The sequence below is a fragment of the Adiantum capillus-veneris genome, chromosome 19 (assembly GCF_014529385.1).
Source record: "Adiantum capillus-veneris isolate H3 chromosome 19, ASM1452938v2, whole genome shotgun sequence".
Lineage (NCBI taxonomy): Eukaryota > Viridiplantae > Streptophyta > Polypodiopsida > Polypodiales > Pteridaceae > Adiantum > Adiantum capillus-veneris.
This window is the reverse complement of record NC_140949.1, coordinates 37706758-37850936: the sequence shown is the minus strand read 5'-3', so window position 1 is coordinate 37850936 and position 144179 is coordinate 37706758. Positions and strand designations below refer to the sequence as shown.

The window sequence follows — 144179 nt, the reverse complement described above, 5'->3', positions numbered from 1 at the left end:
AACGCGTTATTGGATATAGGTGCTAAATATAATATGTTGTCATATGGAGTGTGGTGTCAGTTGGAAAGCCATCTCTATCTGAAAGTACTATCCAAGTCAAGGATATCAACAAGAAAAAAACTGTGGTTTTTGGAATTTGACACACTTCTGTCAGTTATGACAATGGGGTTGTGGCTCAAGACTTTTTGGCCATGCCTGCTGGAACTACAGAAGGCAATATAAACCTAGGATGCACGTGGATGATAGAGACCAAATGCACTATTGATTGGGGGACTAGGAGTGTCACAATGCATAAATACTCTCTTAGCCCTGCCACTCAAGCCATAGTCCCTAAGATATTGTCTCTTGAGGAAATAAAGCCCAAAACAGTGCATGTCTATGAGGTTGAACCATATGTCCCTATAGCCCAACTCTCTAGAGCTTCAACTTTTGTAGTTGAAACAAAGCTTGAGGCACACAAGACCCATCCTAATATAAAGAAGAAAACATACAAGTGGGTCCCTAAAGCTTCTTTAGCGACCATTGTTGATGATAAAAAAACAGGAGCCTTGTACGAGAAGCCCCACTCACTCCCAAAAATGTAAGAAAACGTTGCGCTGGATTCCTAAACGACTATTGGAATCTAAAGGCTACTATGAAAGAAATGATCAAATTTGGGACCTGACACGTGTGAGTCAAATCCTATAACAATAAAGCCGATTGAAGATCGTGGGAAAGGAAAGATCACAGAACACTATACACCTGATCCGAAGCTAGTTTGGGTACCCAAGCGAGAAAGGCTTGTTTTGCTCAGCTCAAACATAGAAAAAACAAATGAAGATTCTTGTTCTTCATGTAGTTCATATACGGAAATAGAAGCTTCGACACATTGTAACATTTAATGGACTAATAACTTATGTGTAGCGGAAATTAGCATGAACATAGTGGGCATTTCATTAGAATAGATTCCTAATGCGAATTACAAGAGTGCTTGGGTGGGGAGAGCAACAAAAAGCATAACACCTAGTTAGATAGCATCGACAATACTTTCAAAAGAGAGAGCAATTAAGCTATTGACAACAGTTGAGGACCGGATTTTCATGGAGCCGGTCCCCCCTCCAAAAGGCTTTGTATTATGGTTTCTCCCATCAAGAGAGACATTGTACAATACAATTCTTTGTGTTCCTTCAAGACTAGCTAGTGCAATGAAGATGGAAACTTCATGCACTAAGCAAAACACTTAACAAACACAACTTGAATTATCCCCGTTCTCAGACCCAAGACCTCACACACCTTCGAAGATGGTGAGAGCTAGCAGGGTATGAGAGTAGATTGAGAGGAAGAAGGAGTATCTTACGAGAAAGATGTACATCTTCTCACATAATCACTCATATTAGCATAGCTTAGCTTAGTAATTAGCTTGGTAGAGAAGATGAGCATGCATGGAAGCTTGGCTCTTGGTTGGATTTGCATCCACATGCCAAGAGAGTGTTGATGTAGGCTCCTATCTCACAAGATTGGAGTAGGTGATGAGCTCTCCATTAAAGCTTGGGAGGAGATAGAGTATTCTTTCTTCACACATGGTCAAGTGTGAGTGTGTGTGTGTCAATGCCAAGCAAAAATCACCCCCCTCTCTCTCTTGGGCAAGCCCTTCCTGCTAAATTGGTCTGGCTTTTGCCTCATTGGACCTCCCCAAGTCAAGCCATGGGTGTTAAGTAGCATAAGTGATAGCCTTCTGACATGTGTCCCCCTTTCCCCTTTTGTGAGAGCTTTAGGTAATTAAATCATTAAACTAAACTCTCATTGGACCCCTTTGCCTCCTGGCCAATAGGAATCAGGCAAGCCATTGGGCTCCTGAATGCTCATTGGACCCCTTGGGAGACTGCCCAATAGTCTTCTAGGAGACTTAATTCTCATTGGTTTCTTTTATTAAATGTTTTTAAATTAATTAAACTAGATTTAATCTAGCTTAATTCTCATTGGTCCACTTCAAGGGTCTTCCAATAGGAATTGGGCACACCTTGTGGGCATCTGGCCTAGGGAGCTGACATGTGTCCCTCATTCCCTTTGTGTAAAGGGAGCCTTTGTGTGTGTGTGTGGATTTCTCTCTCATCCCCTACCTTTAGGGCTCGCCCCCTCCCATGTAGGGATGTGCAAAGACTTTTAGGGCACACACAAAGCATCCAATTTTCCCTAGGGTTGACCTTTGGACACAACCTTTGAATTTTGGAACCTTAGCATTTTGGAAGTCTTAATGGGCTGAACCTTAGGGTCTTTTTAGCCCATTGTTGCACATGGCTCTTTTGCAGATGCCCCCCCCCTTTGGATCCCTATTTTCCCTCCTTTGGATCCCTACTGTGGCCGGTCTGCTAGCTTAACCAATATTCTAGCTTTTTCTCCCCTGGCCTTCCCCACATTAAATGATCAGTTTAATATGAGAAAATCATTTAGGAGAATTAGATATTGATTATTATGACATTATCTCTCTCTTGAAATCATAGTCGTCCTCGACTATGGTGTAGAGAAGATAAAGCATGTTCATGAGTCCTTTTCTTAGCGGGTAGAGGATCCCTATGTTACCCTACGACATCATTCCACAATGGATGACTAGTCCATTTGGCGCTTGAGAGCTTGAGGCTGCCGCAAGCATGTCTGCACATTAGTCCTATCAGTCTTCCATAGTAGAGTGACAAGCTCTACTTGGTGTTTGGGAGACGTCGTCTCCGCAAACTTGATCTAAGCATGCATACTACTTCATTTTTGTGCACAAATAAAGAAAAAGAGAGTCTTATAAGACAAAAATTTTGTTCATTTTTAACATTTTGTACATTTGCTTATTCTTGGGAAGCATTGTAAGCATTGACAAGGTTTAGGTTATCCTTTAATTGTATGCCTTGCATCCATCTAGCATCTTCAAAAGGATAATTCTTAAACTTAATAAGATATCGTCGGATAGTCTTACCGCCTCTTAGTACCTTGTCTTCATGTCGGAGAATGGACTCGGGCTGCAGCACCTCTTCTTGGTCCTCGATCTCCGGTGGGTCTTCAATAGTTGGTTCTTGAGGTGGCTCTCCTTTGTAAGGCTTTAATAGGCTCACATGAAAAGCATTGTGTATGAGCCAATGATTGGGCAACTTGAGTTGATAGGCCATCTCATTGATTGGCTTAAGAATCTGAAAGGGACCATAGTACCTTTTTGCTAGTTTAGCATAGTACTTGTGGTGACCCGTAGGATTCTTGCCCGTTGTGTGCCTTAATCAAGCCTTGGGAAACTTTAACAAGACCCAATCGTTTTCTTTAAAGGCTTGGGCTCTTGTGTGCTTGTCAGCAGCAGCCTTTTGCCTTTGCTGTGAGATAGAGATAGCATCCTTAATCTTTTGGAAAGATTCTTGTAGGTCTCGGCTATACTCATCTGTAGCGAAGATCTTCCCATGTACCTTAAGTAGCAAGGGACTTTTTGATCTTCCCTCAATTACCTCGAAAGGTGCTTTTCCCATGGAAGTATGTACAGTGTTATTGTAAGCATACTCCACTAAGGGTAAGTACTTCTCCCATTGGGATCTTTGATCTACTTCCGTTACATAGGATTTTAGTAGATCAAGAATGGTTAGGTTAGCTATTTCACTTTGGCCATCAGTTTGTGGATGATAGGCCGAAGAGAAGTTTAGCCTTGTTCCTAAATTCTCAAAGAGACCCTTCCAAAAATTACTGGTCATTCTAGGATCTCTATCCGACACTATGGACATGGGCAAGCCATGGTACTTGAAAATTTGTGAAATAAAGAGGGGTGCCATTTGATGGGCTTTGATAGTCTTTTTGACAGGTATAAAATGAGCTTGTTTACTAAACCTGTCTACTATTGTCCATATTCCCGTATTCCCATGGATATACTTAGGCAATCCAAAGATAAAATCCATGGATATGCTCTCCCATGGTGAATTAGGGATTGGCAAGGGTTGAAGCAATCCAAGTTGCTTCCCTCTATCAAATTTTGTCTTTTGGCATACCACACATTTGGAAACATACTCTTGTATGTTCACTTTCATGGTAGGCCAATAGAAATATGTTTCAATTCCCTTTAAGGTAGACTGAATCCCTCTATGCCCCGCATAAGGTGGAGCATGAGATTCATACATTACTTTCTCACGTAGTGAGTTAGTAACGCATAGTCTATTGCCATAGAGAAGATAACCATCTTGTAAAGTAAATGGTTCTTCTTTCTTCCCTAATGCAAGGGCTGAAATCACATCTCTAAAATCGGGATCAATAGCATACTCATCTATCATTGAAGATAGATCATTGTGAGTTGCTATGGAAACCGCATTCACTCTTGGCCGTCTTGAGAGTGCATCAGCTACTTGATTATGCTTGCCAGCAATGTGAGCAATATGAAAATGAAATTGCGAAAGGAAATTTGCCCACCTCATTTGTTTGTCGGAGAGCTTGGTCTGCTTCATGAAGTACTTAAGACTTTGATGATCCGTTCGCAGAATGAAAGGAGTCCCCAATAAATAGTGCTTCCATGAGTCTAAGGCATGTAGAACTGCAAGGAGTTCCTTTTCGTATATGCCTAGAGCTTGCTCAACAGGGTCGAGCCTTCGACTCTCATAGCCTATGGCGTGCCCTTCTTGGAGCAAAACAACTCCAAGGCAATCACCACAAGCATCGCATTGAAACTCAAATGGTTTTGAGAGATCCGGTAGTGTAAGCACAAGTTGGGAGATAAGCTTTTCTTTAAGCTTTTCGAAAGCATTGTTCTCCTTAGCAGACCATGTATACCTAACGCTTTTCTTTGTTAGGTCATGTAATGGTCCCGCAATTTGTGAGAACTTTTCTATGAAGTGTCTATAGTATGCACACATACCTATGAAGCTTCTTAGTTCATGAAGATTCCTTGGTTTAGGCCATCCTTTTATTACCTCTAACTTGGATGGATCCATTTGGATGCCATCTTGAGAGATAATGTGACCTAAATACTGAATCTCTTGCAAGAAAAATTCACTTTTCTTTCGATTAACATAAAGTTTATTCTCTCTTAAAACTTGAAATATTACCTGGAGGTGTTGCTTGTGTTCCTCCAATGAATTAGAGTAGATGATAATATCATCAAAGAACACTCCAGTGAAGGTTCGATGAGGCCTGAACAGCTTCTCCATCAAGCGGTTGAATGTGGCTGGTGCATTGGTCAAGCCAAAAGGCATGACAATGTATTCGTAAAGACCAAATGTAGTATGAAATGCGGTCTTTACAATGTCTTGATCAACTATCCTTATTTGATGATAGACACTTTTTAGGTCAATCCTATTGAAGTAGGTCAATCCTTGTAGCTTATCAAATAGGTCTTTTACCCGTGGAACGGGAAACCTATTCTTGATAGTGATCCTATTTAGTGCTCTATAGTCAACACACATACGATATGTGCCGTCTTTCTTTTGAACTAATAGCACAGGTGAGCAAAATGGAGATGAGCTTGGCCTAACCATACCCTTCTCAACTAACTCATGCACTTGCCGCATAATCTCCTCTTGTTGAGCTTGAGAAACTCTATAAGGAGGTTTATTAGGCGGTGAATATCCTGGAAGAAGTTCAATTGCATGGTCATCATTACCTCGTTTAGGAGGTAGCTCACAAGGGATGTCGTCAATAAAAACATCTTGAGACCCCTAGAGAAAATTGGATAACTCTAATTCCTTTTGGTTGCTTTTATTTTCTTTTGCTAAAGCATTAGGTTCATTTTGAGAGTCTTTAACAAAAATCATGTACACGGAAATAGAGCTCTTTATTGACTTGTTGAAAGCTGGTGTATGTACAATGGGGATGGTGTTACCCATTTCCTTAGCATCTATATACATGTCTTTTTCCCTGAACTTAAAGGAGATTCTCCTTTCAGGAAATTTAACATCGGCAGCCAGGCGGTCAAACCATGGTGCCCCTAGGATTACATCCTCATGCTTGAGAGGAGAGATAAAGAAGTCCTCTTTGTCCACATAGCCTTGGACATGAAGCCTCAATTTCCCGATTAAGGGAGTGACTGAAGCTTCTTGCCCCTTGAAGGCACTGTCTGCGGGTAGGACATCTCCCATCTCATAGGATTGTATTCCTAGCTTGGTGGCCAACTCTATAGATATAAAATTGTAAGTAGAACCAGGGTCAAAGAGAATAAAAGCATCATGTTCTCTTACCTTTCCCCAAGCATGGCATAGAGGAGATCCTTTGTGGTGAGTTTGGTGAGTCTCCTCCTCTTGGATTTCAACCAAGGAAGCTCTAGGAGGATCTTGGCGGTTGTTCTTTTGGGGACAAGCGCGGTACGCATGCCCTTGTTCGCCGCACTTGAAACACCGGTTATCCTTACGATAATGCTCAAGCTCTTCAGGAGAGAGTTTATTCTTACCTTTGTAAACTCCCTTCTCTTTAGCTTTGTTGGAGTTGCCCTTAGGAGACTTTTGGACATTGTCCTTCCCCTTAGGCTCATTGGAACCCTTATTTTCCGGGGGCTTATTATTTCTTTTTACCCCCATTTGGAAATTGATTCGAGAGGCGACCATAGTGTGCTGTATTACCACCGATATGGTACGTGGTCTTTGGGAGTTGACATACTCCGCCATTTCTTCGGTTAAGCCCGCACAAAATGGTTGCTTTTGCTCTCCAAAATCCAACCTTTTGAATACAGTGGCTTTGATTGTAGGTCCCAAAACTTGTCTACATATTTGTGGATGGATTCATTGGGAGAGAGCTTTAAGATTCGCCATTCGGTGAGTACTTTGTCTTTGGCATCGGTGGCCAAAAATTGCTTCATAATGGAAGCTCTTAAAGCCTTCCATGTTCGTGGAGCTTCACCATTGGCTCGTAGGCTAGACCACCATTGTCTGGCGGACTTTTGAAAGTGCATATCTACATGGCGTAGCTTAGAGGACTCCGTGAAGCCCTCATCTCCAAACGCCGCATCGAATTGTTGGATAAAGGCCAAGACTTTGTCCGTAGCACCAAAGGTACCATCATAGGTAAGGAAAGAGATGCTCTTCCCTCCCTCTTTGAATTTCTTCAACTTGGACGACCTCTTCCATGCAGCATAGGATTTCCTATGGCCTCTTCTTTTTGATGGTTCAAAGGTTGCACCATCACTTTCTTCAGAGGGTGAAGAATTTGAAGAAGGTGGAGAAGAGGGTGACCTCTTTCTCGCCTTTTTCTTGTCTTGATCTTTGTCATCTTCACCATAGTTTTCATAAGAGGAAGAGGATGAAGAAGATGGAGAAGAGGGTGTCCTCTTTCTCGCCTTTTTCTTCTCTTGCTTTTTATCATCCCTCTTTGAATTATGGCATGGAGAAGAGTGTGATGGTCTTCTCCGCTTTGGTGGTGATGGAGAGCGTTTAGCCCGCCGTCTTCGTGGAGCCATCTCCGCCGAGGTGGCGGGAGACTCGCTTCTTTCTCGTTCCTTCGGTGGAGGCTCTTGAGTTCTCCTTTGGGAAGGATATGCATCATCAAGAAGTAAATTATTGAGCCCTTCATATGGATTCTCTTCTTCTTCCCAAATCGGAGAGAGACCTCTTTTGGTAGTCTCACAAGGAGGCTTCCTAGGTGTTCTCTCGTCATGGTGATGAGCTTGGAGAATCCCGTGAGCACGAAGCTGCCGTTGCACTTCACTTTGGAGAGATGGATTGCCCATGGCTTGTTGAAGCCTAGAAACAAGATAGTTAACAAGCATTGTAGCATCATTAGTAGCTTGCTCATGAACAAAATCAAAGTTATCAACATTAATTTCACTCTCTTTACTATTGTCAGCCATTCTAACAACTTTTAGGTGTAAACTTTTTAGGTGTACTTTGGCACTTCAAGCCCTAGTTGCTACTCCTCTTTACCCCTTTAGAAAAAGAACTCAAGCTACTGTACCCGTGGCTCGAATACCATTAATTGCAAGGAATAGAAGAGAGGGTCTTTCGACACCAAAACAGCACCGGCTCCTGTCAAGCTTCTAATAGCTCAATAGTGGTTAAGCCATAGGCAATCCCCGTAGGACTCCACTATTAAGACCATAGCTCTCGACGGTGATGCCCCGTTAACTGCACGAAGGCAGCGCACTGCAAGGCTGAAAAATCCCTATTCTACTTACTCACAGGCAATTAATAATACCAACCATTTGTAGCTAGCTTGAGGACCTCCCTTCTTAAGCAAGAAAAGAGAAACCTTGAGCTCTGATACCAATGTAACATTTAATGGCCTAATAACTTATGTGTAGCGGAAATTAGCATGAACATAGTGGGCATTTCATTAGAATAGATTCCTAATGCGAATTACAAGAGTGCTTGGGTGGAGAGAGCAACAAAAAGCATAACACCTAGTTAGATAGCATCGACAATACTTTCAAAAGAGAGAGAAATTAAGCTATTGACAACAGTTGAGGACCGTATTTTCATGGAGCCAGTCCCCCCTCCACAAGGCTTTGTATTATGGTAATTTCTCCCATCAAGAGAGACATTGTACAATACAATTCTTTGTGTTCCTTCAAGACTAGCTAGTGCAATGAAGATGGAAACTTCATGCACTAAGCAAAACACTTAACAAACACAACTTGAATTATCCCCGTTCTCAGACCCAAGACCTCACACACCTTCGAAGATGGTGAGAGCTAGCAGGGTATGAGAGTAGATTGAGAGGAAGAAGGAGTATCTTACGAGAAAGATGTACATCTCCTCACATAATCACTCATATTAGCATAGCTTAGCTTAGTAATTAGCTTGGTAGAGAAGATGAGCATGCATGGAAGCTTGGCTCTTGGTTGGATTTGCATCCACATGCCAAGAGAGTGTTGATGTAGGCTTCTATCTCACAAGCTTGGAGTAGGTGATGAGCTCTCCATTAAAGCTTGGGAGGAGATAGAGTATTCTTTCTTCACACATGGTCAAGTGTGAGTGTGTGTGTGTGTCAATGCCAAGCAAAAATCAGCCCCCTCTCTCTCTCTCTTGGGCGATCCCTTCCTACTAAATTGGTCTGGCTTTTGCCTCATTGGACCTCCCCAAGTCAAGCCAATGGGTGTTAAGCAGCATAAGTGATAGCCTTCTGACATGTGTCCCCCTTTCCCCTTTTGTGAGAGCTTTAGGTAATTAAATAATTAAACTAAACTCTCATTGGACCCCTTTGTCTCCTGGCCAATAGGAATCAGGCAAGCCATTGGGCTCCTGAATGCTCATTGGACCCCTTGGGAGACTGCCCAATAGTCTTCTAGGAGACTTAATTCTCATTGGTTTCTTTTATTAAATGTTTTTAAATTAATTAAACTAGATTTACTCTAGCTTAATTCTCATTGGTCCACTTCAAGGGTCTTCCAATAGGAATTGGGCACACCTTGTGGGCATCTGGCCTAGGGAGCTGACATGTGTCCCTCATTCCCTTTGTGTAAAGGGAGCCTGTGTGTGTGTGTTTGTGTGTGTGTGTGTGTGTGTGGATTTCTCTCTCATCCCCTACCTTTAGGGCTCGCCCCCTCCCATGTAGGGATGTGCAAAGACTTTTAGGGCACACACAAAGCATCCAATTTTCCCTAAGGTTGACCTTTGGACACAACCTTTGAATTTTGGAACCTTAGCATTTTGGAAGTCTTAATGGGCTGAACCTTAGGGTCTTTTTAGCCCATTGTTGCACATGGATCTTTTGCAGATGCCCCCCCCCTTTGGATCCCTATTTTCCCTCCTTTGGATCCCTACTGTGGCCAGTCTGCTAGCTTAACCAATATTCTAGCTTTTTCTCCCCTGGCCTTCCCCACATTAAATGATCAGTTTAATATGAGAAAATCATTTAGGAGAATTAGATATTAATTATTATGACACACATCCTCCATCTACCATTGTACATATCCATAAAAACGAGAAAGAATTTGCACCTTCCGTTGTAAGTTCACCACCTACAACAATGTTGTAAATAAAATCATGGGAGAGTACCTTACCACCCTTGCAACTAGATGAAATGCCTAGGCCGGTCAAAAACTATTGTTCAAAGTCTTCACCCATAACAACTTGGAACAATTGGTTTCAAAAGGTGACCACATCATTCCAAAATGAAATGATCTACCCAAGCAAGGGGGGAGTGTTTGCTGACATCCATCATTCACTTGCTCCCCTCTTAACCTTCCTCCCTCACCTCTCAATCTTCCAATCTTAGGTAATGTATATATATAGCCCTATACTCAAGAAAATAAAAATTAAAATAGTAAAAGAGCAAGAGCCACCAAAAGAAAAGCTAGAAACCTACAAGTTCTAGTACATGATCCAAAATCATAAAACATATTATGCACAAGGACACGAATTTTTAACATGCCCCTTATAATATTTTCACACTAACCATCATCTATATGTGTGTATAGATATGGCTAGTACGCTAGAGTCTTCCACTCCTACCTTGGGTGAGAGGTACCCTCTTTACTTTTCACAAATTTTTCACATAGTCTACCCGGCGATTGCCTGTGAATGGGATTTGGTAGATACGCTAGCATGTGAGAGGAATTTCAAGGAATTAGAATGGTTGTTACATCTCTTGACCATGATTGATCCATACTTAGTAGAGGACGTCTCTCCGATTGCCCAAGCTTACCTAGTTGACAAAGATGTCTATAGACATCTAGTGATGTTCTTAGTGAATATATGTGCCTCTAATGATGAGGAAGAGTTACATGATTACATGGATGGCATGTACGGTCTCATGAATAATGACTTGTTTTTTCTTGACGATGATGAGGGTAGGGGTTTAGACCTAGGTCTACCCATCCATCTATTCAATATCCTGTTCCCTTGACTCTCTAGGGGGGTGCAAATAATTAGGTTAGGGTTCCTTATGTTGTTTGATTGTGTTCAATAAAGGTTGGTGCCTCTTCCCACTGATGTGCATCCTAGAGGTATTCCTTGTGTTTTCTAGTGTGTAATCTTTTTCTCATTCACTCTTCAAATCGAGCACGATCATCAACACGAACATGTGTTTCTTGTCCATTAGCATTGCCTCTTGTCTTCTTTTTTTGCATCCATATTTGTCTACTTTAAATGTGATTGGTAGCAATAATTAGGTTAGGGTTCCTTATGTTGTTTGATTGTGTTCAATAAAGGTTGGTGCCTCTTCCCACTGATGTGCCTCCTAGAGGTATTCCTTGTGTTTTCTAGTGTGTAATCTTTGTCTCGTTCACTCTTTGAATCGAGCACGATCATCAACACGAACATGTGTTTCTTGTCCATTAGCATTGCCTCTTGTCTTCTTTTTTTGCATCCATATTTGTCTACTTTAAATGTGATTGGTAGCACAATATTTAGCACATTTGCTTAGATTAAACATTAGATTCTATAATTTTTTGTCATAATCCCTTGTCTAGGTTTAAGAAACAAGCAGTTTGACTAAGCTAGTTTTACGAAGTTAGGCCTTAGAGATCTTCTCTTAATACCATGGGGAATGCCTTCCCAATAATCAATGGTTACTTTAAGTTCTTAATCCGATTTAGGCAGCATTGTGTGCAATGTACTAGGGATTTCTAGTGGGCTTAGTCCGTATTGACCTTTAGCTTAAGTATTATAAAGGGATTTTACTAGTGTGATGAGCCTCGGGAGGGTAACAATGTCATATGACCCCCCAAAGTTATTATATTGAAATGCTGAAAACGAACCAAAAAAAAAAAGTGTCATAATGTAAAATCTTAAGCTGGAAGAGAAATCCCAGCTTGATTTGGTACCTCAGTCACATGTGTTGCCTATGGAACAAGAGCCCTAGAGGTTCCCAGTGTGGGCACTTTTCCTTAAAAAGCAAAAAGTCCCAAGGCATACAAAATAAGCGCACACTTCAAAATTGAATCAATGTGAAAAAGCCTTGGCGGGTCAAGCAAAGGGAATAATTCAGGCAATGATTTCGTAAGCAATTCCTTTATCGTAGATTAACTACAAGGTCTTCTAGGTATAGCCTCTAGTCAATCCTCGGACGACATGAAATACTTTGCTCTCGCGATTAAACAACTGAATTGACCAGAGAGAATTGAGACGCTTGCCCATGGTATTAATAGTTGACCTCTAGTGCCTTTCGATCGTTAAATTAGCAATTCTAGACTTGTTTACAACTTTTACAACTGCTTATGCATTTTATTATATTATAGTTTAATGTTTTACTGCTAATAACTTGTTTAATATTCTGTTACCAATCAATTTGTGTGCCTATAACTGCATATGCTTTTTAATTGTATATGAGAATGCAATTATTGTGCCAATTTTAGTTGATTTTGCAGAAATTGAAGAAGGCTAAGGACATTCAATCTTGGATGCTCTTCCACTTCGATGAATGGGCTTCATCTCAATAGATTCCAAGGATAGAATCTACATCACGAAGGGGGGCGTGTTAACCCTCACGGACACCCTATCACCTTCAATGGATGCCTTATTATTTATTTGATTGGTTCATGGATCGAGCTTGTCAGTCCAGTAGGTGTGTAGGTGATCGCCAATGAGAGGTGCACCACTTATCTTATTTTTATTGTAGTTTTGCAACAACCAACCACTGTGGCCATCCATGTGTGAATGGGTCAAACTCTTATAAAAGGTCCATTTGACCTAAAAATCCTCATTCTTAGAGGTTCAAGCTAAGAAGTACTCTTGCTCCATCTCTATCTCCTTCTCCTTCGTGTGCTCACCGTTTTGTGTGTGTGTGTGTGTGTGTGTGTGTGTGCGCTTGAGAGAGAGAGAGAGAGAGAGAGAGAGAGAGAGAGAGAGAGAGAGAGAGAGAGAGAGAGAGAGGGGTGATCAAGAGTTACAACGGCATTGGCGATGGCAAGGTGGTTGAGCATGGCATCGGCGGCGGCTCCTTCTTCTTCGCAGCACATGATGCTTCACAATGGAAGCATTGAGCGGTGAGGGACACACCATTGTTTCTTTAAACTTGCTAGGATCTTCTAGTTGTATGCTTGCAGCCTTTTGAGGCTTGCACACAATGCACAAGCAAGTTCCCAGCCGTTGACATGTGCAGCAAAGCGCACACAAGTTGTGTTGATTGAGGATCACCTCTACAAGAGTCAAAAGGAAAATCAATTGCAAATGCATGCCACAAAAGATGAATACATTTTGATTCTTGAGCAAGCTCATGCTTGATAAGGAGGTAAATATTTTTCTGCAGATAAAACCGCGAAAGCAATTCTTGCTGCATGAATTTGGTGGCCAACCTTGTTCAAGGATATTGAAACATATGGAAAAACATGTGAGAATGTCAACGACTGAAAGTACCTATATTGAGAGATGAAATTCCTTTAAGACCAATGATGGGGACCAGGGATTTTGCCAAATGGGACATAGACTTTGTAGGACCGATAGCACCTCTCACATATTGTATGCATGCTAGTATATTATAGTAGCCACATACTATTTGACCAAATGGATTGAAGCCAAAGCTACACAGAAGAACGATGCACAAATGACAACACAATTCTTGCATGAAAAACTCTTTACAAGATATGGACTACGAATTGAGATAGTCAGCGATAGAGGGACTCATTTCCTAAATGAAGTGATTGAATTCTTGCTAGATGATTATTCATAAAAAAATAAGCACCTTACCCTCAAGGTACTGGCCAAGCGGAGAGCCCGAACAAAATTATATACACGGTGCTCACAAAGATAGTGAGTGAGTTCAGAGCACACTAGGACCAAAAGCTACATTCATCTCTTTGGACATATTGAGCTTCTTACAATACAACAATTGGAACAACACCTTTTGATGTGGTGTTTGGACTTAATGCAATATTGCCCATAGAATATTTGATTCTCGCACTTTGAGTAGCCAAGAACTTAGAATGGACAAGCCACGAGCTGTCAGACATATTAGATGATCTTGAGAAGTTAGATGAAATATGCTTACGAGTTGTTGTAGGCATCCATGCACAAAAATGACGCATGAAGGAGTTCCATGATCAACATATAATCAACACAAAGTTCAAAAAGGGTGACTCTATATTATTCTACACCTTAAAACAAAACTCCAAAAAGTTAAAAAAGCAAAGAAATGCCCCATTCATGATTAACAACATATCATCAAGTAGTGCCATAAAACTTGCAGCATTAGAGGAAGAAGAGATGTCCAATTGGATTAGTGGAAGGTTGAAGAAATGTCATCTACCACTAACCACCTTATTCATCTACCACTAACCACCACAGAATTGTTGACAAAGATATGCAATGCAACAGAAAGGAAGAAGCAAGCCCAAGCTTATCAAGCGAGGACTAAAGAGGACACAAACTTGAAAATTGTAAAGCATAAAGAACAACAAAACAATGATTGACTTACGCGACACCCTGCAACAACATCTCCTCAAATTGATGCAATACAGACATAGCTGACTTGCCTTGGTTCGGACTGGCAGAAGGACACATTAAAGTTCAAACTTAACGAAACCTCTTATGTCACTTTTCTGGCGTAAAGTGACCATATCCCTAAAGTACAGCCCATTCATACCAGTGATAAATAATGCACATATACAATAATTCAACAGACAAGCCATAAAGAATGCACATTGATACCAACCGGCAACCAGTGATAAAGAATGTGCATAAACGATAATTCAACAAACAAGCCACAAGACATGTATGGGTGAAGAAATCTATAATGGCAAACAAGCCTCAGCAAATATGGATACCCAAGCCAACCCATCAACACGTGCCAACTAACACAAGAGTGGAATTTTTTTTACTCAAATTCCCTTTTAGATAGCAAGTCTTCCCAAATCTTCAAATAGATCCTTAGTCTTTTGGCCTGAATGTTCCTACTACTCTGGGAGAGCTCACAACTCTTTGGATAGATCTTTAAGGTCTATTCAAATAGACCTTTAATACCTCTTGGAAGTGTTTCTCCCACATTAACTTCTCAATTTCTCGTGTGTGTGTGTGTGTGTGTGTGTGTGTGTGTGTGTGTGAGAGAGAGAGAGAGAGAGAGAGAGAGAGAGATAAGAGGAAACTATAGTAACACATGTATCATCCAAGTATGGTATCTCACTTCCCTCTTGAATAATATGTATTGAGTTCGAGACTTGCTAGATAGATCTTTGGAGTCTCTTGGGATTGTTCCTATGTCATTAAAACTTCTCTTCTCACATGTTTGTGTTTGAAGAAAACAAAAGGACACTTAAATAACTTTCCTATCACTCAAGTATGACACTTAAATAACTTTCCTATCACTCAAGTATGACAAATTTTCTATCAGACTCCTTGAATGGATCATTGAACCCACAAGTTTCTTTCTCTCTCTCTCTCTCTCCCCCATCACACAAGCCGTTGTCCAAGCAAAGAATGTAGAGAATGTGGACACTCAAGAATTGCAAGAACGGCGAAAATGCTCAAAGTACATCGTCATTCGTGGAATCAAGGAGGAAAGCATGGAAACACCCCAATCTCTTGCGGTTGCTATTGAAGAGTTTTTTCCTACACACTTTGACATGTATGGAATCAAAGCTTATGGTGCACATCGAGTTGGAAAACAAGGAGTCCCTCGCTTGGGAGAAAGACCTATTGTATGTACCATGGCTGATGAGGTAAAGAGAAAGATCATCCTGGACAATAGTTGGATCTACCTCAAAGGAGCAGCTTGTAATGTATATGAGGATCACACTCTTATGCAACAAAATGTACGTCGCAAAGCATATGAGTAAAGAAGCAAGAAGCTTACGGTGTCAACCCAAGAAGAAAAGTCACTTGAGGAGGATGCAAGTCCACCCAACAAATAGGGATACATGATATATGAACCAACTCACGCTTGCAAATAAGCTTTTGGAATTGTAACGGTATCCATGGAATGCGGGAATTGGCATTGATGAGCTTACCAATGACTCCGATGTGATATTTCTTATCAAAACATGGGAGCATGATGCACAACGAATTCTTGGATTTGACAAATACGATGTGCATTCTTTGATGTGGGCCAAAAATGCAAAGCAACGTAGAGGTCAAGGAGGCGTAACATGTATGACCAGAAAGGGTTTGAAAGATGTTTCCATTGTCAAAGAAGATAAGTATAAATGCTACTTATGGCTGCAAATCAACCCACCAAATGGTCAAGTCCTGTTTGTGGCTGGTTGCTACATTCCTCACTATGACTCTAACTTTTATGCTCGCTTAGATATGGATAGAGATCAGCCCTTTGTTGTACTAGAGGAAGACATTGCTCATTACAAGGAACATGGTGAAGTCATTGTCTTTGGAGACATGAATGCTCACACAAATACGTTTCAATACGACACACAACAAGTTGACATGCCACATGTCTCAAGAATAATGGATGACTCATACATGTATAGTCGAAGTTCTAATGATGCAAAAGAACTAGATCACTATGGAAAGTCACTTCTACATATGTGCAATAGTACCAGAATTCTCATTGTAAATGGTGTATCTCTATGGCAAGGCACTAATGAATGTCTTTGCATGTAGAAAGAACAATGGTGATAGTGTGATTGACTATATGTTGTTTTCAGAAGCCACTCTAGAATGCATACAAAGCTTTATACTTGGTGAATGGAATCCGGAATCGGATCATAGGATTTTATGTATTGACTTCAAGTGTGGTAAAAGACCCGAGCATGTAGCATCCAATCATGATGGGAATCATTCTTACCTACGTCTAGACTTCAAATGAGCACTTATATATGCTGATACGGTAGACCAAATGTTAAGCATGACAGAGCATCAAGAGAGCCCAACATTAGAATGCAAGTGGAAAGTTTTCAAAGAAGTAATTTACTCTTGTGCGAAGGAATGCTTTTCAATGAAACGCATGTCTTGCAAAAGGTCTAATATGGGTAGCACCAAGAAGAAATGGTTTGACATGGAATGTAGTCAAGCCCAAAAACACTTGCTAAGGTTGGATGCAAGCAAAGACAAGGAAGTTTACTTGGAACCTTCACACACATACAAAGCACTTGTTCAAAAAAAGAGGAGATAGTGGGAAGTCAAAAAACAACTTCTTTTGGTGCAAGAGAAAGCACATTCATATGGCAAGTTTTGGCAAAATCTAAAAGGCAAGCGTGTTGAGAGCTTTGGTGACTTGACTCTTGAGGATATGTATATGCATTGCAAGAACCTCTATGAACAACCCAATGTTGTTAAGATGGAGTGTTGTAGCTCCCTTTCATTTATGCATCCCTTCTTTACTATTGAAGATGTATGCCGCGCGCTTAAGAAACTTGCTACTTGCAAGGCAGGTGACCTTCAAGGTGTCAAGACTAAAATGATTAAATGGACAAGCAAGAAAACACGATATTGGATACACGATATTTTAACCTTGCACTTCAACATGGCATGCCTCATGATTGGAGTGCAAATTGGATCAAACCTTTGCACAAAGGAGGAGATGTAAACAATGTGAACAACTATCGCACTATAATGGTTGGCTCATTGATGGCAAAGTTATTTGGATGTATCATGGAGATGAAGATAAGTGAATGGGCTAAAAAGAACGGCAAACGTGCGCTTGGCCAAGCAGGTTTTTGAAAGCATCATAGCACTGTTGATCACCTTGTCACTCTTCAAGTTCTTATGGAAGCGTCTCGATTGAAAGGAAAAAAGTTTTATTGTTGCTTTGTGGATTTCAAGAAAGCTTTTGACATGGTACCATAAGGAAATCTTTGAAGACGTATACAAAGCCTTCAAGTGCCGAGAGAATTTATGCATGCAGTCTTTCGCATCTACCAAAAAGTAATATGTCGACTACGTATGGGAGATGGAATTTCAAAATTTTTTGCAAGCACCATTGGTGTCAAACAAGGATACCCACTTTTCCCCACCCTCTTTGGGCTACTCATTGATGAATCGGAATGCATGGTTCAGACCTACAATAGAGGGTATGCTTGAGAAGCAGGTAGGCTTGGTTCTCCAAGAAGAAGCGCCATTGAAAGACAGGTTGCCAAAGATGGGTGTTATGCTATTGATGGACATGCTTTTGAAAGTTGCTTTACACAAAGTTTTGCACTGTTTGCAAAGCTCTCTTAATGAGGGGTCTGCTATGGCGAGCTCCCTAGCAGGTGAGAGGATAATGATGTATGGTGCAGATGCTTTGCAGGGTGGTGTACGGGTTCATTTAGTGTATAAAGCCGGCGTATGGATACAGGTTGTTGAAGATCGATGCGATGCCAAGCTACACGGGAGGCTTGTTTTTGGGTTTACAAGTGCAAAAAAATGGTTGATTATGCATGTACTACAGATGGATGGCCACGTCCAATGTGTTATTTTTGATCCAGGTGGAGTTTACATCACAGTTGGGAAAGCTCGAGGCTTTCCATTTGATCCGGGGGGTTTATGCAGCTGATAAAATCTCCCTCTATCTATCTATACAGTTGTACATACTATATATAGCTTCTTATTATGTTATCATGTTCTCGCTTCTTATGCAGTTTTCTAATACCTAAATATTGCTATGGTTGAGCATGAATGCTCAACGAGGGGGTGGGCAATGATGGGGCACCTAGTTTCTGTTGACTGGTGAAAGTGCTAGCAGCAGGCGAAGGACAGTAGACAGTGTGATAGCAGAGGGCTTGGACAAGTACCATATGCAACCAGGAACAAGTCCCACAGAGATGTGTATGCTAGATGTGGCACATTAGAGGTCGGGACCATGGTTTTGGGCTTCTCATCATTGGGATGTTTACAGGTACTTGAAGTCTAGCCTCAATGTACTCTACAGCTCTTTGGCTTTTGCGGCTTGCCATTCCAGATGCTTGGGAAATAGCTATGCCAGGTAAAGTTGGAGCCCGACATGTTGCCGATTGGTGGTTGATGACACCAGTATAGTGCGTGTATCAGATGGGGCGTCGAGGGCAACCATCTCAAAGTTTTTCATGAGCGTGAAGCAAATATGTTGTCAATCATCACGTAAGTATTGCCTCGAGTTATGATTTAGTATATGCGGAGCTTCCAAGGCCGTGGCTTGCTTTGCTCGTGGGAACATTGTCCAAGTCAGAAGTTTAAAAAAAAAACAAATTTCTTTAAAAATAACCATGAAAAAAACGAGCTGCAGGACAGACAAGGTGGCGCTGCATGTGGGGAGAAGCCGCCATCTGGGAGATAGAAGTTGGTGGCACCATCTGGATGTAGAAGGGGACATGCCAGGAAAGCAAGGGGCGCCATCTGTGATGTTTCATGCAGCATGGGCAGTCAGTTGCATAAGGGGGCGCCCATCAGAGGAGAAGGGGGTCGGTTGGCGGACCCATCAATGAGGAAGGGTCGGGACTCTGTGTAAGGCCGCTGATTGGAGAGGGTAGCCAAGTGGAGCAAGGAGCAAGTTCAAGGGTTATTGGGGAGGACGAGGAGGGGACGGTAGGTTGGGGCCACGAGGTGGCGTTGTTTTACAGAGGGAGCGAGCTATAGCAGAAGGGACCGGCCATGTCAAGAGAGGATCGGAGGAGAAGGGGCAAGAGGGGGCCATGAGCAAGGAGGAGAAAAGCGCTATATGCAGAGAATGGAGGCCGCCAGGGCTTCCGGAAGGTGAGTTGAGGAACGGGAAGGTCTGCAAAAACTGAGGGCTTTATGGCGGGTAGGAGCAGCACGTAGGTGGGGCGCCATCTGTGTTGAAGTTTGAGAGCTACGTGAGGATAGGGAGGACCAGAGAAAGCAATGGGTTGGTGACGAGAAGGGAAGGAGACACCTATAAGAAGGCGGGGTGGATGATGCCGAGAGTATGGGGGAGAGTATGGAGAGGTTCTGCCAAGCGTGTGGAGGAAGGAAAAGTCACCAAAGGCCGGAGTTGTAGCTGTCAGATGTGAAGCATGGTTGTAGCTGTCAGATGTGAAGCATGGGAAGGCCGCCAATACGGGTTGCCACTAGTTGAGGTAGGGTACCAGATTGCACCAAGGCACGTAGTTGCCAGTCGTTGTCATTGTATTTGATTGTGTTCATGTGATACATAGTTGGGTTGTGTTTTTTGTCGCGTTTTCTCATCTTTTGCCGTATACCCGTGGTAGTGGTGGCTCCGGGACTATGTGTGTGTGCAGAGAGAGAGGGAGAGAGAGGTTGGACGAGCTTACTGTGTGCTTGAAAATTTGATGAGTGTGCTATGCATTAGCAGTTATGGTTGTGTGTTGTCGAACCAATTATGCTTGGAGTTTATAAGTGATTGTGTATAGCCGATGGCGCTCGTAGGCGAGTCGGTGCATTGGAGATTGGCAGATAGTGTGTGTTTGTATGTGATTCTGTGTGGCTTGGGGTGCGGTTTAATCCTTGGGCTATAGAGAGGCAAGCTTGTGTGCTGGGTTTGTTCCCCCTTCCCACTTTCCAACGCCTAGGGAACTGCCTGACCTAGATTCACCGCCCAACCTCCCTTATATAGCCCCTGGCTACTGAATCCCCTGTTCCACACTGGCAATCGGCCACTTACTAGCTGAGGTCCGTGACCTCCCCTGGATATGCCCTTGGCATGACATTACTCCCCCCTTGGAGAAGCGTTTTTGTCCTTCCAAACAAGAGTGATGATACACTAATGCTTTTCACCGTGGCATCCTTCATGGATCCAGTTGTTTGCTTGACCAGAACAGGTTCAGTAGGAGAGTTCAATGAAACCAAGAATAACATCTTGATTTTCCACATTGTTGTCCATTTGTAACCATCTTGTGTTACCAGTTCCTATCCAATCAGAGTGTGTAGACTCCATTTAGAATGCACATGAGCATGCTAAACGGGTTATCACAACAAAGATGTACCCGAAAGAGTACCGCTGCCACTTTTCATGAAAGTAACTTGTTGACATAACTCATCATCCAAGTTTAAGTCCTTGACTTGTTCGCCAATTTCATCAGTAACAATCCCACCATAACTAGTGTTCAAAGTTGAGAACCGACTTAAACATGAAGGGACTAAACTAAGTCACAAACATGCTTTAACTTATGATACGCAAACTCCAAGTAGAGTAATTAATGATTACTAATTGGATTGCATGGTGCTAACGTACACACTTTGCATATCCTTTAGCACCAAATTACACTTTGTAATCTGCTTATCCCCTTGGGTAACTAACAGTACTGAGGTGTGTTTTCCCCACGTTTTACAAACAGTCGTCCCAGATGACGAGTAAACAGGGATCACAATATCGTACAACATTGCCGAGGAATCAAAAATATTTTGAATAACCATCGTGGTTAACTTGTAAGATTCACAAGCACCCAAACCGAGTCATGACCTCTATTGGTGATTAAGAGACCCAAAAGTAATCTCAGAGAGATAGTGCACATAGAGTGCAAAATGCTTCATAAGCAAGCACTTTATGAATACGCATGCCGTTCCAAATCAGCCTGTGCTAAACACTACGACCCATAACACCTAGTGTGCATGCATTTAGCAAAAACATATCTAAACCTATATATCCATAATCGTCTTTGCCAATACTTATGGAGAATATGGTGCTCCTAGCACACATTAAAAAGGAATGTAAATAGTTCTAAAAAGAAACTAAATACTTTCAGCTGCAATCATGTGCCTGTCGTGCTGAAATGTTTGAACAATAATAGAAAGTGAAACAGTGATCACTTTCAGGTACAAAACAATGAAATCTTTTCATTAACAACTCATATGCATAAACAACCATCTGTAATGTTGTTTAGCTGCACTTGTTCCTTAGCAAGTCAGTCTAAGTATCTGACAATTTTTGGCCACCGAAATCGCTCCTGATATGTCGTGCTAAAAATGGTCTAGAAAACATATATGACCCGCACCTACTAGGGACTTTGTCGTGACACATACTTGAAATAGTGGGTGCCAGTGTCAGTCCAAAGACTCATATTCTTCACATGTGGAATATGTTTCATGTAAGGATGTCTAAAAAAGAAAATCCTTCAAGTACAAGATGTACTTGTGTGTGGAGGTAACTCTAAACACTCCGTGACAAGAGTGAGAGGGACCCTCATTCATTGCTCCACACTGGCCAAACCGAACTCCTTGGGTCCCTAGACCATGTTGTATCCCATGTGACAACATGTGCCACATCGAATCCGACAAGTGGGTTCATGACAGCATATTGTATATTGGACACTACGGCCCAAAATACTTGTTCCTACATGCCCTTGGCATGGCCCTGGGGATTGAACTGAAAGTTCGGTTACCTGTATTCAAATGCACAGGAGCACGTCTCCCACCTGTAAAAACAAAACCAAGAAACATTGCACGAGAAACCCTAAGTGTTGCCTTCGCATTCCAAACCCATTGGGTAGAATCTACGTAGTCAAACCCCTTGGTAAGACCCTTTGTAGAAACTCCTCATCTAGCAGGTGACGATAACCAACATAGTTAACTGTGTACAGAATGATGAGAATCAACTTGAAAAGTTGAATTTGTTCGCTACCGCGTAGTAGATTGCGGAATTCTTTCCTTGAAAGTATAACGGGAATATATCAAACTCTGATCCTCAATGCCTATGGGGTGATTTAGTAAGCACCCGCGGGGTCTTACCCCAAAACTATGCCTCCATAGACACTCGTAGTGCTATAGAGAGAGCAGGAGATCCACACAAGTGTAAGCCTAGCTCTTATGAACAACCATGCTGTTGCAACAGTTTGTTGCATCTAAAATCAGTGGTAGAGATCAACTGATGTGAGTTTATGGTTATCAAAAACTCAACTCGAGCGTCGCACTGGAAGCATGTCGTGCAAAAATGACACCCTAAACATACGTAATGACAAGACTCTTGCTTATCCATTAAAGTCGATGTGTACTCCACTGGGTAGATTTGTTTGATCTTAAGAACAATCACCCAAGGAATGCCAACAGTTGGGTCGTGCCCGAGATCTGACAATGACTCTTAGTTAGCGTGTGTGGCTCATAGCCCTTATGGCAATTAGTGTTCAATCAACAAAACGATGAAGACTGATGTTGAGGACGTCTTGCCCAATTTCTAGCTAAGAGTTAGAGCACCTTGGCTCAGGCTGACTCGTGGACAAAACATGTATCAAAAGCTTCTTAGAAAGTTTTCATTATTCTTGAGAGAAATAAGAAAGAGAGAGAAAGAGAGCATGCTAGGCGGAGGAACTTTCCTTAAGTTGCTAGAGTGTGTACCCAATCTGCGTGCTCTTACACATCTTATGCCTGGCTTGCAGCTTATTCTATAAGTATGCAACAATCGGCTTGTATGACGCTCTCATCGAGAGAGGTAACAGAGCACACGAGTCACATCTTGATCCATCGACCTTGTAGGGGTCGTGACGGTATGAGGATGACTGAATGGGGCACTTTGCCCGTGAAATAAGTCCTAGTGTGATAGCGGAAGCATAATTCATGAGGCGGTAAAATTGAACGTACCTAGTTGGCATGCCTTGCATGCAAAATTGTAAGCATTTGCTGAGATTGATGGCCTCAAATGTGAGAGCCAAAACAAAAGTGCCTTGCACAGTAGCCTGTCCTGCTAGGGAGACATCCTAACTTGATGTTGTCACCCATAAAATGGTAGCAGATATTTGTATTTTACCAGTTCCGTAGACGTGTATACCAATGCCCTGGATTTGAAGTCAATGGAATGTATCGGTGTACATGTTAGAAGCCTTGCTGCACGTGGAACTATCAAAGCACGTTGCTTTGCAAAACAGACACTATTTTCTAGAATAAGTATGAAAACATGGAAAAAAAATCAAAATGTAAAATTATCGGGCCTGGTCATCCTGCTGTAACCGGTTGTCTTGAAATTTTGAAGGACAAACTCGCTAGAAGATGGCTCATAGCCATAGCTGCTGTGCGAGAGAGAGTTGTCGCGTATATCATATACACCCTTGTTGCATGTAATGAAATACACGCAGACAAACTAACAAATTCCTCCAAGTTTTTATTCTCATAGCATAAGCCAGACGGGAAAGTCTCAATGCAAGATGCCGAACTGGAAGTCTTGCTTCCCTTAACAATTTATGGAGCTTCTGAGAGCTCATAGCTAAAGGATATTGATGCTAACAAACAGATGTCATAGCAAAAGAAAGTCGACCCTATCGATTATTCAAAAAAATAGACCTTGTCTACTTGTAGATCTGTTAGAAAAAAAAATTATATGTGCAAAGTATGTGCATCTCGTTCATACTCGAGTCTATGAATGATATCCAAATCGTAGACGTCCATTGCATACCATAGTGATCAAGCACATGCTCAATAAACGAATATCAACTGTGTACCTCATTAAGTACACCTGTCGACAAAGCTTGCTATTTTTCGGATACGGATGTTTGGTTCAATAGACATGGCCGACAATGGATTCAACTTCACCAGTTCGGATTGCCTACTGCTTAGAATTGAAAGAATGATCGTCCTTGCCAATCACCGTTGCCTTGTAAGGCACAGGCCATGCCTGAGATGCCTCTTCTACGAGACAAATGTGCCTCGTAGAAACCCGTGCAGAGGTTATCTCTATCGGAGTTGTGCTCCTTAGTCCAAATCATGGTAATGGCTACCAAAATTAGACGTAATATGTGGAATTTAGGTCATAAAAGCATTTGGTCCTCAAAAGCTAGCGCCAATGGGACTGTCCATACAATTTGCTATGTCATTAACACGCAATGTAATTCACGGAAGTCCGTACAACGTCACATTATCAACGCAAGTTGCAGGGGTCCATATAGTTGCCATGTCATCACGTTTTTACACAAGATTTGTGTGTGTTGGTCTTGCTTTATTTATGGTCCTATGCACTTGGGCCCCATCAAACGGGGTCCCATAAGCTGGTAGGAACTTCCTTTAAAAATTACTCCACTCGGCGAGGAACTGTAAGTTGGTGGGAATGTATGCTTCTTCTATTGCTTTTAGGGTTTAGGTCTTGCGGTCGGGATTTGCAAGTTGGCTCAGGTCTTCAATGACTTGACACATCAATAGTTTGTGACAATTACTTGTAAATGAAGTTGACGGATGTTATTGATTTGAGCACTTCGTAGTTACAATGTCTTTTTATAAATTGTGTTAAATTGATGATGTCTTGTGGAGGGAGGTTGTAGAAGTGAAAGTCGATATGCTTAAGGATACAAAGCTTTGTCAATATGCGTATAAATAGTGGAAGGTTTTTATTAGCGTTGCAAGAAGGTAGACAATTGACCTGTATGTCTTATCTTCCAAATGTCTTCATTCCATGTAGCAGGGTAAGGGATGTAGTGGTAGTATGTCATGAGCCAATCGCTGTCGTCGAGTAGCGAGGTTTATTTTTCTACCCATAAGTACATGTTTTTCTTCAGTGTACGGATTTGGATGTGTTAGCAAATGGTGTTGCGATAAATGAATTGCTTGGTGGAATGGATTGTCAGTTCCATCGGCGACCATGTTTGTTTCAAATGTTCTATAGATTTTTTTATACGCAATAAAAAATATGTATGTGGAAGTGAATGCAATGGTTTAATAAGTAAATGTAAATGTATGATGAGATTGTTGAAGCAAACTACATAATCGAACGAGAGGACATTCTTTGAAATTACATACACGAAAAGTATGGAAGTGTTCGACACAAAAGTTGAAAAAATTATCCCATAACAAATAGAACGAACAGTTGCATATTATATCTTTTTATGGTACTTCAAGTAACAGTATTTGGAGTTAAGGGGATGTCCCTTTAAATTATTGTACCCTTGTCAAAGGTTGCATCATGAGACATAATTTCTCGTCTTTCTAGTGCAATAGCAGTAGGCTTATTGTTAGTTTTGTGCAAAATTTGGAATTCAAAATTTTGTGAGAAGGGGGGAAGGGTTGACACATCTTCTCTCATCCACTTTGGAAGATTGTGTTATTTTCTTGGCTTCAAAATCACTTGTCATGCCTATGTAAATATAGTCATTGATCTTGCACTTGATCAAGTAAACTACGCAATCCTCTTTGCATGTCTCTGTTTCTTGGGAGGGGGCTTGATGTCAATGCAAGTGATTTCATTTCATTGACTTGTTGTTTGATTGAAGTTGTGAAGCTTTTCAAAATTAAACGTCTTAGACTAAGGAAGAGTAAAGAAGATTATTCCAACTTGGATTGTTTTACTCTTTGTTTGCATTTGTCTCGTTCTCTTGCACTAAAGCGTTGTGTGTTAAGTTATTGCTTAATATAATTTTTTTTTATTGAATTTAATTTTACACTCACTACCTAGTATTTTAAGTTTTTTGGAAGGGTTGCTGGATTCTCTAAATTGAGCTTTGAAAAGATATATATTAAAATGCCATGTGAACTTTTTTGTCGGTTAAGATGGTGTCACAATCTTGGTCACCCCAAGATTAGAATACGACATGACACACAAGAGAATCACTTAAAATGCTTCACAAATTTAAAATTTAAGTCGACATGGCCTGGTGTAGTTTTGTGCCTAGAGGTATTGGCCCCAAAACTTGGCGTTCATTTTGGTATTTTTTAATTATATTAATTCTTGAGCAATGTACAACACCCAAGGGGTCCTCTGCTCTCAGAGTCTGCGTCTAGAAGCCCTGAAGAGTGAAGCCCTTTTTTGGGCTTATTTATTCTTACAAGGGATGCCCCAAAAGTAGAGCCACAAAAGTTTTTAAACTCAAAAGCAAAAAGTCCCAAAAGCAAATGGTCCCAAAAACAGCCAAAATCAATCAGTGCAATTTGCAAAATCCGTACAGGCTGCCACATCATCAATCAATGCTAATCCAAGAAATCTATATTGCCTGTCCACGTCAGCACAGTCAACGCAAATCCAAGAAATTCGTACTCTTGCCACATAGCATCTGTCAGTTTGAAATTTGGATATGCCTGTCCGTACAATTTTTTGCCATGTCAGCATACTCTCTCTGCGGGTGGTTATGCCCCATCATCATTTTGTGACATACCCTCCTCTTGAAAGAATTGTAATCGCCCTTGATTACACCTATAAAATCAGACATAAGCCATAAACGAGTTCAGTAGGACATTGACTCTTAAGTATCGACGCACTAGACGACACAAGTCCAACACTTGTACAAAGACACAATCACATCACATCACATTCAAATCATATAACGTAGAGTCTAGGACCATGATTCCTGGCAACGTATTTAGCAATCACATCTAGATCCGCATTGGACCTCACTGATGTCCGATTGGCTAATCCCATATTACGATCATGTCCATAGATTTCGATCTGATCTAGGACCATAATTCTTAGCAACCTATTTAGTAATTGCATCTAGATCCATCCACGATCTCACTGATGTCGAATTTAGTAATCCCATATTGCGATCATGTCCATAGATTTCTCGAGACCAAAATGTTACAGTCATTTGGTCAATCATTCCATCTGCATTCAAACACTGTCATGTGCGAGTAATCATTTTCGGGGATCCCAATCCATCAATCACACACTGAGAGTTCATATTGAACAGAGTGGTTCAATCATTCAGCTCTAGTTGTGTGGCCATCTCATCTCGCAGGAACTCTTGATGCGCTCACAATAGTTCATATTGAACAGAGTGGTTCAATCATTCAGCTCTAGTTGTGTGGCCATCTCATCTCGCAGGAACTCTAGATGCGCTCACAATAGTTCCAACAGTTCCATTGAATAATTCATGATTCAAAATTCATGATTCTTTTCGTTATCAGGCTCATTCGGAAGATGTCATCGCTTCGAATTCAGCATCATCTCATTCTCAATCCTGTCATCTGTTCACAAATAGCATGTTCTTCCATAAAACATTAGTTTCATACATAAATCAAAGTCATCTTCAAAAAGTCCTATTGCATAAATTCATAAAGCAAAATCCATAATTTTCTATCTAATATCTGTTCTGGAATGAGTATCTGCTCGCCCCATTCTATTTTCAATCTGCCAATCATCCTCATTCTTGTGCCTTTTTGGGCACCTTGCAGAGATATGTCCTTGTTCTCCACATTCAAAACACTCTCCCGCTTTGAAAGATACATCTCTCTGTTCTTCTGTCAGTTGAGATTGTGCATCTCTTCATCTGCTTCTGTTATGACTTGTTTAAGGTTCATCTAGTGGGTAAGTCAAGTTACTCGAATGAATAGCAATTCACCGCTTAGCATGTCCCATTATCTGTTGTATGGACTCAGACTTCTGCTCAAGGCAGTAGTCCCGGATCTCTTTGGGAAGCCCACATCAAAACCGCTCAATTTGCTGTTTGAAACCGATCTTGTTGGAATTAGGGTTGCAGAGAAACACACACAGCTTGGAGAAGACGAAGGAAGCTCAAGGCACACAATAGAGAGTGTATTACTTAGTGTGCAATGGAAAGATAGATAGCCCTAGAGTGATGGGCGTATATACAATGCACGGGGGAAAAAAACCTCCTAAAGAGGGAAAAAATGCCCCGGCGGTCCTAGTGTGTTCACACACATCACTACCACATGTATATGGTAACAAATCCCCCCTGGAGTGATGCGGTGAACGAGAGCTGGCACATGAGTAAAGGGAAGTGCCATGCCCTGAGGACAGGATCAGTCCACAAAGGGGAGTAAGCCCAAAGCTTTGCGGAAAGCTTCAAGCTTCTCACGAGACAATGCCTTTGTGAAAAGATCTGCAAGGTTGTCCTGTGTTGGCACATAAGCCAAGCTGATCTCTCTTGCTGAGAGCCTCTCCCTGACATAGTGGTAATGCACCTCAATGTGCTTTGTGCGAGCATGAAAAACTGGGTTCCTCGCAACTGCCAATGCGCTCTGACTGTCAGTGTAGATAGTGTTGGCAGTGTCCTGTCCAACACCCAAGTCAGCCATAAGGCGTCTGAGCCATACACACTCAACCGTAGCTGTGAAGACTGCCCTGTACTCAGTCTCACAACTCGAAGTGGCCACAGTAGGTTGCTTCTTGCTCAACCATGATATACATGAACTGCCAAGCATGAAACAAAAACCACTTGTGGACACTCGCGTGTCAAAACAACCAGCCCAATCTGAGTCCGAAAAAGCATGTAAGTCTGGCGGCAATGATCCCCCCTTGGGATAAAACAAGCCAAGATGTAAAGTGCCACTAAGGTAGCGGAAAATCCTCTTGACAGCCTGCCAATGCTTAGACCCTGGGCTATGCATAAATCCGTTGACCTGCGAGACTGCAAACTGAATATCTGGCCTCGTGTTGCATACATAAATGAGGCAGCCAACAGCAGTTTGGTAAAGAGTGACATCAGCAGGATCGCCAGCATCATGTAGACTCAACTTCAAACCTGTTTCCATGGGAGTGGCAATAGGTTTGCAATCCTCAAGTCCAAACTTACATAGCAATGTCTCTATGTAACTTTTCTGACACAAGGCAATACCACCATCACATTGCTTAAACTGTATACCCAAGTAATGATGCAACAGCCCCAAATCTTTCATCTTGAAAGTAGCATTCAAATCAGCCTTAAATTCAGCAATATGTCTCTCATTTGGTCCAGTGATCAGCAAATCATCAACATAAAGAACCACAATGAGAAATACATCATCCTCACGCTTTACATACAATGTGCTTTCTGTTGGACTGTTACGAAAGCCTCGTTTAACCAAATGAGTGTCAGCTTTCTCATACCAAGCACGAGGAGATTGCTTCAACCCATACAAAGCCTTCTTACATTTGCACACTTTGTCCTCTTGTCCTTTTATGACAAAACCGCGAGGCTGCGTTACATAAACTTCCTCAAATATGTCACCATTCAAGAAAGCAGTAACAATGTCTGATTGATGTACATCCCAACCAAAATGAGCTGCCAATGCACATAGAAAACGCACAGTAGTCATACGACAAGTGGGAGCAAAAGTCTCTTCATAATCTATGCCTTTTTGTTGTGCATAACCCTTTGCAACAAGTCGAGCCTTATGGCGATCGATCTCACCATCCGGCTTGCGTTTCAACTTGTAAACCCACTTCGTACCAATGGCCTTTTTGCCAGGAGGCAAATCACATAAAGTCCATGTGTCATTCTCTATAAGTGCATCATATTCTGATTTCATGGCAACAATCCAATTTTCTGAATTCTGTGCTTCATCAAAAGACAGAGGCTCCTCAACATCATGTAAACTAGACACAGCCAAAGCATAACAATCTGATGCATAAGATGCATGGCGAGAGCCTGAACGAGTACGACTAGATAAAGGTGCATCCAATTTACTGTCACGCAAAGTGTGCACCAGCCATTTTGGCATACTTCTAGCCTGCTCATTTTCAGCCCTTTCCTCATCAAGTACATCATGTACATCTGCATCAGTAATAGGCTGTTCTAAAACATTTTCAGAAACCCCCATAGGCTGTACATTTGCCTCATTGGAACTTACATTCGTATTTCCACCACTGAAAAGAGGCAACAAAGTGTCATAAATGTCCTGTGAGCTTACATTACTGTCTCTAGTACATGACAGCAAGGGTTGAACAGAATCTTCCACAAACACTACATCCCGTGAAACCAAAATACGTTTTGTTTGCGGATGATACAACCTGTAACCTTTGCTTTCAGCACTATAACCAACAAAAATACATTTGACAGCCTTATCATCCAATTTTCTGCGCTGCACTTGTGGCACCAAAGCATATGCCAAACAGCCAAAAACACGCATGTGCTCAATAGAAGGTTTTCTATCATGCCATGCTTCATATGGAGTAATAGACTGCAAAGCTTTCGTAGGACACCTGTTAAGTACATAAGTGGCACACATGATGGCCTCAAGCCAAAAGGAATGTGGCAAAGCTTGACTTTTGACCATACATCGTGCCATTTCCGTTAGTGACCTGTTTTTCCTCTCAGCAACACCATTTTGCTGAGGTGTATAAGGCACTGTACATTGGTGTTTTATCCCACGACTAGCCAGAAATGCATTAAATTCATGAGACATATACTCCCCCCCTCGATCGGAACGGAGGGTGCCCATAGTACATTTTGAGACATTTTCAGCCATAGCCAAAAATTGTTTGAAGCACATAAAAACTTCGGACTTTGCTTTAAGCGGAAATACCCATGCATGCCTGGAGTAATCATCAATGAAAGTCACGAAGTACAGGTAATTGCCCAAGGACGGAGTTTGCATGGGCCCACAAACATCACTATGCACAAGTTGCAACCTGCATGTGGCCCTAACTGAACCATCCTTTGGAAACTTAGAACGCTGCATTTTACCCAGAATACAGCCTTCACAAACATGTTTGATAGGTGCTTCAAGAGGCGGCAAAGAAGCAACCATATCAGATTTCTGCAAACGCAGCAAACTGGCAAAATTCAGATGACCAAAACGTGCATGCCAAAGTTTTGCATCTGAAATAGCCCTTGAATCTGCAACAGCATTTGCAAAATTTTGTCCACACTTGTCATACAAAGTGAGCTTATACAGCCCACGGCACAAAAGCCTAGATGCAACAATTTCATCACCAAAACTGAGATCATGAACTGTACATCTGTCATCCACAAATTTGACTACAAGTCCAAGTCTAGCAAGTGCGGATACAGACAATAGATTCTTCTTGATCCCAGGTACATAAAGTGCATCAACAAGTGTGAAGGAACTGCCATTAGCAGCAGTGAGCACAATCTTTCCAACTCCCTGAACTGGATAAGAGGCGTTGTTGGCACAAGTGACTGAATTCCCATGAGGGACAGACTCGAGAGAGGTAAACAATTCACGATGTGAGGTAATGTGCTTTGTAGCACCACTGTCGAAATACCACACATGTGAATCTGCAGCAACTGACAAGCATGCATCATGGACAACACGATTGTAAGTGCACTCTGCGCTAAAAGCCCATTCTGCATCAACATCAGCATCACAATCTCCTTTCACAGAAGACTCAACAATGGCTGCATTTGTAGTGGAACCAGCATTTGCAGTGGAACCACCCTCTTTCTTCTTAGCCTCTTTGGCCTTCAACTTAGGACACGACTTGATCAAGTGATCATTGGCTTTACAATAATGGCAACGCATTTTCTTTTTGCCCTTATCACCAGAATTGCCAGACGAAGTGCTGCCAGCAGAAGCATTAGGAACAGAAATTTTGCCACTCGCAGCAGAACCATAAGAAGTGGCTGCATTACTGTTACCACCCTTTCTTTGAGAAGCAATAAAAGCCTGTTCAACTGCACGCTGCCTAGTCCTGTTTTTTCTAGAAAGTGACTCTTGCAACAGCAATGTGCATAATGCATCAAACTTGACAACTTCAGGATTTCCTTGGGTCATCAGTCTCCAAGTACTAGCAAAAGTCTGGTAGGAATCTGGTAAGGCATCAAGAACAGTCTGCACAAGGGAACTGTCATAAATGACTTCACCTGCAGAAATGAGTTGCTCATTGATATCCTTGACACTAGCAAGGAAAGTGTCCATATCATCTTCCTCATGCATAATCTTCGACTCTAGCTCTTTACTCAGCAAAGCAATTTTAGCCTCATTGCGGCTTGCATAAAGACCTGCTAGAATATCCCAAGCCTGTTTTGCAGATTTTGCTGAACGGATGTGAGGAATAATGGTGCGCTTCACAGACAACGCAATCAATGCATGAGCCTGCGCATCCTTAACATCCCAACGAGCTTGTTCTGCTGTAGGCAAAACAACTCTAACAGCTGCAATCCTTGCAGCAAGACCTGCAACATCCTCAATATCGCCTACATCTTCAGAACCAGGACGTACATCAATGCCCTGCACAATGTTCCAGACACCTTTTGACACAAGAACGTGTTGCATCATATAAGCCCACATAGGGTAGTTGTCCCCATCCAACCTGTCCTCAGCAGCAAACATCTTGAACACATCTGTGTTGTTGTTGTCAGCCATGGTAAATGCTGCACCTGATGTGAAAACTGCCCGAAAATAGGAGAAATGGAGCGGGAACAACTTGTGCTATATAGCACAAACCGTAGAAGACTATAAGGCACCTGTTATGCAGAAAACGGCACTGACAGAAAATCTGCACAAAATGACGAAATAGCCTGTGCAGTACTGCCCGTAGTGGAAACGGAGGCCGAAATGAGCCCAAATCAAAATTCTGAGCAGACCGAGCTCTTCGAGATTTCCCAAAATATTTGTCGACCTGCGAACGCTTGCCAAAGCTCACTGAAATCGGAAAAAGTGAGCAGGCGTGTGCTGGAGCAGCTGGCGACTAAGCCCGGGAGGACGTGACCTGCTCTGATACCAATTGTTGGAATTAGGGTTGCAGAGAAACACACACAGCTTGGAGAAGACGAAGGAAGCTCAAGGCACACAATAGAGAGTGTATTACTTAGTGTGCAATGGAAAGATAGATAGCCCTAGAGTGATGGGCGTATATACAATGCACGGGGGAAAAAAACCTCCTAAAGAGGGAAAAAATGCCCCGGCGGTCCTAGTGTGTTCACACACATCACTACCACATGTATATGGTAACAGATCTTCTTAAAGGATGAAGCACGTAAGAAAACATCCTAAAATCTCTCACAATAGGAATCCAAGGGTTCTACCTTGACCATTCGAAGATGATTCCACTCGGTAATCACGTCTCGTTCGTATTCTTGAGTGACCCCCGAAGAGATAAAGACTCTCTTAAACTTTAGCACTTTGTTGAGGCTTCTTTCCTTAACAAAAGAGTGGACCACCATGTCTGTGCATTGCCTTTCAAAAAGTATGTTGCTCGTCTAATCTTGGAGTGCTCTGTATAGCGGCCTCCAGAAAATGCTATATCAGATTGTTGGATAAAGGCTAATGCTTTGGGAGCATCTCGAAATCCTGAAAAGTATTCAACCTTTACTTCCTATCCACCCTCTTTGAATTCCTTGGTCTTTTTGTCCTTGTCGATGAGAAAATCATATTGATTGGCTGAGTAAAGGTGCTTCCTTTTTGAATAAAACGTATAGTCCTTTCGTCCTTTCTTGGCCTTTCTGTCCTCATCACTCGAGTCAGAAGAGGATGAGCTATCCGAGCTGTAAGATGAGGACAAACTGAACAATCCTTTGAAACGTACACACTTCCTTGCATTCTCAAAAGAGAATTTTCGACGCAAGTAACCAGGGAAGTCAGTTTCCTTGTTGCGTTTCTTTAGTTTCTTCTCCTTTGACCCCAACAATTGGTTGACTCCTTTTTCGACAACCCTCGAGTTCATCTTCAGTAAACATCCGTGGAACACAGGAGTTTATTGAGGGCCGATTTTATTGCTGTATATCAATGGCTTGCTGCCAATGCGTATGCATTTCATCAATCGATTGATGGGTCCAAAGTTTTGCATGTTGTGGATCCTTTGCAAACTTGAGCATCTACTTTGCGCACTCATCAACTTGCTATTGACGTTGCATCTCCATTAGCTGATATTGCGAAGGCCAAGGTGGCCCGTATTGATGATCTGCCAAGGCGGTAAGAGGATCAAATTTCCCGGTAGAAGAGAAATCGGCCATGCTCAGATACCATTGTCACAATCTTGGTCACCCCAAGATTAGAATATGGCACGACACACAAGAGAATCACTTAAAATACTTCACAACTATAAAATTTAAGTCAATACACCCCGCCATAGTTCCGTGCCCAAAGGTATTAGTCCCAAAACCTGGTGCCCCTTTTGGTATTTCTTTATTATATTAATGCTTGAGAAAAGTATTAGCCCCAAAACCTGGCACCCCTTTTGGTATTTCTTTATTATAGTAATGCTTGAGCAAAGTACAATACTCGAGGAGCCCTCTGCTCTCAGACTCTACGTCCAGATGCCCTAAAGAGTGAGGCCCCTTGGGATTATTTATTCTTACAAGGGATGCCCCAAAAGCAGAGCCCCAAAAGCTTCTAAACTCAAAAGCAAAAAGTCCCAAAAGCAACTCGTCCCAAAAACTGCCAAAAGCAGTCAAAGCGTAATTTGCAAAAATACGTACAGGTTGCCACATCAACAGTCAATGCAAATCCAGGAAATCCATATTATTGCCATGTGGAATCTGTCAGCGTGAAATCTGAGCCTGCTTGTCCGTACAATTTTCTGCCACGCCATCCTGCTCTGTCCCCAGGTGGTCATGCCACATCATCATTTTGTGAACAGATGGCTTCGTCATCTCCTTTGAATTCATTGCCACATTCTTTGACCTTGTTTGACAGTGCTTGATTAGCAATATTCTTGTCAAAGAGAGCCAACTTATCAAGCGCAGTCTTGTAACCATAGTGGAGCATTTCCATTGCGTACGTGGAGATTCCAACGGTCTTAGTATTCAAGAGCTCCTGTGATTTTCTTAGATGACTCAAAGTCAATGTCCACATTTATTAGTATCTCTTTTTCCAATCTTGCATAATAAGTAAGAGTTATTAGATGACTATAGAGCATCAGTAAGGCACATAAATGTTGTAAGCAACCATGCAAGTTTGAATACCTGCTGGCAACTTCAATCCATTGTTTATGTATTTATTCTTTTTGTCGGTGCATGTATTGATGTATGAATGGATATGTTGAGTAGTGCGGAAGCCCTCAATGAATGCACTCGGGGGCTCACTAACAATATTTGCCAGTTTCATATGATTTGAACTTGGGTATACACAAACGCTATTCCTTGAGGTAGTTGCTTTTGAGTTCATGGCATTTTTTATGAACATATCATATAGTTGTACGATGTTTTGAGTGTGGATGCTATTGAAAAGTATAAAACAGAATGATGAATATATAACATCTCAACTCTATTTAGCTTTATGTGTTCATGATAACCTGGTCAAAGTTAGTTGGTTGGGGGAGATCGGTTGGTGAAGATTTTACTTGCATGCAACAAGGTGAGATTATAGGGATGATTTTACTTGCATGCAACAAGGTGAGATTACAGGGATGACTTGATAGTAGCTGAGTACTTAAGTCTGTAGATGATACGAAGTAAATATATACAATATGAGGAGTATTTATTAAGTCATGGGAAAAATTTTGACCATGGGGAGAGAATGCTCTTAGTAGCTCAAAAAATTCTTGGAGTTGGCATATTGAGTATTTTGAGGTGATGTTTGTCTATCATGCGGGAGAACACGACGTATTCCAAGCCTGGGACAAATGCTTGTTTTTATGATGAGCACCGCTTTTCTCAATATCGTAGCCCCTTGTGATTTGAGAGCAATAATTGTGTATGCTAGCGCCAGAGGAAATGTACTTTCATGGTACCATTTGTTGTTGATTGCCCTAGTAGTATGCTTTGTTCTTCGAACCGTCATGGTGGCACCAATGGCAAACAATTGTACTTCTATTGTGGTTGAAAGCATGCTTCGGTGGTACAAAAACATAACTTATTTTGTTTCTACCTATTTAATAGCTCCACATATGCATAATCGATTTTTGGAGGGAACTTTACCTCTTTTCCTGTATGTTAAACCTAGAATAGAATAAAAAAGGTGACACTACTCCTTATGAAAGAAAATATGGGTGGAGCTATTATGGTAGAGGGTACATTTGAACTCGTGTGATGTGTCAGGCTATCTCGCGCATAAGTTCCAGTGGGTATTGTCAAGCATATTTGCACAAGATTTACACTTTGCAACTATATCTCTCATAGTCATTGGCTTCTCCTATTGTTGTGCTGTCAATTTCTCTTCTAGTTGTGGTTCAGTGTGACAAGGACTCTTGTGAGGAAGGTTGCTGCCAAGGCTTCACCAGAGAAGAAGATGAAGTCTAGGTCCATGGAGACCAAAGCAAAGGGCATGGACACAAAGTCCTCCGCAAGGACACAAAATTCCTCAAAGCACCAACACCCCAAACACAAGAGCAAGCTAGGCAGCTTTTCTATGGAGCATTCAACGAGGCCTAGAATACTTTTTGGTGAGGATGATAATTGATTGACTACGAAATCAAGAGGTTTATTCTTGCTCCTTTGCATGTAAGCTTTTGGTGCCATGTTCAAGGTACTTTTCATGCAACCTATCATCGTAGAAAGTTAATTACAAAAGATTTCAAGGGTTATTGGTTGATTGATAGCTCAAATTTTGTTATGCCCTATCTTTTTTCTTGGCATTCCATGCATACATGTATATGTGCCCTGAGCTCTACACAATTTTAAAGCTTATAGTTAACCAAAAAAAAGTGGTAGCTTACAATGTGCCAAATTTAGGAACTTTTTAGTACGCTATTTGATATTGAGCAACATCATCTCTGTGTTTTTTTTTTTTACATCGCTGAAGTGTTGCTAAACAAAAGGCATATAGCAAGCATGCTTAGGTATTTGGTTTGGACAATGAGGGCGTATCTAATGCTTAGTGTTTTCACATTGCAGGAAAAAACAAATGGAGGATATCCTATATTGAGCAAAACTTGCTATATAGTTAAAGTGCTTCATGAAGAGTATGGCTTGAGCATGGATGGTGTGCTTCCAAAAGATTGTACTAATCAAGACCTCCCCAATGACCTGCAGATGACTGTTTTTAAGCAAAGACACCAAAAAAATGCCAAGATTTACTTGAACCATGTGCAGCCAAGCCTGGTTGAGGATTGCAGATTGCTATACCATAAGGTGAACCAAGCCCTTCCATCTTGTGAAGAGATTACTACAAAGTTTGAGAAATGCCATGCAACAACAACAAACCCTACACGCCATAGGGTAGTATGGACGAGGCTTGGAGAGAGTGTACTGAATATGTGTGGCTCCGCCCAGGAAGGTTGGAATGGAAGGTTGAAACCTAGCAAAGGGAAAATGATGCCTCCCACAGTGACCTCCCATCGTCTATCAAGAAGTTGCGCCTTATGTAAAGTGGTAGTAACCTCTATACAGAGCTAGATACCTGAGTAGAGATACCTGAGTAGAGATACCTGAGTATGTTAAGACTAGGAAAGTATGGTTCAAAGAGTGCCTCGAACATGTGCAATTGCATCCAATAGGTTGAAAGATCTAAGAGCATCTTCGCATCTTAACAAGGAGACTCTGTTGGGAGCCAAGGATTCCAATGTTGTTGCAAAGCTGATAAAAGATAACATCTTAGTAGAATTGAAGCAGAAAAACTCTTTCATGATGAGATCACAAAGGTGGAGGCTGATTTGGGAGCAATCAACAAATAATTCTTTGATTTAGAATCTGTGAGAACATAGAGAAGCTCAAGAAGGAGATTGATCTGCAACAATGAATATATGAGATTTTGGTAGTTGGTGGTAGTTTTGAAAGCTTTTTGGTAATTTTCCTAGCTTCTATAAATACTGCTTTGGCACTTTTGACAGTTTTTGGTAGTTCTGGTTGTGTTTGGTAGTTTGGTATTTCTAGCAGTTTGGCAGCTTTAGGTAGTGTTGGGGCAAAGGCAGTGTGCTTCTTACCCCGGCTGGATGTGCCAAAGGCGTCTAATTGTCCATCGTTTGTACACAGCTTATTCTTTACTAAATAAAAGAATAAGGAGCTCTCTCACAGCCTGGTAGTGAGCAACTCCACCTACATGTTGTGATGTCCTGCTTCTTCTCCGCTGCACTACAAGTGGTATCATAGCTTTGATTGTCCACTTTTCGCTACAAGCACACTTGCAAAACCTCTAAGGCTCAAGGGAGAAGCTTTATTCTATCCAACTGCTTTCTTAGACTCGACCCCCTAGGTAGCCACCTAGCAGAGTACACACAGATTACACGACCTTAGGATCTTTACGCAGAAGGGAGATCGCGAGGGTTACAAAGCAACAGGCCTTCGTGCACGTATCACCGCCCACTAGCTTGGGTGCAGGCGCCCTTTGCGGGTTGTTTACCAGAGAAGCCTGCATGGCCGCATATCAGGGCCGCGAGCTGTCCAAGTGGAGTTGTGCTCTATTACAGTATGGACAGTTTTTCGAGGTCAGGTAGCAAGCCCGTATCCTCCTTGATTGAGCAGATTTTAGCGTTCACAGTGGGTTGTGATTTGCACCCCTTAGTGGGTAGACGGTTTAGTGTAGCAACATGTCTTTTGGCCAACATTCAATATGGAGGCGACTAGTCTCAACCGAGACAAGCCGTTGCATTTTGTGGGTTCAAAGGTATTTGGAAGGTTATGATTTTGGCAACAGTACACATGTATGGAATCTTTATGCATATGGTTCTTATCCGTATGACATTGAGGAGTGCGGTTTGAGCTTTGTTGAGAGCGTGTATCCATATATGTACTATTTGCATCACATGGTGCCGGCTTGAGCGCATGTCCTACTACGTTTAGTAGTGACTTTGTCGTGTATGTAGGATATATGCGATTATTGCCATTGTATGCTTCTGTGGAGCCATTGTTGGCATTTTTGACAATCTGTCTATGTTGAGCAGTTGGCAGTTAGACTTTTCAATCTGTTTATGATTAGTTTATGCACATGGATTTTGTTGTGATGTGGAGCCATTGTTGGCATTTACGACAATTTGTCTGTGTTGAGCAGTTGGCAATCAGATTTTTCAATCTGTTTATGAGTAGTTTATGCACAGGGATTTTGTTGCGATGTTGTCACATTGTTATGCCATTTTGAGTTGAGTTTATGGTCATCGTACAGGGGTTTCTTCCATTTTTTTTTTCCTCCTTAGCTATCTTTGTTAATCTTTCCTCTCAATCTCTGGCTTCTTCCATGGAGCATTGTGCTTGAGATTTTGGGATTTGATCTAGTTGTTGTGTTCTCTTTCTAATCAGAGGTACTTCTACGTCTTCTTCTTCTGAGAACCGATATTCCGAGGGTACATCTTCCTTTGTTATGATCTCTCCTTGGAGCTCGAAGTCAGACTCCGTAGCCTCACTATCCTTTGCTGGTGTGACAAATTTTAAGCTAGTTTCATTAACCGTAGCGGAATTAAATGAACAAGAGAGAGTGTTCCATTAAGGAGGTTCCTTAAGAGAAAAAATAAAGTGCTTGGTTGGAGTCTACAACAAGAAACATCATAACTTATTAGCTTGGCATGCAAAATAACTTTGAAAAAGAGAGAAGAGATTAAATCCGACAACAGTTGAGGACCCCATTTACTTGGAGCCGGCCCCCCCTCCAAAAGGACTTTGTATTATAACTTCTCCCATTGAGAAAGACTTGTTTACAATGCAATCTTTGTGTTCTTCAAAGCCCAATTGATACCATGAAGATGGAAAGCTTCATGCACCAAAATTACACTTGGTAGGGTCTCAATCCCAAGACCTCAACACTTTCAAAGGTGGAGAGAGCTAGCGGGGAATGAGGAAAGAGGAGGAGAAGAAGAAGTATTCTTACAAAAAAGAAGTATTCTTCTCACATTAGCTCACTCATAAAGCATAGCATAGCATAGTAATGGAGATGGTGAAGGAGATTAGCACGCTTGTAAGATTAGAACTTGCTTGGATTTGCATTCCATGGTCAAGTGTTGTTGGTGTAGGCTTCTTCACTTCTCTTAGGCTTGAGAAGGAGACCACATTGCTAGAATGAACTTTCTTGAGGTGCAAGAGAGAGAGAGAGAGAGACCCGTTGACCCCCCCCCCCCCCCCCCCCCCCCCCCCCCCCTCCTCTGGGTATGCTTGAAGACTATTGGACCTCACTGTGGGCTGAATGGCTCACTTCATTTCAAGCGAGAGAGTTAGCATTGTGACAAGTGTCCTTCATTCCCTCTTTGAGAAAAGAGCTTAATTCTTTAGTTAAATAACTCTAAATTCTCATTGGCTCTGGGCTATCCAATGAGATTCAAGCTAGCTCATGGAATGCTCGACCCTCATTGGTCCCCCTAGTAGGCTATCCAATAGGATCAAGGCTTGCTCATGGGGAACTCTATTCTATTGGTTCTCTTTGTGGGTTACCCGTGGGTTATCCAATGAGATTTAAGGTTGTTCAAGGAATGCTTAATTGTCATTGGTTTTCCAAGCTGGCTATCCACCAATAGGAATCATGCTTGCTTGGGGGAACATAGCTAGGTGCTTGATCTGTGTCCTTTATACCTTAAGTGAAATGGGTCAGTCCTAAAGCGTGTGAGTATCTTCTCTCTCATCTCCCTACAAGAGGGGCTCACCCCATGCAAGTGGGGTGCAACTTGGCCACTCCAAGGTCCACAACAACCTTAGAGATCATATTGCATGGTCTAAAATACCTAGAATTGGCAATAGAACTTCCTATTAATCCTAGGCCCAATGGACTCAAGCACTACACTTTGGAGGCTTAATGAAGCTTTACCTAAGGCCATTTAAAGCTTCATTGAGTTCACATTTCTCTTTGATAGACTATCTCTCCTCTTGGTCCCCTATTGAGACAAGTCCAATAGCACATATTAATTTTCCGACTCTTGTTCCCTTCATCTTCCCAATTTAAATGGCTATTTCAATATGAGAAATCATTTGGGAAAGTTAGATATTAGATTCTATGACGACTGGTGCTTTTAAGCTCTGGCCGTGGGTTCTTATTTTTGTGAAAGTTGTCAATGAGCTTCTCACAGCCGGCACTGCATGGTTGGCCTTATGTAGTAGACTAAGCCAAGATTCAGCTTCAAGCAGATCCTCAATCATCCCCAAGGCGTGGTAGGCAATTTTGGTGAGCATTGGCCTTGCGTTCATATACGCCTTGTTTTTGTCGCTTCCCTTCATGTTAGCTTCCAATAGGTTGTCGAGGATGTACCCACCGAGATCACATTTGATCACTCTTCTCTCAGTCAACCCAAAGGCCATCACCACTGCCACATGTAGTAGGGGTTCTGTGTAGTGCGGTGTCTTCTATACTTTTAATTGTTGTGGGATCAGTCGCAAGGGCAACTCTGTCTCCGAATAGATTAGATCCTTGTATGTGAGCTTGTGCCTTTCATGCTTGATGAATGCCTTTGTCGTTATCTATGGCCTTTGTCGTTATCTATGGCCTTAATCTTCAACAATGGTTGTGGCTTCCTGTTGGTACATGGAGAGCTTGGTATATTAGATCATTGGCGATCTTTACTCTACTACAACTCCATCTTTGTCAGTTAATGTAGTTTCTCCAATGTACTGAATAGTGCGCAGAGCTCATGGGCTCTTTGGAAGTCGGTTCCCCACGGAGGTATTCTGGTTTTTGATGAAGTGTCCAGAGCTCTTTTGGAAAGATTGTGGCTTTTACTTTGTGTCGTCAGTCGCTTGAAACTTGCCGCCGATGAAAATATTGGATGGTATCTGTTCAAGCTCTTTATCAAGCTTGTAGCTCTCTCATGTACAGACTTCCGCAAATTGCGTTGCCTACTGATGACATGGCAGATTGTACAGACAATCCCATTGGCGCTAGCTTTTGAGGACCAAATGCTTTTCAGCTTGTAGCTTCTCATGTAAAATGCTTTCCAACCAAGGGCCTTTTAATATGTGACAAGGGCTCACTATCTAGCCCTCTTCCGGGTAAAGTTATAGATAGGTGATGCTGCCATTGTACCGGGTTCAAGCAATATAAAGAAATATCAAAAGGGGCACCAGATTTGAGGCCAATGCTCTCTTGGGGTGGGACTTCGCTACTCCTTGTCTCATGTCTCATGCATCTCTTTCAATTCAATGTAATTTGGAGTGCTAAAAATTTGTATCGCCTCATCTTTTTCGTTGGCTTGTGGTGCTTTCCCGTAACAGTAGTGAAGACTTCTATTCTTTAAAAGACACTTGTATCCTCTTCAACTAAGCACTCCCCACAATTCCTCCTACGCCTGTCCATTCAATTCCCACAAAGTTGTTTTCTTCCTTAAGTTTGTGATAATCTTTTTCATATAACAAAACCAATAGGTCTCCCCAAACCAATAGGCCTTCAAGTTGTTCTAGTTGCCTCCTCCCCTCGACCCCTGCGAGGGAAACACAAAGGCACCAACACAAGTTGGAACTTCCTGGTGCGACAGAGAAGCTCCACACACACACACACACACACACACACACAGACTCTGCACTGTCGAATAGTGCGATTATGCTCTAGTTGGCATGGTGAAAGCCTCCCTCCTACCCTTGTTTATAAGTGACACACCCCAACTCGAGGGATCTACGGTCACGGTTTCATCCACCATTGACGGGATCTACAGTGCCAACTCCCCTACTGCGACTAGTTGAAAGCAACGCGACTTCAGCGCTATATAAATCCCCCCCCCACCCACCGACCCACCCACCCGGTTGCGGAGATCTGACGGCCCAAAACTCGTGCCCGGCCGTGAACTCGCCCTTGCCGTAGATCCTGCGAGTTGGACCCCGTGTCACTTATAAACGAGGCCATCCTACCCTTTACACACAGCCTTGGTTGCCGTGCAACTACCTTTGCACCGCACCAGCTTGTTTTCAGCACGCGCTGTCGTTTGCCTGTCTACATGTGTGCTACCTATTTCAGCCTAGGCCCTAGGGTTTCAGCACATAGCATTCAGCGCCACAGCCGTCCTTGGTCCCACTCAGAGCCAACTCAACTAGCAGAGTCATCGTCAATTCTCCCACCCATGATCATGGCTTCAAGCGCGAGCATTACCTTCACTTTGCATGAGCTTTTTTTTTTTTTTTTTGACAAGGAGCTATACATTGGCTTTTCTCCACAATTCTCTTGCGCAGAATATGGAAAGTTGAAGGTTCCTTTTCCGAAGGGTGGCAACCTGTGTTTCTTTTGGTGGCAGAAGCAGGTTGGAAGAGCCTGCAATTTCCGGACCCACAGCAAACATCCACCCCCGGAACAAAACCATGTCCATGAGCTTTATAGCAAGAAACGCGGGCAGTGACTCGAACCTCTGCACTCAGCGAAAGAGAGCCAGGAGTCAACCACTCCAAGCAGCGTGACCTTGTGAATGGCAGCGGCTTGGAAAAGAATTGTGTGGGCTGTCAGCCCAGGGCAGTCCGAATGCACCCTTATAAGGATGCACCCTTTAATCACATTCACTTTTCTATTGTTACTCTAGCACTCCACAAGTTCAACCAGGGAATTGCTCCTTAAAAGAGAGCGAGCTACCCTTGCACTCCACCATTAGTTTATCTCAATTAGAATCAGAGCAAGCTCATCATCACCAGACAATTTGAAGCAATCAAAATCTGTCATAAAAGACTTCTAGCTTCTGGGTCAGATCAAGACCACCACCTTCAAACCTCCATGCACAAATGTAAGCAGGTGCACTCAAAAGCAAGTAAAATAATCAAGGCCATTATTTAAGCTATACACAATCCATTCTTGTTTAAAGACATCTAGCCACTTTTTCTCTCGTTGCTAGACACATCTTATTTACAAATTGTACTGCAACTTTGGTCCATTAACCAAATTTAAAATGGGACTTTCAGGCTTTCTTTTGGTAACATTCAATGAAGGAACCTTGAAAAATTTAAGTGTACATACATTTAGTTGAAATACATAAATGTATGTTTTTTATAATAATGGAGGAGAATAACAACCGCATTAGGAAACAGACTACTTCATTGTGGGTAATCTGCCCAGACCAAGCTTCTGATGCTACAACTTCAGCAATTTCTGCTCAATCAAACTCTCTACACAATCCTTCAATGCATCTTTAATGGGAGTATAAACCAAACCAAGACTTTTCACCTTGTCAGTACAGATCTTGTATTCAGGGGCCGGACGCGAAGACTCGTCTGAGCACCTATACATATGAGTAAATCCAACGTTTATTGAAGAGGCAATCAAAATAAGCACACACTAATCAGAGTTTTCCTTCAGCGTTTTGGTCTGTGTGAGGAAGCATCCATGTGCATGATCAATCATACTTTTAGAACCAAACACTCATCGAGTTTCAAACAAAGGCACAAGCATTAAAATTCTTACTTGATTGGTAATGGAGCATTAGGGTAGAGTGAACGGAGCATCTCCACAATCCTCTTGTAATGTATAATGCTTTCAGCACAAAGATAGCGGCCAGATGCTTCTGCAACTTCATATGCCAAAATGTGTGCTGCTGCCACATCCTTAACATGCACCCATCCCAAAGCAAGATTCATATATGTTGGAGTAGATCCTAAAACAGCCAACCCACTTCTTAGCATGAAAAGTGTTGAAGTACCCACCCGACAGTAAAATTCATACATGCTTGAAGCAGATCCTAAAATAGTCAACCCGCTTCTAGTACGAAAGGGCTCGAAGTATGCTACTTTGAAAGTTAAGACTTCCATCCACACATTCCTATGCTGACTTGACGTAAGTTACAAACATCAACTGAAGCAGTCCACCAAAGAATCAACATGCCTCCCTACGTTGGAGATGTATTTTGCAAAAATTCATAAATGCTGTTACATACTTGATCCATTAGACTTCTAAAGCATAAGAAGTCTCCCAAACTCACACACTTAAATACATTCATAAATGCATATAATTACACACTTAAATGCATTCGTAAATACAGCTACAGACTTAATGCATAAGTCTTCTAGGCATTAGGACTCCCCGACTCGCACTTAAATACATACTTACCCAATGTGCATATATGTTTGTGGCAATCAGAACAAGATGAAAGCTATAATCATTATTGTGGGTACATGCATGCCTGTACAAACCTAAGCATACATAGACTTATGAATGCATCACTCACGCAGACAGTGCAGCTCTTGAAAACTGTCATGCTCATCTCTCCAATAACAAATTCAAAGGCAATTATGTTATCCGATATTGCGAAGGTACCATTCATAAGCTTCAGTACAGCTCCAGAGCTGGTGTTCAGAGTTGGTTGTAGAAGTGGTCCAATAACCATTGCTGGGTTTATTGTCACTAAATCTAGTCCATGTGCTTTTGCAAGCTTCCAAGCTTCCATTTCAGCTTCTGTCTTTGATGCCGGGTACCAGAACTGAAAAAAACAGATTCCAATTATGCCGATGAGCAAGTATGACACACAGACGGTATCTGGAGGGGCCAGTTACATAATACCACACATACTCAATAGGTTATATAAATCAATCCAGAAGGACAAATACAATACTTACCTCCTTTTCCCGACAAAACGCTGGATCACTGAAGAAGCGTTCATCTACAACATCTTCTGGCTTCCTAGATGGTGTATTTGTGACAGCAGCTATTGATGATGTTAAGACTACCCTTTTTATCGACTTGGCCTTTACACAAGAATTAAGAACATTTCGTGTCCCCTTTACCGCTGGTTCTATTAAGTCTTTCTGCAAGTCATACAAAAAAAGAATAAGAGAGTGCATTCATTCATTAAATGGCACTAAAATATATAGCCCAAACTAGCTGCACACACCAGCATTCATTCATTTTGATTACCTCCTTGATCTATTATACCATACATGGAGCAATATTTGACAATTCGGCATGCACTTTGTCTCTTGTAAAGGCAACATTGTGCGCGGGCTCACTCGCTCATACACTCTACCTCTTGCTTCGTGCACCGGTTTCACTTGCATGACAAGTTACCCCAGGTGACTTCAAAAGTTGCCTGCAGAGACCCTCTTTCATTTTCTAAGGCTTACAATAATTTTCATCTTTTTAAGTTGAGCAACAGATCAATAAAGTAATGAAGACTATGAACAGCTCTCGGAAGAAGAGTCGCGCAGCAGACTATCCTGGCTATTTGGATCGGAAATCTACTTTCGAGGCAGCTAGCAAATCCAAGAAGTGTATGTGCTTTGCGGATTACCCTAGTTCATCTTCACCTTCTGATAGCTCAGAGAATTCCTCTTCCTCCGACTCGAGCGAGGAGGACGAGAAGCACCAGAATCGGAGAAAGACTCAAAAGAGCAAGCACACCAAGAAGAGCACTTCGCATAAGAAATCTCGGAAGCATCGAAAACACTTTGACAGTTCTGACAAGGACACCTCGTCCTTTGATAGTTCTGATTCAGACGAGTCAATGTTTGGAAAGAAGCAAAGACATCGATACCTAATGAACCAGTATGACCATCTTGAGAAGACCAAGGATTTTAAAGAGGGATCGTTTCTCAAATCAGATGGTTCTTCATTTTACCAATAGTGGTTTTGAAGGTGTAAGATCTATCATCAAAATCATCAAAAGATAGAGGAGTATCCGTATCTAAACAACGTGATTTCTTTGTTAGAGTTTTGGAGGTCATCTCATGGGTTTTTCCCATCTGGATCTTATGAGTGAGGGCTTCTTTGTCGCTGTGCCTGGCCTTGTGAGGATTTTCTAGAGTCTAGGTGTTACCTGCGCATTGCACTTGAGCCACGTGGACAAGCTACTCCTACACGTCAGCATCAGACTTAGTTAGTATAGCTTAGGTTCTAGCCTGGCACTTTGTGAGCCTCTAGAAGGACATGCATGATCAGGCAAGTCAATAGTTGCATATGCTCAATTGCACAGTACAATCGCTTAAGCATATAGGCATATGAACAGTCTTCAAAGTCACTTAGTCAATTATCTCAATAAACCTCTTTAATAATCCTGATAAGTATTGCACTGCTGGACCTGCCTTCAGAATGCTATATGTGTGAGCCTGGGGCTCTCTCTATCGCATCAGAACCAATACTCACACAAGACAGGCAGCGCCCTAGCATCGGCACCATCTCCAGCATTTTCAGCTACATTAGCCACATCATCAGATTCAGCCCAGCATTTTGCATTAGATCAGCCGCATCTGATCAGCCCTAGCGTTCTTAGATCAGCATCATCATCTCAGTTCCTTAGCATACCATAACGCATTTAGGATTTAGCCATTCTATCATCATTGTGCAAGGAAAGCAAGTAATTGCTCTAGCAACAAAGCAAAGGGGGCCCTTTGAGGGTGGTTGGGACCTGACACCCCACATGCAGTGCCATCTCTCTCTCTCTCTCTCTCTGTGATTTCCCAAATGATTAGAGCCAAGGCTGTTGGCCGAGAGTTTGGGAAGGGCAGGTCTCCACGAGATGGTCGGGCCAGTCGGCACTAAAACCCGGACAGTAAAAGGGTGTCTAGACTCAATTCAAAGTCATTTAGGGCCCTCGCTACACTTTATAAGTTGGTGGGTACTAGGAAATTAAACCAAAGGGAGTCAAATGGAAACATGGCAGTAGGGGAGCTGCATGCAGGTCAACACACACTTTTCAGAAGCCGCATCCAAGAGGGGGTGCCCATTTATGAGTGGGGGCTGATTTTGGGACTTCAGAATGTGCTACACAGTGTGTGTGAGTAGTGGGTGCAAGTGATCACAGCTTTAATGGAAAGCTTGCCTTCTCCCTTGCTCTATGTAGCACGATGATTCCGCTCTACTGCATTTCTCTCTCACCTTTGCACATACGGTAATGCCCCTCTAGTTGGGCTTCTCAGATGACCATGTACAATTCTGAGGTTTTATGCTCGTTTGCCAAGGCAAGAGCCTCTTGTACAAGAATCGGATTAGCTAATTTCTAATCTCTTTCAGGTATGCACAATTCCATCGCGAAGGAATGCAAAAACGGAGAGTTTTCTCGCGTGAAAACTCGTCCGATTTACAAGGGAACTGTCCCATTGCATGAGGGAGCGTATGAGACACGTGTAGACCTGTTTGCTCCGCTCAAAATTATGCGAAACAGAGAATTACAGCCTGCTGTGTTTTTCTGCAGGTTTAGGGTTTCGCATCTAAACGGCAAGATATTGCTAGGAGAGTCTCGAGAAAGCCGTGGGTGCGGGTGCTTGTACAAGAAAATCTACAAAGATTTCCCGCGAGGAATCTCGTCTAATTCAAAAGGCAAGTGACCCTACAAGTGTGGGACCTCGAGGGCACGGCAAGATATTACTAGGAGAGTCTTGAGAAAGCCGTGGGTGCTTGTACACGACAATCTAGAGAGATTTCCCATGAGGAATCTCGTCTAATTCAAAGGGCAAGTGACCCTACAAGTGCGGGAGCTTGAGGGCTACCCACAGGAGTGATCGGCACACGAGTCGGAGCGCAAAACAGAGAATTAAATCTTGCTGTAATTTTTTGCAGGCTTAGGGTTTTCGCCAGTTTTGATGCCTACAGGTCCTAGGTGTCACAAATGGGTGACGTGGCAACAGATCCCGGACACTCACTGCAGATACACGTGGCAGACTGTACGGCAGACACGTGGCAACCCGGATTTTCCGGTGCAAAACGCGCTGACAGGCTGACGTTGCAAATTGTACGGAAATCCGCTTTTTGCATAGATTGTTGATGACGTGGCAGCGTACGGATTTCTTAAATTTATGCTGGCTGTTTTTTTTAATGGCAGCTTTTGGGATAAGTGCTTTAACTAGAGAAGCTTTTAAACTACTGCTTTTGGGGCTCTGCTTTTGGGCATCACTTGTATCAATAAATAAATGGACAGGGCTTCACTTCTCAGAGCATATGGATGCAGAGTCTGAGAGTGAGCGCCTACCCACTCTCTTGTACTTTGAACACAAATTAATACAAAAAGAAATACCGGAAGGGGCGCTTGTCTTTGGGGCCAATATCTCTAGGCACGGAACTACTCCGGGCCGTGTCGACCTAATTGTGAAGTGTGAACTGTTTTGAAGTGAATCTCTACTGTGTCGCAGTGGAATCTTGACTTGGGGTGTCCAAGTTTGTTAGAGTGGTATCAGAGCGCGGTCAATTTCTCTTCTACCGAGAAATCTGATCCTTTTCTCGCGACACTTATGGATTCCAACAGAAATCAGTCGACTTCTTCTACATCTGGGAATGCGAGAGGAGATCACGGAGAAGAGAAATCAGAAGAGTACGGCCCACCCCGGCCTACTCAGGCTGAGATTGAAGAGATGGAACGTCGACAACTGGTTGACGACGCAACAAAGATGATGATTAACATTGGGAAGGATCCAAAATTTGCGAAATTTTTGACTCGGCAATCCCTCGCAGAAGTGCACACTCAATGGCAGAAGGCCACAGAGCCACCCATCAAACCGGCACTCAAGAAACCTCCTTCTTCGAGGATGTTTACAAAGCAAGAATTAGAAAAGGTGGTTCAGACACAGATCAGCCGGCTTTTGGACACAAACAATAAAGCCAAAAAGCACGACAAAAAGCATAAGAAAGGAACCGACTTCCCGGGTTATTTGGGTCGTCAATCTACTTTTGCATCGGCAAGAAAGCAGGAGAAGCGTGTACGATTTGAAGGACTACCCACTTCATCTTCTTCTTCTTCTTCTCACAATTCTTCTAGCTCTTCTGACTCGAGCGAAGAAGACAGGAAAGGGGAAAAAGCAAAGCTTCGGAAAGGGCAAGAAAAAGGCAAAGAAGCCTAAATTTCGCCCAGTTTCTAACAGTTCTACAGAGGACTCATCCTCAGACAATTCGGACTCTGACGATCACATGTTTTATGCGAAGAAGAAGCATTTCTATAAAGCCGACCAATATGACTTCCTTGAAGATAAAAGCAAGAAAGTAAGAGAATTCAAAGAAGGTGGACAATCAATTAAGTTTGACTATTTTTCTGGATTTCGAGATGCTCCGCGGGCTTTGGCCTTCATACAGCAGTTTGACATAGCTTTCTCTGGAAGGCATTACTCAGAGCACTCCAAGATTCGGAGGGCTACATCTTTCTTCAACGGAAATGCTCGAACATGGTGGTCCACCCTTCTACTGAGAAAGGAAGCTCCGGTTAAATGGTTGAAATTCAAAAGACTTTTTATTTCTTCTTGGCTGACTTGGGAGTACGAACGAGATATACGAATTGCATGGAATCATCTTTGGATGACCAAGGGAGATTCTCTAGAAGCGTATTGCAAGAGATTTTGGAGCTCTTTTCGACCAGCCTCTTCATTTAAGAAGGTCTCGTTTAAAGAACAGATTGAGCGGTTTTGCGGCGGACTTCCTACAGAGATCCGAGACTACTGCTTGGAACAAAAGTTAAATTCTATTCAAGAATTGATGGGTCATGCGAAACGGGGTTTTGCCATACATTCAGGCAATCTGACTTACCCCACAGATGAGATCTTGACTCAGAGAACCCAACAGACTTCTAATAATGAAAGTGGAAAGAAAAAGAGTTTCCAAGAAAAGAAAGACAAGGATTCACGACCCAGCTCACTCTTCGAGACAACTACATCAAAGAGGGAAAGTGTTTGGAATGCGGGGAACATGGACACGTCTCCGCGAAGTGCCCTAAAAAGGCACAGCAAGAACAGAATGAAGACAGGCCAGAGAGTTCGAGAGCAGCTGAGGAACGTGGAAGAAAAGGCAAGATGAAAGCAGGTTTGGTTCTAGATTGCATGGGTACTGACCCAAGCATGATTGATGAAAGTACATAACTTTTCCGAGCTTGGGGCAAAGTGAAAGATCAAGAAGCCTTGATTTTCTTTGATGGAGGAGCCAAGGCCAACTTCATTTCACCTAAATTGGCCGCGCGGCTCAAGATTACACCCGATCGGATGGGACCACAAGCAGAGGCAATTCTAGCGGCACCCGGACGGGACGTAGCCATTACACCTATCATTAGCAAACTTCGGTTGCATTGTCAGGGGTATTTGGGGCACGAGGACTTCTACATAATGCCCTTGGAAGGTTGTGATGTCCTCTTGGGAGTCCCTTGGTACAATAAGAACAACGCCCTGTCGATTATCGGGCGAAGAAAGCGACATTGACAAATGAAAAGGGCCTAAAAATTGTACTAGATGTGAAATTTAAGGGCAAGTCTGTCCCTATTGTATCGGCTTCTACCGTTTCGAAATTAATGAAATCCAGTCTATTTGTTTCCTTGATCTTTTTGAAAGAGTTGAATGATGAACATAGGACAAATATGTTTGAAATTGATAAAGAACGCTAAGATTTTCTCCACACTCATGCCGATTGCTTTTCTAAGGGCCTGCTAGGCGAGTTGCCACCAGCTCGTCCTAAGGATCATACTATTGATCTGATGCCTGGAAGCACACCACCGAACCGGTCACCTTACCGTGTGAGCAGTGTCACAAACTGCTAACGTGTCAAAGCCCTCAAGAATGGAGCCAACTTACAGATGCCGGCCGAGGGGCCTAAACCCTAAGAAGAACAAGTAACAGAAGAAGTCCTACCAACTTATGGGGACCCCGTCCGATGGGGCCCCAAATGACATAAAGGATTAAAATAAAGCAGGACCCACACACACACAGAGAATTGAGATCACAAGTTGGTGATCAATGCCAAGAAGATGAATTTTTCTTATCGGAGATACACTTGTTGGGACACATCGTCTCAGCAGCAGGAGTACAAATGGACCCGGCCAAGATTGAGACTATACGTGCTTGGCCCGATTTGAAGAATGTCCATGAAGTTAGAAGCTTCTTGGGCTTATGTTCTTACTACCGGCGGTTCATTAGAAAATTTGCAGAGGTTGCTTCCCCTTTGCATATCTTGACATAGAAAGGAGCCCCTTTCTCGTGGAGACCCACGAGGTGACTCCCTTTCAAACTTTGAAAGGGGAATTGACTACAGGACCAGTTTTCAATTTGCCAGATTTGCAAAAGTCATTTGAAGTATATTGTGATGCTTGTGGTCGTAGTCTGGGTGCGGTCTTAATGCAAGAAGGCCATGTCATTGCCTATGAGAGCCGATTTTTTTCAAGGCCGGAATTGACTGTAACAAACTTGGACACTCCAAGTCAAGATTCTACCGCGACACAGCAGAGATCCACTTCAAAACAGTTCACAGTTCACAATTGATTCGACACGGCCCGGCGGAGTTCCGTGCCTAGAGATATCGGCCCCAAAGACTGGCGCCCCTTCCGGTATTTCTTTTTGTATTAATCTGTAACTCAAAGTACAAGGAGTGGAAGGGGTCTCACTCTCAGACTTTGCGTCCAGATGCCCTGTAGAGTGGAAGCCCAACTGACTTATTTATTTGTTTACAAGGGATGCCCAAAAGCAGAGCCCCAAAATCTTTCAGTAAAAAGCTCTTCAAAAAGAATAAAGCAAATAATCCAAAAAGCCTCTCCAAAGCATTGCGTAGAGTTCAGCTGTGCAAAAAGCACCTTCCGTACAGCCTGTCGTACGCATTGCCACGTCAGCCTGCTTTTCCGCTTTTCCCGCCGCAAATCGCAGAGATGCGATACAATTGCCACATGGCGTAGCCTGTCTGCCAACCTGGGTGTGTCTGGTCTGCTACCCACTTGATGGGGTGTGTCTGGGGCTGTGCCACGTCACTGGTTTGTGACATACCCCCCTCCTGAAAGCATTGTAATCGCCCTCCATTATGCCTGCAAAACAGACAGAGGCCATAAACTGTCTTAGCAGACACTGATTGTTAGTACCGACGCACCAGTAACAACACATCTAGCACATGTACCAATCAACAGTCGCATCACAGGACATCACATGACAAATCACATTCAAAAATTCATTCAGATCTCAGACCATGATTAATCGGAAACGTATTTAGCAATCGCATCTAGATCCACTCGGGACCTCATAGATGCCCGATTTACTAATCCTTATTGCAACCATGTCTATCAAGATCTTTCAGACCGAAATGTTGCATCATTTCGTCTATCAGTTCCTGCACTTAAACAAGTCAAAAACAAATCAGTATCATATTGTCGGGAATTCCAATTCATAAAGTCATACATCAGAATACTGTCAGCTCACAGTATCCCCTGAAACTCAAAAGAGACATCAGTGACTTTAGTATCAAAAATCGGGGCAATCTGTTGACAAATGAGTGGAGCGACTCCCATCTTGTGCATACCCGCTGCACCAAATTCCGCCCAAGCTAAGTTCGGGGTTCTATTTGGAATAGACTATGCTAAACCAAATGCTTCAAGGTAAAGGTTCACAATCTGAGGAGTACCTGCCAGGTCCTCCTCCTCCATCCACTTCGCATCCAATCCAGGCTGTGGGTCCCCACGAGAAAGGGACTCCTTTCTGTGTCAAGATATGCAAAGGGGAAGCAACCTCTGCAAACTTTCTAATGAACCGCCTGTAATACGAACACAAGCCCAAGAAGCTTCTAACTTCATGGACATTCTTCAAATCAGGCCAATCACGAATAGTCTCTATCTTGGCCAGGTCCATCTGCACTCCTACTGCTGAGACAATGTGTCCCAAAAAGTGTATCTCGGCTAGGAAAAATTCACTTTTCTTTGCATTAATCACCAACTTGTGATCTCGTAATGCCTAAAGGACCTGTAGCAAATGTTCTCTATGTTCTGCCTCATCCTTAGATAAAACAATGATGTCATCAAAGAAAGTGCCAACAAATAGTCTGTAATCTAGAAAAATCATGTCCATCATCCGGTTAAATGTCGCTTAAGCATTGGTTAGGCCAAAAGGCATCAATAAAAACTCAAGTATCCCAAAAGTCGTCCGAAAAGCTATCTTATAGACATCTCCCAGCGCGATTCGGATCTGATGATATCCCCTCTTCAAGTGGATCATGCTAAAACACGAGGATCCTTGTAGTCAGCCAAGACTATCATCGATCCTAAGAATCGGAAATCTGTTCTTGATGGTGTTTTTGTTGAAAGCTCTATAATCGATGCACATTCTCCAAGATCCGTCTTTCAAAACCAACAACACTGGAGAGCAGTACGATGAAGTACTAGGCTGGACAAGACCTTTTTGCAAGAGGTCTTTCACTTGGTTCATAATTTCTTCGTTCTCGGCTCGGCTCCCACAGTAAGGTGGCCGATTCAGTGGTGTGCTTCCAGGTATCAGATCAATGGTATGATCCTCAGGACGAGCGAGTGGTAACTCGCCTCGCGCACCCTCTGAAAAGCAATCGGCATGAGTGTGGAGAAAATCTTGGCGTTCTTTATTAAGTTCAGACATATTTATCCTATTCTCATCATTCAACTCTTTCAAAAAGATCGAGTAAACAAACAGACTGGATTTCATTAATTTTGAAACGGCCGAAGCCGATACAATAGGGACAGACTTCCCCTTAAGTTTTACATCAAGTACAATAGTTCGGCCCTTCTATGTAGTCAAAGTCGCTTTTCTCGCCCGATAGTCGACCACAGCGTTATTCTTATGGTACCAAGGAATTCCTAGGAGGACATCACAACCTTCCAAGGGCATTATGTAGAAGTCCTCATGCCCAAATACCCCTGACAATGCAACCAAAGTTTGCCAATGACACGTGTAATGGCTACGTCCCTGCCTGGTGCCGCTAGAACTGCCTCTGCTAGTAGTCCCATCCGATCTAATCTCGAGCCGCACCGCCAATTGAGGTGAAATGAAGTTGGCCTTGGCTCCTCCATCAAAGAAAATCAGGGCTTCTTGGTCTTTCACTTCGCCCCAAGCTCGGCAAAGTTCTGTACTTTGGTCAATCGTGCTTGGGTCAATACCCATGCAATCTGGAACCAGTCCTGCTTTCATCTTGCCTTTTCGTCCACGTTCCTCAGCTGCTTTCGAACCCTCAGGCCTGTCTTCATCTTTGTCGTTCTGTTCTTTCGGTGCCTTTTTAGGGCACTTCGCGGAGATACGCCCAGTTTCCCCGCATCCAAAGCACTTTCCCTTTTTGATGTAGAGAGCTCTCTCTCGAAGAGTGAGCTTGGGTCGTGCATCCTTTTCTTTCTTTTCTGGGTTGCTCTTCTTCTTTCTACTTTCATTGTTTGAAGTGTGTTCGGTCCTTTGCGTCATGATTTCATCTGTGGGGTAGGTCAAACTGCCTGAATGAATGGCAAAACCCTGTTTCGCATGACTCATCAGTTCCTGGATGGAATCTGACTTTTGCTCCAAGCAGTGATCTCGGATCTCTGTAGGAAGTCCCAAGGTAAACCGCTCAATCTGTTCTTCGAACGAGATCTTCTTAAATGAAGAGGCTGGTAGAAAAGAGCTCCAGAATCTCTCGCAATATGCGTCCAACGTATCCTTCTTGGTCATCCGAAGATGGTTCTAAGCAGTTCGTATGTCGCGTTCGTACTCCCGAGTTAACCAAGAAGAAATAAAAAGCCTTTGAAATTTCAGCCATTTAACTAGAGATTTCTTGTTCAATAGAAGCGTGGACCACCAAGTTCGAGCATTTCCCTTGAGGTAAGAGGTAGCCCTCTGAATCTTGGAGTGCTATGAGTAATGTCCTCCAAAGAAAGCTATATCAAATTGTTGTATGAAAGCCAAAGCCTTCGAAGCATCTCGAAATCCAGAAAACGTGTCAAATTTATTTGACTATCCACCTTCTTTAAACTCTCAATGTCACAAACTGATGACGTGGCTGCCCAGTGCACACACACACTCCTGTGGCAGGATGAAATGCTGACCTGGCAGCATCGTACGGACCCGCCCGCGTTTTGCGGCGCATTTCACGAAAAAAGCACTGATGACGTGGCAGGCAGTGTACGGAAACTAGCTGTTTTTCTCTACGCAAATCTGGCCACGTTGAAAGCTTTTGGGGATTGCTTTTATTTCCCCAAAAGGGCTTGTTAGAGAAAACTTTATTGACTTCCTTTATCCTATTAAAGCATACGTGAAAGAGAGAGAAAGAGCCTTTGCTTTATTTTTTTAGTAAGCTTTTGATTTTCAGCTTTTAAGCTCTGCTTTTGGCATCCCTTGTACTCTTTAAATAGTTGGGTAGGCCACTCACAACTCAGAGCATCTGGACGCAGAGTCTGAGTGTGAGCGCCTGCCCGCACTCTTGTACTTTGAACACAGATTAATACAAAAAGAAATACCGAAAGAGGCGCCAATCTTTGGGGCCAATATCTCTAGGCACGGAACTCCGTCGGGCCAGTGTCGAATCAATTGTGAACTGTGGACTGTTTTGAAGTGGTTATTTGTGCTGTCGAGGTAAATTCTTGACTTGGAGTGTCCAAGTCTGTTACAGTGGTATCAGAGCACGGCCAATTTTTCTTCAACGGAAAATCCGATCCCTAATTTTTTCTCCGCGGCACCTATGGCTTCAGGCAAGGATCAGTCAACTCCCTCTGCATCTGAAGATGCGGAAAGGGATCACATCGAGATTCAGGTAAGGAGTATGGCCCGCCTCGGCCTACTCAGGCAGAGCTCGAAGAGATGGAGCGTCAACGATTGATCGGTGATGCAACAAAGATGATACTCAATTTTGCGAAGGATCCAAAATTTGAGAAATATATGAGCAAGACCTCTTTCGAGGAGGTGCACGCGCACTGGCAGAAGACCACAGAACCACCCAAAAAACCTCCTACTCCCAGGATGTACACAGAGTAGGAATTAGAAGAGGTGGTTGATGCACGAATTGCTCAGCTTTTTGACGCACAAAACAAAGCTGAAAGGCACGGCAAAAAGCAGAAGAAAGGCACTGACTTCCTGGGTTATTTGGGTCATCAGTCTACATTTGAAAAGGCAAAGAAACAAAAGGAGAGTGTTCGATTTGAAGGAGTACCCAGTTCTTCTTCTTCTTCTTCTCACAGTTCTTCTAGCTCATCCGACTCGAGTGAAGAAGAGAGAAAAGGCAAAAAGCGAAGCAAGAAGCAACGCTTCAGAAAGGACAAGAAAAAGGCAAAGAAGTCTAAATCTCGCCCCGTGAGTGACAGTTCTACAGAGGACTCGTCTACAGACAGTTCAGACTCTGATGACAGCAACTTTTATGCAAAGAAGACCAATTTTTAAAAAGCCAACCAGTATGACTTTATGGAAGACAAAAGCAAGAAAGTCCGAGAGTTTAAGGAAAGTGGACAGTCAATTAAATTTGACACGTTTTCTGGTTATAGAGATGCTTCGAAGGCTTTGTCTTTTGTACATCAGTTTGACATCGCTTTCGCGGGAGGGCGTTACTTAGAGCACTCTAAGATTCGGAGAGCTGCCTCTTACTCTAAGGGAAATGCTCGAACTTGGTGGTTCACACTTCTATTGAACAAGACACCGCCAGTTAAATGGCTGAAATTTGAAAAGCTTTTTATTTCTTCTTGACTGACTCGAGAGTATGAACGTGATGTACGAACTGCTTGGAACCATCTTCGGATGACCAAGAAACAATGGACGCTTATTGCGAGAGATTCTGGAGCTCTTTTCTACCTGCCTCTTCCCTTTAAGAAGATCTCGTTCAAGGAACAAATTGAGCGGTTTACCTTGGATCTTCCTACAGAGATCTGAGATCACTGCTTGGAACAGAAGTCGGTTTCTATTCAGGAGTTGATGAGTCATGCGAAACGGGGTTTTGCCATTCACTCTGGCAGTCTGACCTACCCACCGATAAATCATGACACAAAGAGCCGAACAGACTTCAACAAATGAAAGTAGAAAAAGAAAGAGCAACCCAAAAAAGAAAGATGCATGACCCAAGCTTACTCCTTAGAAGAGAGCTCGCTTCATCAGGGAAGGGAAGAGCTTTGGATGCGGGGAAAATGGACATATCTCCGGGAAGTGCCCTAAAAAGGCACAGAAAGAACCGAATGAACAAGATGAAGAAAGGCCAGAAAGTTCTAAAGCAGCTGAGAGACGTGGCAGAAAAGGCAGATAAAAAGCAGAACTGGTACCACATTGCGTGGGGCCTAAACCGAATCAAATGAATGGAAGTACAAACTTTGCCGCTTTTGGGGCAAAGTGAAAGATCAGGAAGCTCTTTTGGAGGAGCCAAGGCCAACTTCTTGGAATTACGCCCGATAGGCTGAGGCCACAGGCGGATGTAGTTCGAGTGGCACCTGGACGGGATGTTGCCATTACACCGAGCATTGGCAAACTTTGTTTGCAATGACAAGGGTGTTTAGGGCACGAGGAGTTTTACGTATTTGCCTTGGAAGGTTGTGACGTTCTACTCGAAATCCCTTGGTACCACAACAACGCCGTGGTTGACTACCGGGCCGAGAAAGCGATTTTGACAAATGAAGAGCTCAGAGATTGTACCTGATGAACTTCAGTTTCTTTACTCACTTTTTTTTGGGAGAGAACTGAACGATGGATGAAGGTCGAATATGTTTTGACCTGAACAAAAGAACGCCAAGATTTTTCTCCACACTCATGCCGATTGCTTTTTCAGAGGGCCTGTCAGGTGAGTTACCACCCGCTCGTCCTGAGGATCATGCTATTGTTATAAAAATTCTTCTTTCTTGCATAAAATCTGCTGTCATCGGAGTCCGAACTATCCGAAGACGAGTCCTTTGTAGAACTGTCAACAATTGGGCGAGATCTAGACTTCTTTGCCTTTTCTTGCCCTTTCCGAAGCTTTGCTTTTTGCTTCACTTTTTCCCTTTCCTGTCTTCTTCACTCGAGTCAGAAGAGCTAGAAGAACTGTCAGAAGAAGAAGAAGAAGAACTGGATACTCCTTCAAATCGCACACGCTTCTTCTACTTTCTTGCCAAGACAAAAGTAGATTGACAACCCAAATAACCCGGGAAGTCAGTGCCTTTCTTCTGCTTTTTGTCGTGCTTTTCGGCTTTGTTCTACGCGTCAAAAAGCTGGCTAATCCGTGCATCAACCACCTCTTCTAATTCTTGCTCTGCAAACATCCTTGGAGTAGGAGGTTTCTTGAGTGCCGGTTTGAGGGGTGGCTCCATGGTTTGCCGCCACTATGAGTGCACCTCATCGAAGGAGGTCTGGGTGAAAAATTTTGCAAGTTTAGGGTCCTTCGCAAAATTCACCATCAGCTTTGTCGCATCATCGACCAATCTCCGATGTTCCATCTCTTCAAGCTCCGCGGAGGCGGGCCGTACTCCTCGCGTGAATCTTCTTCGTGACCTCTTCCCGCATCTCCGGATGCAGAGGAAGTCGATTGTCCATTGCTTGAATCCATAAGTGCCGCGTAAAAAGGATCGGATTTTCTAGTAGAAGAGAAATCGGCCGCGCTCTGATACCATTGTAACAGACTTGGACACTCCAAGTCAAGAATCTACCGCGACACGACAGGAATTCACTTCAAAACAGTTCACAATTTGATTCGACACCGGCCCAGCGGAGTTCCGTGCCAAGAGGTATTGGCCCCAAACACTGGCTCCCCTTTCGGTATTTCTTTTTGTATTAAATTTGTTGCACAAAGTACAAGGGAGTGTGTCACAAACAACGTAGCCGCGAAACGTTTCAAGGCCGAAACGTTTCACCCTAAAACGCGGTGTTTCACCACGAAACGTTTCAGTCCAAAATGAAAGCATAGTGAAACGTGAGACCGAAACGTGCATTTAGCGACTTTGAAACTAAAACTATGGTAACTTGTTGTTAGTGAAACGGCTTGTGTTTCACTTGGTGAGCGAAACGTTTCAAGGCCCGAAACATTTCACCTATCCTTACCTGCCGAAACGCGTTTCATGGTGACGCTGGTCATAAAGTGATGACGTGGCGGATAGCAAAAACCCTAAAATTCCTGCAAACCCTAATTTCTGCCAAAAACCCTAATTTCCGAAAATCGCGGAGGCTGAAAAAAATTAAAAATAAAAATAAAAATAAAATAAAACGATGAGCGACGCGAATTTCGCTTTTGAAGAGAATGCTTTTTTTTAAACAAAAAAAAGGAGAACTTGAGAGAGAAGAGCTTTTGAGCTCTTATGCTTTTTATTTTAAAAGCTTTTGGGGCTCTGCTTTTGGGCATCCCTTGTACCTTTAAATATGTGGAGAGGGCTTCACTTCTCAGAGGATCTGGACGCAGAGTCTGAGAGTGAAACCCTAGCCACACTCTTGTACTTTGATCTGATTAATATAAAAAGAAATACCGAAAGGGGCGCCAGTCTTTGGGGCCAATATCTCTACGCACGGAACTCCGCCGGGCCAGTGCAAATCTATTGTGATCTGTGAATTGTTTTGAAGTGGTTATTTGGTGCTGTCGCGGTTGATTCTTGACTTGGAGTGTCCAAGTCTGTTACAGTGGTATCAGAGCACGGCCGATTTCTCTTCTACGGGAAATCCGATCCCAAATTTTTTTTCCGCAGCAGCTATGGCTTCACGCAAGGATCAATCGACTCCCTCTGCATCTGGAGATGCGGGCAGGGATCACAACGAAGATTCCGGCACGGAGTATGGCCCCCCTAGGCCTACTCAGACGGAACAGCAAGAGATGGAGCGTCGTCAATTGATTGGCGATGCAACAAAGATGATGCTCAATTTTGCCAAGGACCCGAAGATGGAAAAATATATGAACCAGACCTCTTTGGAAGAGGTACAGATGGAGTGGCAGAGAACCACAACACCACTCCCGAAACCCGCTCTCAAGAAACCTTCTGCCTCCAAGAAATGTACGGAGAAGGAACTGGAGAACGTGGTTGATGCACGGATTGCTCAGCTTTTCGACGTGCAAAAGAAAGACAAAAAGCACGGCAAAAAGCAGAAGAAAGACACTAACTTCCCGGGATATTTGGGTCGTCAGTTGACATTCGACAAGGCAAAGAAACAGAAGAAGCGTGTCAAGTTTGAAGGCTTACCCAGTTCTTCTTCTTCTGACAGTTCTTCTAGCTCTTCAGACTCGAGCGAAGAAGACAGAAAAAGCAAAAAAGCGAAGCAAGAAACAAAGCTTCAGAAAGGGCAAGAAAAAGGCAAAGAAGGCTACATCTCGCCCAGAGCCTGACAGTTCTACTGAGGACTCGTCTACAGACAGCTCAGATTCCGATGACGGAAACTTTTATGCGAACAAGAAGAATTTTTTTACAAAGCTAACCAGTATGACTTTTTCGAAGATAAAAGCAAGAAAGTCCGAGAGTTTAAGGAAGATGGCCACTCGATCAAGTTTGATACTTTTTCAGGATACTCAGATGCTTCGAAGGCTTTGTCTTTTATACAGCAGTTTGACATCGCTTTCACGGGAGGACGCTATTCAGAGCACTCCAAGATTCGGAGAGCTGCCTCTTACTTTAAGAGGAATGCTCGTACTTGGTGGTCCACGCTTCTTTTAAACAAGACTGCGCCACTTAAATAGCTGAAATTTAAGGAAGCATTTTCATTTCTTCTTGGTTGACGCAAGAATATGAACGAGATATACGAGCTGCTTGGAACCATCTTCCGAAGACCAAGAAAGATACAATCAATGCTTATTGTGAAAGATTCTGGAGCTCTTTTCTACCCGCCTCTTCATTCAAGAAGATCTCATTCAGAGAACAGATTGAGCGGTTTACCTTGGGTCTACCTACAGAGATCCGAGATCACTGCTTGTAACAGAAGTCAGCTTCTATTCAGGAGTTGATGAGTCATGTGAAGCGGGGCTTTGCCATTCACTCTGGCAGTCTGACCTACCCCACAGATGAGGCCATGACACAACGAGCCGAACAGACTTCAGGGAATGAAAGTAGAAAGAAAAAGAGCAACCCAGAGAAAAAGGATGCACGACCCAAGCTTACTCCTGAGGAGAGAGCTCGTTTCATCAGAGAGGGGAAGTGCTTTGGATGCGGGGAACATGGACATATCTCCGCGAAGTGCCCTAAAAAGGCATAGAAAGAACAGAATGATAAAGACGACAACAGGCCTGAGAGTTCGAGAGCAGTTGAGAAACGTGGCAGAAAAGGCAGATAGAAAAACAAAACTGGTACCACATGGTGTGGAACCTACACCGAATCTAATGAATGAAAGTACAAACTTTGTCGCTTTTGGGGCAAAGTGAAGGATCAGGAAGCTCTTTTGAAGGAGCCAAGGCCAACTTCTTTTCACTTGGAATTGGCGGCTCGATTTGGAAATTACGCCCAACAGACTGACGCCACAGGCGGAGGTAGTTCGACTGGCACCCAGATGGAATGTTGCCATTACACCGAGCATTGGCAAACTTTGTTTGCAATGACAGGGGTGTTCAAGGCACACGAGTGACGTTCTACTCAGGATCCTTTGGTACCACAAGAACTACGCCGTGGTTGACTACCGGGCTGAGAAAGCGACTTTGATAAATGAAGGGCTTAGAGATTGTACTTGATGAACTTCAGTTTCTTACTCATTCTTTTGGGAGAGAACTGAACGATGGATAAAGGTTGAATATGTTTTGACCTGATCAAAAGAACGCCAAGATTTTTCTCCACACTCATGCCGACTGCTTCTCAGAGGGCCTGAAGATCAAACCATTGATCTGATACCTGGAAGCACGCCACCGAACCGGCCACCTTACCGTGTGAGCCGAGTACAGAATGAAAAGATTATGAACCCAGTGAAAGACCTCTTGGAAAAGGGTCTTGTCCAGCATAGTACTTCACCGTATTGCTCTCCACTGTTGTTGGATTTGAAGATAGATGGATCTTGGAGAATGTGCATCGATTATAGAACTCTCAACAAATCACCATCAAGAACTCGATGATATACTCGAAAGGTTACAGGGATCCTCGTGCTTTAGTAGGATTGACTTGAAGAGTGGATATCATCACATCCGAATCGTGTCGGGAGACGTCTATAAGACAGCCTTTCGAACGACTTTTGGGTTATTTGAGTTTTTGGTGATACCTTTTGGCTTAACCAATGCTCCTGCGACATTTAACTGGATGATGGACAGGATTTTTCGAGAATACAGGCTATTTGTTGGCACTTTCTTTGATGATATCATTGTTTTCTCCAAGAATGAAGCAGAACATAGAGATCATATGCTTCAGAGATACTTTTTTTTTTTTTTGGGAAACTGTCTCAGCAAAACAGGAGCGCAAATGGACTCGGCCAAGATAGAGACCATCCGTGATTGGCCCGATTTGAAGAATGTCCATGAAGTTAGAAGCTTCTTGGGACTATGTTCGTACTACAGGCGGTTCATACGAAAGATTGCAGAGGTTGCTTCCCCTTGTGCATATCTTGATACAGAAAGGAGTACCTTTCTCGTGGCAATCCACAGAGGTGGCTGCCTTTCAGACCTTGAAAGAGAAATTGACTACGGGACCTATTTTGACTTTGCCGGACTTGCAAAAGTCATTCGAAGTATATTGTGATGCTTGTGGTCGTAGTCTGGGTGCGGTCTTGATGCAAGAAGGCCATGTCATAGCTTACGAGAGCCGTTTGTTCTCTAGGCCGGAGATGACAGCACAAATTTATGAGAAAGAGCTTTTGGCGGTTATCCATGCTCTTACTCAATGGCGGCATTACCTACTCAGAGCGGATTTCACTGTCTTTACAGAGCATCAGAGTTTGCGCTACTTCTTGTCACAAAAGCAGCTTTCGGAAAAGGAGATGCGGTGGGCGAACATCTTGTCAGAGTTCCACTTCCAGATTGTCCATGTGCACGGACAAAAGAATGTGGTGGCAGATGATTCGTCTCGAAAACCGTTGGTTCTGGCTATTTCCGCGATACATCATAGGAGCTTCGAGGATATGGTCGATCAATATGTCACAGATACAGATTTTGCATATATTTTCACACGGCTACCGGATGGGGAGACAGTAGCTGGATACTCCCTTCGAGAAGGCTACTTGATGAAAAAGAATATGTTGTGCGTTACACAGCCGTTGAGGGAGAAGGTTATGACTGAATGCCACTGTCCACCTTTTACAGGTCACCGCGGCATTGCTACCACCATGAAAGAGGTAGAGAGATATTTCTTTTGGCCAAGACTCAAGAAAGACGTGGAAGAGTTTGTGCGCAGTTGCTTGGTATGCCAAAAGGTCAAGTTTGACAGGCATAAAGCACAGGGATTGTTACAGCCTTTACCCATACCCACCCGCCCTCGAGAAAGTATAGTGATGGATTTCATTTTTGATCTCCCAAGAACACAGAGTAGTCACGATGGTATCTGGACTGTTATTGACAGATTTAGCAAACATGCTCATTTCATTCCAGTGAAGAAAACAGTCAAGCCGGATCACTTAGCGAGACTATTTGTGGCCCAGATTTTCAGATTACATGGCATGCCTGAGACAATTGTCTCCGACAGAGACCCCAGATTTACGAGTTTGTTTTGGAAGGCAATTTAGGAGAACATTGGCACGCGGTTGCAGTTCTCGTTATTGTTCCACCCGCAGACTAACGGGCAATCCGAGATTGCCAATTCAGTGGTTCTAGATTTATTGAAGTCTTAAATCTCAGATCAGAAGACTCAATGGGAAAGATATTTACCTTTGGTGGAATTTGCCTACAATAACACGATACACTCGTCGACGGGGAAGGCGCCATTTGAGATTGTTGAAGGTGCTGCGAAGGTTCCACCCTTCCTGAGCACGAAAGATAAGATCTTTGAAGCGGATGAATATACGCAAGATCTGGATACGGCTTTTGCCAAGGTTCGCGAGACTTTGCAGAAGTCTCAAGAACAACAGAAAAAGGCAGCGGATCGCCATCGTCGCAACATGAAATTGAAGGAGGATGATTGGGTGCTCTTACGTTTTGAGAAGGCACGCCTACGAAAGAAAGAGGGAAAGGAGAGGCTTTTTCCAAAGCTTAGTATGCGATACTACGGCCCTTTCCAGATTACTGAAAAGATAAATGAAGTCTCCTTCCGACTAAAACTGCCAGATACTTGGAGGAGATACTTGGAGGATTCACAATGCATTTCATGTGAGTCTCTTGAAACCTTTTAAAGGTGATGTGCCTAATGATGGGGAGCCTGATGAACAACCCGAAGTGGAAGAAAACGAGGAGATCCTTGTTCCTGAACAGATTTTGGCACATAAGGATACGAAGAATAAGGGTAAAGTCCAAAGGCGGTTCTTGGTTAAGTTCAAGAATTATCCTGCACTTGATGCGAGGTGGATGGGGAGGAGGACCTAGCAGATACTCCTCAGATTGTGAAACTTTACCTCGATGCTTTTGGTTTAGCATAGTCTACTCCAAATGGAACCCAGAATTCATCTTGGCCGGAGATCTGGTGCAGTGGGATGCACAAGAGGGGAGTCACTCCACTCCTTTGTCAACAGATGCCTTGATTTTGATCCTAAAGTCACTGATGTCTCATTGAGCTTCAGGGATACTGAGAGCTGACAGTATTCTGCTGGATGATTTTATGAAATGGAATTCCTGATAATGATACCGATTTGTTTCTTCACTTCTTTTGAGTGCAGGAACTAATAGACGAAATGACTGCAGCATTTTGGTCTGATTGATCTCGAATAGACATGGTTGCAATAGGGGTTAGTCAATTGGACATCGTTGAGGTCTCGATTGGACCTAGATGTGATTGCTAGCTACATTGCCGATAAATCATGGTCTAAGGTCCGAATGAATGTTGAATGTCATGTGATGTCCTGTGATGTCTGGTGATGTCCTGTGATGTGACTGTCGATTTTGAACATGTGCTAGATGTGTGTTCCTAGTACGTAGGTACTAACAATCAGTGTCTGCTAAGACGGTTTATGGCTTTTGTCGGTTTTGCAGGCGTAATCGCGGTCGATTACAATGCTTTCAAGAGGGGGGTACGTCACAAAGTGATGACGTGGCGGATAGCAAAAACCCTAATTTCTGCCAGAAACCCTAAAAATCCTGCAAACCCTAATTTCTGCTAGAAACCCTATTTTCCGGAAATCGCGGAGGCTGAAGAAAAAAAAAATGATGAGCGACGCGAATTTCGCTTTTGAAGAGAATGCTTTTTTTTTAACAAAAAAAAGGAGAACATGAGAGAGAAGAGCTTTTGAGCTCTTATGCTTTTTATTTTAAAAGCTTTTGGGGCTCTGCTTTTGGGCATCCCTTGTACCTTTAAATATGTGGAGAGGGCTTCACTTCTCAGAGGATTTGGACGTAGAGTCTGAGAGTGAAACCCTAGCCACACTCTTGTACTTTGATCTGATTAATATAAAAAGAAATACCGAAAGGGGCCCCAGTCTTTGGGGCCAATATCTCTAGGCACGGAACTCCGCCGGGCCAGTGCAAATCTATTGTGATCTGTAAGTTGTTTTGAAGTGGTTATTTGGTGCTGTCGCGGTTGATTCTTGACTTGGAGTGTCCAAGTCTGTTACAGAGTGGGAGAGTCTCACTCTCAGACTCTGCATCCAGATGCTCTCCAGAGTGGGAGCCCTACCCACACTTATAAAGGTTTACAAGGGATGCCAAAAGCAGAGCCCCAAAAGCTGAAAATCAAAAGCTTCATAAAAAATAAAGCAATTTTATCAAAAGCTCTGTCTCTCTTTCTCTTATGCTTTGCGTAGCCAAAAGCTGCCAGCGTAGGAATTTCCGTACGCTTTCTGCCACGTCTGCATCCCGAGAATTCCGCCGGATTTTGCACCACAAATTGCGGGGGTCCGTACGACAGTGCCACGTCAGCATTTACAGCGTAAATTCCGGGACCAGCCAACCAGGGAGAAGGTGTGTGTGTGCGCTTTGCTCTGCTGCTCCCCATGTCCAGGGCCATGCCTGACACATCACCTGGGCTGTGTGTGTGTGTGTGGTTTCTCCTACCCCAAATGGCTGCCACGTCACTGATTTATGAACGTGCATCCTTATCTTTCTGATCTTGCCGGCTCTTCTTCTTTCTACTCTCATTTTTAGAAGTTTGTTCTTTTTTCTGCGTCATGATCTCATCTGTGGGGTAAGTCAAACAGCCTGCGTGTATGGCAAAGCCCCGTTTAGCATGACTCATCAGCTCTTGAATAGAATCTGACTTTTGCTCTAAGCAATGATCTCAGATCTCCGTAGGAAGTTCCAAGGTAAACCGCTCAATATGTTCTTTAAACGAGATCTTCTTAAATGAAGAAGCGGGTAGAAAAGAGCTCCAAAATCTCTCGCAATATGTGTCCAAAGGTATCTTTCTTGGTCATTCAAAGATGGTTCCAAGCAGTTCGTATGTCGCGTTCGTACTCCCGAGTCAACCAAGAAGAAATAAAAAGCCTTTTAAATTTCAGCCATTTAACTGGCACTTTCTTGTTCAATAGCAGAGTGGACCACCATGTTCGAGCATTTCCCTTGAAGTAAGAGCTAGCCCTCTAAATCTTGGAATGCACTGAGTAATGTCCTCCAGAGAAAGCTATATCAAACTGCTGTATGAAGGCCAAAGCCCTCGAAGCATCTCGGAATCCAAAAAAAGTGTCAAATTTAATTGACTATCCACCTTCTTTAAATTCTCGAACTTTCTTGCTTTTATCCTCCAGAAAATCATACTAGTTGGCTTTATAGAAATTCTTCTTCTTTGCATAAAATCTGTGGTCATCGGAGTCCGAACTATCTGAAGACGAGTCCTTTATAGAACTGTCAGAACTGGGCGCACCTTAGGCTTCTTTGACTTTTTCTTGCCCTTTCCAAAGCTTTGCTTTTTGCTTCGCTTTTTCCCTTTCCTGTCTTCTTCGCTCGAGTCAGAAGAGCTAGAAGAACTGTCAGAAGAAGAACTGGATACTCCTTCAAATCTGACATGCTTCTTCTGCTTTCTTGTCGAAGCAAAAGTAGATTGACGACCCAAATAACCCGGGAAGTCAGTTCCTTTCTTCTGCTTTTTGTCGTGCTTTTTGGCTTTGTTGGTTGCGTCAAAAAGCTGGGTAATCCGTGTATCAACCACCTCTTCTAATTCTTGCTCTATAAACATCCTCGGAGTAGGAGGTTTCTTGAGTGCCAGTTTGAGGGGTGGTTTTGTGGCCTTACGCCACTAAGAATGCACTTCGTCGAAGGATGTCTGAGTCAAAAAATTTGCAAATTTCGGATCCTTCGCAAGGTTGATCATCATCTTTGTCGCATCGTCAACCAATTGTCGAGGCTCCATCTCTTCAATCTCCGCCTGAGTAAGCCGAGGCGGCCGTACTCCTAGTAAGAATCTTCTTTGTGATCTCTTCCTGCATCCCCAGATGCAGAGAAAGTTGATTGATCTCTGTTTGAATCCATGAGTGTCGCAAGAAAAGGATCCGATTTCCCAGTAGAATAGAAATCGATCGTACTCTGATTCCACTGTAAGAAACTTGGACACTCCAAGTCAAGATTCTACCGCGACACAGCAGAGATCCACTTCAAAACAATCATAGCAGCTAAAATACGCGTATTTTATTTAGAATACACGACGTCCCATATTGAAACGTACAATACGTCTCATAGCGTTTTCTAAACGTTTTTTTGCTCAAAACTATGTCTTTTCGTAGTTGATCAATTGTGTTCTAAAGCTTCATGGTACTTGTTTATGTATGCTATGGTTAAATATTGAAGAGTCATTGACGAGGTCCATGAACCGCTTCATTTGTCCTTATTAAAGTATCATATCTAAAAAAGGTGGACGTATTTTATTTTTTATACTCAAAAATACGTCTAGTATGCGTATTGTACACCACGTATAAAACGTCTCGTCTCGTACCGTAGCTGCTATGAAAACAGTTCACAGTTCACAATTGATTCGAAACGGCCCGGTGGAGTTTTGTGCCTAGAGATATTGGCCCCAAAGACTGGCGCCCCTTTTCGTATTTCTTTTTGTATTAATCTTGTAACTCAAAGTACAAGGAGTGGGAGGGGTCTCCCTCTCAGACTCTGCGTCCAGATGCCCTGCACAGTGGGAGCCCAACCCACTTATTTATTTGTTTACAAGGGATGCCCAAAAGCAGAGCCCCAAAAGCTTTCAGTAAAAAGCTCTTCAAAAAAAATAAAGCAAATAATCCAAAAAGCCTCTCCAAAGCACTGCGTAGAGTTCAGCTACACAAAAAGCAGCTTCCATACAGCATGCCGTACGCACTGCCATGTTAACCTGCTTTTCCACTTTTCCCGCAGCAAATCGCGGAGATGCCATACAATTGCCTGGGTGTGTCCGGTCTGCTACCCACTTGATGGGGTGTGTCTAGGGTTGTAAGGTGCAGCGGAATGAATGTTTGCGCTTTGCTCAAAATGAGTGCTCCGAATTGTGCTCAAGGTTCCTTTTATTCTTATGGAAGGTAGAGCCTTCCGTTCTTAATGAGAGAGTGCAATGGACTCAAACAAAGTGAATGGACACTGTGCATGAAAGTGTATGAGACTGAGAGATAGAGAAGAGAATATGACACCAGAGACGTAAAACCCTCCTCCGAAGGCCCCACTCTCTATGGCGACAGTGCAATGGACACAAACAAAGTGAATGGACACTGTGCATGAAAGTGTATGAGACTGAGAGATAGAGAAGAGAATACGACACCAAAGACGTTGTAAAACCCTCCTCCGAAGGCCCCACTCTCTATGGCGAGAGTTGTCTACTTATGATTGCACAAATCTCTACAATGCTTGGACTTGCCGACGATGTCAATGACGATGAGGACGACGACGAGACGGGCTGAAATCTGAAAACTCTAAGGGCTGAAATCTGCAAATCTTTATCTACTGAATTCTGACTCTATGTCGATGACGACGATGCAACGACGACGTGCTGAAAACGCAGATGCTGAAATCTGCGTTTTCCAGGCTGAAATTGTAAACCTTGCGGAAACTGACCGTGCGGCGAGGAACTGCTGCGGGAAGGTGAGATCTGCGAGGTTCGGGGGTTCTTCTGCAATGTCTGAAGGCTGAAAACTGAAAACGCTGGTGTTGCTTGAGGTTCCATCGCAGTAATCTGCAAAACGCTGAGGTTGGTCTGCAAATCAAAAACGCCAGGGCTGAATTCTGTGCTTCTGCAAAAACGCTAGGCTTCTACTGTGCTTTGCTGTCGCCGGGTTGGTCTGCAATGCAAAACGCTGGGGCTGATCTGCAATGGAGAAAACGCTGGTTGTCCTTGGCTAAAAACGCTAAGTCTCTTGCCGGGGGGTTCTTGCTGAGAAGTTGCCTGTTGAGCAAGGTGCTCCTGCTGCCTCTTCTGCCAATTAGTGCTAGTCTAGGTTTGCTTAGATACAAACTTACTCAATTTGCCCTACCTACTTTCCAACAAAAGTCACTTAAAAATAATAAGTGAAAAATGTCAAAAATAGGGAAAATAGGCTAAATGCACTGAAAAATTCCCCTGAAGGATTCTGATGGATTCTGATGGGAATGCTTATGATCATGTTGTGTGCAACCAGAGGATATGCATCTATACTAAGTAATCTGGGCATGCACGGTCTACGAATAGACTCACAAAAGTGCCAGATCACTTCTAATCTAGGCTGACTGGACTGACTGAACCCTGGTCATGCTGTAGCTTGTCCACGGACACATAGGGTTTTGGCTGTGTCACGTGACAAGGATTGTGCCACATCACTAGTTTGTGACATTGACAGCACGTATTTATGAGAAAGTGCTTTTGGCGGTTATCCATGCTCTTACTCAGTGGCGACATTACCTACTCGGAGCCGATTTTACAGTCTTCACTGATCATCAGAGTTTACGCTACTTCTTATCACAGAAGCAACTATCGGAAAAGCAGATGCGGTGGGCTAACATCTTGTCACAGTTTCACTTCCAGATTCTCCATGTGCAGGGACAGAGGAAATTGGTGGCAGATGCTTTGTCCCGAAAGCCGTTAGTCTTGGCTATTTTCGCGATCCATCATAGAAGCTTCGAGGACATGGTCGATCAGTACGCCACAGATCCAGATTTTTCAGATGTATTCAGTCGAATACAGAATGGAGAGGTAGTAGCAGGATATTCCATACGGGATAGCTACTTGGTGAAGAAAACGAGGTTGTGCGTTACACAATCGTTGAGGGAAAAGGTTCTAACTATGTCATGTGACACATCCCAACCCTATGTGTCCGTGGACAAACTACACCATAGCAGGGTTTCCGTCAAAGTCCAGTCAAGTTAGATTAGCAGTGATTTGGCACTTTTGTGAGTCTATTCGTAGACCGTGCATGCCCAGTCACTTAGTATAGATGCATATCCTCCAGTTGCACACAGCATGACCATCAGAATTCCCATCAGAATCCATTAGCATCAGTTAGGGGGATTTTTCAAGTGACTTTATTCCATTTTCCCTATTTTTGACATTTTTCACTTATTTATTAAGTGACTTTTGTTGGGTAGTCAGTAGGGCAAATTGGGTAAGTTAATTTATAAGCAAACCCAAGTTAGCACAAATGGGCAGATGAGCAGAGAGCACAACAGGCTTCCCCAAGCAGCAGGTGTTCCCTCCCTCTCAGCAAGAACCTCCCCATTCCCTTGGCGAGGCCCCAACCATCAAGCATAGCGTTTTGCATCATAGAGCACCTTCTCCTCGCCGGTGTTTACCCGATAGCCATCGCCATACTTGGTGCTGCCTAGCGTTTCCACCATAGCCAGGATCGCCAGCGTTTTTGCCCCAATTCAGGCCAGCGTTTTTCCAGCCACTAACGCCAGCAAGTCCCAGTTCTTTGCAGCGTTTTCTGGAGCAGCTTTTACAGTGAATTGCAGCCCTTACAAACCTGCTGTGTGGCAGCGTTTTCAGCAGCCTGTCGACACCCCAAACACAGCCTAAACTACAGAGAAAGGGCAGCGTTTTATTCTCAGAATTTCAGCCTTGAACCCACAACAGAAACACAGATCATCTTCAGCGTTTTTATCCAGAATTCAGCCGACAAAAACAGTCCCATTTCAGCCACAAAGAAGACCCCAGATTCAGCCTAAGTTGTCACCGTCTTCATCATCATCGGCATAGTCCATGGCATTAGCATTTGTACGCATTTGCACAATCAAATAGACCACTCTCGCCGACGAGAGTGGGGCCTTCGGAGGAGGGTTTTACAACCCCTTGGTGTCGTATCTCTTCTCTCTGCTTCTCTCAGTCTCATTCACTTGCACGCACAATCCACTCACTTTGTTCGTGATCATAGCACTCTCCACCAGAAGGAAAGCTCTCTCTTTCCATAAGAACTAAAAGGAACCTTGAGCGGTAAAGATCACTAATCTTGAGAAAATACAACATTCATTTCGCTGTACCTAACATTGGTATCAGAGCTTTGGAAGTGTTCTGCATTACTCAAGGAAAGAACCACAAGAACCACAAGAATTTTTCTGCTTCTTGTGATCGCACGAACCCAAGTTTACTTGGGCGTGGCGATTCCTAATTGTGTTTTGTTGAAGAGTGACAGGAATCCCAAGAAAGAAGGGCTTGTCAACCTCCCTTTGTGTCTCTTTTCACTCATTGGGGACGGACCGTGCACTTAGCGGCAGGCCAATCGACGTGAGGTGGGAAAAAGCAACCTTGGTGTGAGCGCAAGGCCGCCAGGGGTGCGCCTGCAGAAAAGGGTAGAACTCGGGTGAAGAGAAGATCCTTCTCCAACGCGATTTGCAAGCGAAAGAACACCTCAAGAACCCTAGATTCTCACGAATCAAGGACCTCAAGAACCCAAGTTCCTCGTGAACTTAAGAACCCAAGTCCCTCGTGGACTTAAGAACACAAGAACCCACAAGAACCACAGATTCCAGTGCATGGTCGTCACCTGAAGCGGCATGGATACTTCGCATTCAGGTGATGAGCATGAGAGAGGCGACGAAGGATTTTCCCCACCAGGAGATTTTTCCGACCCTCCCCCTTCCGACCCTCCCCCTTCGCCATCTACGCCACGAGTTGTCCTCACTCCTATGGAGATGATGATCAAGTCAATGTTGGACATGATGACACGACAACAAGAAGAACAAGCGGCAAAGACCCGTGCACAAGAAGCCAAGGACCGCGAGCACGAAAAACAAAGCGACAAACTTGCTGTACAACAAGAAGAACATCGACTTGCTCAGGAACGTGAGCGCCTTGCTCAGGAACGTGAGCGCATTGCCATTGCCGCAAGACAAGAAGACCAGCGACTTGCCCTCGAACGCGAGTGCATTAAACGCAAAGACCGAAAAGCAGAAAGGAACGCCGAGCGAGAAGCTCAAAGGGAGATTCGTCAACAAGAGTTTATTTCGCAAGTCCTAGCCTCGAAGGCCGAATCACCCAAAGATCGTGGGAGTTCGTCAAGTGGCGCAAGCCACGAGGCGGATTCACACAATCCAGTCACAGAGAAGTTGATTTTCAGTAAGTATGACGGTAATATGGATGCTACTGTTATTCATTCTTGGTTGCATCAATTTAATGCTTATTTTGCGACAACTAAGAAAACAGGCAATAGCAAAGTTTTGACGGCAACTATGTACCTTGCCGGTGATGCCATAAATTGGTATCAGGCTTGGCAAGAGGCACAACTAGCCGCGCACCTAGAGGCAGCCGACGATCTCACGCCCCTCTCTTTTAGTTGGGCTGATTTCCAAGACAAGCTCAAGGCGCGGTTTATGCCACCTCAGTACCTTGCACGACTAAAGGACGATTTGCGAGCTCTCAAGCAAAACGGTACGCCGGTTATGTCTTTCTCTAATCGGGTTTTGCAGCTCGGCACTCAATTACGCAAATCAGATGCGAAGCGCAAGGAGGCATTTCTTTACGGATTGGACGAGTATATCAAGTATGATGTGGAGGTACTCGATCCAATCGATCTCAACAAAGCGGTAGCAATTGCTCTCGCCCACGAGATGAAGCACAACAAAGGAAAGCCTAAGGAAAACAAGACTTCCACAAGTACCTCGCAAACTTCTCAGAACCCGCAGAACGGTAAGAATGGTAAGAATGATAACTCTTCTAACCAATCTTCCAACAATCTCTCATCAAAGAATTCTTCCAATGAATCTAAGGGTAAGGCTAATACAACTGCTACACCTAAGCTTACTCCAGATGAAAAGGTAGCACAAGGAATTGTAGGAGGTTACATCACTTCGGAAGAACAAAGCATGTATTCTAAGGAAGGTCGTTGTTTTCATTGTCACATTAAAGGTCACATAAAACGAACATGTCCTAAGCTTGAATCGAATGAATCTAAAGAACCCACACTACATCTGTCAATGCAATGAATGATAACACGATTGTGCCCACAGTTTCTCAAGACCCTCCCATTGATGATTCTCTCATTAAATGTTATGGTCGTACATCGGGGCACCGTTTTGTCATATTGTTTAACCCCGGTAGTATGCATGATGTGATCAGCCCCTCTCTTGTTGAGAGAGCCCGCCTCGAAGTTAGTCCAAGATCTCCTATCGAGGTCTCTGGCTTTCGTCCTGGTATGGACGCTCTCATCACGAAGGAGTGCCTTGATGTGTTGTTTTCAATTCAACAGACTGCCTTCACTAGAAGATTTGTTGTTTCTCCTCTCTCAGGATGTGATATGATTTTAAGCATGAAACGGTTTCGTGAAATCAACCCTCTCGTTGATTGGGAGGCTAGCACTTTAACTCTCAATGCCAAAAGTGATTCTCCTACTGTCTTTCATGGAGAGGACATTGTTCCTTCTCCATCTCTCATTGCCAATATGCAGGACAAGGTTGAACGGATCGAGATAAGGAGACTCTCTCAGTCTCTTTTTCTCCACAGCATGACACACAGGAATTGCATGATTATGAGAAGCATGATGATATGATGATTTGATTGACCATGATTTGCATAATGATTTGGATGACAAAGACAAGCATGATGATTTGCATGATCAAGATGTGATTTCTCACAAGCATGATGAGTTTCATGAAGAAGATGTGATTGTTCACAAGGATGATGTGTTAGTTGATGCTTTTTCTAGCGAAGCTAACCTCGTTGTAAATTCGATCAATCACGAAGATCCGATCTTGGCTTTCGAGTCGAGGTCCAAAGAACCCCACAAGACGATTCGATCATTCAGGAAGAAGAGATCTTGGCTCTCGAGCCTAGGTCCACAGAACCCCTTCAAGAAGAACCGATCTTGGCTCTCGAGCCATTGTCCAAAGAACCATCACAGGAAGTATTATGTGTTCGCATGAGTGATACGCACGCATTGTTCGAGTGTTTCATTCGTGAAGGTTTCCTGTATTTTAGTCAGCATCATTATGTGATCCCTTTTCCTAGGCATGACATATTGTATGTTGAGCACTTTTCTCTCATGGATGAGCACGAATGTATGCGGATTGTTCATGAAAAGTTGAAAAGTTTGTATGTCAGGAAGTCACATTTCATGTCTCTTCCTTGGCATGACACAGTTTCCGAAAGAGCACATGATAGTATGAGCACCAAGCATGGGCATTTCCATTGTGATTTGCCACAGTTGATTGATTTCGATCAAACAGAAAAGATTCGAGCGCATTGTTTGCATGTGTTTGATGAACGGGTTGTCACTCCGTCTCTATGTTCATCTACATTGCATACACAGTCTTTAGAGAAGACCAGATTTTTTTTCCTTCACTTTACATGGAATGGGTATGTTCATAGTTTTGTGTTGGAGATTGTTTCAGGAATTTTCAGCCATGGAGATTCTTGAAGATGGAAGAAGCACGACTCTAGACGAAGTTGATGCAAAAAAGGACATTCAGAAGACTTTGTGTCGCTTTCGGCGCGGCCCAAAGAAGCAAGCGTTGCAAACCTTTATGAAGTTCAAGTACCGCTCGACTCACACAGCAGAGTGAGCCGGCGAAGAGTCCCTTCCAGGATTCCGGATGTTGTTGGCGATCTCCCTCGACGCCATACAGTTCGGTACCAATACCTCACTTTAAAAAGGAGGGGATATCACGTGACACATCCCAACCCTATGTGTCCGTGGACAAACTACACCATAGCAGGGTTTCCGTCAAAGTCCAGTCAAGTTAGATTAGCAGTGATTTGGCACTTTTGTGAGTCTATTCGTAGACCGTGCATGCCCAGTCACTTAGTATAGATGCATATCCTCCAGTTGCACACAGCATGACCATCAGAATTCCCATCAGAATCCATTAGCATCAGTTAGGGGGATTTTTCAAGTGACTTTATTCCATTTTCCCTATTTTTGACATTTTTCGCTTATTTATTAAGTGACTTTTGTTGGGTAGTCAGTAGGGCAAATTGGGTAAGTTAATTTATAAGCAAACCCAAGTTAGCACAAATGGGCAGATGAGCAGAGAGCACAACAGGCTTCCCCCAGCAGCAGGTGTTCCCTCCCTCTCAGCAAGAACCTCCCCATTCCCTTGGCGAGGCCCCAACCATCAAGCATAGCGTTTTGCATCATAGAGCACCTTCTCCTCGCCGGTGTTTACCCGATAGCCATCGCCATACTTGGTGCTGCCTAGCGTTTCCACCATAGCCAGGATCGCCAGCGTTTTTGCCCCAATTCAGGCCAGCGTTTTTTCAGCCACTAACGCCAGCAAGTCCCAGTTATTTGCAGCATTTTCTGGAGCAGCTTTTACAGTGAATTGCAGCCCTTACAAACCTGCTGTGTGGCAGCGTTTTCAGCAGCCTGTCGACACCCCAAACACAGCCTAAACTACAGAGAAAGGGCAGCGTTTTATTCTCAGAATTTCAGCCTTGAACCCACAGCAGAAACACAGATATCTTCAGCGTTTTTATCCAGAATTCAGCCGACAAAAACAGTCCCATTTCAGCCACAAAGAAGACCCCAGATTCAGCCTAAGTTGTCACCGTCTTCATCATCATCGGCATAGTCCATGGCATTAGCATTTGTACGCATTTGCACAATCAAATAGACCACTCTCGCCGACGAGAGTGGGGCCTTCGGAGGAGGGTTTTACAACCCCTTGGTGTCGCATCTCTTCTCTCTCCTTCTCTCAGTCTCATTCACTTGCACGCACAATCCACTCACTTTGTTCGTGATCATAGCACTCTCCACCAGAAGGAAAGCTCTCTCTTTCCATAAGAACTAAAAGGAACCTTGAGCGGTAAAGATCACTAATCTTGAGAAAATACAATATTCATTTCGCTGCACCTAACAAACCAAATGCCATTGTCCACTATTTACGGGTCAACGCGGCATTAATACCACCTTGAAAGGTGTGAAGAGATACTTCTTCTGGCCGAGACTCAAGAAGGATGTGGACAATTTTGTACGCAGTTGCTTGGTATGCCAGAAGGTCAAGTTTGACAAGCATAAAGCACAAGGATTGTTACAGCCTTTACCCATTCCCACCCGCCCTTGGGAAAGTATTGCAATGGATTTCATTTTTGATCTTCCAAAGACACGGAGTGGGCACGATGGTATCTGAACTGTTATTGACAGATTTAGCAAGCAAGCTCATTTCATTCCAATGAAGAAAACAATCAAGCCGGATCATTTACTGAGACTGTTCATTGCCCAGATATTCGATTACATGTCATGCCTGAGACAATAGTCTCTAACAGAGATCCCCATTTCACTAGTTTGTTTTGAAAGGCTATTCGGAGAACATTGGCACTCGGTTGCAGTTCTCGTCATCTTTCCACCCGCAGACAGATGGGCAATCTGAGACTGCATATTCAGTCGTAATGGATTTATTGAAGTCTTACATTTCTGATCAGAAGACTCAATGGGAAAAGTTTTTGCCCTTGGTGGAATTTTCCTACAACACATCGAAGGTGCTACGAAGGTTCCACCCTTCCTAAGCACAAAAGATAAGATTTTTTAAGACGACCAGTACACGAGGGACTTGGACACTGCTTTTGCCAAGGTCCGGGAGGCTTTAGCGAAATCTCAGGAAAGACACAAAAAGGCAGCAGATCGACACTGTCGCGATTTGAAATTAAAGGAAGACGATTGGGTGCTCTTACGTTTTGAGAAGGCACGCCTGAGAAAGAAAAAGGAAAGGAGCGGCTTTTTCCAAAGCTTAGCATGAGATACTATGGACCTTTCCAGATAAAAGAAAAGATAAATGATGTCTCTTTTAGATTGAAGTTGCCCGATACTTGGAGACTTCACAATGCTTTTCATGTGAGTCTCTTGAAGCCTTTTAAAGGCGATGTGTGTCACGAGGACGTGGCAATTGTTAACTATGTCACGAGGGCGTGGCAACTACTAACCTTAGTTGATGGTTTTTTTCCAATGATTTTTGGTTTATTTTTGAGACCCTCTTTTTGAAGTTGCAAATGGTCGGACATTGTATGACCAATGTGAACAGTAGTTTCACCCCCAGACGGGAAGTTGGTCGGCACTGGATTTCGTATAGTAAGAGGATGTCAAGGCTCAATCTAAGGTCATGTAGGTCCCCCCATCGCACTTAGCAAGTTGGTGGATACTAGGAAGTGAACTCAATAAAGGCATAAAGTCAAGGTGGGATTACCAACAAAAAGTATCCGACAGTTGGGCCACATTGCACTTTTGGATGCGGTCCCAATGAGGATAGATGGTCAGAAGACCAATGGGAACCCAACGGAAGCATCTCCTAAAAATTAGGGAACTGCTATTTTGGGCCATGAAATGTGTTCGCGTCATTACCTTCAGAATGACAAAGGGAACATTTTACAACTCTGCCGCGAAGTCAACTGGGCAACCGGTTGAGAGATTTTTAGGCGGCAACCCCCAAACAGGAAAATGCGTGTAATCATGCCAAGTGGCGCATTTTAATGCACTTTCCTCATGCATGAAGAGGTAGCGCTGATTTTTAAGTTGGGAGGCTCATTTTGCAAGAACTGTCACAGGTTAAGAGCTATGGAGTGCTTTCTTTCCACTCTATGTACAGTGTGGTGCTAGGAGTGATGCCCTGCACACTACACACTGCTCTCTCTCTCCCCTACGTGCAGTTATGTGATGCCCCACAAGAGGGCTCTTCGTTTGACTAATGTACAGTTGTGTGGGTTCATGCGTGATTGCCAAGGCAAGAGCCCCTTGCACAGGTACTGGATTAGCTAGTTGCTAATCCCCCGCAAGTACAGGTGAATTCGGAGAGGTTTCACGTGAGAAATCTCGTCCGATTGAAAGGACAAGTAGCCCTACAGGTGCGGGAACTCGAGAACTTGCTAAGGATGCGACCGGCTTGCAAAACGGAGCCCAAAACAGGGAATTACAGCCTGCTGTGTATTTTTGCAGGTTTAGGGTTTCAGCCCTAAACGGTCCCTAATACCCCCAAGAGGTCGGGGACACGACGGGACCGCTGTAGAGGTGATCTGGCGCATTTTCGGGGCAGAAAACAGAGAATTCAGCATGCTGCAGATTCTCGCCAGGTTTTGCAAAGTGTCCGTATGCATCGGGAAAGTCATCTATTGCATGGGGAAACTGTCTTTGAAGTGTCCTAGCACATTTATGCTACCGAAATCGGGCCAGAACAGGTGGATTTCAGCCCGGAATATGCGGGACAGCTCGTAGGAAATCACAGGTTTTATTCCCTCTATTAATATATAAATAAATACCGAAAGGGGCGCCAATTTTGGGGCCTACATGTTGTCGGCGTCTGCTCGGAGCATTCTAGCTTCCGAGCCGTGTGTGTGCTTAAGTGTTAGTTCCCGTCGCAGGTTTTCTTTGCACGTTCTCTCTGTGTGTGTCTAAAGTAAAGAATTTCGGATGAAAGCCAAACCCTACCGCCCCACAGGCGGGTTTCAAGGTTCCATTGCAGGGACATCAATCACTTTTTCCTCAAAGAGTGAGCCTCGGTTGTTTTGGGTAAAGACACAGAGTACAGGAACGCGGGATTACAATATAGCCGACAAAGGGAAGGGCATTATGGAAGAGGGTTCCCCTTCAAAGGACAGGCAGGAAACTCCTATGGTCTTCGAGATTGGCGAGAGCTCACTGCCACGTCAGTCTATACCTCCTGTTGATGTGAATGTCCCTCCAGTAGTACAGGGCTTTATGACTAGGCAACTTGAGGATAATGCGTTTAGGACTCAGTTAGTTGCCGCAGTGAATGTCCTTTTGCAACTGGTGCGAAATCCAAGGTTTATGGAGTTCTTGCAAGCGCCACTAGTGCTACAGCAAAATAGGCAACCTACACCACGAATAGAGCTTGTGTCACAAACGGGAGCGCAGAGCAATATAAAATATACTCGGATAAATAAAATTTATCACTTAATATTGAAGCCAGAGGATATAGAGAGAAATAGATAGAGAGAGAGAGAGAGAGAGAGAGATAAAGTGAGAAGATCGACACAATACTGGGGACCAGAAGATGGGCTGGTCCCCCCCCCGTAACAGTATCTTTATTACTGACGAGAAGTCTATACAAGCACTTGAACCGAACGTATTACCATGTTCGTTCTAGACTAAGACTTGATGGTTCCCGGAAGCCTCGGCTTCCGAATCCTAGGGCAAAACCCTAATCCAAGGAACTTCCGTTCCTTATTCCAAATCCTTGAGAACCAAGGTCCTCGCCTCCAGATCGCAACTTGAGAGACTGCCTCTCTCCGATCCGTGGATCTACTTCCCAAACTCGGGTACGAAACCCCTGGGCTGATCTGGCTCTAGTTCCTCAGAGCGCTTTTCTCCTGCAGAGGCTCATACCTTCCTCTGCTCCTACTCCCTCACTAAGAGGAAGTACACCTGCAAACAAATACTCTGAATTCATAACATGAAAATCGTTACCTTCAAAGTCTCGACGCTCGAAACGCAACTCCGTTCTCGAAAAGCAATTCCCCAGAAGAGATCTCTCCATAGAAAATCCTCTCTTCCAATCCTACACACAAAAGAAGTGTGTTCTCCGGTTCCTTCTCATAAATCAGCCCCGTCTACGACGTTTAGGGGCTGAAAACAGAGAAAAACAGCAGCTTGTCGCGATGGAAACACGCTCCGTAGGCACTTCTTCGCAAGGGAACTCGCGCACTGGGTCTTGGCGACATCTGGTACACTTGGGGCAGCCATAGGCATCACCTGCAACGTCTTCTTTACGGCTGAAATTTGCAGCAACATCTCCTCCTTGCAAAGATTGGTCCTCTCCTCTGAGTAAGGGCATGTGATGCTTTTATAGCTCCTAGCCACGGGCACGAATAGCTGCTCGCGTAGAGATCGCGGCCTTTTTTTTTTTCAAATTTTTTTTTTTCATATTTCTTTTCGCTGCTCTGCCAGAAAAAGAGAGAGAGAAAACACTGGCTAATCTGTTGCCTTATTTATCAGATGGCTGCCCACTTATTAAGTGGGCGGTCGGTCACCTTTAAAAATGATCAGAATCTGTCCAAAAACTCAATAAAACCTTATAAGTTAAAAACAATGCTTTCACAGCACTTCCCAGGCGTCCCTGGATGCAATCACATGCACAGTTGCAATGCAGACATAGACTTCCTCGCGAGAAAGCATCTGCTTTTCCCAAAGGCAATCCCGCTTTCTCAAAAAGCATCTGTTTTTCCTCAAAGTTTCCTATGAACCCATCTTCATTCAAGTGCTTGCTTTTTCCTTGTGCACAATTCTAACACAGTTCGGAATTTCCTCTCGACTATGGATATTCCCTTTCCGATGCACCCGTCACTCACCTTGTGACGTATCAGGAATACCCATCACCTAGTCCTTTCCTACCGAACTTACGGTACAATCTCCTTCGCGATGCTCTGTGTCACCCATCCTATGACGCATCGGAGATGTCCGTTCCCGGATGGTCGGATACTTCTTTCCGATATTCCCTGTCACCCATCCGATGTGACGCATCAGAAGTACCCGTTCCTGGTGGCCTTACAGATATTCCCGTTCTCAGTGCTCCCGTCATTACTTTGAATGACGCACTAGGAATACCCTGTACTCGGATGTCTCCAGTGAGAAAAACCCTCTCACTTAAAATTCCAATAATTCATTTAGAATTATTTTTCATGTTGTTCCAAGCGAGAAAACCCTCTCACTTATAAATCCAATAATTCATTTAGAATTATTTTTCTATCAGATAAAGCCAATTTAGCAACGGCTTGTTGAGGCTCAAGCCCAAGTACTTCATGCGACTCAGCAAGATAGGGAACACTCGCATGTTGCGGAGTCAAGGGCTTCAAAACAGGTTCCTCCCGTCCTTGAACAGGTGGTTAGGACGCCTATTCCACAGGTTATGCCAATTCAGCCCGCCACGTTTCATAGCCCGCATGCTCTTTTGATTGGACAAGGAATTGGATACTAGGCAATGCACCCAGTTTTTCGATCACCCACGGTACATCCTGGGTATTTCGGGTGTGGATCTGTGTTCCAGAGTATGGCTGGTTATGCGCCTGGAAGTCAGCCGTACATGCCAGGAACAGTGTTTGGGGGTATGCAAGGCATGATGCCAAACCCCATGTATGGTAGCATCGGCATGCAGCAAGGTTTTCAGTTCAACCAAGGCCAGTTTGGGGTGCCACAGGGTCATTTTGGCATGGCTGGTTTTTCTGGACAGCAGCCAGATATGGCACCTCTGACGCAAAATGTTAATGACCAAGATGCGCCGATGATGCCTACCAGAGTGCCCATGTTGCAGACTATTCCTAATGACAATTTGGGGGCACTGGAAAAGCTGCAAGCTTACAAAGAAGGTGGTGCAGCTGTGAAGTTCAGCACTTTCAATGGCTTCGAGGATAAAGCAAAGGCTCTCACTTTCCTCCAACAGTTTGATATAGCTTATGCAGGATGGAATTTTATAGAGGCCTCTAAGGTCAGGAAAGCTGCCACTTTTTTAAAGGACAATGCGCTTACATGGTGGACGACATTGTTAATGCAAGGACAGGCACCCGCCACTTGGGTTTACTTCAAGCAAATGTTTGCATCTGCTTGGCTGTCAAATGGGTTTGAAGCCGACGTCGTGACAGATTGGCACCAGCTTACTTCGGCTACATGCAAGAGCTTGTTGGAGTACATTCACAGGTTTTGTAAAGCGTTACTCTCAGTGACCTCCTACAGATTTGTGTCATTGACAGAGCAGATAGAGAAGTATTGTTGTGGGCTGTCTAAAGGGGGCTTCGGGACTACTGTACCAAGAACAGAGTGGCTACCCTTACTTAGCTTATGGAAGTTGCTAACACTGGTCTTGCCTTGTTGAAAGGAGAGGACAGTGGGTTTCCGAGCTACGAAAAAGAAGGGTAGTAAAAGAAAATTTCAGCGAAGAAGCCCTTTGTGAAAACGGCTCCTGAAGCGTCCCCGGGGTCAGAAAAGGCCACCAAAGACAAGGATTGAACCGGGACTTCTGGAGCGCAGGCAAAGAAACATAAAAGGAAGCCTTTTGTGTGCAAGTCGCTCGAGGAAAAGAAGGTCCTAATGGCTGAAAACAAATGCTTTATATGCGAGCAGCCTCGTCACTGTGCTACAAATTGTCCCCAAAGGAAAAGACCAGCTGACTCAGATGACAAAGAGGACCAAAAAGGCAAGGAGCCTAAACCCACGACAGGTTTGGTGTCGAATATGGTGGGTGATAGGCCCACTACAGATGCCAGTGAGTTATGCAAGGCATGGGGTAAAGTTAGAGATCAGACGGCACTCATCTTCTTTGATCCAGGTGCCAAAGCAAACTTTATCTCACCCGAGTCAGTTATGAAGCTAGGCATCAGAGCTGAAGAGATGGGGTACACAGCAGAGGCAAGGTTGGCATGTCCTGGCCACTCAGAGTGTGTTACTCCCATTATTGGAAAGCTACGTCTGCATATTCAATCGTATGTGGACACAGAAGAGTTCTATATCATGCCATTGGAAGGGTGCGATGCGCTACTTGGAATTCCGTGGATGTTCAGAGTACATGGCGTGCTGGATGCCTTCGGCAAAACGATCACCCTTCAGCATAGGGGCAAAACTCATGTTTTGGATCTAAAGCTCACAGGGGAGTCTGTCCCTATTGTATCTGTTTCTGCTATCACTTCTGTAGAAAGGAATCATCTTTCTGTGTACTTGATTTTTGCACGTGATGTCTCGGATAATTGTCAATCAAATTTATCTATGTTGGATAAAAGAAAGGTCAGCATTTTTGCAAAAGTTTAGTGACTGTTTTTCTCATTCATTACCGTTGCAATTGCCGCCAGTGAAACCGGCCTGTTCAATCCAAAAAGGGCGGTAGACTTTACTTTAAACCTTGATTTAGCTTTCACCCATTATTAGTCGTCTATTTTACCTGTACTTTCAAGACACAACAAAGGGGAGAGGGATACAGGCTGCTAGATTGCACCTGTATGAGTAGACAGACACCAGAGTGGCCCCTAACTTAGGCGCCCCTTTCGGTATTTCTTTATTGTTCAAAAGAGGGAATAAACGCTGTGGTTCCTACAAGCTGCCCCGCACAAACTCGGCTGAATTTCCACTGTTCCAGCCCGATTTCGGCAGCATAACTGTACTAGAACCCTTCACGGTCAGTATTCCCACGCATTGACCGACTTTCCCGAAGCATACGGGCACTTTGCAAAACCTGGCGAGAATCTGCAGCACGCTGAATTCTCTGTTTTCAGCCCTGAAAATGCGCCAGATCGCCTGTACAGCGGTTCCCTTGCGTCCCCGAACCTCCTGGGGGTATTAGGGTCCGTTTAGGGCCAAAACCCTAAACCTGCAAAAATACACAGCAGGCTGTAATTCACTGTTTCGGGCTCCGTTTCGCGTGCCGGTCGCATCCCTAGCAAGTCCTCGAGCTCCCGCACCTGTAGGGCTACTTGCCCTTTGAATCGGACGAGATTTCTGGCGTGAAACCTCTCCGAATTCACCTGTACCTGCGGGGGGATTAGCCGCTAGCTAATCCAGTACCTGTGCAAGAGGCTCTTGCCTCGGCAATCGCGCATGAACCCACACAACTGTACATTGGTCAAATGAAGAGCCCACTAGAGGGGCATAACATACTGCCAAAGGGGAGAGAGAGGGCAGTGCGTAGCGTGCAGGGCATCACTCCTGGCACCGCACTGTGCATAAGAGGGAAAGCAAGCACTCCATAGCTCTTAACCTGTGACAGAGACTTGCAAAATGAGCCTCCCAACTATAAATCACGTTTTTGCCTTCTCTATAAGTAGTAAACTGGCCTCAAAGTGCCAAGTGTCACTCATTTGTGCATTTTCCCGCTTTAGACCCTCGGGTCTAAAAATATCTCACCTGCAGCCTCTGTTGACTTGGCCACAGAGTAACAAAATGATCCCCATGTCAAACTGCACGTAATGACGCGAAGACATTTTCAGGTCCCAAAATAGCAGTTCCCTAAATTTTAGGAGATGCTGCCATTGTATCTTTCTAGGTCATCCGACCCTCTTTGTACACTGCGGCCACATCCAGAACTGAAATGTAGCCTCTGTAGCAAAGGATTCCACTTTGGCTAGTCAATGACCCCACTTGGCTAACCATAGTCCTTGTCCAACCTTAGTGCTCTCTTGCCCTCAGGCCTGGACTCCCTCTGGACAGTTCCACACTAGCTATGCAATGCAGGGCAATTAGATTTCCCGAGGGGTGTTTCCAAAAAGTGAAAGTAAATAGATAATAAGAAAGAAATCAACAAAAAGGATAGATAGTAGTCACACGCTGGTGACATACCCCCCTCTTGAAATCTCAAACGTCCTCGTTTGCATCTATGTCGTACAAGCTCCTAGTCAACATTGATGTATTCAACACCTGTCGACACATGTACGACACATACATGCTCATTGTCAACCCTGGTGTGTTCAACACCTCGTCGACTCATGTATTGCCTCCGTGTGAACCCTGTCCCAATGACATAGTGGTAGCTTCGCACTCTGCCATTGCTTTGAGTCACTAACTTTCCAATGACAAAATGGTAGCTGCACATTTTGCCACTGTCTTATAGTACACGTTGGATCCCGTAACACTTTCGAGCATACCCAAACCGACAGTTTAAGAATGCAGTTACACATGTACTCTTCAATAGAAGCAATCACTGTATCCTTGACAAACTGACAAGAAATTCTCACTTCTATAGCACTAATCAAACTTTTGGACATTCCATAAGAGCAATTGCCAAACTGACAATCTGTACAGCTCTAACATTCATGTAACAGGTATTTGATTTGAGCTCACTTTAAATACCTTGTACATCATTTGTTTCAGAAGCCATTGTCACACTGACAATCCATTTAGCTTTGAAACTCAAGGGGTCAAGGTAGGTTGCAAATCGAAGGCTTCCAGGTAAAGTGATAACACAGTTGGTGACTCTGCAAGTTCACCTTCTTCCATCCACTTAGCATCCATTGGTGGATAGTTTCTGAACTTTACCAAGTAACGCCTAGCAACCTTGCCTTTCACTTTCCTTTCTTTGTGTGTCAAAATCTGTTCAGGGACCAAGATCTCGTCAAGTTCCTCGACTTCCGGCTGATCTTCAGCTGGCATATCTTCTGGCACATCACCCACATAGGGTCTGAGAAGACTCACATGAAACGCATTGTGAATCTTCCAACTGTCAGGCAATTTCAGCCTATATGCAACATCACTGATTATGTCGCATACTTGAAAAGGCCCATAGTAACGCATGCTGAGCTTTGGAAATAGTCCTTCCTTGCCCTTCATCTTCTTTAACCTTGCCTTTTCAAAGCGTAAAAGCACCCAATCACCAAGTGAATATACCACTTCACGACGGTGACGATCAGCTGCTTTCTTTTGCTTTGCCTGAGTCCTTTCTAAGGCCACTTTGACCTTCTGGTACATTTCATCCATGTCTTGAACATACTTATCTGCTTCAAATATCTTGTCCTTCGTATGCAGTATGGGAGGAACTTTCTTACCACCTTCAACTATCTCAAAGGGTGCCTTGCCAGTTGATGAATGCACTGTATTATTGTATGCATACTCCACCAATGGCAAATACTGCTCCCACTTTCCTTTATGCTCTGACACATAGCACTTCAGCAGATCTAGGACAGTAGAATTTGCCTCTTCTGACTGCCCATCTGTTTGAGGATGAAATGACGAAGAGAATTTGAGCGTGGTACCCATATTCTCAAACAAGCCTCTCCAGAACAAACTTGTCATGCGTGGATCACGGTCGCTAATAATCGACTGTGGCATGCCATGATACTTGAAAATATTGCTCATAAACAAGCGTGCCATCTGATCTGGCTTTATCTTCTTCCTGACAGGAATAAAATGAGCCTGTTTGCTGAATCTGCAAATAATGGTCCAAATACCATCGTTTCCTGTCTGCGTTCTCGGAAGATCAAAGATAAAATCCATAGCAATACTTTCCCATGGTTTATCTGGAATAGGTAGTGGTTGCAATAACCCTGGTGCCTTTTGCCTGTCAAACTTGACCTTTTGGCATATTAGGCATTCTCGCACAAAGGCATCCACATCCCTTCTCAATGTAGGCCAATAGAAGAATGTCTCTACCGCTTTAACTGTAGCATCGATACCACGATGCCCTGCATACGGTGGGACATGACTCTCTTCCATAACTTTGCGTCGCAATGGCTTTGTGACACACAATCTGCCATGCATCATCATGAACCCATCTTTGAGAAGATAGTGTTCATGACGTTGTCCATCCATTAGTTGCTCGAAGACCCTTGCAAAATCTTCATCATTTGCATACTGTTCTCTCATATCATCAAGTTCATGATGATAAGGAATCGACACAGCTGAAATTTGTGGCTTCCTTGACAAGGCATCAGCCACAACGTTCTTCTTGCCTTCCACATGCACAATCTGAAAATGGAACATGGACAAGATATTTGCCCATCGCATATGCTTCTCAGATAACTTTGTCTGTGTCAAGAAGTATCGCAAGGTCTGATGGTCCGTTTGGACAACAAAGTCTGCACCTAGCAGGTAGTGTTTCCAACTTAAGAGCGCATGAATCACAGCCAGTAACTCTTTCTCATAGACCTGCATGGTCATCTCTGGCCCTTGCAAAATTCTGCTCTCATAGGCTACTACCCTGCCATCTTGCATTAGCACAGCACCAATGCTACTACCGCAGGCGTCGCACTGGACCACAAATGACTTCCTAAGATCTGGCAACACAATGACTGGATCTGAAGTCATCTTTTCCTTTAAGAGATTAAAAGCTGAAATCTCTTTCTGTGTCCATCTAAAGGTGACTGCCTTCTTTTGAAGAGCATGTAAAGGTGAAGCAATCTCAGCGAAATTTCGGATAAACCTTCTGTAATAGGAGCATAGTCCCAAAAAGCTTCGGACATCATGCACCGTCTTCAAATTTGGCCATGACTTGATCGCTTCAACTTTTGCAGGATCCATTCTGACACCATCCTTTGAGACAATGTGTCCCAGAAAGTGAATCTCTTCCAGAAAAAACTCACTTTTCTTTGCATTGATGAGCAACCTATGACTGCGTAGCTCTTTGAACACAATGGCCAAGTGATGCCTATGCTCCTCTTCATTCTTTGAATAGACTATCATGTCATCAAAGAACGTACCAACAAACTGCTGGTGTGGACGGAAAATTCTGTCCATCATCCTATTGAACGTAGCAGGAGCATTTGTGAGACCAAAGGGCATCACTAAAAATTCGTAAAGGCCAAACGTCGTTCTAAAAGCAGTCTTGTACACATCCTCTGATCTAATGCGGATCTGATGGTACCCACTCTTTAGATCTATCCTGCTAAACATAGCTGCTCCTTCTAATTTGTCCATAATATCATCAATTCTAGGTATAGGAAACCTATTCTTGATGGTATTCTTGTTCAGTGCACGGTAGTCGATGCACATACGCCATGAGCCATCCTTTTTCTGCACCAACAACACTGGAGAACAGAATGGAGATGAACTGGGCTGAATCAGCCCCTTTTCTAACAACTCCTGTACTTGGCCCATTATCTCTTTCTGCTGAGCCGCACTAACCCTGTACGGAGGCTTATTTGGTGGGCTACAGCCTGGCACCAAATCTATCGCATGGTCCTCGGGTCTCTCTGGCGGTAATTGAGATGGTAATGAATCGGAAAAACAGTCACTATACTGTTGTAAAAACATTGACCTTTCTTTATCTAGCACAGATAAATTTGATTCATCACAATCTGACACTTCACGTGCAAAAACCAAGTACGCAGAAAGATGCTTTTTCATTACAGAAGTAATAGCAGAAGCTGATACAGTAGGAATAGACTCCCCTTTAAGCTTTACATCCAGAATGTGAGTCTTTCCCCTGCTCTGTACAGTGATCTTTTTGTTGTAGGCATCCATGATTCCCTGTACACGAAATAACCAAGGAATACCTAACAACACATCACATCCGTCCAGTGGCATGATGTAAAATTCTTCAGCATCTACATAGGACTGGATATGTAGACGCAACTTTCCAATGATGGGTGTCACAGCCTCTGTATGGCCAGGACATGCCAAACCTGCCTCTGCTGTATACCCCATCTCTTCAGGTCTGATTCCCAACTTTGAAGCCAATTCTGGGGAAATGAAGTTGGCTTTGGCACCTGGATCAAAGAAGATAAGCACTGTTTGATCCCTAACCTTTCCCCATGCTCTGCAAAGCTCACTTGCATCTGAATTTGGCTTGTCGCCCACCATATCTGGCACTAGACCAGCCATGGGCTTCTTTCCTTTCTTGTCTTCCTTGTCTTCAGAATCAGCTGGCCTTTTCTTTGTAGGACAGTTGTAAGCAATGTGGCCAGGCTGCTCACATATAAAGCATTTGTTCTCTGTCCTCAGGACCTTCTTTTGCTCTTCTGACTTGCGAGGAAAACGTCTTTTCCATTTCTTTGCTGGTCCTTTTTCTGATTCAGCCGTAGCTTTGTCTTTCCCTGTGTTGGCCGACTCCTGAGTCCCTTTAGGAGCCTCATTGGGAACGTGCTTCTTGGCTGAATTTTTCTTGCCTGATCCTGCCTTGACGCCAGTGTTAAATTCACAATCTTCTCCCTTGAGCAAACCATTGCCAGTGTTTGCTACCTCGATGAGCTGCGTCAAAGTAGTGACTTTGGTCTTTGTGCAGTATTTTCTCAATCCTTTGGGTAGGCCACAACAGTATTTTTCAATCTGTTCTGTCAATGGCACAAACCTATAGGAAGTTACTGGAAGTAGAGCTTTCCAAAACTTCCGATTGTAATCATCCAGATTTCTGCAAGTGGCAGCATTTAGCTGGTGCCATTCTGTCATGACATCTGCTTCAAAGTCATCAGATAACCATGCTGCTGCAAAAATCTGCTTGAAGTAAATCCATGTGGACGGAGCTTGCCCTTGAAGCAATAAAGTTGTCCACCATTGTCCCGCATTCCCTGTCAAGAAAGTGGCTGCCTTGCGGACCTTTGAAGCCTCTGTAAAGTTTCCCCCTGCATAGGCCTTATCAAACTGCTGGAGGAATGAAAGAGCCTTCTTCCTGTCATCAAACCCTGTAAAGGTCGTGAATGACACTCCTTTGCCACCTTCTTTGTACGGAGTTGGCCTCTCCAGCGGCGTTAAATTGTCATATGGAAGTGACTGAAACATGGGAACACTATTAGGGTTCATCTGTGTTCCTTGGCCGCTATTAACTTGACCTGGAAATGCCATATTTGGCTGCTGATTTGTAATTCCAGCCATACCAAAATTTGCTTGTGGCATCCCAAATTGTCCCTGTGTGCTCTGAAACCCTGGTTGCATACCCATGACACTGTACATGGGGTTAGGCATCATCGTTTGAGCACCCGCAAACACTGTTCCTGGCGTATAAAACTGATTTCCAAGTGCATGACCAGCCATGCTCTGGAATACCGATCCACCTCCAAAATAGCCAGGGTGTATTGAAGGTGGTGGGAAGACCTGTTGCATAGCCTGTAGGTTGCTTCCCTGCCCATTAGAACCAGCTATAGGCGGTTGAAAGGTGGCGGGCTGAATTGGTACAGCTTGAAAAACTGGCATCTCAGCCACCTGTTCTTGCACCTTAGGCATACGTTGTGGAGACTGCATGTTCTCCGTCAAGTGTACAGGTGTTTCCATTGACTGTGCGGTATGAATCACCTGTGCTCGAGCCTTAACAGGCTTTTGAATATGATCCAGTGACCCAACTTGCTGAGACGGAACAGGAGGTTGCAGAAAGGCTAAAAACCTCGGATTCTGCATTACTTGTGTGAACATAGCCACAGCAGTAACCAACTGGGTCCTGAATATATCATCATCAGTCTGTGGTGGTCTTGAGGACTCACCCACTTCATGTGTCTGTTGACCCTGTGAAGAGGAAACCTCTTCAGTCACATCATCTGGTCTGTCAGCCATAATTACAATTCCCTGTGTCTGGTCTATGATCCCCTGTGTCTTCAAGCCCAAAACTGACCAAGGCTCACTTCTATGGGAAAAAGTGATTTAATCCCGTCGATGGAACCATGAAACCGGCCTGTTCAATCCAAAAAGGGCGGTAGACTTTACTTTAAACCTTGATTTAGCTTTCACCCATTATTAGTCGTCTATTTTACCTGTACTTTCAAGACACAACAAAGGGGAGAGGGATACAGGCTGCTAGATTGCACCTGTATGAGTAGACAGACACCAGATTGGCCCCTAACTTAGGCGCCCCTTTCGGTATTTCTTTATTGTTCAAAAGAGGGAATAAACGCTGTGGTTCCTACAAGCTGCCCCGCACAAACTCGGCTGAATTTCCACTGTTCCAGCCCGATTTCGGCAGCATAACTGTACTAGAACCCTTCACGGTCAGTATTCCCACGCATTGACCGACTTTCCCGAAGCATACGGGCACTTTGCAAAACCTGGCGAGAATCTGCAGCACGCTGAATTCTCTGTTTTCAGCCCTGAAAATGCGCCAGATCGCCTGTACAGCGGTTCCCTTGCGTCCCCGAACCTCCTGGGGGTATTAGGGTCCGTTTAGGGCCAAAACCCTAAACCTGCAAAAATACACAGCAGGCTGTAATTCACTGTTTCGGGCTCCGTTTCGCGTGCCGGTCGCATCCCTAGCAAGTCCTCGAGCTCCCGCACCTGTAGGGCTACTTGCCCTTTGAATCGGACGAGATTTCTGGCGTGAAACCTCTCCGAATTCACCTGTACCTGCGGGGGGATTAGCCGCTAGCTAATCCAGTACCTGTGCAAGAGGCTCTTGCCTCGGCAATCGCGCATGAACCCACACAACTGTACATTGGTCAAATGAAGAGCCCACTAGAGGGGCATAACATACTGCCAAAGGGGAGAGAGAGGGCAGTGCGTAGCGTGCAGGGCATCACTCCTGGCACCGCACTGTGCATAAGAGGGAAAGCAAGCACTCCATAGCTCTTAACCTGTGACAGAGACTTGCAAAATGAGCCTCCCAACTATAAATCACGTTTTTGCCTTCTCTATAAGTAGTAAACTGGCCTCAAAGTGCCAAGTGTCACTCATTTGTGCATTTTCCCGCTTTAGACCCTCGGGTCTAAAAATATCTCACCTGCAGCCTCTGTTGACTTGGCCACAGAGTAACAAAATGATCCCCATGTCAAACTGCACGTAATGACGCGAAGACATTTTCAGGTCCCAAAATAGCAGTTCCCTAAATTTTAGGAGATGCTGCCATTGTATCTTTCTAGGTCATCCGACCCTCTTTGTACACTGCGGCCACATCCAGAACTGAAATGTAGCCTCTGTAGCAAAGGATTCCACTTTGGCTAGTCAATGACCCCACTTGGCTAACCATAGTCCTTGTCCAACCTTAGTGCTCTCTTGCCCTCAGGCCTGGACTCCCTCTGGACAGTTCCACACTAGCTATGCAATGCAGGGCAGTTAGATTTCCCGAGGGGTGTTTCCAAAAAGTGAAAGTAAATAGATAATAAGAAAGAAATCAACAAAAAGGATAGATAGTAGTCACACGCTGGTGACAGCCAGAGAGACCTGAGGATCACCGGATAGATTTGGTGCCAAGGTGTAGTGTCACGAGGACGTGGCAGCTGTTAACTATGTCACGAGGACGTGGCAACTGCTAACCTTAGTTATGGGTTTCTTTCCAATGATTTTTGTTTAATTCTTGAGACCCTCTTTTTGAAGTTGCAAATGGTCGGACATTGTATGGCCAATGTGAACGGTAGTTTCACTCACAGACAGGAAGTTGGTCGGCACTGGAATTCGAATAGTAAGAGGATGTCTAGGCTCAATGCAAGATCATGTAGGTCCCCCCGTCGCACTTAGCAAGTTGGTGGATACTAGGAAATGAACTCAATAAAGGCATAAAGTCAAGGTGGGATCACCAACAGAGAGTATCCGACAATTGGGTGTCACGTGACACATCCCAACCCTATGTGTCCGTGGACAAGCTACACCATAGAAGGGTTCCCGTCAGTCAAGTCAGTTTAGATTACCAGTGATCTGGCACTTTTGTGAGTCTATTCGTAGACCGTGCATGCCCAGTCACTTAGAGTAGATACATATCCTCTGGTTGCATAAGCAAAAGCATAAGAATTTCCATCAGATTCCATCAGAACAGTTTGGGGATTTTTCAAGTGACTTTAGCCTATTTTTCCTTATATTTAACATTTTTCACTTATTTATTAAGTGACTTTTGTTGGATACTTAGTAGGGCAAATTGGGTAAGTTAATATAAAAGCAAACCCAAGTTAGCACAAATTGGCAGATGAGCCAAGGAGCACAGCAGGCTACCAAGCAACAGGTGTTCCCTCCCTCTCTCAGCAAGACCCTCTCCAAGCCAACTTGGTGAGGTCCCTTCCAACCGCAGCCATCAGCGTTTTGGAATCGCCCTCTTCTAGCAGATCTTGGCGTTCCCATTACCATCAACCATCGCCAGCATCTTCCATCAATTGGCATTTTTCCCTTAACACCAACATCAGCGTTTTCAGACAATTCACTAACACCAGCCCCCAGCTTTTCTAGCGTTTTTCAGCAGTAGGGAACCTGCTGTATCAGCGTTTTTCAGCCAAGGTTTTCAACCTAAAAATGCAGCCTAGACAGCAGATACATCAGCATTTTTCCTCATCAATTCAGCCCCGACAAGAACAGTCAATTTCAGCCACAAATCAGCATCAAAAACCAGTCAATTCAGCCCCCAAAAGTGGCACAGATTCTCAGCCTTTGCCCCTTTGTGGACAGCAGATAAAGAAGCATCGATTTCAGCCCTAAAGTCTTCATCGTCTTCATCGACATAGTCCCCGTTTGCATCAGTCCATTGCATACGCATTGTACACCTTTGTGCAATCAAAGTAGAACACTCTCGCCGACGAGAGTGGGGCCTTCGGAGGAGGGTTTTACAACCTCTCGGGTGTCGTATCTCTTCTCTCTCCTTCTCTCAGTCTCATTCACTTGCACGCACAATGTCCACTCGCTTTGTTCGTGGTCATAGCATTCTCCATTAGACGGAAAGCTCTCTCTTTCCCTAAGAACTAAAAGGAACCTTGAGCAATAAAGATCACTAATCTTGAGAAAATACAACATTCATTCCGATGCACCTAACATTGGTATCAGAGCTTTGGAAGTGTTCTGCATTACTCAAGGAAAGAACCACAAGATTTTTTTGCTTGTTGCGATCGCACGAACCCAAGTTTACTTGAGCGTGGCGATTCCTAATCATGTTTTGTTGAAGAGTGACAGGAATCCCAAGAAAGAAGGGCTTGTCCAGCCTCCCCTTGTGTCTCTTTTCACTCATTGAGAGCGGACCGTGCACTTAGCGGCCGGCCAATCAACGTGAGGTGGGAAAAAGCAACCTTGGTGTGAGCGCAAGGCCGCCAAGGGGTGCGCCCGCAGAAAGGAGTAGAACTCGGGTGAAGAGAAGATCCTTCTCCAACGCAATTTGCAAGCGAAAGAACCCCTCAAGAACTCAAGAACCTCAAGAACCCAAGATTCTCACAAATCAAGGACCTCAAGAACCCAAGTTCCTCATGAACTTAAGAACCCAGACCACAAGAACCCACAAGAAACCACGACTTTAGAATGATCATCACTCGAAGCGGAATGGATACTTCGCTTGGAGGTGATGAGCATGATAGAGGCGAAGAAGAATTTTCCCCACCAGGAGGTTTTTCCGACCCTTCCCCATCTACGACACTAATTGCACTAACTCCAATAGAGGAGTTGGAACAGTTGTTTATGGAACAGAATTTACAACGCAAAGCAAGAAATGCAGTCAGAATGGTAGCCATAGCGCGTGAGCGTGAGCAAGCACGCTTGGAAGCCAAAGAACGACAAGCCAAATTGGATCGTGAATTCAAAGAAAGAAAAGCAGAAATGGAACGCAGACAAGCAGAGAACCAAGCAAGACAAGCAGAATTTTATCGCGAGAACAAAGCACGACTGGAAGAGATGTTGCGACTCTTTTCTCAAGTACAGGCATCGATAAAAGAGATTCGGGAAAAGGAGGCTCTCTCAGTCTCTTCTTCTCCATCGCATGATACACAGGATTTGCATGATTGTATGAAGCATGATGATGTTTTGAACGACAATGATAAGCACAATGATTTGCATGATGATGAGAAGCATGATGAATTGAATGATAATGATTTGCATGATGATTTGGATGATAAAGACAAGCATGATGCGTTGCATGAAGATGATGTGATTGTTCACAAGGATGATGTGTTAGTGGATGCTTTTTCTAGCGAAGCTAACCTTGTTGCAGATTCGATCAATCACGAAGGATCGATCTTGGCTCTCGAGCCTTGGTCAAAAGCACCCTCACAGGAAGTATTATGTGTTCGCGTGATTGATACGCACGCATTGTTCGAGTGTTTCATTAGTGAAGGTTTCCTGTATTTTAGTCAACATCGTTATGTGATCCCTTTTCCTAGGCATGACATATTGTATGTTGAGCACGTTTCTCTCATGGATGAGCACGAATGTATGCGGATTGTTCATGAAAAGCTAAAAAGTTTGTATGTAAGGAAGTCACATTCCATGTCTCTTCCTTGGCATGACACAGTTTCCGAAAGAGCACATGATAGTATGAGCACCAAGCATGGGCATTTCCATTGTGATTTGCCACAGTTGATTGATTTCGATCAAACAGAACAGTTTCGACCTCATTGTTTGCATGTGTTTGATGAACGGGTTGTCACTCCATCTATTTGTTCATATACATTGCATACACAGTCTTTAGACAAGACAAGATTTTTTTCCTTCACTTTACATGGAATGGGTATGTTCATGGTTTTGTGTTGGAGATGGTTTCAGGAATTTTCAACCATGGAGATTCTTGAAGACGAAAGAAGCAAGACTCTAGACGAAGTTGAAGTATCAAAGGAGATTCAGAAGATTTTGTCGCTTTCGGCGCGGCCCAAAGAAGCAAGCGTTGCAAACCTTTATGAAGTTCAAGTACCGCACGACCCACACATCAGAGTGGGCCGGCGAAGAGTCCCTTTCAGGATTCCGGATGCTGTTGGCGATCTCCCTCAACGCCATACAGTTCGGTACCAGTACCTCACTTTCAAAAGGAGGGGATGTCACGTGACACATCCCAACCCTATGTGTCCGTGGACAAGCTACACCATAGAAGGGTTCCCATCAGTCAAGTCAGTTTAGATTACCAGTGATCTGGCACTTTTGTGAGTCTATTCGTAGACCGTGCATGCCCTGTCACTTAGAGTAGATGCATATCCTCTGGTTGCATAAGCATAAGCATAAGCATTTCCATCAGATTCCATCAGAGACAGTTTGGGGATTTTTCAAGTGACTTTAGCCTATTTTTCCTTATATTTAACATTTTTCACTTATTTATTAAGTGACTTTTGTTGGGTACTCAGTAGGGCAAATTGGGTAAGTTAATATATAAGCAAACCCAAGTTAGCACAAATTGGCAGATGAGCCAAGGAGCACAGCAGGCTACCAAGCAACAAGTGTTCCCTCCCTCTCTCAGCAAGACCCTCTCCAAGCCAACTTGGTGAGGTCCCTTCCAACCGCCGCCATCAGCGTTTTGGAATCACCCTCTTCTAGCAGATCTTGGCGTTCCCATTACCATCAACCATCGTCAGCATCTTCCATCAGTTGGCGTTTTTCCCTTAGCACCAACATCAGCGTTTTCAGCCAATTCACTAACGCCAGCCCCCAGCTTTTCTAGCGTTTTTCAGCAGTAGGGAACCTGCTGTATCAGTGTTTTTCAGCCAAGGTTTTCAACCTAAAAATGCAGCCTAGACAGCAGATACATCAGCATTTTTCCTCATCAATTCAGCCCCGACAAGAACAGTCAATTTCAGCCACAAATCAGCATCAAAAACCAGTCAATTCAGCCCCCAAAAGTGGCACGGATTCTCAGCCTTTGCCCCTTTGTGGACAGCAAATAAAGAAGCATCGATTTCAGCCCTAAAGTCTTCATCGTCTTCATCGACATAGTCCCCGTTTGCATCAGTCCATTGCATATGCATTGTACACCTTTGTGCAATCAAAGTAGACCACTCTCGCCGACGAGAGTGGGGCCTTCGGAGGAGGGTTTTACAACCTCTCGGGTGTCGTATCTCTTCTCTCTCCTTCTCTCAGTCTCATTCACTTGCACGCACAATGTCCACTCGCTTTGTTCGTGGTCATAGCATTCTCCATAAGACGGAAAGCTCTCTTTTTCCCTAAGAACTAAAAAGAACCTTGAGCAATAAAGATCACTAATCTTGAGAAAATACAGCATTCATGCCGCTGCACCTAACATTGGGCCACATTACACTTTTGGATGCGGTCTTAATGAGGATAGATGGTCAGATGACCAGTGGGAGCCCAACAGAAGCATTTCCTAAAAATTAGGAAACTGGTATTTTGGGCCGTGAAATGTGTTCGCATCATTACCTTCAGAATGACAAGGGGAACATTTTACAACTCTACCGCATAGTCAACTGGGCAACCAGTCGGGAGATTTTTAGGCGGCAACCCCGAAACGGGAAAAAGCTTGTAATTGTGCCAAGTGGCACAATTCTGTGTACTTGCTCATACAGAAAAATGGGCGCTAAGCTGGGAGAGGCCTCATTTTACAGTTTGTCACAAGTTAAGAGTATGGAGTGCTTCCTTTCCACTCTATGTACGGTGTGGTGCTAGGAGTGATGATCTGCACACTACACATCGCTCTCTCTCTCTCTCTCTCTCTCTCTCTCTCTCTCTCTCTCTCTCTCTCTCTCTCTCTCTCTCTCTCTCTCTCTCTCTCTCTCTACATGCGGTTATGTGATGCCCCACAAGAGGGCTGTTCATTTGACTGATGTACAGCTGTGTGGTTTCATGCTTTTGTGCCGAGGCAAGAGCCTCCTTGAGCAGGAACAAGAGTAGCTAATTGCTACTCCAAAGCAGGCACCGGTGAGGGTCATAACCTCACCGTACGGTGCGTTTTCAGCGCTGCGTATGCGCTGCAATTTGACTGTTTTTTTTTTCCGAGAAAAAGATCCTTCTATTAGTTAATGAAACTGCCCATGGGGCTACAACCTCCTCTATAAGAGAGGACTACAACAATCATGCAACATATGTACAATGAGGCTACATCAAGGGATGGGAGGAGGAAAGAGCCACACAGGTGGACGGTAGTGCCATCTCAGTACACCCTGGACCATGATGAAAAATGGCCAAGGACGCCAAAGTCGAAGGAAAGCCTCTTTGTGCTCCCTCATGCGGTCGAAACTGCCTTGGAGTCTATCGAACTGTCCTCTGAGAGTATGGACCAGCTCAAGCCAAAGGTCCTGCACAGTCTCTACTGGTGGTACAGGGCAAGCCTCGAAGATGCGGAGGCAACGGGCCCGCCAAATGAACTAGAGTGTCAGGCCACTGATGAGCTCCCAACACACCTCTCTCTCACTGCACCACTCTTGCAGAGTAAGCTCTGTGGCAGGCTGGAGTGTAGGTCGCCCCCCCTGCATCACTATCATCATGCTGGTGGATGATAGCTCAAACTGAAGTGCCGAGCCCGTGAGTGGACCAAGCAGCTGCCCCCCAAGTGTAATGCCGAGCCGTGGAAAGAGCGGGCATCAGCCGAAGAACACGCAGCCACACCTGCTGTGCCAAGGGATAGTCCCAAAGACAGTGACGCTGACTCTCCACAAGATGGTCACAAGCTGTGCATGCGGAAGAGACCGCTATGCACAAGCCACCTCCCAACTACTGTAGCTCTGTGTGCGACCAGCCCACTGAAACAAAGTGACTCGCCTCGGCAGTCTGGAGTCCCACAACCTCTCCCAAAAAGCTGCCAAGAACTCACCTATGAGACCCTCCTCCTGCCAATGAGGTGTTGCAGCAGGGCGAGCCTCTCTCTGTACTGCCAGTATGTGACGTCCCAGTCGAATAGTGTACTGAAAGAAAGGGACACTTGGGTGGTCTGTAGAAGAGAAGGGGTCCCTCCAAAGCCACTCTCCAGGATCCCACTGTATTCGTACCAGTGGACAACACTCCCAAGCCCACAGTCTCCAATGTCCAGTCTCAAGAGCAGCTGGGTCAGGATCGATGACACAAGTCCTCCCACAGATGCCCACCACTCGGATCCTCTGAAAACAGCACTCTGCCACCTGCGGGGCTTCTACTACAACTCGATGTAAGTGTCCCTCACCCTGTAGCTCAAAAAACAGGGAAGGAACAGTCTCTGAGCAAGCCCGAACAGAGATGAGAACCTCCAGTCGCGTGAAGGCTCCCATCCATCTAGGCGCTGCTGACTCAAGAGGCGTAAGTCACTCAGCTGGTACTGCCTCTGAGATGTCCTGGCACATGCTCTGCACCCCTCGCATGCCCTGTAGCTGAAAGCCCTGTAGCTCCTCTCACAAGCCTGAAAACTGTAACCAGTCACCTAAAGAGCATGCTGGACCTGCTGCCATGGAACCCCAGGAAACATGAGGCAAACTACCAACCAAGTGACCTCTCTGAGTGCAAACCATGGGGTTCCAAACAAGGGGCTGTCGCAGGCGCTCCTCCGTGCAAGTAGGCTGACGCTGCTCCAGGCCTCGCCGCAAGTGCTCTGAAGATCGAAGCAACCCTACAGTGAAGCGATCCTCCAGTCTCCTGCTCAAACCAACTCTGCGCATCTCTGTGAAGATCCATCTGGTCGAAGGTTGCCAGGGGCCTGCTACCTGAGGCACCCTAGCACAAAGCCGCTGTAACAAGAACTCCGTCCGGGGCTCCTCACCTGGAAGAAGACCTCAGACGATGAACTTCCCAAGAAGGGCTCTGCTCTGCTGTGCTGGATCTATGATCCCTAGGCCTCCCTGTGAACAAGGAAGAGTGATGACCTGCCAAGCCACTTTGGCTCGAGCTGTCAGTGTGTCGCGCCCTGACCAAAGGAAATTCCTGATCAGCCGCTCTACCTTGCTGGTACAAGAACTCGAGAAGATCCAGCAAGAAGTGATGTACCACATAGTAGCCAACAGCACCTGGTTGGCCACTACAACTCTGCCAGCCAAAGAAAGTCGTGCAGAGCTCCAATGTAACAACTTCCTCTTGATAGACAAGAGGAGGGGAGCAATCTGCTGCTCGGGAGACAAGTCCAAACCAACCTGACAGCCCAAGTACCGAATTGCAGTCCCTGGGGGAATCCACTTGAAACCCTCACTTGGCATCCAATCGGGCACAGGAGCACTACCAACCGAGAAAGCCACTGTCTTTCTCCAGTTGATCAAGTGCGCTAGATGCACAACAGAAGGTCTCAAGAGTCTGCTCACACCTGTGAAGGTTGGCCTCCTAGCCATCCAAGTACAAGGCTGAGTCGTCAGCAAACTCAGCGTCCAGTAGCTCATCCCCCCGAATAGGGAGTGCTAAGCCCCGTAAACCAACCTGCTGTGACACCAAAAACCTGCTCATGGCCTCAGCATAGAACAGAAAGACGAAGGGGGCAAGAGGGCAGCCCTGTCTGACCAAACGTGTGAGCATGAAACGATCACTTCTACCTCCTGAGAAAAGTACCTGACTGTGTGCCCGTCTGTACAAAGCTGACACCCCTCTGTCCAAGCATCTGAGAAGCCCATCCTGCGTAGAGTGCCCTCCACAAAGTCCCAGTCAACTCTGTCGTAGGCCTTCTCAAAATCGAGGAGAAGAATCACCAGATCCTCACCACGGAGCCGCACTAAGGCAGAAGCCTCCCAAAAAGTAAAGATGTTGTCAAGGATACTGCGCTCCTTGACAAAACCTGTCTGAGTCCCATGTATAAGGCTCTCTAGAAGTGGATGGATCCTCAAACTTAGAGCCTTGGCAAGAATTTTGTAGGCTGAGTTGAGGATGGTGATCGGGCGCCACTGTCGAATCTCATCCAAGGAGCCACCCTCCTTGGGAATGAGGTAGATCAGACCCTCACTCAAGCTGTCAGACATCTCTCCTGTGTGCAAGATGTACTGGAAAGCACTACAGAGATCTGGGCCAAACAAGTCCCAGTACTCCAAGAAAAAATTGGGAGTCAAGCCATCCTCACCTGGACAGCCACCACGGGGGAGTGCACTAAGAGCCGTGTGCAACTCCTCAAGCTGAAGTGGCAGCTCAAGCCTCTAACGCATCTCCTCAGTCACAAGGCAAGGCATCTGTGCCCACACGTGCTCCCTGCATGCATCCTAACGCTCTGACTAAGGCTCTGCAGACAGTAACTTACGGTAAAAGTCAGTAGCAACTACACGCATGTCCTCTGGCTCAGAAGCAACTGACCCGTCAGGCCTCCTCAACTGACTAACCTTGGCATGCGTATGCCGAGGTCCCACTGCCTCGAAGAAAGCACCAGTCACTCTATCACCCACCTGTGTCTAGTGAGATGCCTGTCGATGGAAGGCAAACTCATGGCACCGCTCCTCTGTGCTAACAAGCTCCTGGTGAGCCTACTGTAACTGCTCCTCCAACCAAGGACTGTCTGGATGTTGCTCCTGCATCCTCTGCAAGAAAGCAACACCCCATCTGAGACGCTGCTCCTCCTCTCTCGCTGCAGCAAGGCGAGCCAAAGACTCCTGGAGAAAGAAACGACTAATCTAAGCTAGTCCTGAGGCCACTCTGTCAACAGGAGAATCCTGCATGTCCAAGCTCTCTGTCCAGAGAGCCTCTACTCGCTCTCTGAGTGCAAAGTTCAGCAAGACCCTCTCAAGGATGCGAAGCATCATGCTCCCCCTCCTTTGCCTGTCTACCACTGTGAGGATCATCGGTGCATGGTCCGAGAAGGAAGTCCCTGCCAGAATGCCAACTGTCCCACCCAAGTCACTGAAATGGTCACTAGTGTAGAAGCGATCTATCCGCGATAGATTCACTCCTCCCACTCTGCGGTCCGAACGAGAGAAGGCCAGGCTATCTGGCGGCCTCACAAAACTAGAGTGTTGCCACACATCCGAGAGCCTCAGAGTCATATTAAACCTCTCCCAAGCTGCCAACTCAACTCCATGCACAGTAGCATGGCTACCACCAATCCTGTCAGAAGGGTCCTCCAACATGTTGAAGTCACCCCCTATGCACCATTGCTCTGCCTGCGGCAGAGACTCAACAATCTGTGACCAAAACTCTGCTCGCGCACTCGCCACATTGGGCGCATATATGTTCAGGAAACCCACAAGGCAACCCTGAACCTGCATAGTGATCCACTGAGCCCTGCCTGGCACAATAATCCCTCTGCCCACAATGGCCTGCTGCAAAGAATCCTCAATAGTCATACATACCCCACCCTGGATGCCTCCAGGTCCAAAAGCAGCTGACCAAAAAGTATCATATCGTCCATGCAAGAGCTGACCACAACATCTAATGCAGCTCTCACACAGACGATGCTCCTGTAGCATAAGGATATTAATCTCTCCTCCCACAAGGCAACGTTGAAGCTCCTGACGCAGTCGGCCCCTCTGACGCTGAAACTGGGGCCCACCAAGTCCCTGTACGTTCCATGCGACGATCCTCATGGGCAGCAAGAGAGACATGCTACCGCAGCAACTAAACGTGCTATCTTCGAGGCTGGCTTGGATGGGGAGTAATCCACATCCGAGCGTCCTCTAGATAGGCGTGACTGCAACGAGTGCCTGGCCCAAGCCCAAGTAGATCGAGCCGTACGTAAAGAAACCTCCCCTGTCCAGGAGTCCTCATGAATGTGTACATAGCATGGCAAGCACTGCGTGTCAGCAAAGAAGTGAACCACAATGTGTCTACATCCTGCTGTATCTGGAGGGGTCACCGCAAACTTGGCCAATGGCCACAAAGTCTGAAGCATGTTTGTAACTCCTAGGTCTCCCATGTGGTGAGAGAACTCTAGGACCTCTGTATGCAACCACTCCAACACTGAGTCGAGAGTCCACTCAGTCTGGTCCCTGCCGCAAAGGGGAAAAGAGAAGCCAACCGCTGAGTCCAAGGCCTCTATCCCCCTAGCTGCAAGGAGCAGAACATGAACCCTGAAGCAGGTTGCCTCATGTTCTGCTGAGGGGTCGCCGAGAAAACTTGTAAAGTCGTAGTCAAAGAAGTCCCATCGGCGCCGAATGTCGAAGCTCGTCAAACCACGAGTGACTGCTGCAAAGGGAGACGTTTGTACCTGTAGAGGGGGTCGCAAGAAAGGTTGTCCCTCTCTCGCCAAGCGACTCATAGCAAAGGCGCTGCCAAGAGATCTCCTAGTAGCCGGGGGATGTCCCTGTCCCCTGGGTCGACTGTGGAACTCGAGCGGGAGGGGGGGGTGGAGGAGCACTCGGAAGAGGGGGAGAAGAGGGGCGAGGGGGAGCGGCAGAGGTAGAGGGGCGAGGGGAAGAGGCGGCGGGAGCAGGAGACGAGGGGGAGGATGATGAGGAGGGGGGGAACTCGGGGGGAGGAGGGGCTATCGAGGGTGAAGCTGAGGTGGGGGCTAGAGCAGGGACCTCATCCTACTCAAGAGGACCGAAATGGTTCCCCGTGGGAACCCACTGCTGTTGGGCAGGCGCCTGAGGACCACTCTGAGTGCCAGGCTATCGCTGTGGCCCCTGCCGTCATCGACCACGAACCTGCTGTCATCCCTTCTCCGCTGGAGCCCCAGGCTCGGAGGGTGGCTCCATGTGTGCTCGGTGTCTCTGTCTGTGGCTGTTGGCCAGCCCTTGTAGGTTGGGGCTGAGTCTGTGGTGTAGATCGAGGCCTCTTCCGTAGACAGGCCTTCGCAAGATGGCCCATTTGTCGACAAATGAAGCACTGGTTCGGGAGGCCCGAATACTCCACGCTCTGTCTAAACCAACCCCCACTCAGCCGAGGCAGGAGGATGACCTTCGAGAGAGTGTGAGTGTCCCTAACCAGAACGCGAACTGAGGGAATGCCGGCCGCCTTGGTAGCTACTGAGGCTGCCGTGCGAGGTGTCTCCAGGACAGTCCCAATCGCTGAGCCTATCCTGGACAAAAGTGGTAGGTACTCCCTCCGCAAACCAGAAAAGCAGACGGAGATGGGAATGTCTGTCTCCTCTACCAGAACATCTGAAGCAAGGTCAAAACCATGTCTCCACTGTCGAAAGTGGGATCGAGCTGCTCGGATAGTCAATGGACTCATGACGATGACCTTGGACGCCATCTCGAAGGTCTCAAACTCGATCTAGTGGTAGCCTCGTCCGAGGATCTGAACGTCCAAGATCTTGCCCACCTCTGCGAGAAGGCGTGCCTGGAGAAGATCACACAGCTCTCCTCTGCTGGGTCTGGTGCCGAGAATCTTGCAGATTACAGAAGTCGCCTGCAGGCGCTCTACCTCTGCGGCTAGGCTCGCTTGCTCTGTCGGTGAAAGAGCAAGTCGAATGGTGGACTCAACGGGGTCGGGCGAGGGGGCTTCATTGGAGTCCCTCTACGGTGGAGCTTGAGCCTCCATCTGTGTCTGCTGCTGTGAAGAAGAAACGAGGGGGGGAGGCTTCCACTGGACCAAACATGCCAATGTGATTGACGAGGCTCGACAAGCAAGGAAGGCCAAAAACTGAAAATGCAGGCGCGCGGGGAAAGGGAAAAAAAGTTGCGGACAAGGAGGAGGGCGGGCAAAAGGATGGCGACGGGACAGGGCAGCGGCGGGTTGGCTGGGCGGGCAGGCTGAGCGGGCGACGGGCAGGCTGAGCGGGCGACGGGCACGCTGAGAGGGCGGCGGGGTTGGTAGAGCGGGCAGGCTGAGCAGGCAAGGCGCTGGGCAGCGGGGGGGGAGGCAGGCGACGGGCAAGGGGAGGCAGCGGGAAAGGGCGGCGGGCAAGGCTGCACGTATTTAAAGGTCCTAGGCCCCAAAAGCAGCTTACAGTGAAAAGCCTTCAAACTCAAAAGCATCTGGTCCAAAAGCAATGCAAAAAATCTGCCAGCGTAAATCACGGAATTCCGTACAACTGCCACATCCAGCAGTCAACGCAAAACGCGGAAATCCATACAGCCTGCCATGTCAGCACTGTCATCATAATTTTCAAAAATCTGCCACATCATGAGTTTGCGCAAGTCTTTTGTATATGTGTGAGAGTCCAGCTTTATTTGAATCCTTTATGTCACTTGGGGCCCCATCGGACGGGGTCCCCATAAGTTGGTAGGACTTCTTCTTTTGTTACTTGTTCTTCTTAAGGTTTAGGCCCCTCGGCCGGCATCTGTAAGTTGCCCCCATTCTTCAGGGCTTTGACACGTCAGTAGGTTGTGACATCTCCCCTTCTTGTGTTAGGTGCAACGGAATGATTGTTTGCGCTTTGCTCAAGATGAGTGCTCCGAACTGTGCTCAAGGTTCCTTTTGTTCTTATGGAAGGGAGAGCCTTCCATTCTTAATGGAAAGTGCTATGATCACAAACAAAGTGAATGGACACTGTGCGTGCAAGTGTATGAGACTGAGAGATAGAGAGAAGAGAGATACGACACCAGAGACATAAAACCCTCCTCCGAAGGCCCCACTCTCGTCGGCAAGAGTGGTCTACTTATGATTGCACAAACTGGTACAATGGCAATGCATGTGATAGATGCAAGTCTAGGCTATGTCGACGATGACGAAGGTGATGACAAAGTCGACCTAAGGGCTGAAATCTGCAATCTTTCTACTGCTGTCCAAAAACGCTATGGGCTGCGATCTGCTAATCTTCTATCTGTTGAATTCTGACTCTATGTCGGCGATGGTGTCGATGACAACGATGCGCTGAAAACGCAGATGCTGAAATCTGCGTTTTCCAGGCTGAAACTGTAAACCTTGCGGAAACTGACCGTGTGGCGAGAGACTGTTGCGGGAAGGTGAGATCTGCGAGGTTCGGGACTTGATCTGTGGGTGTCAACTGCTGAAAACTGAAAACGCTGATGTTCCTTGACTTTCCGTCGCAATGAAGGTGCAAAACGCCGGGGCTGATCTGCAACCAAAAACGCTAGGGCTGAATTTTGGTCCTGCTGCTGCCGTGGTTCTGCAAAATGCAAAACGCTAGGCTGATCTCTTGCAAAAACGTTTGGCTCTTGCTGTCTGCGGTAGCCGAGGCTGATTTGATGGGGAAAAACGCTAGGTGAAAAGAGACACAAAGGGAGGCTGGACAAGCCCTTCTTTCTTGGGATTCCTGTCACTCTTCAACAAAACACGATTAGGAATTGACACGCCCAAGCGAACTTGGGTTCGTGCGACCGCAACAAGCAAAAAAAAAAATTGTGGTTCTTGTGGTTCTTGAGTGATACAGAACACTGCCAAAGCTCTAATACCAATGTTAGGTGCAACGGAATGATTGTTTGCGCTTCGCTCAAGATGAGTGCTCCGAACTGTGCTCAAGGTTCCTTTTGTTCTTATGGAAGGGAGAGCCTTCCGTTCTTAATGGAAGTGCTATGATCACAAACAAAGTGAATGGACACTGTGCGTACAAGTGTATGAGACTGAGAGAGAGAGAGAAGAGAGATACAACACCAGAGACGTTGTAAAACCCTCCTCCGAAGGCCCCACTCTCGTCGGCGAGAGTGGTCTACTTATGATTGCACAAACTGGTACAATGGGAATGCATGTGATAGATGCAAGTCTAGGCTATGTCGACGATGACGAAGGTGATGACGAAGTCGACCTAAGGGCTGAAATCTGCAATCTTTCTACTGCTGTCCAAAAACGCTATGGCCTGAAATCTGCTAATCTTCTATCTGCTGAATTCTGACTCTATGTAGGTGACGGTGTCGATGACGACAATGCAACGACGACGCGCTGAAAACGCAGATGCTGAAATCTGCATTTTCCGGGCTGAAACTATAAACCTTGCGGAAACTGACCGTGCGGCGAGGAACTGCTGCGGGAAGGTGAGATCTGCGAGGTTCGGGGCTTGATCTGTGGGTGCTAACTGCTGAAAACCGAAAACGCTGATGTTCCTTGACTTTCCGTCGCGATGAAGGTGTAAAACGCCGGGGCTGATCTACAACCAAAAACGCTAGGGCTGAATTTTGGTCCTGCTGCTGCTGTGGTTCTGCAAAATGCAAAACGCTAGGCTGATCTCTTGCAAAAACGCTTGGGCTCTTGCTGTCTACGTAGCCGAGGCTGATCTGATGGGGAAAAACGCTAGGTGATGCTGGATCTGCAAAACACTAGGTCTCCTAGGGGTGTCTGCTGAGAAGTTGCCTGTTGAGCGTGGAGCTCCTGCTGCCTCTTCTGCCATTTAGTGTTAACTTGGGTTTGCTTATATATTTCCTTAGCAAAATTGCCCTACCTACTTTTGTTCGGAAGTCACTTAAATTAATAAGTGAAAAATGTCAAAAATAAATGCACTGGAAAAATCCCCTAACTGATTCTAATGGATTCTAATGGGAATACTGATGATCATGCTGTGTGCAACCAGAGGATATGCATCTACACTACGTGACTGGGCATGCACGGTCTACGAATAGACTCACAAAAGTGCCAGATCACTTCTAATCTAGACTGACTGGACTGACTGAACCCTTATCATGTTGTAGCTTGTCCACGGACACATAGGGTTGGATGTGTCACGTGACATCTTGAAAGAGAGTAATCGTCCACGATTACAGCATATCTGCAAAACAACTCAAGTTAGCTCAAAAATTTCCGACATAAGTTCTTGCATGGTAGAGACTTGCTTGGATAGACAATATTCCTACAATGGTGATGGTAGTCCAATGGTGTATCGCTTGCATTGGGCCTCCAAGGGAACAGATCTATAGAAGGACACCAGAAGGTACACGTCGAGAAACCTTTGGTTATAGATCTCTTCTTGGACACGTTCATTGCTTGGATGTACAGACTCGAGAGGAACTTCAGTTCCTCTAGACTCTCTTGGGGAGTTTACTTACAAGATGCGGGAGATCACGCATCATTACGCGACTACATCCGGAGTCACCTGGAGCTTGGCTTGGATGGTAGTGCAGTTGCTCTTCTACACTCCTGATCATTTGGATCGCTACCTTCAGAGTTGCTTACATTGATCCTCGGTAACCTTATAGCAAACTTATCCCCCGACCTGGGCAGTAGGCCACTCCCAGCTCGTCACATTGAGAGCCACACCGAGATGCGGTTTGGTGGCGTTGGCGTGGATTATGTTTTGGTAACATTGGAGGATTCGAGGCAGGAGATACAGCAAGACGGCGCAGACAGTTTGGTCTGGCCTTTCCTCTTCTTAGAGGTTATTCACAACGCAGACTTCTCAGTTTGGCTTCTCTTCTTCATACAGGATGATTACGGTGCAAACAGCTTGGTCTGACCACACCCCTTCTCAGAGGCCCTTCATAGCGCAGACTATTGAGTCTACCTCTTGGATTACCCTACCTACTGACAGGACACCATCAAGTGGTGGTCCGTGCGGTCTCCCAGTGACTGTTGCAGCTTATGGTAGCTTCTACAATGCAGAATGGTTACTCTGGCTTTCCTTGTTTCGGAGGACGTTTACGGCGCAGATTGCTACATCTGGCCGTCCTGGAGTGTTTTCACAGCTTAGCCACCTAGCCACACTAGGTTACATGTTCATGCATTGACAGGCTTCCGGTCATTCTCATGACAATTCTTGGGCTTCCCCATTTTCTCCAGACATTTTGACTACAGACACCACGTTTTGACTACGACACCACATATCCTATTGGGCAAGACACCTGCAGGTCTATTGGCACTTCTTTTACAACAAGGAGTTGTTTTCACACTCAGTTCGGGACCTTTACGCAGTATCTTCACCCTGTATTAACGAAGTACAGTAGTTTGCTACACTGCTCATGACGACACTTTACCACGGAGATTTCTTGGCATTCGGGACACCCCTGAATGCTGCTACACTCATGGAGTATTGTCCTTCAGTGGGCACTACAACAAACATCTTCATCATTGGCCTCACATCTTTGGCTTCATGCAGTTTGTTCAGCATTAGGTGCTAAGAGGGGGTGTTTGATTTACACCACTCTGCTACTTCACAGGTCTAGGGCATACATGTACGGCTAGTGTGCCTCCGGGCTCTGGCCACCCTTTGCATACGCATACAGACTGCACTGTCCGCCGCCGGCCGCCCACCTTGTCCGGGCACCCTCATATTTCATTTATTTTCTTGTTGGGTCGTGGGGGATTTTTCCAAGCTTTGCCCTACCTCCCCTTGGGCACCCATTTATGGGGGCAGGGGGGTACCCACTTCCACACTATCTGGTTATTGTGTATTGGGTCTTCTGCTCATGGTAGTCATGGGGGGCTGATCGTCCCCTCTTCACCATATCTTGCGTTTATGGTCTACTCTCTCTCTCTCTCTCTCTCTCTCTCTCTCTCTCTCTCTCTCTCTCTCTCTCTCTCTCTCTCTCTCAGCACTCGCATGTTGCGCAGTCAATTAGGGCTCCAAGGAAAATTCCTTTTGTCCACAAACAGATGGTTAGGACGCAAGTTCCATAGGCTTTACCATTTCAGCCAGCCACCCTTCAGAGTCCAAATCTTGGTTTAAATGGACAAGGAACTAATTTCCACACTATGCGTCAGGTTTTTCCACCATCCACAGTACATCTTGGGTATTTCGGGGGTGGATCTGTGTTTCAAAGCATGGCTGGTTATGAGCCTAGGAAACCAGCAGTACATGCTAGGACTGGTGTTTGGCGGTATCCAAGGCATGATGCCAAACCACATGTATGGTAACATTGGCATCGAGCAAGGGTTTCAATGCAATAGAAGTGCACATTGTTTGACAAAAGTATGAAGGTCTCATTAAGTCATTCATACACATGTTTGACAATTTTTCTTGCGGATGCGTGCGATGATAAAGGGGTGCTTACCACACCAAATCATCTATGGCATGTACAGTCACCAAATGTATTGCAGTGTTACCTTGAAGCTTTTGGTTTATAACCCACGTATTCCCCAACTCAGGTCACTTCAGTAGAGCAAAGTCAAAGGGCTTGGCACATGCTCAAAAGAGGGGTAATAATAGAGCTAGCACTTCACATGTACCTAAGGATTCAATGCAATAAGAGTGTACATTGCTTGACAAAAGTATGAAGGTCTCATTAAGTCATTTGTACACATATTTGACAATCTTTCTTGCGGATACATGCGATGGTAAAAGGGTGCTAACCACACTAAATCATCTATGGCATGTATGCAATCGAGGACGTTTGCGATTTTAAGAGGAGAGTATGTCACGAGACTGTGACAACCACTATATATATTTGTTGGTTTCTTTTCCTTGATTTTTCTTTAATTTTTGGGACCCTCTTGTTAAAATCACAAATGCTCGGACATTGCATGGCCGGTGTGAAACGGCCGTTGGCCGAGAGTTTCATCGCAGTTGAAAAGAGCAGGTCGCCACGAGATGGTCGGGCTAGTCCGCACTGAAACTCGAACAGTAAAAGGGTGTCTAGGCTCAGTTCAAAGTCATTTAGGCCCCTCGTTACACTTTAGAAGTTAGTGTGGGTACTAGGAAATCAAACCAAAGAGAGTCAAATGGAACTTGGCAGTAGGGGAGCTGCATGCAGGCCAACACACACTTTCCAGAAGCAGCCTCACCTAAGAGGGGGCGCCCATTTTTTAGTGGGGGCTAATTTTTGGACTTCATAAGTGTGCTATAGTGTGTGTGAGTAGTGGGTGCAGGTGATCACAGCTTTAATGGAAAGCTTGCCTTCTCCCTTGCTCTATGTAGCACGATGATTCCGCTCTCATGCATCTCTCTCTCACCTTTGTACATATGGTAATGCCCCTCTAATTGGGCTTCTCAGATGACTACGTACAGTTCTGCGGGTTTCATGCGCGTTTGCCAAGGCAAGAGCCTTCTGTACAGATACCGGATTAGCTTCCTGTTAATCCCCTTCAAGTACGCACAGCGAAGGAATGCGAAAACGAAGAGTTTTCTCGCGTGAAAACTCAACCGATTTACAGGAAAACTATCCCTTTGCGTGCGGGAGCAAATGAGACATGCGTAGATGTGTTTGCTCCGCTAAAAATGATGCGAGACAGAGAATTATAGCCTGCTGTGTTTTTCTGCGGGTTTAGGGTTTCACATTTAAACGGCCAGATATTGCTATGGGAGCCTCGGGAAGCCGTGGGTGCTTGTACAGGACAACCTAGAGAGATTTCCCGCGAGGAATCTCGTCTAATTCAAAGGGGAAGTGACCCTACAAGTGCGGGAGCTCGAGGGCTACCGGCAAGAGTGATCGGCACACGAATCGGAGGGCAAAACAAAGAATTACAGCTTGTTGTAATTTTTTGCAGGTTTAGGGTTTTGGCCAGTTTTGATACCTACAGGTCCAAGAGCTTCGGAGAACCAAGCGAGTCACCGAACAAGTGTTTTGGTGCAAATTGGAGCCCAAAAATAGAGGATCCAGCGTGCTCTAAAGTGCATGGAAAGTCACTGTTTACTTGGGATTTTGTCCCTGGAGACTCTGGTTATGCTACCAATATCGGGTTAGAGTAGGGGAATTTCAGCCCGATAAAAGTGGGGGAGCTTGTAGAAGTTTACAACTTTTTCTCAAGTGTAATAAAAAAAATACTGAAAGAGACGCCAGAGTGTCGTTGTCTGCTTGGGAGCGCTTTAGCTGCCAAGCAATGGTTTGTTTGAATTCCTAGTCACAAGTTTATTCGTGAAGTTCCTGTGTGTCGTAAAGTTCAAGTAATGTTAATCAGTGTAATGATCGGGTGAAAGCTAAAGTCTACCGCCCTACGGGCGGGTTTCAGTGTGCCACTGGATAGTATATGTATGTATCATCATGAGTCCGTGCATCCATTCCCGACATATGTGCAAAGGGGAGAGTGAGATGCGCGAGAGAAAATCATCGCGCTACATGAGACAAGGGAGAAGGCAAGCTTTCCATTAAAGTTGTGACCATCTGCACCCACTACTCACACCCACATTGTGGACCAATAACTCAAAAATCAGCCCAGCCTCAATTTTGCTTGGGATGAGATATTTTGGACTTGAGTTGACCTGCAGGTTGCTATCCTACTGCCTGTGTCCAGTTTGCTCCTTTTGGTTTAATTCCTAGTACCCACGAACTTATAAAGTCTTGCAAAGGGGCCTAAATGACTTTAATTGAGCCTAGCCACTTCTTTACTCTCGACCAACGGCCGTTTCACACTGGCCATGCAATATCCCGACAATGTGATTTCAACAAGAGGGTCCCAAAAATTAAATAAAAATCAAGGGAAAGAAACTAGCAAATATATATAGTGGTTGTCACAGTCTCGTGACAAACACCTCCCTCAACGGACTTTGCTTTATTTTTGAGAAGTGCCTACTAACAACGTTTTAAAACGCTGTCAGTAGCTAAACACTAAAGGTCTGGATTTTGACGAGGTCGTGCTGAGCCTTGAGGAGCAGTTTCGTGCCAACCGTGCAGCTTGTTAAAGGGTTTTGTGGCAGATCAGGAGAAGTGCAATGTGGAGCTCAAGAGAGGGATAGCAAATTTTGCGAAGCCATTTCGAATAAGCAGAGGAGTGGATCGACTTGGAGATTCTTGCGGCTTGCGGCTACCCTTGGAGTGCGAGAAGGTTTCCCAAATTACCAGATCTTGCAACTTCAACATGGCCCCCCCTTGCTCGAGCACCAGCGACAAAAAACGGCAATAACTACACTCATTGGAATTTGATCATGCGACTCTGGTTCTCACGAAAAGGCTTATAAGATATTGTCGACATCTCGCAGCCCCGTCCCACGAGGGATCCCAACAACAAGTACACCCGCCTTCAAGATCTTAGATGACGAATATCTCAAATCATGAGTCGATTGGGATGCGGCTAATGTGAAGCCAATGTCGTCCATTGTGAAATCTCTTACAAAGGACCTTTCTCGAGCCATTCAGACTTTGAAGACTGCCAACGATATGTGGTTCAAGTTCGTAGGAATGCTTGATCGGGATTCTACGATGCGAGCAGTCACCCTTAGGACCAAGAACCGTTGTTACAATTGTGGAAAGCGTGGTCATTTGGCCAAGGATTGCAAATCCAAAGGCAAAGACAGAGATTCTACAAAAGATAAGGAAAGCAGTGATAGGTGACTCAGGGAAGGACAGCAAAGCGGCTGTTGGTGTAATAGAGTCTACGCTAGCAAGGTCTCCCGCCTTCTAGTCACATGGAGATTGGTTTTGCCAGTAGCTTCAGCCAGAGAGAGGCTTGTGAGTGGCAGAGGGGCAAACAATGCTCCGTATAATTAATTTGGATCCTTGTGTTGGAGTTCAAGTTTTCGGTGTTTGAACCCGTAGGACAAGATTCAAGGCACATGCATTTGGCAGGGAACCAATCAGACATATCTAAAACACTATGGATGAGTGCACCAATACATTGTTGTTGATCGGATCATGGACAAGATATGTTCCACACTTATGTTCCACAGTTAATTATCTTGGAGTATTATTCTTTTGAACATGATGTGTTCACAGTTCATGAATGCGGATTCTTGGACGTAGTGCGGTCTACAATTCAAATTCAACTAATGTTCAAGATGGCATTATTCTCAGGTACAAAGTTTGAGGGTAGCAAAACCGACGTGTATCCAGTTGGTGGCCACTTCTGGGGTGTCCATGGTAGCTTCTTCATCGACTTAGTCTCACTATTGATGTCCACTATGAGCTGCAAAGAGGGTGTTAAGAGTTTTGGCATCTCAAGTGAACTGCCCAATGTGATCCTATTATTTATTTTGGCTTGTAGGTATTTATTTCACTTATTTATCAAAGTCTAGGTAGGGCAATTGGCAACTATTGAGGTTACATAGCAACCCCTTGCCTCCATTGTATACACATTCAATTATTCATTGCCAAGGTTGATTGGTTCAAGGGACTGACTCTCTCTCTCTCTCTCTCTCTCTCTCTCTCTCTCTCTCTCTCTCTACGCTTCCACATCTTCAACTTTGACACGTCTTCCGTAGGCCCACTCCATACTCAAAAGGACCCAAAGGAGGTCCATATATTTCCTGATGAAGCACAAGTATCAAGGGTCGTCCACAATTACAAAGCACAAGCCGCCTTGTTGCAACTTCCTAGACTAGAGACCTGAACTCCGGAGGAGGCTTTGTGTGTTGTGCTTTGGCCTTGGACAATGATACATGGTCTGAGGCCTACCGTCAAAAGCGAAACAATAAAGCCTCGTCTTGCTGGCTGTACAAAAACCTCCAACTAGCTAATAGAGAAGGTAAATATCCTCCTGCTCACTAAGAAAAAGCCGTCTACTTTTGACTGTGACAGATGCAAAAAGAGATCCTCTGCTGGCTAAGAAAAATGCAGCCACCTTCCTATTGGAATCGCTCCTGCTGGAGACATGTTTATGATTAAGATCTAGCAAGGCAAGACGCATAATACCATGGCATAGAGAAGACGACACAATGTGAGATTGCGTGCAAATATCCTCCTGATTGCTGCAAGCATACATGTTACTTCAAACATGTAAAACGAGCGATCGCACTCTTTGAATAACCACCTGAGGATCATTGGTGCCCAAAAAGAAAGGCGACGCAGTATGGAAAACAGCCTCACAACCATGAACAGCAGCATCAAAGGATCCTTCTTCCAGTAAGTCAGCTTTGAAAAGCTTGAGTCTTTCCTGTGCCTTTGGCAAGGCCATCAAGTGGGCAGTCTTAACCACGTTTTCTGCAAACAGAGGTCGAAAGAGATTACCACACAGAGTAATGGAAACAGAGGGTAATGCAGGGAAGTGGAGCCTTTACCAGGATCTCGGACAGAAGCACGAACGGTGTACCCACGCTCGAGCAGGAGCTTCACAACCCAAGATGCAATGAAACCAGAAGCTCCTGTCACACACACTACCTTCTCCATTCCTCTTCAGTGTGTGGTTATGTGTGTAAGTGTGCGTGCGAGCGAGTGTGTATGTGAGTGGGGGCGAGAGAGAGAGAGAGAGAGAGAGAGAGGGATCTCGCTTCGTCAAGCTGCGTGAATTTGCATGTTCTTGTGACTTCAACTACAACTCGGCCATCCACCAATCCAGAGGCTCCCAAAGTGTCACACGACTGGCAAGGGAACACAGATGGTACGACAGAACAAAAAAAGTGCCTGTCCAGCACGACACGTGGACTTCCACATGGATTGTCTGTGGATGGGCAGTCTTGTAATTTGCCCGTCCAAAACAAATTTACTAAAAATTGCGTGAATTAAGTATCGTGAGCTCTAACAATGCACACTATGATAACTTGTAAACTTTTATAAAATGTGCCTAGGGACCACTGCCTAGTGTGGTGAGTGGTCACTGGACCTCGTGCCATGTTGGCCAGACGAATCGAAAACATGAGAATCAACCCTCTAGGTTTTAACCAAAGAATAGGCAAAATTATCCCCTCCCGAGTCTTGATTGAGAGACTCCCGCCTCTGCAGTACGTACAATATCCCCTCCCACCTCCTGCCACTACACAGTACGTTCGAACTTCGCTTATGATTGGTGTCGTGTGAGAGCTACGAGCCTACGGGCGTGTGACTTGAGTGGTGAGGAGTTGCAGCCTGTGTGGTGGCTTCATGAACCTGCAGAAAGCAAGGTAGTGGGCGACCAAGGCGAGTGTGAGGAGTCAAGGACTCAGGCTTCAGCCACATTGGGCGAGTCGCCATTTGCAACTTGAGCAGTGAGCAAGTTGTAGCCTCAGCCTGCCTCGAATGATGAATCTCGATTGAGCGATTCGGACTACTCACTGCTTAAGCAACCTCGTGAGTGGTCTGATCTATCTACATTTTCAAGACTTAGAACTTTAGTCTCTTGTGTTTATTGTTGCATCTGCACACAGTGCATCATGTCATGAGCATTGTGAATTACTTGGATTGGTTATAAGAACCTGCGATTATGTTACGAAACTGGGCACCCTCCTGTTGTAGTGGTTAGCTGCAATTGGGATAGCTGGGCGTAATGGTTAATTATGTGTTGTCTATTTATTTTACTAATTGAGTCGATGATGATTTTGTAGAGTGGAATGCTGGGAGTCGATGAAGAGGCGACGGCAATTACTCTTGGCCATTTTATATTTGCACAGTATCTTAGAACATCATTTCAATAAGCCACTATGGTTCTGTAAATAGTTGTAGTGGGAACTCCCCTTATGGGTCATGCAAGAACTAATGAGCTTCACTCATTTGCAAAAGTAAAGTGGTTGTAAAAAGAGGGGCCTCAATTTTTGGCACCTTAAACTCAAAAATAATATATTAAATACCAACTCCACAAGAGAGATGCAGTGGAGTTTGGGGCTAGATTTAGGCCTTTCTCTTGCAAATTTTCTTCTCTACTCTCTTATGCTATGGTTATTTGTTGTGTACTCTCTAATTTAGTCTCCATCTCTTACACTCTCTTACAAGCATGTCTATGTCAATTTTTATGTTTAGTGTGTGTATGTGTCATAGTCTAGGTGTGTGTGTGTGTGCTTGGAAATTGGAAGAAGAGGTGGACAGGTTGATGGTGATGCTTGGGAGCTTGTGTTGAATAATTTAAGCAGTCAATCTCCCCCTCTTCTCACAACAGTGGTATCAGATCGAAGGTTCCATTCACTTGGAGTAATTATGCGACAAGAAGACTCGATTTCATCAATCAAGAAGCTATGGTTGCAAAAAAAAAAACCGAGATTCGAAGGTCGAAGAAAAGAGAGAAGGGGTTGAAGAGGCCAAGAAGACCTTGATAAAATCTGGGAGCGGAGTTTGGGAGAAAAGTTTGTATCCAATCAAGCGACTCAAGGTTGAGTTGTCGGAAAGTTCACAGTGGGAACGACCTCCTGAGCAGGCTCTGTACTGCACCAAATCGGCCGCAACCGCATCCGTACGAGGTCGCCCTGGGCTGCTGAGCATAACCTCCTCCTTCTGCAGAGACCGAAACGGCCCACACAGGGCGCTACATCTCCATCTTCATCTCGTCACGTCACTTTCGGCTGCCTGCTCACTGTCGACTACGCTATTGTGCATGCCTTCACACCTTTTGTTAAAAGGTGAGGCTCAAGTTAAAAGACAGTGACCGGCCGCCCAATGGAAATTTAAAAAAAAACCTAACAAAAACCTTGCTTAACTCCCATTCACCCCATTCCGCTCAAGTTCACTACCAAGTGCCTCCACTTAATCAGTCTTCCAACTCAATTGGCTCTTCCCCGTTTGGTCACTGTTTCCCAAGAGGTATCGAACTCGTAGAGTGCCATCAAGAAATGGAAGGACAACCACCGAGGTAAGTCCAAGAAGCTCGATTTTCCCCTCTTGCAAGTCAACGGGTTGGTATTGGCACAGGAGATTTCCACAGTTGCCAAATATTTTTGCAACAAAAATATTTTGGGGTAAGGGAGACTAGACGCTACAAAATTCAACTGGCTCGGTGATGCACCGTCGGACCGTCCACTTCTCTGGCAATTTCCTAGCACATCGCCATTCCGGACTGTACGCCACCGCTCTTTCTCAGCTAAGTACATTACATTTCTGTTATTTATTTTACTCTTTTATTCCACATATTGTACCTGTAAATATCAATGAATAGACCTTTTTAAGCCTTATTCTTAGAAATTATTTGTTAAAAAAAAAAAGCACGCAATCATGGCACACCTTCCTCAGGCACCCACGATTGCGGAACAACTTCAAAATCTGCAACAATCACTTACATATGAACGCATGCGAAGGCAAGAACTTGAAGATAAATTATTGCATTTTGCAAGCACCGAATCTGCACCGGCACCCAAGAAAAACAAAATTAGCAGAAAAGCCTTCACTTTCAAGGATTTTGATTGCACTAAAGATGCTAGCACGGTTATAGCATGGATTAGTCAACTAGATGACTATTTTCATGATAAAGACTTTCCCGAGCGTGAAATGGTAAAGTGTGCATCAAATCATCTCACTAGCAGCGCTGCATTGTGGTGGAACGCCACCAAACAACATGGAAGAAGACCACGCACCTGGAATGCATTTAAAAAAGTGTTTTTACCCCAATTTTTGCCCACACAGTACAAAGCTAAAGCACGACGTCAGTGGGATTTAATTCGACAGGGTAGAAATGAAGATGTACATGGTTACATTGACCGTTTTTGGAATTGTCTAATTCAATTGCACGCTATTGAACATGTTAGTCGAGGAAATTGAAGCGAAAGTACATATCAGGCTTGGCACTACAAATTAATGTTGAGGTAGATATGTTCGAACCAGATTCTCTGTCAAAGGCCATTAATTTGGCTCTCAACGCAGAAAAGAAGAAAGGTGGACATTCCTCTCACACTGATCAACCTGCTAACACTAACCGCAACAAGAGACCTCCTTTCTCTCCTAACTTTGACAGAAGCAAACACCAAAGCCGTACTTTTTTCAAAAGACGAAGATTTGACAATCCTCCTACAACTGCTCAACCTCATACGAGCAACAACAACAATAACACTCAGCAACGAGGCAACCAACATCCTTCCAACCAGCGTTCTCCTCCAAATTCTAATGGTAACAAAAAGGTGAAGTGTTTTAAATGCTTTCAGTATGGTCACTATGCAGATAAGTGCCCAAATGGTCATGCTAAGGGCAATGGTCAATCCAATGGCCATTCAAATGGAGTCAACAGGAATTCAAATCAGAAACCCTTCAACAACAACCGCCCCAACGGAGCTAATCTTAACCTCATCGAAGATGCTATACCCGACGACAACGAAGTGGAAGTTAACTACGGTGAGGGATATGATCCTGATTATGATAACGATGACAACCCATCCTCAAGTACTCCTATATCTCCTCACACTTTGTTTAAAGTGCAAGGCACTGTTAAGGGAGAAAATGTCAACATTCTGCTAGATGATGGTAGTAGCCATGATTTCATTTCCACACGATTGGCACAGCAACTATCACTCTCTGAAATTTCATCACCTCACAAGGTCAAAACTGTTTTTAATAATCAACGTTTTAATTGTAAAACTCAAGTCACTGTTGAAGTTTGCATTGGTGAATTCACACAAGCACGTACATTTTTGGTAGCACCATTACATGGTCTTGACATGATTTTGGGAATGCCATTTCGTCATGAATTTGACCCGTTGATTAATTATAAAACACGTACAATGTCTCTCACTCATAATAATAAAAATTTCTCCATCCAAGCAACACTGGCACATAAAAAATTTCCACTCCTCTCTCACACTCAAGCCAAACGAGCAATTCGAAAACAGGGGAAAACATACCTAGTCTTGGTAAATCAAATTTCTGCTGAAACGAAAACTTCACATAACTCTACCCATGATGAATTTCTCTCACAATTTAAAGATTGTTTCATGCATGATCTGCCACCTTGAATTCCACCATCACGCCCAGAAGACCACAAAATTGACATCATACCAGGTAGTGAACCTCCTTGTAGAGCACCTTATCGTGTAAATCCTACCGCACACAGGGAAATACAAACTCAAATCACTGATTTACTTGACCGAGGCCTAATCCGACCTAGTAGTTCACCATACGGAGCTCCAATACTTCTTGTCAAGAAGAAAAATGGAACCTTTCGTATGTGTATCGACTATAGGGCTTTAAACAAGATCACCATTAAGAATAGGTTTCCTATTCCTAGAGTGGATGATCTACTAGACAAACTGAAAGGGGCACACATCTTTAGCAAAATTGACTTTAAATCAGGATATCACCAAGTCAAAATGTTTGAACATGATGTCTACTTCAGAACACAAACTAGAAACTATGAATTTCTTGTCATGTCATTTGGTTTGACAAATGCACCAGCTACATTCACACGCATGATGAATCGAATTTTCATTGACCATCAAGATTTTGTGATTGTATTTTTTGATGACATTTTGGTATTCAGTAAATCTGAAAAAGAGCATAAGCAACATTTAACACGTGTATTTGATTTGCTTGCACAAAATCACTTGTATTTGAATCCTGAAAAGAGTTCATTTTTCCAATCTGAAATTGAATATTTGGGACACATTGTATCGGGTAAGGGAATACATGTCGATCCAAAGAAAATTGAAGCCATTCAATCATGGTCTAGACCCAAAAACTTGCATGAGCTACGATCTTTTATTGTCTTTGTAGCTATTACAGGAAATTTGTTCGTAATTTTGCTTACAAAGCACATTATTTGACTCTCTTATTGAAGAAAAACACGCCTTATGAATGGACTGATTTGCAAGAAAGCTCATTTAATGTACTTAAACATGCTTTGACTAATGCACCTGTATTGCAATTGCCTGATTTTGAAAGACCATTCTTTGTGGTAGTCACTGATGCTAGTGGAAAAGGTATCGGTGCAGTCCTTATGCAAGATAACCATCAAATTGCTTTCGAAAGTCGTAAATTCAAACCGTCTGAAACAAAGTTCAGTACTTATGATAAAGAGTTGACTGCTGTGGTACATGCATTGAAAATTTGGAAACACTATGTAATGGGTATTGACTTGATCATTAAAACTGATCAACCAAGTATCAAATATTTACTTTCTCAGCCCTTAATAGATGATAGACATATTAAGTGGGCCGCTTTTATTCAAAGTTTTCAACCCAATATTCAATACCAACCTGGTAAAGAAAATGTTGTAGCTAATGCTTTGAGTAGAAGACCCTCACTTAATCATCTATCAACCATTACGGGAACTTCATTTGACACTATGCCTGACACTTATGCACATGATGATGACTTCAAAACGACATGGTTGCACATGCTTGATAATTATGTACACACATTTCCCGAATACACTATTCAAGAAAACTTCCTTTATTTCAAACAAAAATTGTGTGTGACTAAACCTTTTCGTACATTAACTATTGAAGAATTGCACAAACCACCCTATGCTGGACATAGAGGATTTGCTGCAACTTTTCAAAATTTATGTCGTGATTTCTATTGGCCTACTATGAGAATGGATGTTAAACAGTATGTGTCAACTTATTTTATTTGTCAAAAAAATCAAAGCAAGTAAGAAATTGGGACTTTTACACCCTCTCCCCATTCCTAAAAGACCTTGGGAACATATTTCAATGGATTTTGTTACTGGTTTCCCACTCACAACGCACAAACATGACATGATATAGACTATTATTGATCGTTTCTCTAAACAAGTGTACTTTGTTCCGTGTAAGAAAACACTCACAGCACATCAAGCTGCACTTTTGTTTCTTAAGACTGTTTTCCCACATCATGGTTTGCCTAAAGTGATTATCGAGATTCAAAATTTTGTAGTGCCTTTTGGACTACTGTGTTTGAAAATCTTGCACTACACTTGACTTCACTTCTGCATTTCATCGTGAATCTAATGGTCAAACAGAAGTCACCAACCGCACTATTATTGACTTGTTAAAGGCTTATGTTTCTTCTCAACCTAAGAAATGAGATGATTACCTTCATATTTTGCAATTTGCCTACAACAATACCACTCACACTGCCACGGGTAAGTCTCCATTTGAAATTTTCTATGGCTACTCACTTCCTACTCCTGCTTCACGTCTTTCTAATGTTGTGTCTGCCGCTGATGATTTCACTACTAGTGACTTTGATGATATTTATGCAAGTGTGCATTCTGCCATTAAACACTCACAAGAACTTTACACCAATCATGCTAACAAGCACCGCAAGGCACACCAATTCAAAGAAGGTGATCATGTTCTACTTCGCATCGAAAAACGAAGGATCAAAAGTGTTGATACTAATGTCTTTGTTAAGCTTGCTCCTCGTTTTTATGGACCTTTCAAAATTTCAGTTGTCATTAATGATGTTTCTTTTCGTCTAGAACTACCTACACATTGGCACATTCACAATGCCTTTCACATTAGTCTTTTACGCCCATTCCGAGGACTCCTACCTACACACCACATTTATGAAGACCCACCTTCACTTGTAGACCAAGAAGAGCAACTCATCCCTGATAAAATAGTTGACCATGAGACCACTACTACACGCACTGGAATGGTTTATAACCGTTACATTTTGACTTTCAAGGGCCACCCTAGAGAGGATGCCAAATGGATGCCTAAAACGTTTTTTCGCAACTTTCCCGACCTTCTCCACACTTTCCATCACTCACGGTCCAGTTGATTTCTCTATTGAGCAATTGAGGACAATTGCTATCCCTGGTGGGAGGGATGTTACGAGACTGGGGCACCCTCCTGTTGTAGTGGTTAGCTGCAATTGGGATAGCTGGGCATAATGGTTAATTATGTGCTGTCTATTTATTTTACTAATTGAGTTGATGATGATTTTGTAGAGTGGAATGCGAGGAGTTGATGAAGAGGCGACGACAATTACTCTTGGCCATTTTATATTTGCACAGTATCTTAGAACATCATTTCAATAAGCCACTATGGTTTTGTAAATAGTTGTAGTGGGAACTCCCCTTATGGGTCATGCAAGAACTAATGAGCTTCACTCATTTGCAAAAGTAAAGTAGTTGTAAAAAGAGGGGCCTCAATTTTTGGCACCTTAAACTCAAAAATAATATATTAAATACCAACTCCACAAGAAAGGTGCTGTGGAGTTTGGGGCTAGATTTAGGCCTTTCTCTTGCAGATTCTCTTCTCTACTCTCTTATGCTATGGTTATTTGCTGTGTACTCTCTAATCTAGTCTCCATCTCTTACACTCTCTTACAAGCATGTCTATGTCAATTTTTATGTTTAATGTGTGTGTGTGTGTGTGTGTGATAGTCTAGGTGTGTGTGTGTGTGCTTGGAAATTGGAAGAAGAGGTGGACAGGTTGATGGTGATGCTTGGGAGCTTGTGTTGAATAATTTAAGCGGTCGATCTCCCCCTCTTTTCACAACAGATTATAGTTCCTTTTTTCCAGGATTGTGTATGTAGATTGCAAGACTCCGAGTTCGATTCATGAACAAGGAAAGAGGAAGATTCGCGAGGGTTATTGAAGCCTCAATATACCTCTTCTTGAGTAAGATTTTCTTTTGACTTGAAACTATTCAAAGCTCTGTATGCATATTAAACTTGTTATGGAATCTGGACTTTCACCCTTGAGTTATTGAAATGGGCGGTTTTAGGTAGTAGATAGAAGGATAATTTGCACAAGCATCTTGAGCTTGGTACTTACTTCAAGAGGTGCTTGCTTGAGGCTTCACTCGGCATTACATCTTGCATTACTTTACTCGCTGCACTACCACTTACCAACCACAGGTACTATGTTATTTTGAATTTTGGGCTGTATTTCGCTTCAATGAATGTAAATTGTGAAGTGTTAAGTTGTTGATTTTCTTTTTGTGAATGATTAGGATTTTAAGATGTCATTTACAAATAGTGGTGTCACTTCTGTATTAGGTACTTCTCATCCTTTGAAGAAGACCAAGAAGCAAAAGACTCTAAAGGACTCTATGGGGCTACATGCATTGTTCAAAGAGACACAAGGTGTCAATTTGGAAGATCCAAACCTCAATTACGCAACCGCACGTTTCGAAGAAAAAGAAACACCATAGAGTGTTCTTAGATTCTTGAAAAATTGATCACCTACGGTTTATTGCGTGATTGACAATAGTGGGAATGAGGGTGCCAAGTGCAAATGGTGTACTTTTGCAAATAATTCAACACCATTTGCGGATGTAGAAGGGTCGAAGTCCTTACAAAAGGTTGCCTTGCGTGTCCATGAGAATTCAAAATCTACGTGGAACGAACATGAAAATAAAAGCATGGTTCCAATGCCCAAACATGTAGAGGAAATGCATGATGCCCAGAAAAAGAGAATTGTGACATATATGCAAATTTGTTGGTATGTCATGAAGAGGTGTGTGCATATAAAAGAGTATGCCAAGCTATGCAACTTTCATAGGTTTATGGGCACACAAAATATGCCCATTGTGAATGAGTACTCTTCATACATATGTAAAAATGTTGAGAAAGAATTTGGAAATGCAGTTGACCATGTTTTCTAGGAGAAGCTTAAATGTGATATATCCAAAAGTCCATGGTTTGCATTACAAGTTGATGAGAACACTGATATAAGTACTACACAGTAAATGATTCTTTATGTGACATATATTGAGAATGTAGGAAATGCTGAAGTATGTACAAAATTTGTTGATCTTTTACATCCTAAAAGTGCTTCTGCGTTTAAAAAATGTGTATTTATCAATGGAAAAGTTGATTGGAATTTTCATAAGGACTAGTTTCTAGGTTGAAAGAAAAGGTGCCACACCTTATTAGCTTTCATTGTATAGCCCATCATTAAGTGCTTGCTATTGGGGATGCATTTAAAACATACAAAGAGTTCAAATATGTTGATAAGCTTACAACAAAGGTCTATGAATGGACCTATGGATCTTCTAAGAGGCATGCATTTTTGGGTGAAGTTGTAAGAGCTTTTGGCATTGGAAGAAGAGGAAAACTGAGAGTGCAAAGAATGCATGATGTTTGCTGGTTTTTTAGGGGACAAGTTATGGTGATCATTGTGAGAGTTATGCCTGCATTATTAAGGAAGTAAAGATCCAACTTTGTATGGTTATTTGACAAACTACGAGGTTCAATTTTTGTTTCACTTCTTTGTCGATGTCCTTGGTGAGATAAATGTATTGAATGCAATTTTCAAGAGGAACATCCCAATATTGCAAGCATTGGAAGTCACATTAATTTAGTAGTGGAGACTCTTCGTCTTGCATTCTTTGGAGCTACTTTTGTTATTGATACACGATATACGGATGAATTTTTTAAAAATGTAAGTGCTCAAAAGGTAATGTTGATTTTTAAGGAGAATGTCAATGTTGTTCATACCCATTACTTGCACTTGGGGCCTATGTATGAAGGAGATGTGGTTGATCCTTGTGAGACATTTGATAGTATGAACACACGCATAATTTATAGTTGTTGAAGCTATCTTCAAAGTCTAGTACATGTATTGTATAACCAATTTAAGAATGATTTTGATGTATTTGTGGCATCAAAATATTTCTCTCCTAAGGATTATGATAATGATTTGAAGAAGTTGGATGCATATTCTAAAGAATGGTTGCAAGTTCTATGTAAACACTTTGGACAAGGACCAAAGCCACTCAGTGGTGAGGTAGAATGTATGGGCGAACGTAGATCTTTTGTTACAAGGATGAAAAATTGTTTCAAGGGGAAAAGTATGCATAGTGCTTGGCAAGAATATAGTAATCAGGATGTATGGGAAAAATAATTTCGATGGGCTATGAAGATGTGCGAGCATTATTGCTTTTGCCGTTGTCATTGGTTTCTTGTGAAAGGGGCTTTTCCAAGATGCATAAGATAAAGGACACGTTTCAAAATCATCTTTCACTAGACACCTTGAGCTTGATGATGTTTGTGGGTTTAAACACCCCAAAGGTGGACACTCCTCAAGAAGTGCTTTGGAGTGAATGCTTTGAGGCTTGGAGGAACATGAAGGAAAGGAGAGATAGAATGTTGATGACAACATAAATTTTGGCCTCTTTCTTGATTGGTTCATGGTTTTAAAGTCCTAGTTGTTGGTAAATCTCTTTACAATTTCAAATGCTACTTATGGACATTTTGTTTTGTATTTTGTGATGTTTATATAAGAGTTTTGGAAGTGTTGTCTTCCATTGTATTTACTTTATTTTTTGTTAGTGTCAATCTTATTAGATCGTTGTCCGAATGGTCATTCCATGTCATCACTTTGTGACACATTCACTTAGATTCATGAAAACTCTTCCTTTTCATTGCTTGCATTCTCGTGGATTTTTATAAATTCTTGGCAGGAACCTCATATTAAGATGATCTCAACTCATTAAAACATAGATGAAACACTCTCACAAGTTCGTAGTGGAATTTCTGTAAACTCACTAATACCACTAATATTCTATGAAATACGATAGGCTTACATCTCTTTTTGGCACTTCTTAAACTTTTGAGAGCGATTGTCAATTGATGGATTAAGCTTGTTGTAGATTAGTGTCATATGACAAAGATAATGATAGAGTTATTTTCTCATATTTGAGACAGTGTATAATTGGTCAAGCTTGGTTGACCTTTTTTCAAGAAGTTACTATTTTACAGTTGTACATAAACACATTTTAATTTTGCACGTTCTTTGTGAGATTGACACAAAAGTTCAAGAATACCACTTAGTATATCTATCATATTATCTTAAAGTTGAACTTGTAAAGGAGTTCATCAACTTGGTAAAGCAATATATACTTTACCGGATTGAGTCAACCTAATAAGCAAGATGCTTGCTTGAATATGTTTCCAATTGGAATATTCTTCCCATGAACAAGAAACAAAAGCAAGTAGCATTTAAACTAATAAGCATGTGCACCCACTGAAGAGAGCACATATAATTGCAATGAAGAGATCACTTCCTATTACCATATTATGGTAGTGATGTGTGCAAACACACTTAGGACCACCGGGGCAATTTTGAAGGAAGAGTAATGGTGGTCTACATGTTTGTCGATTGACCTAGAGTTTCAAACCACCATCTAGTTCTAAAGAGGCTTTGATGTTGCATTATTTTTCATAATCAATCCATAGATCACCTCTTTGCTCAAATTCCTCTTTCCTGGAGGTAAGCATCTCCTATTCATAAGGTGTCAACTGATAATATTTCAGCGCGTATTGATCATAGATGGTCTTCTTGCCTCGATCTAATCTTGGATAGCTTTTGACAAATGGTAGTAGTAGTCATCTAGCCAGCTAGATTTGGTTAGTTGATTATGAGCTTGGCTTCAAATACTATTTTAGCAGTTTCTCCAAATTATGGCTCATGTTTGACTTTATTTGGAAAATCTTTCTCAGGAATCTTGAAAGCAAGAATCTTCCTTGTGACTATTCTTGCTCTCTAAGTGTGATCCTTGTGGTTTTCCCTTTACTTCTTGAGCCTCTGTTCTCCGATAAGGCAGATACTATGTGATCCAAAATTCTCCTTGCAATCTGCATCTAGTGAAGAGTATAATTTATTTGATCTCTTATTGCCTTTAAACATTTGTAAGTTGGTATATTTCCCAATAGGAACTGCAACTATAGTCCTAGGATTTGCATATTTACTATGGTTAGCTTTCTAATTTGTGGACAACCATCCACATCTGCATTCCTCAATACATATCATGGTGCTCTCTTTAGAACCTATATAGCATTTGACTGAGGAGGGAGCTGGCATTCTTGTTGATCATGAAAACTTTCGAGCCTTCCATTGTACTACCATCTGTTTGGCTCCCACAAATAACATTTTGAATCTCTCCAGATCAATATATGCATCATCAGTGTTGAGATAAGCCTAAATTTGGAGTCTCTTTTCCTTCCTCAATCGAGCATTCAAACTTAAAAATTAGTATGAAACTACTAAATTGGACTTGGTATCTGGTTCTTTATCAATCTTAATGGCTTTATCCTTGTCCATCTTTTCTAATTCTCATTGGTTCTATTGCTAATTATTTAGCTACTTTTGAGTCTGATCTTGTTGTTTTGATTGGTTTTGAAGAGAAATCTCTTTATGCTTCTTGTGTTGTTTTATTTTGCTCAATTGCAGCTACTCTTTGTTGATCTGATTATCACCATCATCATTGCCATCGTCGTCGTCTTTTTGACGGAATGAATCTGGTTCCAAATCAATGGTGCCATCCCCTTTGTCATCTTTGTCCTCCTTATCGCCTTTATCTTCCTGATGATTTGACAAATTGTCAATGCCATGATCTACTTGGAGGTGCTCGATGATTAATTGATTGGCTAGTGCAAAGGTATATTTTGAGGCAATGGCCTCTTGATTGCCTTTCATATTTTCTACTAATTGCTATGAGTCTTCCAAATTCAAACCAAATCTTGTAGTTCAAAAAGTGGATGTCAAGAAGGAACTTGACAATAATAAAGGCAAGAGGAAAAGATGATGTTTTCTTCACTCAAAATTTTTCTAAAACTTTGGATATAAAGAAAGGGGAGGAGGAATGTAGATGGTGGGAAAAGGATCTTATGAAGTGAGCAGATTGAAAACAAGCAACCTGGTAGTTCAATACTTTACATGGGTAGGGATAGTTAGATCCCCAAAGGCAAAACGTATAAATAGGACCCATATCTTCTCTATCTCTTTCGTGATGTTTTCCTTTGAGTTCCTTTTCTTCTTCAACACTTAGGATTTCTTATGCTACGGAGGGTTGAGCTTCAAAATCAAGGAGAGTGATCTTGGGCAATGAGGTTGTTGCACCCAAGAGCTCCTCTAGACAATGCATAAATTGTATGGATTTAGAGTCCCCCATGGGTTTCTCTACCTAATCTTCCTCTGGTTCTATTTGCTTCAACACTTAGGCTTTCTTATGTTGCAGAGGGTTGAGCTTAAGCATCAAGGGGAGTGATCTTGGGCAATGAAGTTGATGCACGTTGTTGCACCCAAGGGCTCCTCTGGACAATCCATAAATTGTACGTATTTAGAGTCCCCCATGGGTTTCTCTTCCTACTCTTTTTTCCAATTCTATCTACTTCCTTTGCTAGCCTCTTGTGCTTTTTGTAGCTTTGCCTTTGGTTTCTTGATCTCTTGTTGGTAAGTTGTCATAAAAATTAATATCTATCCAACCCAAATGATTTTCTCATATTAAACTGATCACTTAATGTGGGAGAATAGACGGGAACAAGGGTTAGGATATAGACATGTGCTTATAGATCTATCTCAACACGGGGCCAATGGTTAAGGGGCCCAAATGAGAGATGGTCTATCAAAGAGCAAGGCTAACCATTGGAGCATAAGACCTTAGGGTTAGCTTCATTGAAGACCTCCAATAATGTGTGTAAAAGTCCTTTGACCTTAGGCAAGCTAGGGCTGAGCTTGAGGTGGGAGCCCGGCCTAAGCTCGAGGTGCTTGTCCTACTTGAGGTGCTTGTCGTGCTTGAGGTGCTTGACATGCTTGAGGTGCTTGATTAAGATGCTTGAGGTGCTTGACTGGCTCCATGCTTGAGGTGCTTGACTTGCTACATGATTAAGGTGCTTGAGGTGCCTTGAGATGCTTGCCTGAGATGCTTGTGGGAACACCCCCTCGTTCAAGTGCTTTGTCATGCTTGATGACTAAGGGGCTTGCTCATGCAAAGTCAAAATATATCCCTACAAGGAAGGGGGCGAGCCTACAAGGGGGGGATGAGAGAGAACACACACACACACACACACACACACACACACACACACACACACACACACACAAGGGAAGCCCCAGCTTGAAGAGGCAGCAAGGACACTTGTCAAGTTCCTCCCCATGTTGCCCTCATGGTGTGCCTGAAGCCTATTGGTTGGCCACCCAAGGGGTCCAATGATAATTTAGGATATTTAATTAATTGATTTTGCATTTATCAAGTCCTCTCTCTCAAAGGGGAAAGGGGGACACTTGTCCCAAGGCTACCCATGTTGCTTGTAATGGCTCCTGCTTGTGATTGGCTAGGCCTGGAGGGGTCCAATGAGCTTCAAGCATGATCTACAAGGGGGGGTCGACCCAAGAAAGTTAGGGGGGTGCTTAGGGGGTATACTCACCCACACACACTCACAAACACTCTCATTGTGTGCTACGCAAAGTGCGAGGGCTCCATCTCCTTCTCCAAGCTCCTTGAGAAGTTGAGAGCCTACACCAACTCTCTTGGCTATGGAATGCAAATCCAACCAAGAGCTATGCTTCAATGCTTAAGCTTGCCATCTCCTCCTTCTTCATTACTATGCTATTATGCATGCTAACAACAAGAGTATGATAAGTGAGGAACTACTTCTTTCTCCTATGAAATGTTTCTTCTTCCTCTTCCCTACCCTCATTCCCTGCTAGCTCTCTCCACCTTCGAAGGTGTTTGAGGTCTTGGGATTGAGGCTTGGGATAGTTAATGCTTTCTACAAGTGCATGTTATGCTTATTGCAAGAAGGCTAATGGTTTATTGCAAGTAGATTAATTGTATTGCAAGATAGATTAATTATTGCTTTAAGCACAAGTTGATGCATAAAAAGTATACATCTTCATGCACTCAAATGATTTAGGGAACACAAAGATTAATGATGTTCACAAGTTCTTGATTGTTTCCAAGCTAAGATTGATTGTTGAAATTATGCAAAAGCTTGGTGTGTGAACCTTCCATCTTCATATTGCCAAGGAGGTCTCAAGGAACACAAAGATTGTATTGTACCAAGTCTCTTAATGAGAGAATCTATAATACAAATGCCTTTTGGAGGGGGGACCGGCTCCACATAAATCCGGTCCTCAACTGTTGTCATATTCTCTACTCTCTCTCTCTCTTGTAAAAGTATTGTTCATGCCTAGTTAATTAAGTGTTATGATAGAGTTGCGACTACCAATTAAGTTCACCCTCTATGCTCTCAAAATTGCTCACTCTAATTCTCTTAATTCCGCTATTCTCTAAGTTCATAGGCCATTCCCATTACATTGGTATCAGAGCATTTGGTTTCTCTTTTCTTGCTTAAGAAGAGGGGTCCTTAAGTAGCCTATAAATGGTTGATGTTGTTAATTATAATAGGGTAAGTGGAACTGGGATGTAATATCGGTTTTGTTAAGCCCACTATGTGGGGGATGGTGCACACCTCGGGAGCTTTGGACTTAATAATGGAGTCTTTTTAGACTTGCCTACGGCCTTACCATTATTGAGCCATAAGAAGTCCGAAAGGAGCTAGCCCTTGGCAACTCTGCTATGTTAGACCTACTCCTCTTCTCTCTATAATTAACCACTTTGAGCCGTGGGTGTAGATACTTAAGAGCCGATTTTCAAAGGCTAAGAGGAGTGGCAACTAAGGTTTTGTATTGCCAAAGCATACACTAAGTATAAACATAAATTTTGTTAACATGGCTGACAATAATCAAGAGAGTAGAATGAACATTGATAACTTTGATTTTGCACATGAAAGTGCTAATAATGATGCTCCCATGCTTATCAAATGTCTTATTTCTAAGCTGCAACAAGCTATGGCAAACCCATTCCTACAAGGCGAAGTTTTCCAACAACTTCATAGTTATGGGATTCTCCAAACTCCCCCAAAAGAGAGAGCACCTGAGAAGTCTCTTCATGAGATTTCCAAGAGAGGGCTCTCTACGGTGAGAGAAGAGGAGAACCCATACGAAGCGCTTAAATGTTTACTAGCGGGCTTACCTCCATCCAAGAAGAAAGACAAAGTCTCTACTTTAGAGCCTTCACCAAGAGGAGGAGAAGGAAGTGAGTCTTCCAATACTTCCAAAGATATGGCTCCAAGAAGACGACAGCCTCAACGATCTCCAACTTCCCCCAAGGGGGAAAGATCACTGCAAAGTCCTCCTCCTCGTTATTACAAAAGGGAAGAGAGGTACCAAATAAAGAAAAAGGAGAGAAAGAGGTCACCCTCTTCTCCATCTTCATCAACTTCCTCATATTCCAATGAAGGTAGCGGCTCTTCTCTCAAAGAGCCCCATAGGAAAGGCCATCGCAAGTTCTATCCAGTATGGAGAAGGTCCAAGAAGCTAAAGAAGTTCAAAGAGGGAGGGAAGAACACCACTTTCCTTGCCTATGCTGGCACCTTTGGTGCTATGGACAAGGTCTTGGCCTTCATCCAACAACTTGATGCGGCCTTTGGTGATGAGGGCTTCACAGAGTCCTCTAAACTGCGTCAAGTATCTATGCATTACCAAAGTTCCGCTCGACAATGGTGGGATAGCCTACAAGCCCAAAGAAAAGCTCCAAAGACATGAAAGGCTTTAAGAGCCTCCATCATAAAACAGTTTCTGGCAAGCAACGCTCAAGAAAATGTCCTCACAGAATGGAAAAACTTGAAACTCTCTCCCTACGAGTATATCCAAAAGTATGTAGATAAGTTTTGGGATTTATTTCGCAAAGCCACTATCTACAAAAAGATAGACTTTGGGGAGCAAGAGCAACAATTATGTGCGGGTATTTCTGAAGAGAAGGCCGAGTATATTAACTCACAAAGGCCTAATACCATATTGGCGGTCATATACCATACTATGGTCGCCTCTCAAATCGATTCCTAACAAGGGGTTAAGAGAAACTCTAAATTCATGGACGTGAAGGATCAAAATGAGCCTAGAGGGAGGAATAATGCTCAAACTTCCTCCAAAGGCAACTCTAGCAACACCGATAACAAAGCTAAGGAGAAAGGAGTCTATAAAGGTGAGAATAAACTCTCTGCAATAGAGCTAGAGTGTTATCGTAAGGATAACAAATGCTACAAGTGTGGGCATGTCTATCGTGCTTGTCCCCAAAGAAATGCACGCAACAAGCCACCTTGAGTTTCTATGTTGGAAACTCCAAAAGAGGATGCTTATAGAAAAAGGCTTTTGTTTTTCCTATGCTAGGAGATATGTACATACATGTTTATGAGTCGGGTAGTATCCTATTCCTTGTAAATATGCATGCTTTCACAAGTTAATCAAAATTTATATTTTCATATACATGATTTCTGTTAGAAAGTATATAAATGAATTTAATGTTTCAACCAATAACAATATTATTAAATAAATAATAATTAAAAAAACGGGAATCAAGAGGAATTGGAATTGTCTAAATTCCTAAATGGATTCCAAAATGTTTTTATTGATGATATCCCCGTGAGCTATCTCCACAATGAGGGGACAATGGCCATACAATGGAGCTTTTACCATGAAGCTCACTGCCTAATAAGCCTCCTTATTGAGCTTTACAAGATCCACAAGAGGAGTTCGAAAAGGAAATAACATGGACTGGTAAGTTTCGAGAGAGATTCAATAATTAGGTCACATTATCTCTAAAGGTGGTATTTCTATGGATCCACAAAAAGTAGAGGTAATAAAAGATGGCCTAATCCAAGGAATCTACATGAGTTGCAAATCTCTAAAGGTATGAGTGCATACTAGAGATGCTTCATAAGAAAAATCCATGCTTATAGCAGGTCCAATACATGACTTAACAAAAAAAGAACGTTAAGTATACATGGACCGGAAAGAGAGAAAAATACTTCTAAAAAGTTTAAAGAGAAACTTATTTCTCAACTTATGGGATCTCTCAAAGCTATTTGAGGTCCAATGTAATGCCTGGATGATTGCCTTTGAGCAAAACTTTGCTTCAAGAAGGGAATACCATAGCATACGAGATTCAAAGACTCAACTCCAATGAGCGAATGTTGGTCATATACAAAAGGACCTATGAGCTGTTTTAAATGCTCTAGACACATGGAAGTACGTCTTGCGGACTCCATTCATGATGCAAACCAAGCTCTCGGACAATCAAATGAGGTAGGAAAATTTCTTTTTGCAATTTAAATTCTACTTTGCTCACATTGCTGGCAAGCACAATCATGTAGCCGATGCACTTTCCCAATGGCCAAGGGTAGATAGGATATCAATAGCAACTTACAATGAGCTATGTTTTATGATAGTTAAATATGCTTCTACCCCAGGCTTTAGGGATATGATAATAGCCTTACAAATGGAAGAAAAAGAACCACTCACGTAAAAGGATGGTTATCTTCCATACCTCAATAGGCTATATCTTCCTTACTTCCCATGCTCCTTCCATATGCGGGGCAAAGAGAAATTCGAATTTACTCTGCTAGGAGTAGAAGAATACTTGTATTGGCTTACCAAGAAACAATAACATACAAGAGAATGTTTCAAAATGTATGGTATACCAAAAGATGAAGTATGAAAAAAGGACCATGGCTTGCCAACATCCAATTGTGTCGAATAGAAATCCTACTATGACCACTAATTTTAATCTCTATCAGAATTAGAGTAATCCTCTTATGTCGGCCTACTATTCCAACGGATGGCCAAAAGCAAAGTTACAAAACTAATGATCCTTGATCTACTAAAAGCTTGTGATTCGAAGTAGATCAATGCTCAAAATGAGAGAAGTACTTATCTTAACAACAATATGTCTCTAATAACGTGAACATACTTCTAAGCAGAAACTACCTTTCGAGGCTAAAGACGGAAGATCCAAAAGTCCCTTGTAGCTTGAGATACCTGGGAAGATCTTCATTGCAAAGGAGTATAGCCGAGATCAAAACGAATCTTTTTACAACATTAAACAGGCTATATCCATTTATTAGCTAGGCAAAAGAGGCTCCTGCCGTTAGGCACAAAAGAGCCTTATCCTTTAAAAAAAAAGTTGGGTATTACTAAACTTTCCCAAGGCTCATCTAAGGCAAATTACACACAAATGAAGACCCGCCACAGATCAAGGATGAAGCAGAGGAGCTCCAACCCAAGTTCATCCTTCCACAAGAAGACATGGTACTAAGAAATGGCCTCTCTTTTTATGTTTTGTGCACAAATTTTAAAGTATGCATACTTAGGATCATGTTTGTGGTGACTACGTCTCCCAAACATCAAGTAGACCTTGTCACTCTACTTTGGAAGTATGATATCGACTAAAAAGAGCAGACATGCTTGTGGCAGACAATGTCTCTCAAGCACCAAGTGGATTAGTCATCCACTCTAGAATGATGTCGTAGGGTAAAAATGGATCCTCTACCCGCTAAGACCAATGGACTAATGGGTGAGACTTTACTATCTCTACCTCATAGTCGAGGACGACTATGATTTCAAGAGAGAGCTAATGTCATAAAAATTAATATCTATCCAACCCAAATGATTTTCTCATATTAAACTGATCACTTAATGTGGGAGAATACACGGGAACAAGGGTTAGGATATAGACATGTGCTTATAGATCTATCTCAACACGGGGCCAATGGTTAAGGGGCCCAAATGAGAGATGGTCTATCAAAGAGCAAGGCTAACCAATGGAGCATAAGACCTTAGGGTTAGCTTCATTGAAGACCTCCAATAATGTGTGTAAAAGTCCTTTGACCTTAGGCAAGCTAGGGCTAAGCTTGAGGTGGGAACCCGGCCTAAGCTCGAGGTGCTTGTCCTGCTTGAGGTGCTTGTCGTGCTTGAGGTGCTTGACATGCTTGAGGTGCTTGATTAAGATGATTGAGGTGCTTGACTGGCTCCATGCTTGAGGTGCTTGACTTGCTACATGATTAAGGTGCTTGAGGTGCCTTGAGATGCTTGCCTGAGATGCTTGTGGGAACACCCCCTAGTTCAAGTGCTTTGTCATGCTTGATGACTAAGGGGCTTGCTCATCCGAAGTCAAAAATATCCCTACAAGGAAGGGGGCGAGCCTACAAGGGGGGGATGAGAGAGAACACACACACACACACACACACACACACACACACACACACACACACACAAGGGAAGCCCCAGCTTGAAGAGGCAGCAAGGACACTTGTCAAGTTCCTCCCCATGTTGCCCTCATGGTGTGCCTGAAGCCTATTGGTTGGCCACCCAAGGGGTCCAATGATAATTTAGGATATTTAATTAATTGATTTTGCATTTATCAAGTCCTCTCTCTCAAAGGGGAAAGGGGGACACTTGTCCCAAGGCTACCCATGTTGCTTGTAATGGCTCCTGCTTGTGATTGGCTAGGCCTAGAGGGGTCCAATGAGCTTCAAGCATGAGCTACAAGGGGGGGTCGACCCAAGCAAGCTAGGGGGGTGCTTAGGGGGTATACTCACCCACACACACTCACAAACACTCTCATTGTGTGCTACGCAAAGTGCGAGGGCTCCATCTCCTTCTCCAAGCTCCTTGAGAAGTTGAGAGCCTACACCAACTCTCTTGGCTATGGAATGCAAATCCAACCAAGAGCTATGCTTCAATGCTTAAGCTTGCCATCTCCTCCTTCTTCATTACTATGCTATTATGTATGCTAGCAACAAGAGTATGATAAGTGAGGAACTACTTCTTTCTCCTATGAAATGTTTCTTCTTCCTCTTCCCTACCCTCATTCCCTGCTAGCTCTCTCCACCTTCGAAGGTGTTTGAGGTCTTGGGATTGAGGCTTGGGATAGTTAATGCTTTCTACAAGTGCATGTTATGCTTATTGCAAGAAGGCTAATGGTTTATTGCAAGTAGATTAATTACTTAATGCAAGTAGATTAATTGTATTGCAAGATAGATTAATTATTGCTTTAAGCACAAGTTGATGCATAAAAAGTATACATCTTCATGCACTCAAATGATTTAGGGAACACAAAGATTAATGATGTTCACAAGTTCTTGATTGTTTCCAAGCTAAGATTGATTGTTGAAATTATGCAAAAGCTTGGTGTGTGAACCTTCCATCTTCATATTGCCAAGGAGGTCTCAAGGAACACAAAGATTGTATTGTACCAAGTCTCTTAATGAGAGAATCTATAATACAAATGCCTTTTGGAGGGGGGACCGGCTCCACATAAATCCGGTCCTCAACTGTTATCATATTCTCTACTCTCTCTCTCTTGTAAAAGTATTGTTCATGCCTAGTTAATTAAGTGTTATGATAGAGTTGCGACTACCAATTAAGTTCACCCTCTATGCTCTCAAAATTGCTCACTCTAATTCTCTTAATTCCGCTATTCTCTAAGTTCATAGGCCATTCGTATTACATAAGTCTTTTCTTTTTTCATGAATCTCATATATAGCTCCCTTATCTACATTTTCTCCAACTTTAACTCGATCTCCAGCTCTTTATTCTTTCTCTCCAATTCCTTGTATGTTGCATCTATACCTTCTAGAGTGAGCATTGCTGGATTGGTTCGGAGTATTTAGATCCTTCTTGTGTTGATTGTGTGTTGGTAACATCAGTTTTACTTAGAGCCATTGAGCATGTGCACTTGTATTGTGCAAGGCAGTAGTCACTTCTTTGAGCCTTTCTCATGTTGCTCCCTAGTCATAGACATTTGGTCTAGGACTTCAATCAAACTTAAATTCTCCTTGATTTTTCTTTGGTTGTTCTCTTTCAATACTTGAATCTTGTTCTGAGCTCTTTCATTGACCTCATTAATCTTCATAGAAAGCATTGGCTACTTCTAGCTTTGTTGTAGTGGGCCTAAGTGTTTGTTGGAGTATGTGGATCCAGCTTTGACTGGCATATACCTCTTCTTTCATCTTCTCTACAACTCGATGTACATAACATATTCATCAATCACTTCTAGTGGAGCCATTGAGAAGTGTTGGATTCTTCTTTGTATCATGTCCTTTTTCTTCGTTGTGGTCCATCTCTAGCATTTCTTCTTGATGCTCAATGTCTAGCAAATCCATTTTCATATTTGTTTCTTTAGTCTCTATATCTTCATGGAACTCTTTACTTACCAACGACAGTGTAGCATGCTGTGAACAAATTATGGAGGTTCTTGTTGAGCTCTAGAGGTGTTGCTATTGGTTGCAAGGTGGTGGCCACTTCTGGTATATGTACATCAATGGTTCCATCCTCCTTCAACTCTCTTTTTTGGGCCACTTCTTGAGTGACTTGAGTTTCTTTTTCTTCGTCTTCCTCCTTTCGCTCTCTCTTTTCTTCCTCTTGCTTTGTTTATTCTTGAACTATGTCATTTGCAGCCTAACACTTTTTCTTCCTCAAATTGGCTTACTCTTACTAACCTTCTTTGTAGTTGTGGTGAGACTAGAGGTGCTTGTGTGTGTGTGTGTGTGGGTGGGGGGGGCTCCTCTTTGTCTTCATCTTCTTGCTTTAGTAGCCAATCATTTTACCCAAGAGCAGGTGATAGATGATTGGCTCCCAAAACTTCTAGTGCTCCCAAAAATGTGGTAGTCCTTGACTTTTTCATCTTTGCTAGAGTGGTATGGATATATTGGGCATGATTCACTAGTAACAACCATTGCTTCCTCCATGTTTTGTGTGAATGAGGAGGCTACTACATGGTTTGGACATGTGTACCTTACATGTTTCTTGTCTTAAAATAGAAATGTTCATGGTATAGGTGGAGTTATTCTCTACCTCTCTCTACTTTAAGTCAACAAAAGGGCCTGACTACGTGGTGAAGGTCTTTGTGGTGACCATTTCCCTATGCCTCATCATTTGATTGTCTCTCAAACCTTTCAAAGCCCTTGCCACTATTTCTTCAAAGATATTATCTTCAAATGGTGTGTTATTTAGGTCCAAAATTGTCACCCAACCATCTTCTTTTATAGTTGCTAAGGCACTTTTTGGTAGTCTACTTCACACGGTGGAAGCTCTATATAGTCCTTTAGACGAACCCTCTCCAATAGTGGTTCCACTGTAGGTGCTTCTACTAAATCTATAGTCTCCTTGGGAAGCATGTGCACTTTCACCTTTCCTCCCTCTACACTCTTGAACACTCCATGGTAAATAGTAATCTATTGGCTTGAAGCTATTCTTTATTAATGAGCCATGTAACGCTTGCTTCCTTGAGGCTATTCTTGGTAGGGAGGTAATTCTACCAGCTTCTCCTTGAGGGATTTTTTCTTTGTGTGCTCTAGATTGATGACATAACACTTGTTATTATGACCAAAGTTGGTAGTTTAGTCCAAGTCATGCTTTTAAGAGCTATGAACAATTTTTCAAGCTAATGTAAACTTTTAATAAACCAATAGAAGATCATGTACAGTGGAATCAAGCCAGAAAGCAACATTTTTTTAGTAGGCTATTCGGCACACAAATCAGTTCTATGTGTGCATTTGGACTTAAAATTGGTGTTCGTCTTCCATGATAGTTATCTAGGTGTTGCAGATGGTACGCGAGAAGTCCCATGGAGTTTGGAGCACAAATGTGGCTATTAGGCTCAAAAACAACTTTTCTTTTTCCACTCTATGGCTAGTTAAGTGATAACTTGATGTGCACTTGGCCAATTAAGTTGAAACTGGTAAGGGGGTTATAAAAAAAATGTGTTGCCGGCTGACTCTTAAGAGATTTTTGGCCAAAGTACCCACTTTTTGGTACATGCTTACATTTCACCCTTAATAGTTGGGTATACCAAATTTTAAGATTTTTTGGTCCATCTTGTTGCCATGGGTCCCTGAGGTCAATAAGATGACTCACATGTGATTGATAAAGGTCATTTGTGGGCACATTTTGGGCTTTCTAGGATGGTTTTTTGCTATCTTTATGATATTTGGAGCTTTAATAAATGTGTTGTGTGGGAATTATGCATAATATAAGTGAAGGATCATGCAAAATTAGTGGGGAAAAGAATTTGTGCCAAAAAGTGAAAAGTGCTTATTACACATCCCTAATAGTGACTTGTGCAAAAATAACTTTTTTGTCTCCTTCCTACCATACATGGTTTCCATAAGTATATTAAATTACATTTGTTGTGATCCTTGGTGGTGTAAGGCTCAAACTTAACTGTTGCGGAACTGACAACCATTCACCAATTGTTTGGAGATGCCACCTACGGATACCTCTTCTAGCCAATTTCTCACCTAAGTCTTCATTTGTAATCCTATTTCGAATTTAGATATTGTAAATGTAGATGGAGCTCACCACAATGTGATGTACAAGGAACTACCCACTTACTTTTAATGTAAATGTATATGCCTATGGGAACTATGCCCATGACCAATTTTAAGAAGCTATAGGTATAAAGTCAAAATGTAAGTGAGAAACATAGTTTTTAAAGCTACAAGAAGAACTTATTGTATGTGCAAGTAGAGAAGAGAGAAGCGCTACTTTGTTATCGACATATCATACGATTCGGTAATCCAATTCAAGTTCCAATAAGTGCATTGTGTTTCTCTCTTCTTGCTCTTTCATTTGAGTGTATTCACTATCATTTTTCTGATGGTTCGCAACTAAACTTTGTGAGCCTTAATTTGTTGTTTTGGTGATATTTTCAACTATAAACGCTAATCTTTTGGTAGCAAGCTATTCGGAGACCTTAGGAGGTTCTGTTAGACCACTTTTTTTCACTTTTTATAGACCTAGTTATCCATGAATTGCGATTTGTGTACCTCTCATAATCAAATTTTTAGTGTCCAGATATGTTCTATTAATCTTTGTCTATAGTCTTCTAGAGTTTCATAGTAATTTGAGCTTGTTTTTTTTAAAAACCATTGAGTGATTGGTTGGGGAGATGATTGATTGTTTGCTTGATGAAATCAATTGTTGATGACTATTGTTTGTTTTTTGCATCTTCTTAGATAGATTCACTCCGTTGAGTCTGAAAAACTCAATGTGTCTCTGTGTCCCATCCAGGTTGCTTCCTTGAGTATTGACATAGAGTATGTGAGTGTTAAAAATCTGTGTTTAGACGTTGGTATGGTCAAAGTATGTCAGAGCTAGAAGAGGGCATAAGCCAGTCTATGGGTGTCTAAACGTACACACTCAAGTGCAAAAGCATGTACGAAGATCAAGGGCAGACATGTGGATCCAAATGTGTTTGTCTTTTGAGGTTTCTTTGGCCAAGGAGTTATTTTTTGGGGCTAATAAATTTTGTTGCTCAAAAGTGCTCAAAGTGCAAAAATTGTGGTGCAAAATAAGCTTCTTGAAGTGCTCTCCAGATAGGTCTAGACTGCTTGTTAAACAGAGCTATAAAGATCAAGATATGGCAAGTTGAAGGGAAAGGTGATTTCCAAATCCCTATCAGGGTGCACAAGTGCAGCTATGCATTGAAGTGCAAGTAAGTTGATATGACTAGTGCTTGATTTATGGAGTATGCCGGCCTTTTCAAGTCTGCAAATCGGAGTCCGAATGATCAAGTTATGAGCTAGGAAAGTTTTATTGACGGGGGTGAGTTCTGCACTAGTTTGACTGCTTTGAAAAGTGTGCCATCGATGATTTTCTTAGGCTCATCAATTTTTTAAAGCCAGTACAAAGCGTATAAGACAAGTTGAGGAATTTTGGGAAAAATGCACAAGTTTTGGACTTATCTCATTTTGTCAACAAAATTAGTTGCTCTTTAGCAATATCTTCATCAATGTGTTCCAATACAAGACTTGCACATGGGCTACAAGACAAAAAAAAATAGAGGGATTATTCAAGCCATAGAACACATCTAAATAACCGATCATTCCACATAGGGACTCAAGGACGCATAGGTATGCTCAAGAATGAGATTCTAAAACTAGGTGTAGAGACAAACTGGATACCCATATTGTTGCTTGTTAGTTGTACTTAAAGCCCTTGTCGTTAGTTATTAGTTTCTTCTAAAGAGAGGGATGCCATGAGCTTCAAAGCAATGAAAATAATACACAAACACACCAAAAAATCATGCAAACAAGCTAATTTGAAATTGCTTTTGTTACCTTTGTTCATTCTTGTTATTATTATTGAGTTATGGGCCAGGCTTGTAAGCTCCACACATGTATTCATGAGTGATCGTCGATGGCAGAGAGAGAGAGAGAGAGAGAGAGAGAGAGAGAGAGAGAGAGAGAGAGAGAGAGAGAGAGAGAGAGAGAGAGAGAGAGAGAGAGGGAGGTAGCATATTGACTGTCAACCAATAACTGGTTGTAACCCTAACTTTTTCTCATTCTTGAATGTATGGTTTTCTTGGCTCTCCTTCTCTCCCATAGGGACTATTGTTGTGTGTGAGCGTGAGAGTGTGTGTGTGCAAGCGAGCAACAATACGACAGCGGCGAGGCGGTTGAGCAACAAAGGCGAGCTCCCTCTTTACAACGGTGCGAGATTCCTGCATCGACAGTGACACAAGGTGAGTGACACACCCGACTATGTCTGTGAGCTTCCCTGCACACAGGTTGTGTGCTTGCAGCCTTAGTAGCTCACACATGATGTGCATCAAGTCCCCTACGATATGACATTTTTGGTGCCGTTGCTGAGGAGGTGCTATGCATCAAGCTCCAGAAGCAGCTGTTTTTTGTTTTTCGCAGTTTTTTTACCTTTTGCTGTTTTCTTTAGATCTGTTGTTGTAGTAGTGTAGATTAACTGTTTTGGATGAGAAAAGGCTTGCAATTATGACTTTTTTGCATTTCTTGATTTTTTCACTAATTTTTGTAGCATTTTCAGCAATTTTTTATATTTTACAACATTTTTTGTTTTTTGGTAGACTTTGCATTTTTTGAATTTTTGAAACAAAAATTCTACATTTTTGTAATCTCCAAAAAAAATCTTTTAAAAAATATCATAAAACCAAAAAATAATTAAAAAAATAATTAAAAAAACGCCGCACAACACATGACTCGGATTTCAATTGACTAAAAAAAAAAGACTCTAACTAGTCCCACATGCACATTAGGAAAAGAAAAAGCCGCACGCGAAAATGAAAAAGTCACCATCATCGTCATCGAGCACAGTCTTGGTCTTGGTCTAGTGATATATATGAAGCATGGTTTCATATATATATCCTACTCTTTGAAAGGTGGAATGGAAAATGTGGGAGAAGGGCTCCTCCTTTTCCCTCCACTAGCTTCCTTCGACTTTTCCTCTTGTGCCTCTATGCCCAGATAGAAATCGACTGTTTTGGAGATTATGAGGACTTCCAGTAACCAAATTGTGTGCTATAAACCATGCCACTCTCCTTTACTCAATACACTTGTTTTGAGCTATCACATGCACGATTCCACATCACACACCTCAAAAAGTTAGGAGAACAAGAAAAAAACAAGCAAAAATGAATGGTAGTGGCGAGGCCTCTTGGGGGTACTCGTCAAGGCCTTTAGGATACCCATGCCACTTGGCTTTACGCTTTAGTGGAGTCCCAGAGTTTGAAAGACTTGAGAGTGCTTCAAATTATGTGGGCACTCACTATCCACCTACATTAGGTTCCAGACCTTCGGCTAGGACCCAAGGTAGTGCGACCCAAGACCCAATATCGCATCTAGTGACTCTTCCTCTGACTAGACATCATGGAAGGGTACCCTACACAAAACCCTAAGATTTCAAGTCAAGACATGCATGCCTGGGCCCACGGCCCGTTCTAGCATGTTTAGCTGCTTAAGAGAGACTTTCAATAGAGCCACTCGGTCCCACTTCCAGGGGATTCACCATGGAAAACTTATTGCACCACGTAAGTGTAGGGGAGGGGTTTTTTTTTACAAGTTACATAAGTGTATAAGTTAGGGAAAAGTCCCCGATAATTTATCCCCCAAGCTTAAAAATAAGGGAGGGGTTATCATATTGGGGGCGGGGAGGTGGAAGAAGTGAGAGAAGGAGAAAATGAGAGGAAGTTTTTGTGTTTTAAAATCATGGCTTCCCAAAAGAGTCCGTCCTCAAACTTGTGAGTCAATAGCTACAAAGATACACTCAAGAACTAACATTGCTTTGTATCAATTGTTTGTTTTGTGATTGTAGTTTATTTGTTGAGGGATGAAAGCTATAAAGAGTTTGTATAGATGCAAATTTACATGGACAACCTAACATAACTTCATAACCATGTTTCTTGAGTAATTTTGATGGGGTAGAACTAGACAAGTAGCTAGAGTGCAGGCTGAACGGGCACATAGTTTGAAAGTCAAACTAAGACACATTGAAGGTACACCTAGTTATCAACAAAAGTGGTTCCTTAGTACGTTTAGAGTCACTATGCTACACGCTCTTTGACTAGTTTTACTCAGTTAGATCATGTGAGACCTAAATTTTATATGTAAGATAGGGGTATGATAATTTTCTGCATTGATTGTCGTATAAGCGTAGAAAGGGAAGTCATATTCCCTAATATGAGTCGTATATAGGGATTTTTTCAAAGTTGTCCACTCGCAGGTGGCGTCCCATTTTGTATATAGAGTGAATCCCCCGGGGTCACACTTTCCTTGAGAATGACCATGGGAATATTCCATCCACTACACTCCTTCGCCCTTCAGAGTTATTTCCCTCTAAAGTTATATTACTTGATTGTAGGAGTGTTGACAAAGTGCAAGGGGTTGAGCGTTATATCCTTGCATCTAAGAAAAAGGAAATTGAAAGCTTACGCAAGGTAGAGCAACTAAAGGCAAAGCACCTATGACAATAGTCATGCCAGTCGAGCAATCAAATACTCTTGAATTAGCAGCCGCTAAGGGTCAGACCATAGGGAGCCACATTGCATGTACTTCGAAGGACACCCCTAGCATCTCACTCCTAGATGGGGCATTCCTAAATAAAAATTGCAAGTAGGAACCACAAAGGGAGACTTTAACCGACCTATACACAGGTCATACCTACCCGATGGGTTGGTTGAATATCCTAAAATCCACATCGGGTGCTACTAGTTGTTGCGGGAGCGAATCACACCACCCATAAAGTGCATGAAACACAACCTAGATCAACATAATGGCAATCGAGGACACAGATGACACGATAGCCGCACGGAAGAAATCTCTTTAGCTTGTCAGGCTAAGACCAGCCTACACATACAACACTCTGGAAGGCCAATCAAGCCACAATTTGGAGTCTCATTGCTCTCAACTACACCACCTAGCCCACATATACACAACGGAAGGAAACCCATCAAACCATGCCAAAATCACACGAAACTTAAGGAACACCATCCCTCACTAGGATACATCTGTCCCAAAGCCTCTACAATCAAAACCCTAGCTCTAAACCCATTTGGAAAAAATGCATATAAAGACAGAGCCAAATTCTAAAAGTGTCCAAAACTGAAATCCTCTGAGTACCTATGGTAGCTTATGTCGCTACAATTCTAACGACTACTTGCAGGCAGAAAATAGACATCGTTTGATATACTTACAGCCGCAAAGAGCTCATAGATGCGTAAGCGCATTTGCTCCGTTCCGTGAGGAATGCTTGGGATTGTCGCTTAGCTCTTACCGAGGCTAGCGTGATGGTGCAGTCGGATCTACAATGTGATGAGCGAGCGGG

The 144179-nt window shown here is 43.6% G+C and overlaps 1 protein-coding gene and 1 pseudogene across 1 annotated transcript; one reads left to right on the top strand and one right to left on the bottom strand.

Moving 5' to 3' along the window:
* Positions 1-43946: 43946 nt before the first annotated feature.
* Positions 43947-114732, bottom strand: LOC147433847 (phenylacetaldehyde reductase-like). The gene is made up of 6 exons (XM_086490479.1): positions 114444-114732; positions 114197-114366; positions 45572-45760; positions 45273-45435; positions 44424-44613; positions 43947-44241 (listed from the first exon to the last, which is right to left on the bottom strand). Exons 1-6 carry the CDS (start codon positions 114550-114552, stop codon positions 44094-44096), a joined length of 969 nt encoding a protein of 322 aa, XP_086346605.1. The 5' UTR covers positions 114553-114732; the 3' UTR covers positions 43947-44093.
* Positions 114733-122943: 8211 nt separating this feature from the next.
* On the top strand, positions 122944-124136 carry LOC147433846 (uncharacterized; annotated as a pseudogene).
* Positions 124137-144179: the final 20043 nt, after the last annotated feature.

Bases quoted from the DNA above. Each gene is read 5' to 3' on its own strand.
- LOC147433847 (XM_086490479.1), bottom strand. From the start codon at position 114,552: ATGGAGAAGGTAGTGTGTGTGACAGGAGCTTCTGGTTTCATTGCATCT. The intron at 114,367-114,443 runs GTAAAGGCTCCA...CTCTGTTTGCAG, and splicing joins TGCTTCTGTCCGAGATCCTG to AAAACGTGGTTAAGACTGCC. The intron at 45,761-114,196 runs GTGGTTATTCAA...TATGACTTGCAG, and splicing joins TGGGCACCAATGATCCTCAG to AAAGACTTAATAGAACCAGC.